The sequence below is a fragment of the Ovis aries genome, chromosome X (genome assembly GCF_016772045.2).
Source record: "Ovis aries strain OAR_USU_Benz2616 breed Rambouillet chromosome X, ARS-UI_Ramb_v3.0, whole genome shotgun sequence".
Taxonomy (NCBI): Eukaryota; Metazoa; Chordata; class Mammalia; order Artiodactyla; family Bovidae; genus Ovis; species Ovis aries.
In genome coordinates, this window is record NC_056080.1 from 86245151 (window position 1) to 86383568 (window position 138418).

At 46.9% G+C, this 138418-nt stretch overlaps 1 protein-coding gene and 3 pseudogenes across 1 annotated transcript; 2 read left to right on the forward strand and 2 right to left on the reverse strand.

Annotated features, from left to right (window-relative positions):
- Positions 1 to 11874: 11874 nt before the first annotated feature.
- On the reverse strand, positions 11875 to 12692 carry LOC114111647 (melanoma-associated antigen 10-like; annotated as a pseudogene).
- Positions 12693 to 21666: 8974 nt separating this feature from the next.
- On the forward strand, positions 21667 to 29103 carry LOC101111350 (heat shock transcription factor, X-linked member 3-like; annotated as a pseudogene).
- A 914-nt stretch (positions 29104 to 30017) lies between these two features.
- On the reverse strand, positions 30018 to 31480 carry LOC114111649 (protein EOLA1-like; annotated as a pseudogene).
- Positions 31481 to 54410: 22930 nt separating this feature from the next.
- On the forward strand, positions 54411 to 73668 carry IDS (iduronate 2-sulfatase). The gene is made up of 9 exons (XM_027963690.3): positions 54411 to 54660; positions 55076 to 55212; positions 55833 to 56010; positions 58627 to 58715; positions 60383 to 60583; positions 61986 to 62156; positions 64296 to 64422; positions 66244 to 66417; positions 69066 to 73668. The coding sequence occupies exons 1-9, from the start codon at positions 54567 to 54569 to the stop codon at positions 69536 to 69538; spliced, it is 1644 nt and encodes a 547-aa protein (XP_027819491.1). The 5' UTR covers positions 54411 to 54566; the 3' UTR covers positions 69539 to 73668.
- The last annotated feature ends 64750 nt before the right edge of the window (positions 73669 to 138418 follow it).

Sequence of the window (138418 nt, forward strand, 5' to 3'; positions counted from 1 at the left end):
CCACCAGGAGGCTGGCCTTGGGCATGCTGTGCCCATCACTCACCAGCCCATTGCAGGCGAGGCCCAGGGTGGGGACTAGCGTGTAGATGCGCTTCCTGCGGTCCACCTCCCTCACGTCCACGCCGAAAACCAGCTGCAGGCACTCTGAGGCTTGGCGGAAGGCCTCAGGGAAGTGGTGCCCGTCCTCTCTGAGGACCATGTTCAGGATTTCATCCTTCGTGGTTGGCTCCTTGGTGTGATACTTGAGGAGCAGGAAGCACACCAGCTCCAGCACCAGCAGATGCAGTGGGTCTGGGTGCGAGGACTTGGCACCTTCCTGGTCCCACTGGGTGCTCTCGGCCCCTCATCTTGGCTGCTGGAGGCCTCATCTTTGGATTGGCTCAGTGGAGCGGCAGCTGTGGTGGGGGCGGGGTGGGGGAGGCACCCTGAGGGCTCGGGGGGGGGCGGGAAATGGGTGCTTCCACATCAGCCAGCTCCAGCTCCTCCAGGGTGCCCAGGAACAGGACAGAGGAGGAGGAGGAAAGCAAGGAGAAGGGGGAAAGGTATGCGGCCTCCGCCTCCTCCTCCTCCTCCTCCACCTCCTCCTCCTCCACCTCCTCCTTCTCCCACTAAATGAACTGTCCCACCACTGGGCTCTCAGCCTCCCTTGGGTCCTGAAGGTTGGCCTCACTCTCCTCATGGAGCTCGCTCATCCCAGGCATGACTGGGATCAAACCACAGACAGAAGTGAGGCAGGGGGACAGATGGGGACCACGGGCCTGTGGAAGAGAGGTGTGTGAGTGGCCTCAGCTGAGAAACCCACCCTGGGTGGACTGACACAGGCCACTGACAGGTCTCCTCTTGAGCGGTGCTCTCGGGCCTCACAGGGATGTTCCCCTGGGCAGTCTGTCTTCTGTTAAAGTGAAGGAGGAAGTGAGGTGTCTCCCAAGGGTGCAGTCAGCACAGCCCGAGGTTCCGGGGCTGATACGGTGAGGGGAATTGGGCCTTGTGGGGTCCCGTCTGTTCTGGGGTGGGAGTCCCTGATGCACACTCAGGGGACCCACCTCACCTAGACTCCTGGCACTGCCTGGACCGCCTCTGCTCTGCAACCTGCGGACAGAAGCTTCAGACCTGTGCTTTCACCTCTGGGTTCCTGGAGCCCCTGTGAGAGGAAACAAGGGGGTACCTCGGCCATAGACTGTGGCATGGCGCTGGGGCCCTTGGTGCTGACAGGAGGACTGGGCTGGACTCGGTGAGGTTCCCCTTGTCCTGAGGTGAGTGGTTCCCCCCTGTGCTCACAGAGGGCCCTCCACTTCCTCCTGGCAGTGTCTGGGCCCTCCTGTCTGTTCTCCTGAGGCAAAATTCTCAAGACAATTTCCCTGTACTGAAAGGAAGAAAGAGAGGGGCCCTGAATACTGGTCACGCCTGCCCAGGGGCTAACAGGGCTCACAAGGGACAACAAGGGGTGGCCAAACTCTGTGGAGTGCCTCTGCGCTGGGACGACGGGGAGTCACGTGAGTCTCCACCTTGACACCCTGAAAGGACCCTCTGTTGACTGTGACCCATCTCTTTAAGCAAAGGCCTTAACATTCATGACACCAGAGGTGAGAACACTCAATGCACCCACCTATTCTGGGCCACCCCTGTGTCAACAAAGGGACACGGCAGGCTGGGCTCCATGTACTGTGTGTGAGGAGGCGGTCTCCCCAGTGTTCCCGTGACCTCTGCATGGGCCTGAGTCCAGACCCTCAAAGGAAGGCCCCTGGCCTTGACCAACCATCTGGCTGAGGAGGTGGGCCTCAGGGTTCCAATGGTTTCTAGGGCTGGTAGGAGGGATTTCTGTGGCCCCCTCTCTGTGGTGGGGATTGGGGTTCCCCACTTCTCCACAGGGTCCTCACCTTGACTCCTGGTGACGCTGGGACTCCTCCTGCTGCTGAGCAGACATGCTCCCCAGATGGCTGCCCCAGCGAAGTCCCCTCCGGGCCCGCCTCCACCACAGGCGCTCCCCACCCCCACCACACAGGGTCCCCACTGTTCTGGGGGAGGCTGATCCTCAGTCCATCCTCAGGACCTTCGCTCTGATTGCCATCTAGCCTGGCCTGACCCATGCTGACTGAGTTCCCCTGAAGCCTGAGCTCTCCAGAAACCCCCAGAGCTCCCTTCCAAGTACCTTGGCAGCAAGAGTGCATCACCCTGGCCTCCGTGCTGGGCTCCAGCGGGGATACAGCAGACCGCCCTGCAGGGAGGTTCCCTTCTTTCTGAGCAGGGGACCTGGCAGTCCTCCCCAAGGGCAGGCTCAGGCCTTTCCTGCCCAGGCTCACCCTGGGGCCCCTCGAACTCAGCCCCATCCCCCCGAACCCTGAGGTGCTGCAGTTGGGAGGGGGATGTTTCCTAGGGACCTTCCTAGGTGACCTCCTCCGGGTCCTCCCTCACTGTCTGATGGAGCCCGGGCCCCTCCCTCTGCCCACCTGCAGCCTCCTGACCCCTCAACCCAGACCTGCAGCTGGTCCAGATGGAGAGGCTGCCCTCAGGGGGCAGCGCCTGGAGCCACACGCCCAGGCTCCAGGGTGACAGCAGAGCCGGAGAGGGGGACGCTGGGTTCTCGAGTCCAGGGGCCGACTCTCCCTCAGGGTCTCCACCTAACATCCCTGCAGGTCCTAGTGGCCCGTCTTCATGCAGACAGCCCACTCCTCACACCAGGACCCCAACCTCTCTAAGACCCAGATGCGGAAGCTGGGACACACCACATTTGCTCCTCTCGCCTGGGGGTCACCCAGGCCTGGAGGCAGGGGCGGGTTTTGCTGGGGTCACCTCTGTTCTGGGGTCCGGGGCCCCCTAAATCCTCCCTCAGCGTCCTCATGTTCACTTTGGTCCCATGTAACCCTCCCCTCTGCCCACCTGGGTGCCCACCCCTATCCCAGGCTCCCAGTCTCTCTGGGACCCAGATGAGGATGTTGGCACAGGCTGCTTATCCTGCCCTGTGGCCTCCCACAGCTGAGCGCAGGGCCAGGTTCTCTGGGACACTCCAGGCTCACCCATATTCTGGAGTCCAGGGTCCCCTCAGTGCACCCTCAGGGTCCTCACTTTCTGACCCAGTAGTCCCTAGGCTTCTCATCTGCCCACCTGAGCCCCCCTCCCACCCCACGGCAACAAGTCGCAGTCTGGCTGAATCCTAATGTGAATGTCAGGACGCCCTGCCACGTGCCCATCCGCCTGGGGCCTCCCAGGCCTGACGGCAGGAGTGGGCTTCTCTGGACACCCCACTTTCCTACTCCCCAATTTTCAGGACTCCAAGAGCCCTTCACTCCTGCCTCTGCTCCTCATCTCGGCTCCCTTCAGGACCTGGGCTCCTCCCTCTGCCCATTTGAATTTTCTGCCCTGAGACTCAGGCCCTCCCCCTCCGGTCCCCATTGCAACAAGCCCACTCGGGGTCTCCCAGGAAGGATGCAGATCCTGTGGGGTCTTAGTCCTCCCTCAGGCTCCTCTCCTGACACCACCCCCCCCATATGGCTGGCTTCCTCTCTACTGGACTGGACCCTCCTCCCAGACCCAGGCCTGCACTTCCTCACACCTCTGAGGCAGACAGAACTCGGGTGACATCACATTGGAATCCGTGGCTCAGGGACTGCCAGGGCTGAGCTGGGAGTGGAGCTGGATTCTCTGGAGCCCCTGGGCAGAGGCCCCTCCCCAGAACTCACTCCTGAGGGTCCTCACTTGGGAGTCCTTGAGGAAATGCTGGCTGCAACGGGCTCCCTCCCAGTCGGGTCTGCAACTCCATGCAGCTGCACCCCGAGTGCAGAGTGACTCTGCGTCCCAGACTGGAAGCTGGAGGGGGTGCTGAAGCGCCCCTGGCTGCAGAGGAGGGTCCCCGAGGAAGCACACCTTCCAGTGTTGCCTCCCTGCCCGCAGCCAGACTTAGTTTGTTCTAAGATTCCTTCTCTGCAAGGAAGAGGCTGAGCAGCGGGGTCTGCGGAGGTCTTTTGAATCAAGTTTTCTAACTTTTCACAGTTCAGAGCACTGATTTTCACTCTCATAAGCTGCCTTCAGTGTCCGAATTATGTTTCACATCTTGCCAAATTTCAGGAAAGAGCATCCACTCTTACGCTGCCTGACTCACTCTGATGCTCAGTGCTATTCTCTTATTTCTAGTGCAATCTTTATCTGCTGTTTAAAGCGTACATCTCGGAAAGGCCAGTCCTCACCCTAAGGTGAGGTGATTTCAAGTGGTTATTAGCACAGACACTGCAGCCTTCCTGGCTCAATCGCCCCATTCTTTGTGCTGTCCTGATCTTACCCTGTGGCTTCTGGCATCTGTGGTCTGAGACACTGTCTCCCAATTTACACAATGAAATATGGGCAGAAGCTTAAACTTTCCTGTTACCCATCCAGTCACCTGCTTCTATGCAGGCTACAGCTATATAGATATAAATACATTTAATTTCGTTCACTCTCCCTTCTTAGTGTCTCAGGATTTCTTTTGGGGACGGAAGACAGAAGCTCAAGATTGACTGTCCTTTTGGTAGATAAGTTTATAGCACTAATCTTGTAAATCTACTTAAAAAAAGGAACATTGGTATTGTCACAGAATTCTGTTTCCCATCATTGGATTTGCTCTCCTGCTCTTTTTATTGGGGAACTCTTGAACTTGAGTCTACCAGTAAGCTTGTGTAATGCCTCCATAGTGATCTTGTCTACATATTTGTTAGGATTCTTTTTAGATACCTTTTGCAATTTATTACAATTTTAATGAGGCATTTTCTATTACATGTTCTACATAGCTCTTGCTCTTGCAGGGCATAGCACTTAATTTGGCTGTGGAAATATTCCATCCCCTATTTTTCTGAAGTCTCTTATTCATTTGACCTTTCCAAGGGCTCATTCTTTTGAATTTGCTAGATAGATGATCACATTGCAATATGAAATATTATTTTTTCAGTATAAATTTATATTGCAAAATATAAAGATATTATATTTATATAACTCTGGTTTTCTGTTTCAGGGCAGCTTCAAAAATTAGACGGGATAGATAACATACTTACAGGACTTGTCCCTAGCAAGAACGCCTCTAACATTTCACATTGCTGTATGTATACATATGTGTATATATGAATATATATACATGATTTATGCATGCTCTATGTTTATATATGTGTGCACACACATATGTGTATATACAGCTATGTATTTATAGTTATTTTCAGTTGCTGGTTTATTAAATTCAAATGCGCTTTAACAACACTGCATTGTACTCTCTGGCCCATGTTTAATGGTTTGGACATCATATGTCCTTTTGCTTTGTCTATGCCTCACCTATTTTTTGTGGATATAGATGATTTTCCTTGTCTGAATCAAGTCTCCTCCTTCTTATCTGGAAATACAGCTCCTATGGAGTCATAGGTCTTCTGCTGGCCTGCTTGTGGGTGGGCTTGGACCTGATATGGCAGGCTGTAGGGCTACAGTGGACCTGGGGCTGCTTCCTTTTCACTGTTGGGTGCAGCCCAATCCTGGCGACCCTGGCTACAGAGCCTGTGTTCCTGGAATGGGTGCTAGCCATCTGGTAGGCAGAGCTGGTCCCAGGGTTTCTGACTGCCAGCCTTGGGTTTGCTGAAGTTGGTGCCAGCCCACTGGTGGATGGGGCAGGGCTTGGACCTCTGGCTGAGGAGCTGAGGGTCCCCAAGCTTGTGTGGGCACACTGGTGGCTGAAGCACCATCCTGGGCACCCTGGTGGCAGGGCCAGGTCCTGTGTAGGCGGGGGACTCTGAGGGTCCTAATGCAAATGCCCTGCTGGTGGGTGAGGCTGTGGCCATGCTCCCCTATTTGCTTGGTCTGAGTCTGCCCAGTAGTGATGCCAACAAGCTGCCTGGTGGGGCTGAGACATCTTGCTAATAAGTGAGATGGAGGATTTCAAAATAGCACTTGCCAGCACCCATGTCCTTTTGTAGAACGCAGGCCCTCAAGTGGCTGCTACCAGCAGCTCTGCCCCAGGGTGAGCTCCATTTACCTACTGCCTCTCCAGGAGCTCTCAGAGATGAGCAGGTGGGTCTCACGCAGGCTTTCTCAAATTTCTGCATCCACACAGAGTCTTGGAGTGGGTGAGGTTTACTGTATGTACTTGAAGAGTGGAGTCTCTAGCTGCTAAAGCTGCCTGGCTCTCCTTAGCGTAAGCCCGCTTCCCTTCAAGCCAAATGTTTTGTGGGCATGTTGTCCCGGTGCATGACCTACAGGCTAAGTGCCCAGCGTGGGGCTCGGATCCCTCACTTCCTGGGAAGAACATCAGCACTGGTGATTATCCTACCGTGTGTGCATTGCCCACTCAGGGTACGGCTCTTGACTATACCATGAGTCTGCCCAGCTTACCAATCCTGATATGGTTGCCTTTCTATAGTGTGTGTGTGTGTGTGTGTGTGTGTGTGTGTGTGTGTGTGTGTGTGCATGTATATAAATATATAATTCTAGACATATTAAATTCTATATATTTTTTATATATAAAATTATATTATTTTCATCACAGACTATTGCTCAATCTGTGTGTGTGTGTGCATGTATATAAATATATAATTCTAGACATATTAAATTCTATATATTTTTATATATAAAATTATATTATTTTCATCACAGACTATTGCTCAATCTTCAGTGTCATACTGTTCTTCAAGAAGACCATTGAGCTATCAATGGTGAGTTGATCACAATATCTCACTTCCATCCTTGAAGGAGGAGAGGACTATCTTCGCTGAAATTGATAGGAACACATTCTCGATGTGGGTTTCGCTTTCCTGCTTGCAGTGCATTGTCTGGTGCCACTATTTGAGGGCTCACAGAATGCAGGGCTGAGTGACACAGAATATTTCACCAAACCATCCAGGACCAGGAAATCCCCTAGTAGCACACCAGGGGCTGAGAGGGCAAGTGGCCATGGGATACAGAGTCGCTATCTCAGCCCCTACTTTCCAGAAGCTGCTGGTCTTCTGGAGCAATGGAATGACCTCTACAAAGCACACGTGATGTGCACACTGGGATATGGGAGCCCATGGTGCTGGGTTGTCACCCTCCAGGGACCGGACATGCTCCACATCTGTCATCCTTAGTTCCCCCACGAGGTAAGATACATGGTCCTTGAACCAGAGATATAGTAACCCCACAGATCACCACTCTCACTGACCCATGACCTCACCTACCATCCATCACTCCCAGTGACCCACGGGGAACTTCTACTTCCGGTCTCCCAAGAATAGGTTCTATAGTTCCAGAGCAGGACTATCCACATTAGCCACATCTAGCTAGTTACTTTTGACTTCACATTATGTTAAAGGCCCTGGGTCACACTAAGCACATTTGAGTTCACAATACCCAGCCTTATGTGGCTACTGGTTACCTTATTGCTGGTGGTGACACAAGACAGGCTGTTCCCAAAGCAGGAAGGTTCCCCCAGGAGATACGATAGTAGTCCTACTGACCTATGAGCCACGGTTGCCACCTGGGCACTTTGGGCTCCTCCTGATAGGAGACCAACACACACAGAGAATTGTCCCCATCCCAGCAGGCAGTGCCGACCTTGATCCTAAGGAGTGTGCGGGTTACTCTGGCACAGGGGGGACAGTCAGGAAACATCTCTAACAGCCAGGTGATGTGTCTTGTGTTCCTGCGGTGAAGACAAGAGTCTTCTCTTGTGTTTCAGTGGTGAACTGACAGGTCCAAGAGCAAGGGTCTGAGAAGGGCATCGGTTCCAGGGTTTCAGAACCCTGAGCGACAAACTCTGTATTACATCACCAGGGAATCCACTGGAAATGGCCAAGGTCCTGGCTGAGAGTACAGGGGATTTAGAACGGCTCTCAGGCAAGAGAGAGTGACCATCAGTTGTGGTGCAGCAGCTGCTGCAACTGTGAGGGCCCAGCATTTGTCCAGTCTTTCTCTCGGAGCTTCTTTAGGAGAGGAGACCAACCAGAATCCTCAAGGAGCTGTCCTCAGATGAGGCAATCTCTCTAAATGAAAGGAGTGTATGTCAGTGTTGGGAGGGGTGGATTAGAGTGGATGCTGTGGTACCACCCAGATCTCCTCTTTATAACTAGCCCACTCTTTTGTGCAGGCCCACCAGTGTGATGGATGAGGATTCAGAGCAAAAGTCTTCTCCAAATTCGCCCTCCACTGAAGGGGACTGCCTCCCTGGGGACAGCTCGTTGTGAGAGAGACTACTCACAGGATCAGTGTGGGGAGGATACAGCGGCCTGACCCCGCCACCTGGACTAAGCTGATCTCTGCAGAGTCTTCCCTTTTCATGTCTGCCTTCTGAAAATTACTATGACCACGGTGGTCTGAAATGGCACCAGAAGTGAACAACAGAATGAAAGGCAAGTTAGACACAGAGACTTAGCCTTTGGAGGTTGAAGTCATGGGCAGGGGCCATCTCTGTGCCCTGTCAGAAATTCTAGGAGTATGAATCCCAAGTATTTGTGTTGGACTCAATCACAAAGCTATATCTCAAGGCTTCTGTGCCCTGATGGTTATTTCAGCAAGTCAGATCATCTTCTTGTGCCAGCGAATAAATGGTACAGAATGAGTAAGCATTTACCACTACTGTTGGAGAAGGCAGTGGCACTCCACTCCAGTGTTCTTGCCTGGAGAATCCCAGGGATGGGGGAGCCTGGTGGGCTGCCGTCTATGGGGTCGCACAGAGTTGGACACGACTGAAGCGACTTAGCAGCAGCAGCAGAAGCAATCACTACAATTATGATTAAAGTATTTATGCATCACACAGTAAGGCAGAGGAGTATGGATGGATGGACTCAAAGTTAGACATTTTCACCCGGCCTCCTGTGTGCATTTCATGGGGCACAAGGAAGGGGCTTCAGGCTGGGTACTTACAAATGTTAGTATCCCCTGTGACAAGGGGTAGGTCAGCTGCAGTTGAGGCACTTACAATCAGCCTCTTGTTTACTCTCTGAAATGAATAAAACAATAGAGACAGCGTAAATAGCCAGTGTTTGTCTCTTATAAATACCTAAAGTAACAGTCATGGCAAGGACAGAGGGGCAAAACCTCGTTAGAGTAAAGGATAAAGGGATCTCCACTCCCGCATCTTTTGGGACAAGGGAGACACCGGACATGTGAAGCAAGGCTCCTTGTGGGTCAAAAGTCAAGGGATAATGCCAGACCATAATGAGTCTTGCCCCTCATGGAAACCTTCACTTCGAGATCCATCTTGGCTGAGGGATGTGTGTATGAATCCAGGAGAGTGTCCCAGGGAGGTCAGGTATGGAAAAAGAAACCATTTGATAGGCCTGAAGGAAGACAAAAATCCAGAAGGACTGCCTCATATAAATGACTTGACCGCCCCTTGACTGTGCTCCTGCTCACGGGGGGTGACATCCACACTCTTTCTCTCCAGGATTGCATCTCTGCCTTGCTTCTGTCTCAACTAAACCATTTCTTTCTGTGCTCTCCCACTTGTGCTATGTTTCTAATAATAAAGTCTGTACCTGCATTTACAGTTTCTGCCTCTGTGATAAATGCACTTTTCACTGGAGGCAATGATCCATGAAACAATAGCATTCAGCCTCTAGCCCTCGCTAGTCTCCTGGCTAGGATTCCGGGCTCTCATCCAGGGTACCCAGGTTCAATTCCTGGGCAGGGAATTAAGATGTCACTTCGCTCAAACACTCACTGCTGCCTCCCGAGATCAGTACCATTGGGAGGATCCCAGGTCCTCACCTTGGCCCTGAATGGACGGCGCCTGGACAGAGCTTCCATCAGTCAGTTAGGAAGAAGTCTTTCCTGCTTCTTGGGACCTCAGCCCCATGGAAGTGGCACAACTTTCCTTCAGAATATCTTTCCACACCACGCCAGATACCAGCACAAATGGGATGCTTTTTCCCCAAACAATGTGCTACTGTTATTTATCTGAAAAGGTTTTTTTCTGTCTTTGTATTTAAACTGGTGAGTTGATCATGTATTTATTCCCAAACTGTTGGAGGTTTACCTAGGATCCCATGTTCCCTGCAGGCAGCTTCTAGGAAGCAGAGGAGAAGAGACGTGAACAAGGACCTGGAGTCTCTCCCCCGCCCTGCAGTGTGCTCGGTGCTCAACAGACAGCAGTCGGTAGGTGTAGCTTGTGATGAAGATGATTCCCTTCGTGTTTGAGGAGTTTTTGAGAAAGCCAAAGTGCCTTGAATCCCCAACTGTTTCTAGTCACCCCTCTGTGCTGGCACTTTCAAATGTAAGATCTGATTTAGCTTCCAAGGCTCCCGGGAATGTCAGGGAGGGGTCCCCCGGCTCCCTCCCGTGCTCGTTCTGCCCTCCCCTCTGCAGTGATGCTGCCCACAGTCCCAGCGAGCTGAGGATGTGCCCCTGGCTCCTGATGCCAGGCACAGTCTCCCCCGGGAGTCCCGGCTGCCTCCACACAGTGGGACTTGCCTGCACACCTCCACAGGTGACCTTAGGCTCCCGACAGCCATGAGCTTCATGAGGGCAGGTATCAGACAAGTGACAGTGAGAGGACAAGGGCAGTGGGCATTTTATTCATAAACTCTAGCTAGGATATGCACAATGCTACACTTTTCACCTTCAAGGAGAATTCTGAGGTGTGTGAATTCAAGTTCAGTGCAGATTTTGCCACTGTGGTTTCCATAATCCCTCCTCATCTATGGCTTTAGGGCCTGACCACCTGGATAAGCTGATCCATTAGGTTAAGTGAACAGCCACCAGTTTTAAAGAAGACACTCCATTAAAATCCTACCAAAAGTTTGGGGATGCTTACCAAGACGTCTTCAACTATATTCTCCAAGACTGGGTAGATTGTGCAGCAAACCAAAGTCCACTCACCCCTCCCCATTTGGCAAATTTTTGGTGTAGCTAGATCAAGCAGCATAAACAGGTGTCTAACTCTCCCTGACCGCAGCGTAACTTCCCTTCCTGCCCCAGGAAATTTATCTAGGACAGAAGCGGATCTCCTAATGTGTATGTCCCATTTCAGAGTTTCTTCTCACCCATAAGACACTGTGTATACCTGGCTGCTGCCACCATTCACCCTCATCACCATCACCTCCCACAGAATGAACCCAGCTTCCCAAAGCCCCAAACCACCCTGGACCAGGCACCGACACTCAAGTGCTCCCTGTGCACCCTGCCCCTGGTTGCCTTGTTCTGTGGAACTAGGGGATGTCTGTCCACCTTCCTCATGGGACTGCAGCTCTCAGATCATCACTCTAGGTGTTGGGGTGTCCTGCTTCTCCTAGTGTCCCCACTGTTAACACAGGGCCTTCCACAGAGCACAGGCTCCATGAAGGTCTGTGGAATAAATGAGCCAGAGCGGGACACTTATTATAAAGTCAAATTAGGCTTTTTGTACTTTCTTAAATAATAACTTGAAAAACTCCAATTGAACAGAGATAGTTTAGCTGCATAAAATGACAGACAAGAAGTACAGAGGAACTCACCTCAAATATATTTTATTTCTTAATTCTTACTAAGTCATATTATATTTCCAAAATAGTTATATTCCAAGCCCATGTAATCTTGTTCAGGGTGACAAAATAAAATGAAAGTGTTCACAATCACTTTTACAAAACAGCAAAACTCTTGTTCTTGAACTGGGTAAGCACAAACACACTGTGATCAATGTTATTGACATAGTTAGACACTGAGGCTTATTAAGCCTCCGATTAAAAGGAATAACATTTGAAACAATTCTAAAGGAAACAGAAATGAATCTCCATGTCATTGTAGAGAAGAGGAAGCCAAAGATGCTACACACCTGTTCCCTCAACTGGCCCAGGCTGTCACGACTGAGAAGGCTGAAGGCTCCCTCTTCCAACACAGAGGGAAGGATCAGCCTCCCTTCCTAACCCCAGGACAAGCTGCCGGATGCGGGCCTGAAAGGAGCCTGGCTGCTGCTCTGGCTCAGGGCCCCTCTTCCTCCTCCCTCACAGCTATGCACACCGGGGTGGGAAGAACCTGGGACGCCTTCCATTGACCCTGTGCATATAGTCCTTGACTTGCTGCTTGCTGGTCTCTGCATAGGCCCGGGGACCCCACAGGAACTCGTAATGAGCAGGGTGGCTGTAAGGCACCTGACGGTACTCCAGGTACCCTGCCTGCACCCACACTTGGGTCAGCAGCTCCTTGGGCTCCCCATAGATGCAGTGCTCTATGCCAGGAAATACCCCCATCTTGCTGAGTGCTCCCCAGACCTTCTCCTCACAGACCCGGTCCCCTGCTACGAGAATCAGGCTCAGGACCGTCACCAGGAGGCCAGCTTTTGGTATGCTCTGCCCACCCCTCTGCATCTCATTGAGGGTGAGGCCCAGGGTGGCGACCATGACATAGATGTGCTCTCTGTGGTCCACCTCTTTCATATCCACGCCAAAGGCCAGCTGCAGGCACTGTGTAGCTTTACGGAAGACCACTGGGAAGTGGGCCTGGTTATCCCTGAGGACCCTATTCAGCATTTCAGCCTGGAAAATCGGCTCCTTGGTGCCATACTTGAGGAGCAGGAACTCCAGTAGTTCAGCCGTCATCACATTCACAGCCTGCTTGAACAAGATCTCCGCATCCACGGCGGCAGAGGAAGATGAGTCTGGAGGGAAGGAGGCCAGAGGGGTTGAGGCATCCTCCGCCTCAGCCCCCAGGAGCTGCGCCTCCACTGGGCCCTGGGCCTGGATTTGGCCCTGAAGGTCTTCCTCAGAAGTGCAGAGCTCATTCGTCGGGACCACAGGCATGATGACTGGGGTCTTGTGCCCAGTGGGGGTGTGGCAGGGGAAAAATGGAGACCGCTGACCTGGGAAAGAGAGAGAGTGTAAATGGTCTCAGTTCTGAAATGCGCCACGGGTGGCTCTGACTGAGGCCGCTTACTGGTCTTCCTTGAGGGCTGCTCTTGGGCGTTACAGGGGCGCTCCTCCTTGGTGGTCAGTCCCCTGTCAAGTGGGGAAGAGAAATTCTGGCTCAGGATGCAGCCAGTACAGCCCGAGGTTCTGGGGCCGACAAGGTGGAGGAATTAGGGCCTTTTGAGGTCCTCTCTGTTCTGGGATGGGGAAACCCTGTGCACACTCAGGACACCCGCCTCACCTTGACTCCTGGCACTCCCGTGACCTCAAACACAGACCTCAGACCTCCGCCGTCGCCTCCTGGTTCCTGGAGCCCCTGTGGGACAAATGGAGGGGTCACCTCGGGGGTAGACTGTGGCACAGACCTAGGCCTTCTGTGCTGGTAGGAGGGGTTGACTCTATGAGGTCCCCCCTGATCTGGAGTGGCTAGTCCCATTGGGGCTCACATGTAGTGCTCACTTTTCCACTGGAATGGCCTGGACCTTCCCCCATTGGGGGCCTGCAGGGAAACTCAGAACAAGTGCCAAGTCTGGATAGAAAGTGCTGAGGGGCCCCATATATGGCCGCACCTGCCTAGGGCCTCCCAGGGGTCCTAGGCTGGGGAGATACCGGGTCACCTCTCCTCACGTCCTACCTGGTCTCCCAGCAGTGAACAGAGGGGCGGGTTCTGCTCAGTCCTCCCTCGGTATCCGGGGAGTCCAGCTTCTGCAGACCCGAAGCCTCCGCCCTCCACCAAAACACCTCACCTTAAGGCCGCTAAGAGGTGAATAAGCTGCTCACCTCACTCTGGGGCCTCCAGGAACGCCACCCCCCCACCGCCCCCACCGCCCCCCACCGGCCCCCACTGCCCCCAACCCCCCCACCAGCCCCCACCGCCCCCACCCCCCGCCCAAGAGCAAGGATCCCTCCCTGCCTTGGGGGTCCTTCCCCGCATGGAGCCTAGACTCCAGGCAGGACCCGAGATTGTCCCGTCCGCCATGTTGAAACACCGCCACATTCACCAGGGCCCCAGGCTCTCTGAGACCCGGATGTCAGGAAACCCTGAACATGGTCATCCCGCCCGGGGACTACCAGGGTCCCCTCTGTTCTGGGGTCGTGCTCCCCTCCTCCCTCACCTTGACTCCCGTTAGGACCTGGTCTCTGTCCTCTCCCTACCTGAGACCCGGCTCCTCACACCAAGTCCCCAGTCTCTCTGAGACCCGCGTGTCAGGAAGTCAGACAGGCTTAGTGTGCTCTTCTCTCCACAAGGGCTCCAGGGCCAACTACCGGGGCGGGGATCTATGGGGTTCTGTTGGTCCTCACGCAGGGGCCCCTCAGTCCTCCTTTAGGCACCTCACCTTGCCTCCAGTCAGGACTGGATTCTCGCCTCTCCCCAACTGCAGCCCCGGCCCCTCACACCAGGGCCCCAGGCTCTCTGAGACCCGGATGTCAGGAAACCCTGAACATGGTCATCCCGCCTGGGGACTACCAGGGTCCCCTCTGCTCTGGGGTCGCGCTCCCCTCCTCCCTCACCTTGACTCCCGGTAGGACCTGGACTCTGTCCTCTCCCTACCTGAGACCCGGTTCCTCACACCAAGTCCCCAGTCTCTCTGAGACCCGCATGTCAGGAAGTCAGACAGGCTTTGTGTGCTCTTCTCACCACAAGGGCTCCAGGGCCAACTACCGGGGCGGGGATCTATGGGGTTCCCTCGGTCCTCACGCAGGGGCCCCTCAGTCCTCCTTCAGGCACCTCACCTTGCCTCCAGTCAGGACCTGGGATTCTCGCCTCTCCCCAACTGCAGCCCCGGCCCCTCACACCAGGGGGCCCAGTGTCTCCAAGACCCGGATGTCAGGAAGTCAGACCATGCCTGTTTCGCTCATTCTATCCCACGGACACCCTGGACTGATAACAGAGACGGGCTACTCTGAGATCTCCTCTGATTGTGGCCCACGGTACCCTAGTCTTCCCTCAGTGTCCTCAACTTGACACACCACAGGACCTGGGAATTGGCGCACCTGAGTCGGGGCCCCATACGCGAAGTCCCCAGTCTGAGACCCGGATGTCAGGAAGTCTGCCCCTTGTTTCAGGAGCCCAGGCTGAGAGCCGGATATCAGGAAGTGAGACCACGCATGTTGGGCTCAACCTATCCCAGGCCCAGGGTCCCCGCAGTCCTCCCTCAGGGTCCTCACCCAGACTCTTTCAGAACCTAAGATCCTCCCCTGCACCCTCTGAGGCCCCTCCCCTTACATCAAGTCTCCAGTGTCTCTGCGACCCTGTGCTCATGCCGCCACCAGGGTCTCCCAGGGCTGACAGCAGGTGCCAGGACCTGTGGGGTTACCTGTGTCCTCCCTCAACGTCCTCATCTTGAGCCCTGGCAGGTCCGGGGATGTCCCTATGTTGACCGGAAGCAGGACCCTCACGTCAAGGCCGTCACTGACCTGAGACCCTGGGAGGAGACTGTGGACATGATATCAGGGCTCCAAGCCCAGGGCTTCCCAGAGCTGAGATGATCCCACAGGGGTTCCTCAACCCTCTTTCTCTTTGTCACCTTGACTCCCAGCTCACGTAGGCACCACCCTCAGCTGCCAATTTCGCTCGCCTTAGAGCCAGCATTCCCCCAAGCCAGGACCCCTGAGAGGCAAGCAGGAGAGGGGGCTCGTTCCCACAAGCCTGTAAGGGTCTTGCAGGGCTAAAAGCAGTGATGACCTGTATGTCCTGGGCTCCCAGTGGCCCTCTCAGGGTTCTACCTTGACTCCTAGCAGAGCTGGACTCCTTCACTCTGCTGACCTAAACACAAGCTCTGTGACCCAGGCCCTCATATCTCCCCTCCCAGTGGGGTCAGTGACGTCACATCTGGACGCCACACCCCGTGGTCCCTCATGGCTGTCGGGAGGGCTGCACATGCATCCCTTGGGGACCCTCTGTCCTCACCTCGAGTCTCTGCAGGACACGAGCCCCTCCCTCTGTCCACATGAGACTGTGCCCTCAGACCGACTCTGACTCCCTGAGTCACTGAGGAAGTGGTGGGGGAGGTGGGGCTCAGCCTGACAGCCCGGACCACAGTCTCCAGGAGTCCCAGTAGGAGTGAAGTTGTAGTCTATGAGAACCTCTGTTCCGGGGTGACTGGACCCCCTCATCCTCATTCAGAAGGGGCCTCCTCAACACTCGAGAGAAGGCTGCAGTCCCAGTACAGATGCTGGATGGGGGCCTGCTGTGCCCATGACCATGGGGGAGCACAGGGAACCACACATCTTCCCAATGGGGACCCCTCAGCAGCCGCTATACTTCGAAAACACTTTGTATAAAATATTTGATTTTAGGTAAAGAGGCTGAGTAGTGGCAGGTGATTTAGAGGAACCGTTGGTTTGATGATTAGATAATATTACCTGTTGGTTGTTGTTCATTCACTCAATCGTGTCTGACTCTTTGTGACTCTGACTACAGCATGCCAGGATTCCCTGTCCTTCACTATTTCCCAGAGTTTGATCAAAGTCATGTCCGTTAAGTTGGTGATGCCATCCAACCATCTCATCCTCTGTCGTCCCCTTCTCCTCCTGCCTTCAATAGTTCCCAGCATCAGAGTCTTTTCCAATGAGTTGGCTGTTCGCATCAAGTGGCCAACGTATTGGAGCTTCAACTTCAGCATCAGTCCTTGCAGTGAATATTCAGGGTTGATTTACTTTAGGATTGACTGATTTTATCTCCTTGCTGTCCAAGGGACTCTCAAAAGTCTTCTCCAACATCACAGATCGAAAGCATCAATTCATCAGTGCTCAGCTTTCTTTATACTCCAACTCTCACATCCATACATGAGCTGGAAAAGCCATAGCTTTGACTAAATGGACCTTTGTTGGCAAAGTGATGTCTCTGCTTTCAGTTGCTTCAATTAATCTGCCTTTGTGGCTGTCCTGGTGTTACCCTAGGGTATTTATACCTATGGACTGGGGCCACCTCAACTTTGTGCAATGAAATGGGTCCAAAGTTTAAAATCTTGTCTTCTTAGCCATCCCACCCTCTGCACCTATGCAGCCCAGAGCTTCTCCCTAACTTTCTCTCTGCTTCCCATCCCCTCCCCAAATACAAGAACCAGCTCTGCACAGTCTTCACTCTTCCCCAGAGCTTTCTCACGTTATGTTGTTTAGATATTGTTTATAACTATGTTTTTAAAAAGACTTTTAAAATATAATTTTATTTATTTATTTATTTATTTTTGGCTATTCTGGGTCTTTGTTGCTGCCCGAGCTTTATTCTAGTTGTGGAGAGCAGGGGCTACTCTCTAGTTGCGGTGTGAGAGCTTCTCGTTGCAGTAGCTTCTCTCGTTGTGGAACTCAGGCTCTAGGCACTTGTGCTTCAGTAGCTGAGGCTCATGGGCTCTAGTGAAAGTTGCTCAGTCTTGTCTGACTCTTTGTGACCCCATCAGTTGTACAGCCCATGGAATTCTCCAGCCAGAATACTGGAATAGGTAGCCTTGCCCTTCTCCAGGGGATCTTCTCAACTCAGAAATCAAACCCAGATTCTTTACCAGCTGAGCCACAAAGGAAGCCCAAGAATACTGCAGTCTGTAGCCTATCCATTTTCCCATAGGCTCTAAGGCACAGGCTCAATAGTTGCAACACACTGGCTTAGTAACTCCACAGCATGTGAAATCATCCCGGATCAGGGATCAAACCCGTATCTCCTGCATTGGCAGGCAGATTCTTTACCACTGAGCCGTGAGGAAAGCCCAAGACTTTTTTTTTTTTTTAGAACACTTTTCCATGAACACAAAAATAGAGAGATGGTACAGCAATTTTCCATTTACTTCCTGGCTCCAAACAAACATAGCCTCCTCTGTTATTAAGAACCCCACCAGACTGGTACATTCATTATAACTGAGGAACTTACTCTGATATGTCATACTCACCCAGAGATTACAGTTTACACAAGGATTCCCTCTTGGCATTGTATATTCTATTGGTTTGGACAATTGTAAATGAAATTCCACTTTCTAGATGTACCAAAGTTTATCCTTTCACTGACTCAAGGATGTCTGGTTTGCATCTATGTTTTGACAATAATAAGTAAAGTTGCTAAAAACATTCATGTGTAGGTTTTTGTGTGGACATAAGTTCTCAAGTCTTTTGGGTAAAGACACATATGGTTGCTGGATCATACAGTAAGAGCATGTTTAGTTTTATAAGAAACTGCCAAGCTGTCTTCCAACGTGCCTGTGCCATTTTGTATTCTCACCAACAATGAATGTGAATTCTCGATGGTCCAAATCCACAACAGTGTGGTATTGTCCCAGGAACAGAGTTTGGCCATTCTAATAGGTGTGTAGATACTCTGTGTGTGTCTGGGTGTGTGACATCATCAAGATGTCAACTAATGGCCAACTAATCACTAAGGATCGAACTGGGAAAGGCACAGCCAGGCGAAAGCATTTTAGAGTCCTATCTGAACCATCAGGAGGCAGCTTTGGGCACATTATGTGAGAAGGTTCACATTCTCTGGACATAATTACTATTCTGACTGCTTTCTAGAAGGAAAAGCAGAAAACAAAATTGAAAATATTACAGAAAACAGCACGTCAGGATCAGAAATTGGTAACTCAGAGTGTTTTACACATTGAAAGACTTTGTGTGAGGAAGAGTGGTTTTGAATTAACAGGGTGGAGAGGAGACCCTCCAGTTCCAGGCTGTGCAGGGGAGATTTGGAACGAGGTTCCATACCCAAGGAAACATGCACTTTGGAGAAGAGGCAGTAGGTCCAAGGCAGAAATGTTCCCTAGACATCCAATGGGTCCCCCAGGAGGACCCTCTTTCTCAGAGCCTTGTGGAGGGGGTTTGGATCAGGATGGTCCACCTGGAGTAGGTCTTTATGCTCCTCCCCCTGGCCATTTCCCACAGCCCAGAGCATTTGCCCTGCCCTGGGCCAGGACCATAACCATCACCCTTGCTTGGTCTAGACAAGTTATGCCATATTTAACAGTTCTGCCATGTGAGATGTACCGTTCTCCATAAAAGATTTTCAGGGAGAAAGGGAAAACTACATCAATCAATGTGCATGAGGTTCAAAAAATATGTACTGGTTCAGAATCTTCACAATATTGGGGAAGGTACATCTCAGACCTTCAGTAACAATAGCTACATCCACTAACCAAGCTTTTTACAGACAGGTCACATCAAATTGGAACTCACAGCAGTGCATTCACCGTGTACTGTTATGAGGCCCATTTTACACCTGGAGAAATCCAGACTTTGAGTGTCCATGATTTCATTGGGTTATCAGTAGCAGGATACGTATTCAAACCGAGCTTCATGTGGGTGAAAAGCCCGATCTTCCCAGGGGCCTGACTTGTCTCCCTGACAGTCAAGGGGGATCCAGCTGTCCTCCCACCTGATGCCTCAGATCACATAATGGAGAAAACACAGGGAAGCCAGGCATCATTGCCCATGAGAGACTGACACAGGATTCTGCCCACGTGGCCTCCCCAGCGCCATCCAGTCACCATCCCTACTGAAATGGACACGAGGCCCATGGAGGAGGGATAGGGTGTAGGACTCAGAGTGTGAGGATGGAAAAGGCTCCTGGATGTGGGGGCACAGCCCGCTGAAGACGGCTCTTATGTTCAGGCTACAGCCCTGCTTTCTCATTCCACTGCCCCCTCTCCTCCCTTCTCTCCAAGCTCCTGGGGATTCCAAGCTCTCCTGCAGATTGGATGTCAGGCAGGGGGAAGCACAGTGATCATGGGTCTGGTGGACTCATGGCATCCACAGAGGAGTGAGTATCTATGCCCTTCAGGCCACGTGGACACACCTCCATCTGGGTACTGGAGCATACAGGAATGTTCTGTACATATACTTGGTATGTCCATATATAAGTATATAAGCACATGTAATCTCCAGACGTTTTACATATATATCAGAAACACACCATACAGACATGTGAAATATATTTCACTCTATGAATGAGGATTAAACAGTGAAAATCATGGCACTCCAGTTAGTAATATTATCTAATCATCAAACCAAGGGTTCCCCTAACTCACCTGCTGCTGTTCACCCTCTCTTCTGTTAAATCATCTTTTCTACAAAAGGTTTCCTGAAATCTGGTGACTGTTGAGGGGACCCCCCCACGAGAAGATGTGTGGTTCCCTTTGCTCCCCCACGGTCATGGATGCCGCAGCCCCTCATCAATCATCTGTGTTGGGACCGCAGCCTTCTGTAAAGGGTCAAGGAGGACCCTCCAGTGAGGACAAGGGGGTCCAGTCACCCCAGAACAGAGGGTCCCATAAAATACAACTTCATATCTACTGGGATTCCTGGGGACCCAGTGCCAGCTTGTCAGACTGAGTCCCCCTGCCCAGCTTCCTCAGTGAACTTGGGGAGTCAGAAGCTTGTTCTGTTGACATGTGGAGAGAGGGAGCGGCCCACATGAGCGGCCTGCAGAGACTCCAAGTGAGGACCAGAGGAGACTGAGGGTTCCTAGGGGATGCATGTGCTGCCCTCCTGACAGCCCTGGGAGACCATGAGGCATGGTGTCGAGATGTGACATCACTGATGCCACTGGGAGGTGAGGAAGTGAGGGCCTGGGTCAGAGAGCTCGGGTTCAGGTCAGCAGAGTGAAGGAGCTCAGCTGTGCTAGGAGTCCATGTAGAATCCTGAGTGGGTCTCTGGGGCCCCAGGACATCCAGGTTGTCACTGCTTTTAGCCCTGGGAGACCCCGGTAGTGTTGTGGAAATAAGCCCCCAACTCTGGTTTCCCTCTCGGGTGTGCTGGCTCAAGAGGGCCTGGGTCTCTAAGGGAAGCAAAATCATGTGGGTAGAGGGCAGTGCCCAGACTAGCTGAGAGTCAAGGCAAAGAGCACAGGAAGGCTGAGGGACTCCCAAGACATCACCTCAGCCCATGGCGTCCTCAGCCACTAAGAAGCCCTGGGCTTGGAGCCTTGATGTAATGTCTGCAGACTCCTCCCGGGGCCTCAGGTCAACGAGTCCCTTGGTGTGGGGTTCTGGTCTCTGCTGAGGACTTCAGCATCCCAGGACTTGCCAGGGCTCAGGATGAGGACCCAGAGGGAGAACACAGCTGACCCCACAGTTCCTCACCTCTACTGCCAGCCCTGGGCATCCCTGGTGGTGGGATAAGCACTTCACAGGGTGTCCTGACTTCCACGTCAGGGTCTCAAAGAGACTGGGGACCTATGATAAGGGGTGGGATCACATGTGGGCAGAGGGGAGGGTCCAGGTCCTCCAAGAAGCCAAAGGGAATACACTGATGGAGGACTCAGGGGACCCTGGACCCCAATCTGAGGAGACGCCACAGATCCCCACTCCTACATTCAGCCCTGGGAGGTCTCAGTGTGGAATTAGTGCTCTAGGCCTGTCCTCACTCTCTGACATCCAGGTCTCAGAGAGACTGGGTACCTCATGAGAGTGGTGGGGCCTCAAAATGGCAGACAGGACAGTCTCGGGTCTGCCCTGCAGTCCAGGCTCCACGCGAGGAAGGACTGAGGCTGTTAGACCCCAGGGCAGGGAGGGGTCCTGGCCCTTGTGGTGGGTTTTGGAGGCTGGGTGAGCAGTTTATTCACATCTGGCTTAGGGGCCTTGGTAGGTGAGGTGTTAGGGCGGAGGGTGAGGCTTCAGATCCGCAAGGATGAACTCCAGAGATCCCAAGGCAGGACTGACCAGACCCCCACCTCTGTAGTCAGTGTTAGGTGGCCAGGTGGGACATGAGGACCGAGCATCTCCCCAGCCTAGGACCCGTGGGAGGCCCTGGGCAGGTGACACCACATGTGAGGCCCCTCAGCGCTTTCTGTCCAGGCTCAGGTCTTATTCTGGGTTTCCCTGCAGGCCCCCAAAGGGGAGGGACCAGGCCATGCCAGGGGAAAAGTGAGCACTACACGTGAGCCCCGATGGGACGACCCACCCAAGATCTGGAGGGACCTCACAGAGTCCACCCCTCCTACCAGCACAGAAGGCGCAAGTCTGTGCCACAGCCTACGCCCGAGGTACTCCCTCCATTTGTGTCACAGGAGCTCCAGGAACCAGGAGGTGAAGGCTGAGGTCTATGCCCCATGTCCACAGGTCAGAGAAAAGAGGAGGTCCAGGCAGTGCCAGGAGTCAAGGTGAGGAGAGTGCCCTGAGTGTGCACCAGGGGCTCCCCATCCCAGCACAGAGGGGAGCCCACAAGCCCCTAATCCCCCCACCGTGTCAGCCTCAGAACCTCAAGTTTGTCTGGCTGCACCCTGGGGAGACACCTCACATCCTCCTTTGGGTAGCCATGGGTCAGGCCGCTCAGGAGGAGCTCCTCTATGAGGCCAGAGAGCACCCCTTAAGAGGAGACATGTCAGTGGCCTGAGTCAGACCGCCCAGGGTGGGCTTCTCAACCGAGGCTGCTCACAACCAGCGTCTCTTGCAGTCTCATGGTCTGCCTCTGTCCCCCTGCCTCACTCCTGTCTGTGGTTTGACTCCAGTCATCATGCCTAGGATACATGAACTCTGACAGCCTGAGAGAGACTTTCAGGATCCAAGAGAGAACGAGGGTCCAATGGAGGCACAGTGCGTTGGGGGTGAGGAGGAGGAGATGGAGGTGGAGCAGGAGGAGGAGCAGGTGAAGAAAGGAGATGCAGCTTCCTCCTCCTTCTGTCTCCCAGCCTGGGGAACCCTGGAGGAGGTGGCTGCTGCTGCCACAGTCAGTCTCTCGCAGAGCCCTCTGGGTGTCTGCCCCTCTCCCACTACCGTGGCTGCCACTCTGGGGAACCAATCTGAAGACTATGGCCTCAGCAGGCAAGAAGTACCAAGCACCTCGCATGACCAGGAAGATACCAAGTCCTCGCCCCCAAATGCACTACAGGTGAGGAAGAATGAGTTGGTAGAATTCCTGCTTAGCAGGTATCTCACGAAGGGGCCAATCACAAAGGGCAGAAGTGCTGAATAGTGTCATCAGAGATTACCAAGACCCTTCCTGGTGGTCCTCGGTCAAGCTGCAGAGTACCTGCAGCTGGTCTTTGGTTTGGAGGTAAAGGAGGTGGACCCCAGTGAGCACACCTATATCCCGGTCCCCACCCTGGGCCTCACCCTCAATGAGATGCTGAGGGATGGGCAGGGGTTGCCCAAACCCAGCTTCCTGGTGGTGATCTTGTGCCTGATTGCTGTGGAGGACGACCGTGCTCCTGAGATATGGAGAACACTCAGGAGGATGGAGGTGTGTTCCCGGAGGGAGCACTACATCTTTGGGGAGCCCAGGGAGCTGCTGACACAAGTATGGGTGCGGGAGGGGTACCTGGAGTACCAGCAGGTGCCTGATGGTGACCCTGGTTGCTATGAGTTCCTGTGGGGTCCCTGAGCCTACTCAGAGATCAGTAAGTTTAAAGTCCTGGAGTATCTGAATAAAGTCTGTTGAAGGGGTCCTAGTTCCTTTCACCCTCTCTTCAGAGGCTACAAGGGAGGAAGAAAGGGGAGTTTGAGTCAGAGCAGCCGCCAGGCTCCTTCCAGGCCCACATCCAGCAGCTTATCCTGGGGGGGCAGGAAGGGAGGCTGATCCTTCCCTGTGATTGAAGAGGGAGCGGTTAGCCTTCTCAGCAGTAAGAGCCCAGGCCTGTTGGGGGAACCCAGTGTGTGGCATCTTCGTGTTCCTGTTCTCTACAATGACATGGAGACTCATCTCTCTTTTCTTTAGGAATTTTTCAAATGTTATTCCTATTTAATAGAAGACAATGCATTCCAGTATCTAACTGTGTCAGTGATGTAGATCGCAGTGTGTTTGTACTTAGCCAGTTCAAGAACAAGAATTTTGCTGTTTTGTATAAGAGATTGGGAACACTTCCATTTTATTTCATGGTCCTGCACAAGATAATATGGAATTAGAATGATTTTGGAAATGTGAACTTATTTAGCAGTGATATAGCTGGTGGAAGATTTAGAAAATAAAAAGTGATAGTAGTGAATTCTTGCTGCTTATATTTTTTGTGTGTCATTTTGTACAGCTAAGGGATCTCTATTTGGATTTACCTGGGTTATCTAAGGAAGTAGCAATTAATCTGAGTCAATCAGCCCTCTTGTCATTGGTTCATTTATTCTGAAGACCTTTACAGAGCCTCTGCTCTGTGAAAAGCCCTTGTTAGCAGTGGGGACACTGGGAGAAGCAGGACACCCCCACACCTGGAGCGATGGTCTAGGAGCCACAGTCACATGAGGTACGTCGTGGGGGTGAGAGGAAACTCTGAAATGGGACATTGCTGTGAGATATCCTTTTGGATCTTGGATTAATCAGAGAGATCTCTTTCTGAGGCAGGATGGGAGGGATCTGGCTCTTGTTGCATTGCCGTTGACCACAGGTATAGAGTAGTAGTAGTTCCCCCTATCTGCTAAGAATCACACAGAACTCTGGTCACACTCCCTTGGAGTGATGCCCAGAAATCCATGGGCCGACCCTTTCTTTCCTGGTCCTGGGGATCCAGAATTCAAGGTGTTAATTAGCTTTTAATTATCTTGATTGTAATTGGCCATCATAATCAAAGACTCAACCATTGTTGGGACTGCAATGATGGAAAGTAAGGGTTTGGATGCAAGACCAGCTGGGACACAGGCAAGAGTGGCTCTTGCTTCCATTTCCTGGAGCATCTTGTGTCCTGCTGGAACACTCCTCCACACCCAAATTTAACAGGTCCTCCAACTGGAAATGCGGCTTGCTCAAATGATGAAGAATATGCTTGCATTGTCAGAGACCTGGGTTTGATCCTTGGGTAGGGAAGATCCCCCTGGAGAAGGGCATGGCAACCCACTCCAGTATTCTTGCCTGGAAAATCTCCATGGACAGAGCCTGGCAACCTACAGTCAATGGAGTTGCAGAGTCAGACAGAACTGAGCAACTAACACTATGGTCCATTATGGTCTAGCTGGAAAAGTTACTGTGTTTTATCTATAAATCATACTGTTTGGCTGATTAGCTATTCCACATCCTATTGAGGCGCCTGTCCTCTGACATGCCCTGGGCCACAAAGCAGTCAACCGCATCCCACAGTGGAGGGTGGAAGAGTGTCTGGGGGCAACAATATGAGAGATTTCTGCCCTGCCATCACAGTGCAAACAGCTGCCAGGCCCTGCGAGCTCTGTCCTGTCCCTCAGGCCCATCCTGCAGCCCAACACACGGGGCTCCTCACACCCACTCGCCTCCCAAATGAAGAACTGAGGCCACAGGCCTTGGGCATCTTCCCAGGACCACGTGACAGCTGGGGTGGGCTCAGAGCCCTGGTCTCAATTCCTCTGGAGCCCCCGGCCTTCCCGCCCACCTCAGTCCACAGCCCGACCTTCCAACTTCTCATGCCTTCCTCTTCTCAGTGCTACACAATGCCTCTGAGGTGACAAAAAGCAGGCCTGCGGAAGGAAGGGGACAAGGAGAACCAGTAGCACTGTGGGGCTGCTCTGGGGTTTGCTGAGAACTGACTCTGCCGGGGGCTGGCGTCTCTGTCCAGTCCCAGCGCCTCCCGCGTGAGGGCAGAGCCCTGTCCCTGCTGCTGCCATGGGGCCTCCTGCCCAAATGAACCTGCCAGGCTGACCAGCTCATCACTGAGCAGGAGGGAGGAGGGCCTGACTGTATGGTCCCAGTGCCTAGTGGGATAAGGCCCCTACAGGAGTGTCCTCTGATACGGGAAGGAAGGTAACACAGGCAGACCCCTGAGGCTCCAGGTCTCCCCAGCTGCAACGAGGGAGGGGAGCATCTGGAGAGCCTTTGGGCTGTGGATGCCGAGGCTGGGCCACCAAGCACAGGGGCAGGAAAGCCAGGCTGAGAAAGGCAGGCCTTGGACGTCATGAGGGCTTGTGTGTGCACAACACAAGTGTCCCGAGCCACAGCTGACAAAACCACCTTGGTGCCATGCAACCCCACTGCCAGGGCCTGGGTGGTGCCTGGAGGAGGGGGACCAGAAAAGGCAGCTCTCTCAGGACCCAGGGGGCGAGGAAGGGCCCTGAATTGGGGGAGTAGGGGCAGGAAAAGCCACCTAGCCAGGCTGCCTACAGATGCCACGGCCTTCAGTCCCCTTTTAGAGGAGCCGCCAGTGGGCCCCACTGATGTTCACAGCCTCCAGGGTCGTGTCCTAGTCAGAGGAATCAACCTGAAGGAATGCTTTGTCAACCTATTTAGAAGAAGAAAGGCCATGGAGAAGCCCAAGTCAAGGCCTGGAGCTCATCCAGGCTGCCAGTCCTCAGGCAGAAACACCCCTGGGAGAGCTTCTTTCACACTCTCTTAGCTCTCCCCTTTCAGACACCAGGCAGTGGCCCTCACACAAGGCAAATGACCCTGCTAGTGGCAGAACTGGGAGACAGTGCCCTAGGGTCCTTGAACATGGGCCTTTCCAAGGTGCTGGTCTGATCCCTACATGGTAATGTTGAAGAACAGTGGCCCACAAATGCCAGAGTACACACATCTCCAAACCCACCGCTCTACTGTTCATGTGCAGTGAAGACCAGTGACTCTCATTCAGGTTTCCTCCAGTCCCACACCCCAATTCTCATCCATTTTCAAATATAGGTAACTGGGGGCTTCCTTTGGTCACATCTAGCTCAACAAGTCAGACTTGTCCCTGGGAGTGAGTATGTATAAAAGAGGCCCCTTCAAAAGTGCCTAAGCTGTGAGCCAACAAAATCATTCATTGTACCTGTCATCTGGGTAAGGGAGAACAGGTCCACAGTGGTGGTGGGGACAGGGGCAGGGGTGGAGAAGATCAGAGCTAGCCTCGAAGAGAACCAGTGAAGTTCTTGTTTACCACAGAACAGGCTATATGTTGAACCCTCAAACAAGTCCTTCAAAGGGCAAGTACCCACAGATACCCAAGTTGGACGTGGGAGGCCAGGACTGGGGGTAGCAGAAGCCCAACTACCCCACTGACAAAAGGAAACAGGGCTTTTGAGGCAGTCTCCAGGGAGGCTGAATCTGAGGTTCTGGGAAGGGGATAGGAGAAGCACATGCAGGTGTTCCCAAAGTGAGCACTCTAGAGCCACAAGAGTGGTCTTTATGGGAAGAAATGGAAACTGAAGACAACAGCCTGTGATCTGCAGCGGGATGAGGTCTGGGGGTGGGCAGAGCTTGGAAGGTGCAAGCTCAGCAGAGCGCCAGAGTACCCTGCCACACAGCATCCTGGAGAGTCTTGTGTCTCAGGTGCTTGGGGGAAAGTCAAGTGGAACATGAGGTCGTTTCCACTGTGCTCGAGCACAGCCCTGAACTGGGGAGAGCTTGACCTGGGTGGCAGTGGGGGCAGGACAACAGAACTCTAACTTTGGGGCCATCTGAGCGGGGCCTACCAACCAGCAGCACCAGCCAGAAGAGAGCAAAGCCAGAAGAGGGGGAAGGATGGGGGGCCACCAACTCAGGCTAGGCCAATCAGCCCACTATGGACCCCATCTTCTGGGAGGGACAGTCTCCAGGGGCCCATCTGACCCCTGGGGTCTCTCTTGGTGGAAGCTCATCTAGAACTCGCCAGAACTTTAGCAGAAGCCAGCCACAGGCCTGTACCTTGCTAGTGAGGGGAATGGAGCCAGGAGCACGTTTGCCAACCCATCCAGGGCCTGGCCACAGATGGGAACCTTTGTAGGCAACCTGAAACATACTTTTCCGTACTTTCAGACAAGAGACAAACTGGGAATCCCATCTCCATCCCCTTTGCCCCTCCCCCACATTGGGCCAGGGCTGCCTCTCCACATCACCTCTGTGACATCATTAAACAATTAAGGAAGCTGACCATTTAATTGGCTGCCTGGACCACGATACAGATTCTAGAATCTCCAAACAGTATTTATTGGGCACCACAATCCTGGTCTGAGGCCTTTCTGCCCTGAGCGTTCACTGCTTTGGTATTGCTGTGAATGTTCCTGAGCTAGACTGTCTCCATGGCTAGTCAGAGTTCAGAGGAGGGCATGTGCAGCCCCACTGGCCCCATCAACTGATGGGGAGCCCACAGCAGGGGACCTCCCTGATTCCTCCCTGGATGCAAATGTGGATTCAGGGGAGGTTTTGGGGAAGCAGGGTGACCAAACTGAGAGCCCACATCCGGGCTCCCAAGACAACCTGCCCCCACAGGGCCCGAACCCAGAAACAGCCAATGAGGAAGAGAACAACACCGTCCTTGGGCTGTCCTTCCCCAGGAAGCTCTGGAGGATCATGGAGGATGCGGCCTTCACCTCTGGGAGCTGGAATGACGAGGGAGACATGGTGGTCATCGAGACAGATCTCTTCCAGACGGAGGTCCTCCAGCACAGAGGCACGGACAGGATCTTCGACACAGACAGCATCAAGAGTGTCATCTGTGAACTGAACCTGTATGGGTTCAGTAAAATCTACCCTTTGGATCACTCTGCAGGGAAGAGCAGGATGATGGTAACATAGTAAGCCCTTCTGGGGAGACTAGACTAGACGAGCTGAGTGCTGAAAGGGTTTCGCTTCCCAGGAGAAGGTTTTTCTCGTGAGAGGGTGGTTAAGCAAAGAGGAGAAAGCAGGGCCTGTCTTATTCTACTATCCACTTAGACAGGATCCATAGGTGTGACACCAGGCCCTGAGGGACCACTTGATGTCAGGGAGGGCCAGTAAAACCTCAAGCAAGGCCAGGCCCAAGGAAGCTGTAGACAGCACACATGCTAGGGCCTCATAACCTGCCAGGAATGAAGAGACTTTGTTTCCATAGTTAGGCAAGGCTGTGATGGTGGTAGAGTGGAGGGCGGCGAGGAAGGGCCCTTCTCCCACACGATGGCTAAAATGATTCCTTTCAGATTTATCGCAACTCCAACATTCAAAGAGACAAACCTCTCCTCCTGCAGAACATCCAGAGGAAAGTCGACCCCAGAACAACTGCTTAGCCCGTCAATGGAGCAACAACTACCCCAAAGAAAAAGAAGCGAGCAATGGTGACCAGACGCTCTCCTTGATTCCATCACAATGAGTCCACCCAAGAGGCTGACAAGTTCAGAATGGAAACCCAACTGCTCATGGAAGCCCCAGCCGGCACTCACATGTGTTCTCTGGCCTTCGGTCTACGGGCAGTGTAGCCGGGTGGGCTAGGGCAAACCATCTCTCCAGTGAACAGGGCAGCCCCAGCGGAGAGGGTACATCCAGCAATGGCACGTCTGTACTCCTGGCTACCGCTGAAAGGGACAGTGCAGGGGAACTGCCCAAGAGCCCCCCAGAGTATCCAGGTTATGGTTCAGTGATGACTCTGTACAACACCTGTTACTCCATCCTGATGGCGGCCCTTTTAGTCATGGCCCCAAATGAGGCCCTTGAGGTGGAGGAGGAGCAGGAAGAGTCCTCAGATTACAAGTGTGCCCTCTGTGAGCAGTTCAAGGACAACCCCAATCCCTGAGCTGCCAGGTCCCTAGGGACACTCAAAAGCAGTCTTGTAATAAAAAATATATTTCTGGCTCTAACAAAGTACAGCAAAATTTCACAGGAGTAAATAAAGAATCAAAAGAGAGCTGCAAGTCTGTGTTCTTTCTGTCTGTCCATGCTATTCACACGACACTGGGTGAGCCAGATGAGGCTGGAAGCCCACTCCCCAGGCAAGCTTTGGTCCAGTCCACATGGTCCCTTTTCATCTGAAGCAGCAGCATTTCACACACGGCCAAGGGTGCATGCAGCTCATGAGCCATGAGGCCAGCTCAGCTCAGGCTTGTCCCTGGCTGAGAGATGGTTTGCCCTGGGCCTTGGCTGCCCCTCAGCAGGCGGCTCAACCGGGCTCCTGACCTTGGGGTTGTCACCTTCCATGAGTCATGCACCCTGAAGCAGAAGGGACTCCTCCTGGGTTCCCCGATGATGCCACAAGTTTCTGATCAGCAGCTGAGCATCTCCAGCTCCCGATCCAGGGCCGGCTCACTGGAAGCAGTGTCACCTCACCCGCCAATGGCCTTACAAGCACATGACCCCAAAGACAAGTACAAGGTTTCCCCAAGGTGAACACCAGCCCTTGCCACTCTGCCCTCACAGGTGTATTTAGGAGCCTGTCTTTGGATGCAGAGCGGCCAGGCACTGTGTTCAACACACACATTTTGTGAGCCAAGGGACACTTTACAGCAGGGTAAGGGTCACCTGCAAGGACAAACCACGGCTTGTTTCTGGGCCTGTGGGCCTCTCTGCCTGACAGAGTCCTCGCCGGCTACTGATGCTCAGCCCAGCCCCCAGCCTTCCCCCATCACCCTTGGACACTGTTCCAACATTGGGAAGTTTGAACCAAAACAGAGAGGGAAAAACACTAACCAGTTTCCTAACAACACATTTCTCTCAACCGCCCAGACCCAGCAGGGCCAAAACGAGTGGCGACATCATGTTTTCGTAAAGGTCAAAGCCCTGGAGACTCGCTGAGGCCAGAGCAGCACGGCATGAGGGAAGTCCTGGCCCCAGACCCCATACCAAGTGGGCAGTGCACCCCAGGGTGGGGCCGATTCAGACTGAACCAGACAGGCACGTCCAGGGCCTGGTGGCAACTGGCTAGTGTCACCATGAGCTGGTCTCTTGGTCACCTTCCTCTTAAGAACCCAGTCTGGACAGGCCTCCTGACCAAAGGGGATCAGGTGCTCGGGGATGTCCACCTGGAACATGTCCTTTCCGGCCCACCCCGGGATGGGCTGCAGCAGCCAGCAGGGGTTGGTAAGCACAGTCAGGTACTTCTGTCCCAGAGCTGGTAGCAGGGCTTGATTCTCCAGCTCCTTCACCTCATCATGACCTATGTTTTCTGGGCACAGCAAAGTGTCCTCAATGTCCACCAGACCTGTGTGCAAAGACAGGACACAGAAAGAGAACAAGGTGATTCAAAGTCATGCCTGCTAGAGAGTAAGACCGTATCATGGAGAGGAACCAGGGTGAACTGGGTCCTCTGGCTAAGCATTTCAGATGGGCTCAGCTCAGCAAAGGGAATTTGGGGTGAGGCCAAGTGAGAGAGAGAGCCAAATGAAAGGGAGAGGCCTGGTGCTCCACGAACCCACCAGGACATGGGCAGCTCTCAGTCTGCCCACTGCAGGCTGCAGGGACAGAGCAGGAGGGCCCCGGTGGGGAGCTTGCGGACATCAGGTTCCCAAGCAATTCACCAACAGACAGGTGTTGCTGTGGGGCCTCACCCCTGGGGAGTCAGGGGACTTGCTCAGGCCTGGCTGCAGGCAGTGGGGTGAGGGAACCCAGGCTGGGTGCTGTGGTGCCTCTCATGGTCTCTGCTGGGCACACAGATACGCATGGGGACACACACACACGGACATATGGACACTCACAGAGACAAGTGCCATGTGCAGATGTGGACCCACCTCTGCCTTTCAGAGCACAAACGGGGACCGAGGCCCAGAGTGGTGGTCAGGCACCTGGGGCCACTGTTTCCCAGTCCGGGAACCCTCACTGCCCCTCTGAAGAAACCCCAGTCCCACCCCACTGCCCCACCAAACGGTTCAACAGAAAACAAATGAGCACAACCCAGCTGAGATCCAGGGCAGCACTGGGGGCCGTGCAGGCAGCACGGGGCAGGGAATCAGTTGCCCATGATCACTCCATGGCCGAACTTGTCCCCATCCCACAGCAGGCCTGTATCTGCTCCAGCAGCTCCCACCAGCGTCCTCCCAGTCCCGGTGTGCGATGTGGGCTGCCAGGATACAGTGCCAGTGGCTGCATAGGATGGGCTGCCACCACATCTCCAGGATCTAGACACTGTTTAAGATGAAACCCGTGGAAGGCTGTCGGGAGGACAGACAGCTGAACTTCATCTCCCCAGGCTCCCATGGCCTCATGTGGCTGCAGAAACACAGAACCACAAAGGCCCGGAGCCTGACACAGAGGCCTCCAAGCTCACAGCCCTGGGCCAGACATCAGCCTCATGTGTCCGAGCATCCTCCAAGCCTGCTGACACAGAGGGGAGGGTCACAGAGGGCTGGCTCCTTCCATCCATCTCCATGTGGTCTGCTGACAGAGGGTGGTGACCCAGAGGACCCATCCATCACATGCAGTCCGTGGGGAGGTCAGGAAGGAGGGCAGTTCAGTGGGAGAGAGGCACGAGGTGAGTTCCAAGACAGAGGGGATTCGAAACTCTGGGAGCACTGAGGAGGGAGCGTGGGTCCCCTGGCTTCACAGCCCAGTGGCCAGGCTCTGGTCCTCTTCCAGCACAGTAGACAGACACAGTCCTCTTGACAGACACAGTCCTGAGCCTGGCTTCCCCCACTCCCAGCCTCCACCTCACCCCTTAGCTCCCCAGCCCCCAACCCTGCCCATGCTCTGCAGATATCCCACTTCAGCCCAGGGCTACTGAGTGCAGATCCATGCTAACCAATCTGGCCTTGGCCCTGGGTCCCACACCTTTGGGAGCCACCTTCTTCCCAGCCGTTCCCACACCACGGTCTCTACTGTCAGCAGATGCCCCAGCCCCTGCACAGAGCTAGAGAAAGAATGAAGGAGAGCAGGAACTACTGGGACAGGTGAGCTCCACGTCCTTGCCAGGGCCTGGGACAGTGCCATGCAGGGATCACAGAATTCAAACCTCAAATAACCCGCTGGCTTACAGTCATCTTGTTCAATGACTGAGGAGGCCCAAGGGATAGAGAGACAGCCCATGAATGCAGGGGATCTGACCACATGCACCTCCATCCTCACTTCTATCCCTGTACCTAGAGGGGGGTCACTGTTTACTGGACAAGGGGCAGGCAGAGGAGCAGAGCCACAGGCCTGAACCTCAGCAGGGTTTCAGTACCTCGCAGGGAGCCTCCATTTCCATGTGGCTGTGAGGACAAGGGAAAGTCCCAGAGGAACCAGCCTAGGGCCTCCTAGGCCTTCCCTTCCCCGAGCACAGCAGAGCCACAGTGCTCACAGGCCCACGAGGCCCCACGTGATCTGGCTCCTGCCCTGGCAGCCTGCCCCTAGCCCCTGGATTCACCCCCAGGAACTATAAAGGCCATCCTTCCATCCTTGGAACATTCCAGTGTGTTCCTACCTCAGAGCCTTTGTAGGGTGGGAGGAAAACATTGCGTCCCCTCAGATTCAGGTGCTGGAGTCTCAATGCCAAGTACCTCAGCGTGACCTTACAGACAAAGGAAAGGCCTTCACAGAGCTGATGGAGGTCCAGTGAGCTCATTAGGATGGTCCCTTTTCTAACAGGATGGCTGTCTCCATACAAAAGACAGATTTAGAGACAGACAGGCACACAGAAGAACTGGGATGAAGAGGAAGGTGGAGCTCTTCTGGGTTGAAGAGGAAGGTGGAGCTCTTCAAGCTCAGACACACCCACCATGGCCAGCAATGCCCCTGGAAATGATGGGGGAGAGATGGGACAGACTCTCTCCACAGCCCTCATGAGAGCCAACGTCAGGTGACACCTCAGCCTCAGCTGCTGGTCTCCTGAACCAGCATGGTTCATAGTTTGAGCCAACCAGCTTGTGTGATCCTGACGCAACTGCCGGAAAATGAAGACAGAGGGTCAGCTCTGTCCAGACATCTCTTCGCAGTGGCAAGAGGGGAGTGGGAGGATGACTTTTACACTCCCAGCACCTCAGGCACAGTCCTCCATGTTTGCACAACTTCATGTGTCTGTTTTCAACCTTACACGGTGTCTGTTTATACCTCCCACTGTTGGGGGTCTCACAAGTTACTGACACTTCCCTCCTGATGGAAGAGAAGGGAAAACTCATTCTGACAATACAGCCACTCGATGTGACCACACACTCACTGACTGAAGAGCCTTGCAGGAGGAGGCCCGGGGCACAGGGCACACATCCGAGGTGCTGACGAACACCAGCAAATGGCCTTCTGCAAAGACTCCCCTGTGTCCACTCCCCCAACCACAGGCAAGGGTGCCATGTCTACACGCACTGACTGGCCCCGAGCATCATCATCCTGCTGAACCTTTCCCCACCTGCTGGGTGACAAAGGGTCACCCTCTTCACTGGGTCTGGGTGAGTTACCAGGGAGCCTGGTCGACCCTTGGGGCTTGGCCGCTACTATGTCTTCTACTGGGGTATGTGACTGGATCCCAATTTCCGTCATTCAGTTTCTCAGCCAACCCAACCCCTCCCTCCTGGGTGCCACTGAATCTCAGCTGTGTGGGTGGGATCCCTGAGCAAGAAGGGACTGCAAGTGCTCCTACCTATCAAAGCAGAGAGTGCCTGCTTGGTGGCCAGAGGAGAAAACACTCTTCTGCCTGCTTGTCTGGGTGTCTTCACCTGCACAAGTAGAGGAACAGGGAGAAAATCACCTGTGACAAGACGTTTTGAACACCAAGTCACCAGTCTTCTCCTCTGCAGTCACCTGAGACCACAGGGATCCAGGAGGGCCCAACTGATGAGAAACACAAGTGTAGATTCCGTCAGGGTGGGTTCTGCTCATCACAGCAGCTGGCCTGTCCTCACAAGGCTGGGACAGGGACTCCATGATGCCTTAGCACACAGCACAGAAACCCATCCCCCAGGAGTGATAGTGATTTACAGACCAGGAGACCCCACAGGGAACAAGAGAAAATGACTCCTCCCCTCACACTGCCACTCTGGAAGGATCCACGGGCCGCCACAGTCAGTCAGCCGCCCTCCATGAACTTGTGGTTGGGCCCCACCAGGAGGGGAACCACGGACAAGCAGCTAAACCGTGCAGGGTCAGAGCCTGGTGGGGGTGGCTCGCAGGGGGCAGGTGGGGCTCATGTGAGGTCACAGACCAGGGGCAGAGCAGTTCTGCCCCTAGACCACTAGCTCCTCTTTCCCTGACAACCTACTGTCCTCCTTCCAGGCACGACTGTAACATCCATTCCTCCATCTGCCCGAGTGTCAGGTGCTCTCATCTGGGAGCTCTGGGGCACCCTGCATCTTCCTGCTGCCTCCTGTCTCCCCCTCTTCCTCTCAGGCTGTGGCTGCTGTACACGAGTCTGGGCCCCTGAGGGTCGCCGAGTATCAGGAAGGCAAGGTTGGTGTCTCATTGGTTCCTGTTAACCGGGTACCCACACAGCTGTTGCCATGGGAATGTTGAGTCAGAGCAGAGCTTTTTTTTTTCCAGCATGCAGCCAGCTCTCTCCTTGCAGAAGCCTCCCAGACACGAGTTGAGGGGGAAGAGGCTGCCTCCTGGATCTGAGGCCTCAGCACTGCAGGGACCCAAGTGATCACCACACCCAACTCCCTCATGCTGGTATCCCGCTCTTCACCCAAAGAGTGGTTACCAGCTACCTCCAGAAACCCCAGAACCTCCTGGTAGTGGTTTCAGATCTTGAGGGAGAGTCCTGTGAACAAATTGCGGGCTGCTGCTGTTCCTCCCAAGTCCTGGTTTTGAACGAGACCTTGCCCAGTGAACTGGTGACCTATGACGTGTGGCTGCTGATGGGGAAGCTGTGAGGCCCTGCTCTGTGGCATTTCTCCACACGTGTCCCTTCCTTGCTGCTGGCCCCAGCTCTCCTCACGTGCCCAGATGTGAGGACTGAGCCATGGGGAGTGCTGCCTCCCACCCCACCTGGGTCTCTGAGGCTTGGTGAGGGTTCCACGTTGCTCCTGCTGTGCATTTGTGGGCAGCACTGACCTGGAACGAGCTTGACCCAGATTCTCGGTTTCCCTCATGTCCTCCTTGGCCGATGTGGTTTCCTCTCTGAAATGCCTGTTGCCCATCTCTCCACTGAGCTGTGTGTCCTTTCTGTGCCGAGTTGTGGGCATTCTTTTGGGGTCTGGGTGCTCATCCTGCCCTGGTTGTTTGTGATTCAGATTCGTCCTTTTCTGTTTGCAGGCTAGTGACAGACTCAGTAGTCACCTGGTCTCTTGGAGCTTTAAGTGCCCCGGAGGTCAGTGCATGTCCCTCAGGCCCTCCCGCTGGGGGCTGCCATCCACCCCTAGGCTTGGCACCTGGGGTGAGCAGTCCTCAAGGAGACACTTCCCTGGCGTCCAGCACTCTGCCCCTGAGAGGGCTCCTTCACGTCCGTGTCAGTCCCTCAGTCCCTGCCTAACTTTAGTTCTGGGCCTTGGACTTCTGCATGCTGGACAAGCCCAGGGACAGCTGTGTAGCTCTGGGAAGTCAGCCAGACTTACTTCCCCTCTGTCCCCAGGGCAGCTCCCATTGACTGCACCTCTCTCCATATGGCCCAGATGGAGGGGCCAGCCTGAGAACTGGATGTGTTTCTAATTTCATCTAATTTCATCTCAGTTCCTCTGCAGTTCTTTAAGAGGATGCGGAACACATGGGACCTGCGGACACGGGTGGCCACTCTGCTGCCGCTGCTCGGGTGCTGACTGCCCAAGGGATAGAGTCCCGCCCAGAGGGACCTCAGGAGCTTCTGTGAGCCTCTGGTGCTACCCCACTTGCATTCATGTCACAGGCCTTTATATCACATCTGACCTGGGAGCGGGAGATGCTGGTTTGCGCATCTCCATCACTCCCGAGCTCTGGGGTCTACGTGCTCTTCACTGTCTTCTGTCTGTGCAGGTTGGCCACGACCCGGGCGCCAGGCACCCCAGCACTGGAGGGGGCTTCCGGACAGCAGGCTGCGACCCACTGAACCGATCCAATTGTTTAATTTGCGAGATTGAGGAGCAAGGAGGGCGGTCTGGAGTGTGCATTGCCATCCCATATCCGTGGTTAGAGGACTTCAGTGAGTGGACTGATGCTCTGGGCGGGAGCCCTGTCTAGCTACCCTTTGAGTACTTGCATGCCCACCGTGGTGACTTGGCCAAGCACAGAGAGTCAGAAGCAGAGGATGCCCATGAGGCGCCACCAGAGGTGAGAAGGTTCTCCAGTTCATGAGTGGGGCGTGTATCTCCTCTATTTTCTCTGTGTTTCTCTTTTACTCACCGGAGTTCACACAGGGTTTCCATTTGGCCTTACTGTCTTTCCCTCACATCACATGTTCCCCCAGGTTCTGAAGGACTCCTTGACAGACGTCTCACTAAGCCCTGCACCTGGCTCTCGGGGATACTGCATTCCAGGCCCTCTCAGTTCAAGACTGACTCACAAATCCTCAGGACTGGCCCTGTGTCCCTTGCCCCGTGATCCCCTCTGGTCAGAAAGCCCAGCCCAGGGGATCTTCCCAAAGTGGCTGCAGAGTCAGAGTTAACCGGGTCTCTCACATCAGTATCAGGTTGTCCCTGTGTCTGGCAACCTCCACCCGTCTGATTGTCCCACCTCCCTGATGTGGGGTCACCAATGCAGAGCCTGAGGTCCCTTTGGGAGGGACTGGGATCGCTCCTGTGTCTGTCTGCTGTGGTGTGGCAGCGTCCTTCCCCCGAGGACCCAGCCCACCCATGTTCCTCAGTTCCAGGTCTGAGAACTGGCTTGGGGGCTGAACCTGGGAGAGGGACCTTGACCCATTTACTGGGGTGGCTGCCCTTGGTCTCACTGTCATTTTGATCCATTTACTGGGGTGGCTGCCCTTGGTCTCACTGTCATTTTGGACTGTACCTTGGTCTGTTGCCCACCCATCGAGCCCCCAGGAGGCCATGTTGTACTGACCACCTGCCCTGCTCTGTGGGTTTGGCCTCCTAGGCGGTGGCAGAGCTTGTCATGGCCCCTGGCTCCTGACCACTCAGTGCAAGCCCACGACCTCTGCCTCAATCCCTGGGCAGTGGGGATGGGGGGAGGGGTGTTGTCCATCTCCTTGATCACCAGGCCCAGTGAGCCTGGCCTGTGTTGTGCGGTGACTTTGCTCTGCTTGGTGGCCGGGCAGTAGGTGACCAGCTCTCTCCATGGTTCCTGGGCTCTCCTGCTGGTAGTGCTGTGTGTCCCACAGCAGATCAGGGTGGCCAGCTCCTCTGCTTCCTGGGACAGAAGTTTCCTGGGCACCCTTGAGGGAGGGCTCCAGTGCCATTTGCTCCCTTGGGGGTGGAGGTAGGGGGTCACCAGCTCTTTATGGGGGTGGGTGGCTGGGATGCTGCCACAGGCTTTGAAGTTCAGAGACGTCTGGGGAGTCCCAGTCTTCATGGGCCTGCCTCCCGGTCTCCCTGGCCCTCATGTCAGGGATGCAAGTTTTCCCAAGAGGACCTCTGATGCCAGCGGGTCAGGCCTGATTTGGCAGAACATTCAGTGTCTTTGAGGTTCAGCCACTCCTGTCGAATTCTGGGCCAATGTTTTTTCACTGCCTGAGGTTTTGTCAGCTACCGGGGAGACCCTGGGCCCCACCTTTGTTCTTACTGTTCTTCACCCTGAGCTGCTCATCCTCCTGCAGGCAGCAAAGCAGTCACTTCCCTCTATTGCCCCCACGTTCCACACACCTGGATCTTCTCACCTGCCAGGGAATTCCTCACCCCTGCCAGCCCAGCACAAGTTCTAGCAGCTGGGCTGTGGCCTTGAGCCCAGGGCTGAGTGTACAGGATGGGTCCTCATAATCAGTGAGGCAGGGGACGTCAACCCCGTACCAAGGCCCCATCTCACCACCTCTCCTCAGACCACTCCAGGGCCAGCACCCTCGGGATGGGTCCTTCGTGAAGCTATTCCCGGGGGTGGGGTAAGGGGGAGTTGGTGCCGGAGGCTGGCTGGGGACCTACCACCAAGGGGACAAGGAGCAGGCAGGGGTGGGCAGGGCATCCCTGCACCTGCGATGTTGACCTGACAGTTCCTGCCAGCCTGTCAGGAGGTGCAGAGCACAGACAGGCATTGGAGGTGTCCACAGTGGGCCCCGGTGGCCGGGCCCTCACAGTGCCTGAGCCTCGTGATCACTATTGACTGAGAAGGAGAACTATTGACAAAAGGAATTGGTGCCTGAGCAGTTGCTGTGTGTACACACAAGACTCCAAGTGCCTTTGGCTGATTGGCACCATGCTCTGCCCTGCACGCAGCCTGGTGGGAGGGACTCTTGGCATCTTTTGCAGCAGACAACTGCTGGGTTGGGCAGGAGAACTGTATCCAGTGCTCTGGCCATCCAGCCATCTGCTAGCTCTGGTGTAAGCACAGCGTGATGGGAGAGGGCAAGTCTGGGTGCCAGACTTCACAAGGCAAAATGCATTCAAGTCCAAGGACACCTGACCTACAAGAGGCTCCTCCACCGTGCAGGGCGTCAGGTGTCCACTCACCCCTGCATCACTCAGGGCTGGGAGATGGGGAGCCTGGAGTGCATCTTCTAGGCAGACGTGTGAATGGCAGAGGTTGGGGAGCATGAAAAGTGGGAACCAACCACTGACTCACATCAAAGGACTATGGTGGGCTTTTTAGATGGGAGGGCCATCTGAGCTGTCTGGGCTGGGTCTTGTAGTGAAGAGGGTCTCGTTGGCTGGGAAATGAGGAAGGGCCCCCAGAAGTGTCAGACCCATGGAGGGAACTGAGCCCAGGTGTGTAGCTGGAGCAGGTGAGTTTGTAGAGGGCCCCCAGCCTGACACCATCAGTTCAGGTCCCCAGAGGGAGCTTTGGCAAAGGATTTCTAGAGACTCTGATGTGCTGTGAAGTTTCATCCATTGCTTGCAGAGGCAAGGCTGCGTGCTGGTATGTGTAATGCTACCCAGGTAGGCTGGGCAGACTCTGGTCCTCCACAGAGGCACTGTGAGAGGAAACACACACTCTGCTCTGCCATCTCAAACCTGGATTGATCCGCAGCACCACCACTGCCAGAGTGTGAGTCTCAGCAAATCACTCCCTCTCTGAGTCTCCATTTCTTTATCTGAAGGATGAGCACAGTGTGAAATATCCCCATTAGGAGTAATCCTATTTGTCAGTGTATGTGATGGGAGTGAGGAGGTCACCGGATGGTTCACATGAAAGCAATCTGTAAACCAGAAAGCACCTACTATGAATAGTGGTTGAAAAGGCATCTCTTTTCCCAAGAGAGCTTTCCCCAGAATGAGTGGGAATGCAGGCTTGTGCCTTGAAGTCTGCAGGTGGGAGACAGGCAGACAGTGAAGAACCTCCAACTTGGAAAGGAGGAGAACATGGACACCATCAGCCCCCAGTCCCAAAGGTCCTATAGGATGTGGCCTGGGTTGGGACTTGAGGGCCATTGGTGGATTTTGAGCAAAGATGTATATAGTAACCCCTGGGGACAGAAGGCAGTGTGAGCTGAGTCAAACTGACAGGCTTTGTGAACTGGGGGCTGTAGCATGACCAGGAATCCATAAAGCTGGGAGCTTCTTCCCTGAACTGCAAGAGTTAACATCTGCCTGCTGCCTCAGGTCCATGATCTGTTTTCCACCATTCCGTCTCCCAGAACACTTCAGCAGCCAAGTGTTTTCACCAGCTTGACCTAAACACTTTTGTTAGTAAATCCAAAAGTGGATGATATGAAGAAGCTATCTATAGTATGCCGAGTTTTCCCTATGTAGCCCACTTGGTATTAACAGTCTCATTGTTCACTGCAGCCATGTCAGTGTGTTTGCCAGCCCCTGCCAGGGTGTTGATGATCTCTGCCTCCCTGTTAATGATTTCTAAATCCCTAAACTCTTGTGGCCCCCAAGGCTTTTGGACAGCATTAGGCACAAGTGATCCTAGCCCCAGTAAGAGCCAACACTTTCAGAGGACTGACGGAGGCCCAGGGGTGCTGCATGTGTTACCTTCCTCCAGCCTTCGGCCTGCAGGGGTGCCCTTCCTGGGACAGGCAGGACTGAGGGCCAGCCCCAGGTCAACCTGGGTGACTACACACCCCACCATCTGCCAAACTGCCTCAGGATGTGAAATCTTTTGGTGCCAGCCGTGGTCTTCTGTGGTAGAAGTGGGAGGAACCTAGAGCTAAAAAGAGGAAGGAGCCTTGGCAAGCACATGTATTCACTAGTTTGGAATTCTGGGCACCTGTCCACCATCTTGTTTCAGGACATCCAGAGCCTGGTGCGGTCTCCCAGTACAGACCCACAAAACCTGGGTCCACCCACTCAATTCTGGGGTGTTAACATGATTCAGGAGTCTCTGGTTTGGGGATACAGGCAATGACACTGGAAGCTCAGTGGCATTACGCTCACCTCGTTGACTTGCTTTCATAGCACACTTCCCAAGCACTGATAGGAAATGCAGGTAGAGGAGATGGCAGAAAGGGCATTGTGCTGCTGCTGGTGCTGCTTGCCCTGCTGGGCGGCCCCCTCTGTCTCGGAGAAGCCTGTGCATTAACTTTGGACAGGATGGAAAGCTGCCTTCAGGGAGTGGCACCCGGGCCTCACTTGCAACATGCTTGGTAGCTAATCATATTCTTAGGATTAACCTGGACCCTAAATTACAAAGACCATGTTTTCCCTGAGCAAAATTGTGGTTTTCCATCAGCCCATAATCAGGAAGCTGTTTCTTGAATGCCCACCCTGGCTTCTGTGCCCTGATGACCCTCCAGGTACCCCAGTTATCTGTGAGGGTGTATGGCCATCAGCCTCCCAGCACAGGGCTGAGCAGCTCAGATCAGTGTCCTTGCCTGGGTTTGTCCTTTGCATTGTGGCGTTGTGGCTCAGAGGCCAGGGTTTAAGATCTTGAGCCAGTGATGACCCTTTTCCAGCCTCAGTTTTCACATCTCTATGCTCGGTAGAGTAACAGTGCACAGTTGCTAGGACAGCAGGGAGGGTTCTATGAGTTGAAAGGCTGGGATAAATTTGGTGCTCAAAGATATTATGGGGAAGAGAACCAGGAAAATTATGCCAGGGTCTTTCATCTGCTTTCGGTACCTACTACTGGCTGACAAGGGCAAAAAAAAAAAAAAAAAAAAAAAAGTGTTCCATGCCACCTTGCCTCCAGCCTGCTATCCTGTCCCTCTGGAGTTCTGGGGACTGTTTTTAAGCAGCTTGCTGTTTACACAGCAACATTGCCAGGAGAAATAACAGTAACCTCAGATATGCAGATGACACCACCCTTCTGGCAGAAAGTGAAGAGGAACTGTGGAGCTTCTTGATGAAACTGAAAGAGAAGAGTGAAAAAGCTGGCTTAAAACGCAACATTCAAAAAAACTGAGATCATGGCATCTGGTCCCATCATTTCATGGCAAATAGATGGGTAAACAATGGAAACAGTGACAGATTTTATCTTGGGGAGGGCTCCAAAATCACTGCAGATGGTGACTACAGCCATGAAATTAAAGACACTTGCTCATTGGAAGAAAAGCTATGACCAACTTAGACAGCATATTAAAAAGCAGAAACATTACTTTGCTGAAAAAGGTCCATCTAGTCAAAGCTATGGTTTTTCCAGTCATCATGTATGGATGTGAGAGTCAGAACATAAAGAAAGCTGAGCACCAGACCATAAAGAAAGCTGAGCACCAAAGGATTGATGCTTTTGAACTGTGGTGTTGGAGAAGATTCTTTAGAGTCCCCTGGACTGCAAGGAGATCAAACCAGTCAATCCTAAAGGAAATCAGTCTTGAATATTCACTGGAAGAACTGATGCAGAAGTTGAAACTCCAATACTTTGGCCACCTGATGCGAATAACTGACTCATTGGAAAAGACCCTCATGCTGTGAAAGATTGAAGGCAGGAGGAGAAGGGGGTGACAGGATGAGATGGTTGGGTGGCATCACTGACTCGATGGACATGAGTTTGAGCAAGCTCCAAGAGTTGGTGATGGACAAGGAAGCCTGATGTGCTGCAGTCCATGGGGTCACAAAGAGTTGGACATAACTGAGCAGCTGAACTGACTGGCATAGAAGACAAGTGACACTGGAAATGGGAGACCAGAGTTCCCCTGCTCATAGTTAGAAGCACCCTGTGCTACAGGCTGTGGCTTCAGAACCAGAAACATTTCACTGGCCCAGCTGGCACCATCACTGCAGCTGTGCCCCAGGGAGGCTGGAGCTCTGGTAGGCCAGGGTCTGGAACTCCACTGGCTAGTGTCTGCTCAGGTGAACAGAGCCTGCTCCCCACAGTCCCTGCTTATTGAGTACCTGTTGGATGCTGGGAGCAGACCCTTAGGTCATCTCTTTGTGGGAATTCATATTTCCTGATGCAGCAAGGGAAATTTAGCAGTGGGTCAGGACCACCCTGGGGAGCTAAGATTGAAATCACATCTATTTGAAGGCAGAGCCAACAATCATTGCCCCATCAGTGCCCAGCTCATGTGCCATCACTCACAGAGGTGGCATACAGGCAACTAGCTGGAAGCAAACAGGCAATCAGGGCCAGTCACATTTGTCAGTGGGTGGTTTCTGCCCAGGGCAAAAGGTCAAGGCTAGGACTGGGAGTTTCAACTTTTTGCTCCTTTCTGGGGTTCAAAGGCAACACTTGGCTTCCAAAATTCAACAGAGAGAAATGCCAGCTTTGAGAACTTTTGCAAGCTGCGTTTTGCCTGTGAACACACCTGCCCTTTAGTGAGAATCCTCTCTGGTATGCCTTCCACCCAAGTGCTTTTTTTGTGTCTTTGTTTTTTGGTCCCTTAGAGATTCTTAGAGAAGTTTCCAATGTTGATAGACTTTAAATGATGTTGCAGAAAAGTCATGTTGCACCGCTTACACAAGGGATAATATCGGCTGCTTCCCCAGTACCCCATTTCTTCAAGTAAAACACAGACAACAGCATGCAGTATATAAGGAAATCATGTCCTGGTGAAGACAATTTAAATTCTTGATATTTTTAGTATTCGTACTGCCATAGAAAATGAGGGCTTTCTTTTTCTCACCAAGCCAGTTGTTCCCCTTGCTACCTTTCTGGCATAAACTACTAACCACAGGAGGACACCTGGTTGACGAGGCACGTGATAATTTGCTGTATGACTGAAGAATTCTTCCCCACTTCAGTTTTTCCCCTGAAAAGTGCTGCCTTTCAAGCTGTCTTTAGCTGTTCCTTCTGTGGATGGACCCATTTGCACCTGAGGTGTGTTGCATGGCACACCTATGAGAGGGGCCCCAAAGGAACGTGAACCCAGGCCTCACGCTGCTTCCCAGTTCCACTTTCTTTGGAGAGGTGCAGAAGGAGTGGGGGTTGCCCTGGCCATCCTGCTGTGGGATCCCCTTTGCAAGAAACACCCAGATGTCAGCAGCTGACAGTGCAGGTGTGCAGTGCCCCTAAACTGTCCTGGGGCTGCCCTACAGCCCTTCCCTTCAAGCAGGAAGCCCCCCACCCCCCCGACTGTGAGACTCCTCCCTCCTTGAGACCTCCTTATTTCCCTTCCCTGAGGCTCTTTGTAAAGCTCTATCTGAGGGAATATGTAGAAATCCTCCCTAGATGGAAGAGGAACGAGGAAAACCAGGAGGAAGGGGTTGACCAAATAGAACCTCCATGTTCCCATGCATGCAGGGCAAATGTGGGGGGAAAAGCAGTCATACTTCACTCCATGCAATACGTGATTAGGCTTTTCTGTTTTGTCTGAAGTGTGTGTCTTCATCTGTAATCAGCAGTCCGCAAATTTTTTGGCACCAGGGACCGGTTTTGTGGGAGACAATTTTTCCACCGATGGTTGGGGGTGGAGTGGGAGATGGGGAAGTGATGATTTCAGGATGATTCAAGCACATTACATGTACTGTGCACTTTATTTCTATTATTACTATTACATCAGCTCCACCTCAGATCATCAGGCATTAGATCCCAAGGTTGGGGACCCCTGGTCTTTATGTTGTTGTAAGGAAGTGAATCACCACTGAAGCCAGAGCTTGGGCAGCCCCTGGTGGAGGCTTTTAGAAATTCTCCACTTCCTGACTGACAGTACTAGGGTTGCCTGCTCCAAGTCTGTCTGCGCATCCAGAACTGAGCTGGCCAAGTCAATGAATGGCAGGATTAAAAGGTCTGGGTTTGAGCAGAAAGGAAGGAAGAAGAGAGGAGAGGAAGGGGAGAGAATGGAAGGGAAGGGAAAATTTGTTCAGGATGCTGCAAGGTGTCCAGAGACAAACAGGACTGGGACCAACTTGTTCCATGATGAGCTGATCATCTCCCCTTATACAGGCCTTGGTGGAGCATGTGACTTAGGGCAGTGAAAGTCGCTCAGTCGTGTCCTACTCTTTGCGACCCCATGAACTATACAGTATACAGTCCATGGAATTTTACAGGCCAGAATACTGGAGTGGGTAGCCATTCCCTTCTCCAGGGGATCTTCTCAATCCAGGGATTGAACCGCACTGCAGGCAGATTCTTTACAAGCTGCACCACCAGGAAAGCCTGGAGCTCAGCAAATGTCAAGGCTGCAGTGATGCCCAGTCCTTCTTCTGCGTCTTCATGTTCCACTGGGCTTTACTTCAACATCATCAGGTTCTGGTTGTACTTCAATTCACTTTCACTCCCCCCAGGAGTCCCCAGCTAGAAACCAGGCTGCGTGCATGCTAAGCCACTACAGTCCTGTCCTACTGTTTTTGACCCCATGGACTATATAGCCCACCAGGTTCCTCTGTCCATGGGATTCTCCAGGCAAGAATACTGGAGCAAGTTGCCATTTCCTACCATGGGGGATCTTCCTGACCCAGGAATCAAACCTGTGTCTCTCATGTCTCCTGCATTGGCAGGTGGGTTCTTCACCACTAGCACCACCTGGGAAGCCGCAGAAACCAGGCTAGTCCTGCTCTATCATCCACCTCCTGGCAGCCCAGATCCAGATCCGTGCACCAGCCACTCCCCAGGCAGTTAGAGACCTGTCTAGCACATCCTGAGACAGTCACTGCCTGGAACGGGGTCCTCGGTGCCCAGCACTTGTGGTAGCAATTGCAGTCCACATCGGGCTCCTCAGATTCCGTTCACACGCCCAGAGACAAGGGTGCTGCCTGCTGCTCTGTGCAGGGTGAGAGCCCTCACTGGCAGCATGCTGAGCACAACCTGGGCTGCTCTGCCTTCTCACTCAAGTACTTCTGATTGTGCTGCTCATCCCAGTGATTCCTCGAAATCCAACAAATTGTGCCAGCCCTGCTCATACAGCAGTGAATGGAAGGGGCAGAGGCTGACTTTGAGGAGTACCCATCTGAGGACCCCAGATCGGGAATTAAACAAGCCTTGAATTCTCCCCGAATCCTCATCCTTCTGCTGTGGCAGGATACTTGGGGATGTTGATCAACAGATGTATGTGTTCTATCCTCACACCCAGGAGTTCGGTGGTGTTCCTCCATACTGCCTTTTGTTGCTAGAATGCACCCTTAAGTAACCTTTTACTAAAGGATCAAGTAGGAGATAACTTTTTGAATTCTTGTATGTCTGAAAAACTTTATTCAGTTCTCATACTTACTTGATAGTTTGGCTGTATATAAAACTTTACGCTGAAACTTTGTATACTTTTTTTTTTAAAATCTGTACAAGCTTTTGGAATCTTTTCCTATCCTTGGTGCTCTGAACTTTCACAAATTATGCATAAACTTGGGTGTGTGTTCATTCATTATGCTAGATACTTAATAAACCTTTTCAGTATGAACTGGTTTTTCTTTAGCTCTAAAGTCAAGATTGCGGGGAAAAATATGAATAACCTCAGATATGCAGGTGACACCACCCTTATGGCACAAAGGGAAGGGGAACTAAAAAGCCTCTTGATGAAAGTGAAAGAAGAGAGTGAAAAAGTTAGCTTAAAGCTGAACATTCAGAAAACTAAGATCATGGCATCCGGGTCCCATCACTTCATGGGAAATAGATGGGGAAACAGTGGAAACACTGTCAGACTTTATTTTGGGGGGCTCCAAAATCACTGCAGATGGTGATTGCAGCCATGAAATTAAAAGACGCTTACTCCTTGGAAGGAAAGTTATGACCAATCTAGATAGCATATTCAAAAGCAGAGGCATTACTTTGCCAACAAAGGTCCGTCTAGTCAAGGCTATGGTTTTTCCAGTGGTCATATATGGATGTGAGAGCTGGACTGTGAAGAAAGCTGAGTGCTGAAGAATTGATGCTTTTGAACTGTGGTGTTGGAGAACACTCTTGAGAGTCCCTTGGACTGCAAGGAGATCCAACCAGTCAGTCCTAAAGGAGATCAGTCCTGGGTGTTCATTTGAAGGACTGATGCTAAAGCTGAAACTCCAATACTTTGGCCACCTTATGCAAAGAGTTGACTCATTGAAAAAGACCCTGATGCTGGGAGGGATTGGGGGCAGGAGGAGAAGGGGATGACAGAGGATGAGATGGCTGGATAGCATCACCAACTCGATGGACATGAGTTTGGGTAAACTCCGGGTGTTGGTGATGGACAGGGAGGCCTGGCATGCTGCAATTCATGGGGTCACAAACAGTCGGACACAACTGAGCAACTGAACTGAACTGAACTGCAAGTTATTTTTCTAATATGCCTTTAATTTCTTTCCCTCTATGCTTTTTTTCCCATTTCTAGAACTTAGTAAGATCTTGCTCTTCCTATCTCATATTTTATTGCACACTCCCTAGATTTTGTTTGCCTATGTTACTGAGGTATAACTTACATATAGTAAAGTGCACAAATCTTAGGCGTAGAGCTTAATTTTTTTCATATGTACTCACCCATGTAATCACTAATCAGATAATAAACTAGAACATTTCCAGCACTCCTGAAGATTTCCTCATGGCCCACTCCTGTTCCATACCTTCCTCCAAAGATAACCACTATTCTGACCTTATCACCACAGATTTGTTTTGCTGTTCCGGAAATAATAATATAAATGTCATTGCACACTATATACTCTTTGATGTCTGGTTTCTTGAAATCAATGCTATGTTTTTGGAATTTAATTATGTTTTGCATGTATCAGTAGTCTGTTGTTTTTATTACTGCATTGTATTCCATTTTGTGATGATACATCACAGTTTGTCTACTCAAATTATTGGATACAATCAAAGGACCTCTGGTTTGCTCCCAGTTGAGGGCTGTTCTGAATAATACTTTGAACATTTTTCTCTGTTTATTTTGGTGGCCAGAAGTCTCACATCTGTTGGGCATATGCCTTGGAGTAGAGTTGCCAGTTCATGCGGTAGGCATATGTTTAACTTTAGCTTTTGGTAAATTCTGCCACAGTTTTCCAAAATGGCTGTATCAACGAACACTCTTACAATCAATGTGAAAGTCTGAATCGCTCTATATTCTTGCCAGCCCTTGATGGTGTCCTTTACTGTATTTCTGTTCAACATTGTAAAAGTTTCTCTCAACTTGACTTTTCAATTCTTTTATTGAATGTTGAATTTTGCAACTATAGTTTTAATTTCCAAGTGTTCTTTCATGTGCTGTTGGAATTTTTCCACAGCAATCTATTCTTGTTCCATATATTCAATTGCTTCTTAAATCTTTCTGATGATGTTTACAAAAGGTATTTTTGTTTGTCCTTTCAAAATTATACTTGGAGGGACTTCCCTGGTGGTCCAGTAGTTAAGACGTGGCACTTACACTCCAGGAGGCTTGGGTTCGATCCCTGGTCAGAAAACTAAGATCCTGCATGCTGCACAGCATGGTCAAAAAACAAATAAATAAATACAATTATTTTCTGTGTCTTAGTCCTCTAGGGACAGCTTTGCTGTTTGTTCTTCTTGGTATTTCTCTGTCACCTTGTATGCCATCCTCAAATGTTTGACCTCTCTTTGTCACCTGATTGCACTGAAGAATGAGGACGGCTGGAAGCTCTGTGTACAGCGTGGGAACTATTCATTTGCAGGCTTTGTTTTAACATGAAGTGGCAGTGCGCTGATAGTTTTGTTGTGGGTCTGCAAAATGTCATAATATGGAGAGATTTTTTTTTTTTTTTTTGTGGTGGTGGTTTCAACACTCATTCCAGCTTTCCTAGCCTTCCCCCAGACAATTTATTCAATTTCTTTAGGGAAGAGCCCTTCTTTTTTTCTTTTATATGCTTGGGTTAAAGACTGATTTGGGGGCTTTCTGGGGGAGGTTACCATCCATATAGAAACCTTCAGTTAATCTCTCTGGTTTATGTCCCATGTCTTACCGTGCCCAGTATCATATCTGCTCTCTTGGAGTTGGGAGACTGTCCAGGCTAAGTTTGTTCCTCATTTGTTGAAATACCTTTGTAGGTATTCTAGGCTGTGGCTTCATTTGTCTCCATTGTGGCAGCTTCTAGAAACTTGGTGAAATTTTTAAGTCATTGCAGGTCCCCTCCTGTTTTGTTTTTACTTTTTAAAAATTGAGATAAACTCACATAATGTGAAATTAACCATTTTAAAGTAAACAGTCTAGTGCATTCACAACTGTTGTACAACCACTGCCTCTGTCTAGTTCTAGAACACTTTTACCATCCTGGAAGGAAACTCAGTACCCATTAAGCAGTTGCTCCCCATCCCCTCTCCCCCAATCCGTGGCAACCACCAATTTCCATTCTGTCTCTACAGATTTATCTATTTCAAATATAATTTAGAGAAATGGAATCATACAATACATGACCCTTTGTGTTTGGATTCTTTCAACTAGCAGGATGCTTTCAAAAGTCATCCATGGTGTAGCATGCATCAGTATTTCATTCTTTTTATATGTCTACGTGATATTCCATTGTATGTATCTCCCACAATTCATTTATCTGTTCATCTGCTGATGGGTAGTGAAAGTGAAAGTCACTCAGTTGTGTCTGACTCTTTGCAACCCCATGGACTCTACAGTCCATGGAATTCTCCAGGCCAGAGTACTGGAGTGGGTAGCCATTCCCTTCTCCAGGGGATCTTCCCAACCCAGGGATTGAACCCATCTCTCCCTCATTGCAGGCAGATTCTTTACCGACTGAGTCACCAGGGATATTTTCGCTTATTCTGCTTTTGGCTATTGGATGTGCTGCATGAACATGCGTGTGTTAAGTTGTTTCAGTCATGTCTGACTCTTTGCCACTCCAGAGACTGTAACCCGCCAGGCTCCTTTGTCCATGGGATTCTCCAGTCAAGAATGCTGGAGTACCAGGGTGCCATACTCTCCTCCAGGGGATCTTCCCGACCCAGGAATCAAACCCAGGTCTCTTACATCTACTGCACTGGCAGGCAGGCTCTTTAACACTAGCGCCACCTGGGAACACGCATGTACTTGCATATATTTGTTTGGGTACCAGTTTAAGCTGGAATCAAGATTGCCAGGAGAAATATCAATAACCTCAGATATGTAGATGACACAACCCTAATGGCAGAAAGCAAAGAGGAACTAAAGAGCTTCTTGATGAAGGCAAAAGAGGGGAGTGAAAAAGCTGGCTTAGAACTCAACAGTCAAAAACAAAACAAAGATCGTGGCATCCAGTCCCATCAATTAATGGCAAATAGATGGGGAAACAATGGAACAGCGACAGACTTTATTTTCTTGAGCTTCAAAATCACTGCAGATGGTGATTGTAGCCATGAAATTAAAAGATGATCCTTGGAAGAAAAGCTATAACAATCCTAGATAGTGAATTAAAAAGCAGAGGCTTTGCTGACCAAGGTCTGTATAGTCAAACTATGTTCTCCCAGTAGTCATGTATGGATGTGAGAGCTGGATAATAAAAAAAGGCTAAGCACTGAAGAATTGATGCTTTTGAACTATGGTGTTGGAGAAGACTCTTGAGAGTCCCTTGGACTGCAAGGATATCAAACCAGTCAATGCTAAAGGATATCAACCCTGAATATTCATTGGAAGGACTGATACTGAAGCTGAAGCTCCAATATTTTGGCCACCTGTTGAGCTGACTCATTGGAAAAGATCCCAATGCAGCGAAAGATTGAAGGCAGGAGGAGAAGGGGATGGCAGAGGACAAGACGGTTGGATGTCAACACAGACTCAGCGGACATGAGTTTGAGTGAGCTCCGGGAGATGGTGAAGGACAGAGGAGCTTGCTGTGCTGTAGTCCGTGGGGTCACAAAGAGTTGGACACAACTGAGCAACTGAACGACAACCAGTTTTCAGATCTTCAAACCTTCTACCAAAGAGTCATATGGTCATTCCATTTAATTTTTGAGGAACTGAAATCTGTTTTCCACAGCAGCTGAATCATTTGACATTCCTAAGGGCAATGTATAAGGGTTCCAATTTTTCCACATCCTCATCAACACTTGTTAGTTTTAGTTTTTTGGGGGGGGGGCATATTAATCAGCCTAGTGAGTGTAAAGTGCTACTTCACTGTGGTTTGAGGTGCATTTCCCCAATAACGAATGATTTTGAGCATTTCTCCCATTCTATCTCGCTGTTAGGTTATATTATTTTGTTGTTTCATGATGATTTCAAAGGGCAGAAGAGATATGAATACAGATATGTGCAACCTAAGCCCCCTCTCAGTGGAAGCCTTCTTGCCCCAGTAGCTGAGAGGGCGGCACTTCAGGGACATATGCACCTTCAGGGCTTGCCTCAGTTACAGAGAACCTCCTTGCCCAAGGTCACAGCCCTCTGAGGGTAACCACATTCAATGACTTCTCAAAGTGATGTACAAATACTTGGCCATCTGGCCATAGTTTGAGACAATTCTGAAGGCCAGTCCTAGCTCTAGACTGCCCCGTGATATTTGCCCAGACCTGTATCACTGCTCGATTGATCTTTCTGTCCACTCTTGCTGCCTTCTCACCCTTTCCACAGGTATTTTTTCTAAAAGCACTTCCTGATAAACATCCTGCACACTTAACTCTGTTTTAGAGTCAGCTTTCTGATGAACCCATCCCATGCATGTTCAGTCACTTTAGTTGTGTCTGACTCTTTGTGACCCCATGGGCTGTAGCCCACCAGGCTCCTCTGTCCATGGGATTCTCCAGGCAAGGATATTGGTGTGGGTTGCCATGCTCCCCTCCAGGGGATCTTCCCAATCCAGGGACCGAACCCACATCTGCATCTCCTACGTTAAAGGTGAATTCTTTACCCACTGAGCCACCTGGGAAGCCCAAACCCAACCCATAAAAGACAATAAATGCATGTGTCTGGTTAGTTAATTTAGTTAATTTAATTTGATGGTGGTACCAATAATTATTTCTTTAATATTCCAGAAATGTATTTAAGATGTGCTTGTATAAACTATTTTATATAGAAAGATTTGGGGCTGTGTGCTTTGAATGCCCTTATGAAATCTCATGAGCTACAATGTAGTGCCAATCTTGATACACTCAAGCTCTGATTTTATGTTTTCACCTAAATATTTTAATTTTTAGGGAAACTAAGTTCAGTTCAGTCTCTCAGTCATGTCCAACTCTTTGTGAAACTAAGTCATTCCCTTAAAAATTGCTCAATGAATTGGAGCCACTGTATGAATGCAGCTGATATGGAGGAGGGCATTTCACATTCTGGTCTGTTGGGGTGTTTAAGTACTTAAAGAATTAGTTTTGAAATTTTAAGTCATGAAAATCATTAAAATCAAGGGTGTCTACAGCAATGAAGGCTGCTTTGTGTTCCTGAAATTGGATTATGTGTTCAACAATGTCCGTCTTCAGCATTTGCTTTCACTTTCCTCCACTATCATCTCCCTTTACTTCTGCATTTCATTTTTCAAAGCTCTTCCACATCTGCTTGAGTTTTGTTAGGGTCTCCCTAGGAAGGAAGCTGGCCTTGCAGTCAAAGGGCCTATTCATTATATGAATGAAGAATGTTGTATTCATCTAGTATTGTTTCACAAGTTACCACGAATTTAGTGACTTAACATAACACACATTGGACTTCCCTGGCAGGTCAATGGTAAAGAATCTGCCTTCTAATGCAGGAGACGTGGGTTTGATCCTAGATCTGGGAGGATCCCACATGCTGCAGAGCAACTAAGCTCATATACCACAACTACTGAGCGTGTGCTTCAGATCTTGGGAGCCACACTACTGAGCCCATACGTCCTAGAGCCTGTGCTCCACAACAAGAGAAGCCAAGACGATGGGAAGCCCACATACCACAACTAGAAAGTAGCCCTCACTTTCTACAACTAGAGAAAGCCCACGCAGCAACCAAGACCCAGCAGAGCCACACATAAAATTTAAAATAAACAAATAAAATTTTTTTAAAACACCCCACATTTATTAGTTCACAGTTTCTATGGATCAGGAGTCCAGGCACCGCTTAGCTGGATCCTCTGCTCAGGGTCTCACAAGGCTGCGTTCCCTTGTGGAGTGCAGAGTCCTCTGTCAGGCTCACGTGGTTATTGGCCAAATCCATTTCCCTGTGGTCCTATGACTGAGTTCTTTTGGCTTCTTAATGAATGTTGCCTGGAGGCGGCCCTCAGGTGGCAATTTTCTAAATAGACACTGGGGTCCTTGGGTCGGCTCAGAGCTTCCTGAAACATTAGGGGCCAGACTTTGGGGAGGGAAAAGGCAGCCACCAATGCAAGGGCTACAAGGAGATCAAACCAGTCAATCCTAAAGGAAATCAGCCCTGTATTCATTGGAAGGACTGATGCTGAAGCTGAAACTCTAATACTTTGACCACCTGATGCAAAGAACTGACTCATTGGAAAAGACCCTGATGCTGGGAAAGATTGAAGGCTGGAGGCAAAGGGGATGACAGAGGATGAGATGGTTGGATGGCATTGCTGACTCTATGGACATGAGTTTGTGTAAGCTCCGAGAGTTGGTGATGGTCAGGGAAGCCTGGCATGCTGCAGTCCATGGTGTTGCAAAGAGTTGGATACAACTGTGCAACTGAACTGAACTGAATGCAAGTGTAATGTCAGGATGTGGAGGGACAGCTGAGATGCCACCTCAAGCCTGGAAGCTTGGGCACTTGGCTGGGCTGGCCCATCCCAAAGGATTCAACATGATCTAGTCTGGTGAGTGCAGGTGGAAGCTGGCCCTTCCTGGGCAGGGCCGGCAAGGGAATGCCAGCCAGGCTGCAATGTGAATAGCCACCCTGCGGGGACCTGAGGAAACAGCAAAGCAGGTGCTGCGGCAATGGTAGCAGGCTTCCTGCTATGACTGCATTGTGGCTACCAACAGATTAGGTTCCTTATCATGGAAGTTTACACTGCGCCTCCACTTCCTGGCTGTGTGATAGAGCGAGTGATTTAGCCCCTCTGAATTGCAATTTCTGGATCTGTGTAATGGGAATGATAGTAGCATCTAGTTCACAGTGTTCATGTGAGGAGAAAATTAGCATGTGGTCTGGTATAGGAAACCCTCAATAACAATACTAACATGTATGGATTATTGTATGCAAGAAAAGATCTCCAATCTGCCTGGCAATCTGCTAGGTTCTTATACTGGGAGAGGTGAGTTAGAGACAGAGAGAGGATTGTGACATCCTTCTCAACCCTAAGCCCAGGCACACACTGAATGATTTTTGCCGTCAAAGAGTTGTGACCTTCACTTCTCTCACCTCTTACCTGGCCCCCATCTCCTGTTTCCCCTCCGGCCACACCAACCACTGTGCCATTGGCCCATGCTGTCAGCATGCTCTCCACAATGAATGGTCCCTCACTTCCTTGTTTTTGTTCAAATGAGACTTTACTATTGAGGCTTTGCCTGGTCACCCCATAGAAAATAACATGAAACTCCCCATGCCCCCCCCCCCACATTATTTGGTCATTTATTGTCCACAAGCTCCACCACGGTAGGGACTTAGAACTCACAAGCCACCAACAGTGCTCGGGATACATATCTGGTGTACTTAATAAGTGTTGAACAAATGCATAGGAGAAGAGTCCTTTTAGATGGAGCAAGGTGGGCTCTCAAAGGACACCATGGAAGGAGAATGGCATCCGGGCTGATCTGCAGGGAAAAGTATGACTTTTATAGACAGAAGAGGGAAGGGAAGGGCTTCTAGGTGAAAAGCATTGCAGGAGCAAAGGCAAAGAGGCGGGAAACTGCTGGTTGAGGACAGTGGTTGCAACGGATATCTTTGAGGACACCTGGAAAGAGCCACTGTGCTCCTATCTTACAGGGGCTGTAGGTCACCGCGAGACGCTCGAACAGGTGGGCGGAGCCACCACGCCCCGCGAGGAGTCGGCCAGGTGGGCGGGGCCGCGGGGCGGGGCGGCCGCTGCGCTAGAGTCAGGGCTCCGCCCACTGTGGCCCGGATCTCGCGCAGGCGTACTGGCGCTCGCCCCGGGTCCGGCTTGTGCGGCGGCTACAACCGGCTCGCTGTTCTCCTGGGTTTCCGATGAGGGACAGGCGGCGGGGGCGGCCCGGCCCTGCCGAAACCTGTCGCCGTCGCCCTGGAGCGGATGCTCTGGGGCAGAAATGCCGCCACCCAGTCGTTCCCTACTATGGCTTGGCCTGGTCCTGGGTGCTGTCTGTGCCTCCCGCGGACCCGCGGCGCCAGGCAACGCCACAGGTGCGTCCTTCGTCCCCATTGCGCGGCTCCGGCTCTCGTCCCCTGGCTACGTTCCTCCTTAACTCCCTTGCTCCTTCTCTCCTACCATTCCGGTCCATCCTTCCTCCCCTCCCTCGTATGGACCATCGCTTCTCCTCTCCCTTCTGCCCTCCCTCCCTTCTGCCCTCCCTCCCTGTTCTTTCTCTCCTTCTTTCCCTCCCTCTCTCATCCAGGCTTGAGGCCACAGCCAGAGCCTAACCTTGCCACCCAGGACTGGGGCTTCCACTGTGCGTCCGCGTCCACTCTCCCTGGCTTGGCTGGCTGGGCTGTCAAGGCTTCGGTGCCAGCCTTAGGCCTCTTGGTACCCTAGCATCTGCCACTGGTGGGGGTTAGGTGTCAGTCCAGGTGATCTCACTGCAGCCCCTCCCCCATGCAGATCCTCTGAATGTCCTTCTCATCATCGTGGATGATCTACGCCCCTCGCTGGGCTGTTACGGGAACAAGCTCATAAGGTCCCCAAACATCGACCAACTGGCCTCCCGCAGCCTTCTCTTCCAGAATGCCTTTGCCCAGGTATGTCTGGGCACCTCTGGGTGTGCCCCCCTCCCACTGTGCACTGAGGGTTGTGGGATGGCATCTCTTTATTAAAGGGGAAGGAACATGGTCTGGAAAATGGTGGTTTAGAAAACCTGGTTGTCCACTGGCAAGACATCTGGTTGCCTTCAAGGGGTACTTCTCCTGGGGTGGAGGGTGTGCCCTGGCCCTGTTGTGCTCAGGCCAGCCCTGCTCAGCTTTCTTCCCCACATTGGAGATTGCCTGGTGCTGAGAAGGAGGGGGTGCTGCCATGGTGGTCCCCACATTGGAGATTGCCTGGTGCTGAGAAGGAGGGGGTGCTGCCATGGTGGTCCTCCCCCCTGTGCCCCCCAAGACCCTGCCTGTTCCAGGCCCCTGAGAGACGCCATCAGGCAGAAGGACACAGTCATCTGCTGGATGGAGGGGCTAAGGCCTTCCGCTCCTCTCGGTAAAGACTTCTTTCTGGCATAAGGCCCAAATCCAGCTTGTTGGCTTTGAGATCTGGATGACTCAGCCAACAAGCTGTTAGCTGAGGACCCGGGAGGTTGCCTAGTTACCTTTTAGCTGCCAGACGTTGTTTTCCTCTGAGGACGTGTCCTTCTGCTTCTGCTCCCTACCAGCAAGCTGTGTGCGCCCCGAGCCGCGTGTCCTTCCTCACTGGGAGGAGACCAGACACTACCCGCCTGTATGACTTCAACTCCTACTGGAGGGTGCACGCTGGAAACTTCTCCACCATCCCCCAGTACTTCAAGGAGAACGGCTACGTGACCATGTCGGTTGGAAAAGTCTTTCACCCTGGTACTGCTTGCCCTGCAGAGTCTGGGCTCTCTCTTCTTTTGTGCCTGGGGACTGGAGACGCCTCCTGGGATTGGAGCTCTCTCTGTAGAGGCCTTTTTGGGCTTGTTAGTCACTGACGTCTTTGTCCAAACTAGCACTTCTCACCTTGACTTTGTGTTCTCACCCAAAGTGAGAAATGGTAGAAGAGCTTTTTCTTCCTTTCGGATACTGGTGATGGGGGGAAGGAAGCGGGGGCCAGCTGCCCGTGAGTCCAGCTCTGCACCTGACCCCCTGTACCCTGGGCTCCCTAGCAGTAAAGTAAGATAAGGGCAGCTCTGTTGACTTGCCCAGTGAAGAGGCTGCAGTTTTGTGGGGGTTGTCTGCCTACTGTCTGTGAGTTAGGTCAGAAAGAGGAGAGTGGGCTGGTACCAGGGTCTCTGACCTTCAACACTACCGGGTAACTGGCTCTCTTTAATGCCAAAATGAGAAGGATGAAGCACATACTTTATTTTTTTTTTTTTTACCTTGAAGTAATTCATGGTTATTTTGCAAAAAGTTGGGTGGAAAAGAAGGAAAGTATAAACTACTGCTGCTGCTACTGCTAAGTCACTTCAGTCGTGTCTGACTCTGTGCGAACCCATAGACGGCAGCCCACCAGGCTCCCCTGTCTCTGGGATTCTCCAGGCAAGAGTACTGGAGTGGGGTGCCATTGCCTTCTCTGAGTATAAACTAAAGAGTATAAATTACCTGTACTTGTGGCACATGGAGAAGAGCTGTATTTTGATGACTGCATTATTTTTCTGATTTGAGATTTGCCTGTATGTACAGTTATATACTGTGAGTGTTTTAAGCACAAGCATTTCCCCACGTAGTGATTCTTGACGCCATCGTTTTTAATGGCAGCACGGTGGTAACAGAGACATGAACAGTAGTTTAGTCCTTGTTTTCAGGCTCTCTCACTTCCGCCTTCCATGGGATGGGCATCTCTGGAGGCAGAGTGAACTGCTGATGAGCAGTAGCACTGGGGTGCGGGCCCCTGGCTTCCAGTCCCAGCTCTGCCACTGCTTTGTTGTTGTTCCCTCATCCAGTCGGGTCCAGATCTTTGTGACCCCATGGACTGCAGCACGCAGGGCTCACCAACGTGAGCCATCGTGCATCACCAACTCCCGGAGCTTGCTCAAGCTCATGTCCATTGAATCGGTGCTGCCATCCAACCATCTCATCCTCTGTCGTCCCCTTCTCCTCCTGCCCCCAGTCCTGCCACTGCTTAGCTGTGCAGTTGACCTCGGGCAAATCTTCATCATCTTTGATCCTCCCATTCTTCCTCTGGGAAGCTGGAGTGGCAGCTGCCTTGATTCCCTTCCCAGGGAAGCATGTGGGTGCATTGTGAGCCCAAGCTCTGTTTTGAAGGCGGATCTGCCAGGAGTCATGTTGCGTGGCCAAAAGGCTGGCAGCACTAGAACTTTCTGCTCCCATCTTGACATCTTCGCCTGAGCACCACTGGAGGGAGAGCCAGGGAAAGGAGACACAGTGGAGGGGAGATGGTGCTTCAGGAGGGGGGCCTCCTTCCTCCCAAGAATGAGCTCATGGAATTGTCTTAGTGGGGACGACAAATGCAGCACTGCAGCCCTTGTGGAGATACATTTTTCAAGAGGGTCTTTGTTCTCAAGAACTGGTTCTGTCAGGGAGGGGCCTGCCTGAGGCTGACTTGGCCTCCTTGACTGAGTGCCTGGCTACCGCCCTGATCCTCTGGCAGGCTGGGGGTGGGGTTTTCTCATGGGTGTGACTTCCCCAGGGAGGAAACTAAGGCTGGGTAGGTCAGGTCACTTGTCCAAGGTTGCATGGGCACGGAGGTCAGTGCTGGGGTTTGGAGCAGGTCTGAGCCACATCTTGGCGCCTGTGGTGTTGAGAAGCCCTCTGCCTGCTGCCCCTTTGCCTCCGGCCCACCTTGCCCAGCTCGTCATGGCAGTCCCCTTGTGTGCCCATGCTGCCCTCTCTCACCTCCTCCCCACTGAGCCACACAGGCTTTCCCTCCCTCCCTCCCTCCATCCAGGGCCCTCACTGCGCCCCCTGCCTGGACCCATGTCCCCTCCGTGCCCAGGGCTCCCCACTTCCACAGTGCTTCTCCTCCCCAGATGCCTGCTGTCCTTCCTGGGTGTTGCATGTTGTTATTTTGTTTTCCCAAATAGACTGTGGACTACTGAGCTTGGGTGGGTTTCTGCGTCATGAACGAGCACTGGACCTGACGTCCTAAGGCAGGGGTTCAAGTCCCATTCCCCTCGCTTCCTGTCTGGTTGGCATCCAACAAGGCACCCCTTTCGTGGAACCTCCCCTGGCCTAGCCATCCCTGGTTGTGCCCGTGCCTCTGCTGCCTTCCTCGTTGGGTGGGGAGAGGTGCCAGCGAGGGCTCATCGGGGCCAGGTCCAGTGCTCAGTGCTCAGGAAGAAGCCTAGAGGGACAGCTCTTGTGGAGACTTCTTGTCATCTGGCCTAGCTCCTGATCTTATAGATAAGGAGACTGAGGCCAGAAGAAGGGTTTGGCCCTTCCCCAGTTGTGTGCAAAGTGTACATTTTGGGTGGGGAGGGCATTGAGGGACTCGCTATGCTATATTTAATGACTTTTCCTTTCCCCCCCAAGGCATATCTTCCAATCATAGTGATGATTCTCCATATAGCTGGTCTGTTCCACCTTATCATCCCTCCTCTGAAAAGTATGAAAACACCAAGGTGAGGCTCTGAAAGGGGCACTGTTCTGAAGAGGAACCTCTTGTTCTCTGTCTAACAAATTAAAGTCAACTATTGCATGTATTCTATGTTCTTTCTAGCTGGTTCTATGGTGAGCTTTGTGGCTTTGGTTTGTGATCATGAATTGACAGAGACAAGTGTTAGGATCTTTAGCATTAGGTCCAGTGGAGAGGTGGCTGAGTTTTTAGAAGCTGGCTGGGATGTGTCGCTCTAGAAGCTTCTGCTCTAATGTGTATGACTTATTTAATGGCTCTTTTGTGTTCCTGGATAAAGCTCTGTGCAGAGGGTTAGAGGAGATGCTGAGACATGGAAGGGAGAAGACAGACCTGTGTTCTGAGCGCCTCAGCCCAGATGGGGAGAAAGGCTTTCCAACTGTCTGTCTCTCTGTCTTGGGCCTAATGGATGTGTTCTGGTGCTGAGACCTTTGATAGGGACTTTAAAGTTTTAGAGCATTATGAAAAAAAGGACTCTATAAGCTAACTTAATGATGGTTCACCCATCATGGAACACCCCCCAATGTATAAATGCAACTAAAATTCACATTTAAGAAATTCAGAACACCAGCTAGAGCACTGAGAAATTACATGTTTCTCGGAGGTTTTTAGAGCCACCATGTGGGAGAAGGGTGTGGATTGGGGGAGATTGGTGGGGTGCAGAAGAATTTTCTAAATTTGTGGCAGTTTTCATTTCAGAATACAGTGAAAGCCAGAGGGCTCTGACCTTTGGCCGGTGGCTTGAGTGTTAACAGAGTGAGGTTGGAAGACTGCATCTCAAGCCTTCTATTCCCTGAGATCATCTCCCTACTTTTAGTGGCCTCACAAATGCCAGGTCCCTGAAGCCATCCCTCATGTCATTCTCAAAGCGATGAGTCTGACTGCACTGCATCCCCAGGGGTGCTGGGGACCATGTGAGCAATGCGGCTGAGTGGGTGCTGAGAGGCAGGTGCTGGCTTCCTGGCAGGGCGGCGTGGGCAAGGCAGGTCTCTGAAAGGATGCTCCCCAGAAAGATATGGCAGCAGCTGCCACTGCCTCTGCGTGTTTGTGAGGCAGAAACCATGGTCCAAACTGAAATTGGCCTTGTGGCTGATGTGTCCACTTTAGGAAATGAAGCATTAGGTTCAGTTCCATCCTGTGCATGATGTACATGAGGACCTTGAAATTCTACTGACTATCACTTTATCCAGTTAACTGCAGCCCTGTCACTTAGAAGCTTTAGTCTGGCTTTGAAATTGAAAACATTTTTTTTTCATTTCCCTAATGACATTAAGTATCTCTACATGTAATTATTGGCCATCTGTCTATCTTCTTTGGGGAAATATGTATTCAAGTCCTTTGTCTATTTCTTTTTTTCTCGAGTTGGAGACAGCTAATTTTTTTTAAATCATTAGTTTACTTGGGTTTCCTTTAATTAATTATGACATAGAGGCAGAAGATATACAACAGGAAGCTAAGTGCTGGTGGACTTCTGGCCTCTGTCTGGAAAACAAGAAACACTTCTGTGTTTCAGTACTGCTTCCTGTGTGCCTATCTAGTCTGGATGACTAATACTTAATGTTCTGGAGGTGAAAAAGCTGAATTGGTTGTGTGAAACTCTCATGGCTTCTGTTTCTTGCATTTAAAAAGCTGATTTTATATGTTTTGTTTTGAAAGACCTGTAGGGGACCGGATGGAGAACTCCATGCCAACCTGCTGTGCCCCGTGGATGTGGTGGATGTGCCTGAGGGCACCCTGCCTGATAAGCAGAGCACTGAGCAAGCTATACAGTTGTTGGGAAAGATGAAAACATCGGCCAGTCCTTTCTTCCTGGCTGTGGGGTACCATAAGCCACACATCCCCTTCAGATACCCCAAGGTGAAGAGCTGGCTGAGGGCTGATCCAGCACAGCTGTGATAGCTGGGTCATCATAAAAGTGGCCACATCTGGCTGTCCCCAGTCACCAGGGCTGCCTGATGACACTGGTGTACTCAGTGGTGGGATGCTGGGTTTCAGAGGTCAAGGGTAAGAAGTGAACTTAGGATAGTAATCTAGTTGGAAACGCTGGGTTTTCTACTTCCTCCACTGGAGGGTTTTTTCCTTGGATACAGTGAGTCGTGTAGTGGTGGATGGTGAAATCATCATGGAGAAGGGCGGTAGAGCTGGCCACCCTAGCTCGCGGTAAGCGATGGTCCTTGAGACACCCCTCCAGGGGCTATGCAACCCTAGTCAACGTAACTGCCTTTCCCCCGAGCTTTGAAACACAGGGCCCTGTATGGCTTGTTCGAGCCTCAAATCCTGTGCTTACATGCATATTATTTAGAGTATGTAGTCACTTCTTTTGCAGAATATTTTTCAGTTTTCCCTATCATGTTTTCCCCGGGCCTAAGGAGCCCATCCTTTTGTTTTCACAAAGCATGCCCATCATTAGCGATGGGAGTGGAGACCAGAGGCTGCTCTCTGATGCTGTGGTTGTCTGCCTTTGACTGGCCCAGGGCATCAGGCCTTCCTCGCAGGACCTGTCAGCCCCCTTGCCAGAGAGGGACTCACTTCTGGGTCCCATGCAGAAGGAGTTAGCCTACCCCTGGGCCTGCTCATGAGGTTGGACCTTGGCCCAGCTTTGGGGAACCTGGCTCCTAGGAGTGAGTGTTCTCCCCTCTCCCAGAACTGCCGAGTTGCTCCTTAGGCCTGGACTGTCCACAGAAACCCCTGCTTTCCTGCCTCAAGTCTGGGATTTTGATCTGTGCAGGCAGAGGGTACCTGGGTGACCAGCCTCATCAAGGCCTTGGGCCCTGAGGCTTTCATGAGCCTCCGCTTCCCAGCTGGCAGTGTGGCATAAATGTCAAATAACTTATTGCTGGGGGAATGACTCACATCCTGTGTGACTGCACTGGGGCTGTTCCTGGTGTCCCCCAGACTGTCCCCTTTGCTGTGTCTCGTATGCTTTCACTGTTATAATCGTAGCCTGTGAGCTCTCCAGTGACTGTCTGAACACGAGAGTGGTTCGAGGAGCTGGCAACACCTCTTCACATGTTTTCTAGTTGGAGGGGAGGTGGTGACAGAAATAGGAAGGCATCAGTCCCTATGAGGGAAGAGAGCTGTCGCTGATTGGTTTGCAGGAAACCAGTTGAGTGATTTCATTAGCACTGGCGTCTCATGACAGTGATTTTCAGGGGGGGAGACACCTGTGTCAGTGCATCACAGATTGAGAGAAGAGGTCCAGCATGTGTCTTTGCCAGAAGAGTGATATCCTGGTGGCTTTGTGTGCTTTTCCCCCAAGGAATTTCAGAAGCTGTATCCTTTGGAGAATGTCAGCCTGGCTCCTGACCCCCAGGTCCCCGCTGGCCTTCCTCTGGTGGCTTACAACCCCTGGATGGACCTCAGGCAGCGGGAAGACGTCCAAGCCTTAAATCTCAGTGTGCCCTATGGCCCAATTCCTGCTGACTTTCAGGTACCAAGTGTCTATGTGTGAGGCATCCTGTGGAGCACAGGGGTCGGGGGTGGATGTCCTGGGTGGATCGAGAAATCTCCCCTTCAGCATCCCCATTCCAAAGAAGGGGGTTTTCAGGAGACTTGGGAACTCCCTGGCTGGGGCCCCAGGGTGGAGATGAGGCCTGGGTGACCCTCACTGATGGGAGATGATGTTGAATCCAGGTGACAGTCTGTCAGGTGGAGGGTGGTTGGCGACTCCTGTGCCAGCTGAAACTCTGGGTTTGCTGGTCCTGGTGAGTCCCCTCTGTGGGAAAGCTGACACGTGCACCTGTTGGTGTCAGGAGGTGGCTTAGTGAGTGGGCCCTTGGTGCAGAGCGTGTGGGGCACATACATGGCCAGTGCTGTCCAGCTGCTGTGTCTGGGGTCCATTTGTCATGATGTGGGGGTAGAGCAATTCCAGAGTTGGAATCCTTGTGCTGACTTGCCAGCCCCCCTTCCCTGAAGTGCAAAGCAGATGTTGAGGACACTCTTTCTGGAATATTCCGTATGCGGCCCTGCCCTTCTGTTACCACATGAACACTCCAACTGGGCCCTCTACATGGGAAGGCAAACAACAGTGTTTTCACACTGTCTTCCTGTTGGAATCGCCAGGTGTGCTTTGTGGGAAATGCAGGTTCTTGGACTCCACTCCCAGCTTCGAGCTTTCTGAGTCAAAGTGGGGCCAGGACACCATGCAGCCCACAAGTCTTCATGGGGATACTGATGCAGGCGGCCCAGGGAGACACTGAAAACACTATCTCCTTCCTTCCCGTGAAAAAGGCAGGGGCAGAGTCAGGCCAGCAGGCAGTTTCTGCTCCAGGAGCCACTCGGGCTGAGAGTCTGGGGAGGGTGCACTGTAGGCAGCTTGTTGGAGAGAATGTGGCTATGATCTCCTGCCAGGTGACAAACAGCCCAGAGGAGAGGCCTGCTCATGGCCGCCCTTAGGGTTGAGTTGTATCCCTCAGGAAGATCCGTGACAGTCCTGACCCCCAGGGCTTCACATTGTGACCTTGTTTGGAAAATGTGACATGAGTGAGCTCATGCTGCCATAAGCCGGGCCCACATCCACTGTGACTGGGGTTCTCATGAGAAGAGAGAGACAGCAGAAGGACTCCACGGGTGGCTAGGGCGGAGGCTGGAGCCCTAGAGATTGCAGCCACCACCCTAAACTAGAACATCCTTCTCCTAGAGCCTTCAGAGAGAGTCCAGCCCTTCCTACATGTTCAGTTTTGACTTCTGGCCTTCACAACTGGGAGACAATCCGTTTCTGTTGTTTTAAGCCACCAAGTATGTCATACTTTGTTAGAGCAGCCCAGGATATGAATACAGCTTTATGGCATCTTTGGCGTGACTCTCAGAGTTTGGGATGGTAAAGCGTCTGCCTACAATGTGGGAGACCTGGGTTCAATCCCTGGGTTGGGAAGATCCCCTGGAGAAGGAAATGGCAACCCACTCCAGTATTCATGCCTGGAAAATCCCATGGACTGAGGAGCCTGATGGGCTCCATGGGGTCACAAAGAGTCAGACACGACTGAGCGACCTCACTTCACTTCTCTTCAGAGTTTGGGAGGCTGAGGGGTCAGTTTCTGTGTATATGGTCATCTCCTGAGACTCATAAGGATATGTGAAGGAGACAGAAAAGAATAGTAAGAGGCATATCCATCCAGTGTGATCTGTGCCCAAAAGTGAAAACTGATCTGCCGATTTGCCTCAAAAGTGGGAATTTGGCTGTGGCTGTGGTAGGCACTAGTGGTGAAGAACCTGCCTGCCAATACAGGAGACGTAAGAGATGCAGTTTCAATCCCTGGGTCAGGAAGATCCCCTGGAGAAGGGAAATGGCAACCCACTCCAGTATTCTTGCCTGGAGAATCTATGGACAGAGGAGCCTGGAGGGTTATATTCCATGGGGTCACAAAGAGTCAGACACGACTGAGCAACTTAGCACACACACACGTGGAGGCGAGGGTATGGGGAGGGAATGAGTGTTCTGTTCTTGTTGAAAATGTCGCCAAGGGCGCCAAAGGGCTGGGGCTCAGGAGGGGCGCTCAAACAAGCACTGTATCTGGGTATGCCATGCACATTAAATCGTAGTCACTTGCATTACTATTTTTATCTGCAGCGGAAAATCCGCCAGAGCTACTTTGCCTGTGTATCCTATTTGGATACACAGGTCGGCCGCCTCTTGAGTACTCTGGACGACCTTCAGCTGGCCAGCAGCACGATCGTGGCACTTACCTCAGATCATGGTAAGTGTTTTGAATGGCCTTGGTGAGTCACTCAAAGCATCTGAACTTGTCTGTGAAAACTTCCCTAACTTGCGTGAAATAGGTGTGTATTCTCTTCTGTGAATCAGGAGTGCCCTGAGTCTGCAGTCTTGGCTGCTTTTGTGTCCACCTTGTTAGCCCCAAGACTTTTCTCCATGGAGGCCAGGCCTCTTTTGAGTCAAAGAAATATCTTGGCTGGTGGAGGTGGGTGGGCGGGATGGACCTCATACTAACTTTTCTTTCATGGTGAACTCAGCAGGAGCCCCCATTTCTCACCAAGAGAGTTGGAGGACTCTTGGTTTGTCTGAGGAGGGTGCAGAACAATGCTGGCAGAGCCCAACATGGCCTTCAGACCTGACCCCTGCTGTCCTCTCTGCTGGGATCCTAGGGCTCCCTACTCTGGGTCTCTAAGGAAGTTTCCCACATGTTCCAATAATGAAAATATCTTTTTAAACGAATTCTTTTCTGGGGTGTGTTTGGGGCCAGTGAGCCCCTTTCCCCATGTCCCTGTGCCTCAGTTATCTACTCACAGCAGGCTTGTTGGTCTCATCCTCACGCACACCCCCATCCCCAAATTGTTTTGAAGCCAGGCTCAGGGAGTTCAGTTTTCTAAACAGTACCTCTACTAAATTTGGCTCTTTTGAAGTTTGACTGTACTACCATTGTCCTACTTAGAAACAGGAAAATAATTCTCTAATATTGTCAGATATGAAGTGGGACAACTTTAGATCATAGCCTGTGTTCATTGTGATGAGAAAGAAGCACACAGAGCACACTGCCCTTTATCCCACTTGCCCAGAGCTCACTGGTGCTGACAGATAGGCATCCATCCTTCAGTCATGCATATACCGGGGACTCGATGTCATGAGTGTGTGAGCATAATGTATAGCCGTAAAACATGGCAAGATCAATAGTGCTTGTGTCCTGTTTAGCTCCCTGGTTTGTTTTTTCCACTTAATGTCATAGACAGTTCTCTGTGTCATTTCTCACAAGCCTACCTTACGCCTTATAAAGACCCATACTATTTTGTTAAGTATGGAGGTGTCATAAGTTTTCACTGTTTCCGTAATGATCTGCCATCAGATTATTCCCACTTCTTAGTGCCCAGTTTTCTCCTCCAGTGCTACCCTGGCCCCTGCAGCCCTGTGAAGGCCAGGCAGCTGGAAGCTAGCTTCTGCTCTGAGGCAGTTGCACTTGATGACAAATGGCCCTTCCTAAAGGGCCCTCCTGGGACTGCCTACATCCGAACCACAGAAGCCTTCTTGAACCTGTACATGGCAACTTGACGTGATTTTTGTTTATTTTTTAATATGAAATACTTAATGCACAGTCTCTCTCTTTTATATTTTTTATATCAAAAAGGGCACTCAAAGTGATTGGAAATTGCCAACTTGGGGTATTCAAGCTGTCTTTTACAAGAGGTATTTTAAAGGAGACTTAGGAGTTGTTTTTAAATCAAGATTAAGCATGTGCAACCAGAAGTTATTTTCTTTGGTCTGTGGTATTTCGTAAAAATTGAAAAAGAAACGCATGTCTTTTTAAATGTGAGAAACTGTGCCCCAGTGTCACAGATCTTGTTTTTGTGGTACACACTCACAAGTGCAGACCTGAGCTTGTGTGATTTGAGTCACAATGACTCTACCTCCTACCTTTCTGTGTGGTAATTCTAGCAGAATTTCTTCTAGATGCTGAGTTTTTGTTTCCTCTGGCTTTTACAACAGGGAATGAAATGGTGTCTAACTGAAGTGAGCAAGCTGTGAGGTGCTGATTCATGTTCTGTCATGCTCTGATTTTTATGACCAGGATGGGCTCTGGGTGAACATGGAGAATGGGCGAAATACAGTAATTTTGACGTCACTACGCGAGTACCTCTGATGTTCTATGTTCCCGGAAAGACGGCCCCGCTTCCGGTGGAAGGCGAGAAGTTTTTCCCTTACCTCGACCCTTTTGATTCCATCTCAGAAGTGCCAGAGCCAGGTATGGAAATGCAGAAGTAATGCTACTTGACAGCAGGGATGCCTTTTGTTGGTACAGAAACCCCCTCACCACCCAGCACAGGCCTTTCTACCTAGGGCAGGGGAGCGGCAGCGCCAGAGTTGATGAGGGTGGCCCCTGTCCATGAGGGGCTTGGAAGGGGGAGGGGTAGAGCAGGGGCCATCCCAAGATGGGGAGAGCCATCATGGAGGTGAAAGGTGTGGGCTCTGAGCTCAAGGCAGGAGGCAGGGGCTTCCCCATTACAGGTGAGCAGAAGTTCATTACCTGCGTCCTTCTGGCTGGGACTCAGCCCTCTGCAAGGGGACGATAGCCACCTCAGCTCCTCCATCTGGTGTGGCGCCAGGTCTGTCCCATCAGTGGCTCTTGTTTAAATTTTTCTTGGTTCTAGCCCATCATTCTGGCCTTTCTGGATCTTTCCAAGTTTGCTCTCTACTGCCCAGTTTTTTTCCGAACCTTTGATTTCTGTATGCTGCATGCACTGTCTTCTTTCATGTCATTGATAAAAATGTTAAACAGTTTGAAGACCATGACTGTAGCCCTTTATTTGCTGGGAGAAATCTTCTGACAGGTTGAGAATCCTTTTTGAAACTTCAGAGGGGAGGTGTTGAGCAGCTTATAAATTGATGTTGCTGCACCGTCATCCCATTTCTTTTCAAATTTTCTCTCAAGCCTGTATATCTTCTTTGATCTTTGGACTTGGATTTCCAACAGCCAGTCTGACGTGCCCAAAGCTGAATATTTGACCTTTGACTTTAAGCCTTTGACACTCTTCCCCTTCTCAGGAAATGGCAGTGGTTGCCCAGGCCAGAAAACCATGCTGATAGTGGCCCATCTTTTCTCATGGTCTGTGCGCGATGAGCAGTCTTTCAGCACTCCTGCCACTCTTCATTCAGAATCTGTCTACACCATTTCTCCCACTTACCGCCACTATCATGCACCACACTGCCACTTTCTCTTGGTAAAACCTCCTGGCTTGTGCCCTTGATCCCTAGAGTTTTTCTTCAGTGAGCCTGATGTTAACAGCTTCAGTGAGCCTGTTAAATCCCAAGAAGGTGGTTTCAGAACCCTGCTCTGGGGCCTCCTACACGCCTGTCTCAACTCTGAGTGAAAAGTTATTACAGTGGCCGGCTGCCACCTGGGCCCCTCGTATCTCCCTGAACTCAGGTTTTTCAAGTATCCAGGGCAGCTATATTGTACAATGTTCTGCAGTCTGGGTTTGTCTGACTGCTTCCTGAGAGCTAGATTCAGGGTAAACCCTTTGGACACATGCTGCACCCTGTGAGGTTGTGCGTTCCACCTGTATACCACTGGGGACACTTCATGGTGGCCTGTGCCATTATTAGTGATGTCAGGCTGGACTATCTGGTTAAGGTGGTTGTGTTAGACAGGCCTTACCATTGTAAAGGTATCTTCTAAAAAATATTCTTTATCTTTATTTTTATTTTGCTTACAAACCCAATGTGTTGGAAATAAAATTGAGCCATATAAAGCAAACTCTTAAAGATCCAGAAAGGCTAGAGTTATGGCCCAGAGTCACAGTAAATTTTAACAGGAATCACAGTAAAGTGCAGGATTTAGCCTTTAAAGATAAATCAACAACAATGAGATATCATTTCATACCTGTTAGAATGGCTTTTATCAAAGCAGACAGAAAATGGCAGCGCTGCCTAGGGTGTGGAGAAATAGGAGCCCTCAGGCCTTGCCAGTGGCAATGTGAAATGATTCAGTCCCTGTGTAAAAGTTTGGTGGGTCCTCAAAAAGTTAAACATAGAATGATTGCATGACTTGGCAGTTCCACTCTTAGGTATATATCCCACAGAACTGAAGCCAGGTACTCCAAGAAAACTATGTAGAAGAATGTTCATAGCATAATTAGTAGCCCAAAGGTGGGAGCAACCCAAGTGTCCATTGACAAATGAATGGATAAGCAAAACATGGCACATCCATTCAGTGGGCTATCGTCCAGCCTTAAAAGGGAAGGAAACTGACGTGTGCTATGACCCGGGTAGACTCCGAAGACATGATGCTAAGTGAAAGAAGCCAGGCACAAAAAGACAAACACTATGTGATTCCATGTCTGTGAGATGCCTAGAGCAGTAGACACAGAGACAGATAGTAGAAGGGTGGTGCCAGGAGCTGGAGGTGTCATTTCACAGGGACAGTTTCAGCTGTGCAAGGTGACGATAGTTCTGTGCTGGGTGGTGAGCGTGGCTGTACAACAGTGGGAACGTCCTGAGTGCCCTTGACCTGGGCACAAAAACCTGGTCACAGTGGTAAATTTCATGTTGTTTGTATTTTACAACAATAAGAGGGAGATGGATAAGATGCAGATACCCAGAAAGGAGGGATCGACTGGGTGATGCTGTGAGGCTGGGAACAGACTGTCCTCAACAGACTTTCCCCAGTAGTCTGGGCCTTGCCTGAATCACCAACACACTGGTGGGTCCTACATTTAAATCGTTTCTAAAAGTGCCAGCAAGCTGAGGGTACCTTCGTTCTGCCCTGCTGTTGGGTGAGGACCTGAATTGGTTTTGTTCCTAAAGCTCTTGGGCTAAAAATAAATGTTGTAAAAGAACACAAGTCAGCATGTGGGGCTGTAACCTGCTCCACGGGATGGCTTCCTCTTTCAGGCCGGCAAACTGGGGACCTGGTGGAGCTGCTCTCTCTCTTCCCCACACTTGCTGGACTTGCGGGGCTCCGTGTCCCTCCACGCTGCCCCATCCCCTCGTTTCACATGGAGCTGTGCAGAGAAGGCCGGAACCTCCTGAAGCTCTTTGAAGGCCGTGGTGAGGAAGAGGAGCCCCACGTCCATGGTAATCCCCGGGAGTTGATCGCCTATAGCCAGTATCCTCGGCCTGCAGACTCTCCTCAGTGGAATTCTGACAAGCCGAGCTTAGAAGATATAAAGGTCATGGGCTATTCCATACGCACGGTAGACTACAGGTATACTGTGTGGGTGGGCTTCAATCCCCAGGAGTTTCTGGCTAATTTTTCAGACATCCATGCAGGGGAACTATATTTTGTAGCTTCTGACCCTTTGCAGGATCACAATGTGTATAATGATTCCCAGGGTGGAACCCTTCCCCAATCATTCATGCCTTGAGTTCGCCAACCACAGAGATCATATATAATGCCAGTGAGAGAAGGAATTAGAGCTGGTTTTTCATGATTACTCATACTATCAGAATCAACCCCAGGGGCAGGGAGTTAAAACTGCATCAGCAATTTGGCCTAAGAATATGTAACAGCCGCAACTTTTGATTTTGTCACAATTGGGCTGAACCTTTTCTTTCTTTTTTATTTTCTTTTGGTAACAGTCATAGCTTATTTATTGAATGAATAAGCACAGAGTGAGCAAGTTGAAATTGTCATAGCTTCAGCTATCAAGAGCATAGTAACTGAACATAGCACTGTACTCAAGAAATATAATACTTCAATTATTTGTGAAATGTAGTACATTTCAAAGTGTAACCACATGTCAAATTAGGTTTGACGCTATAATTCCTGGTTCTTTTGTTTATAATTTAATAATATATCTAATTTAGCCTGATATACTCAAAATATTATATCAACATGTACCCTAGGTTTTTTTTTAATGTAAACTTAATAATGCTAGATGCCAATACCTGAAAGTCTAGCTCTAACTTTTCCAAGATTGCAAATCTTCAAATCCAAAAATAAAATATGCATGAGGTGATTACTGTGGAATTTCTATATCAAATAATAAATAATGCTAAGTAAACTAGAGGCATGCCATGTATGAGAAATTTAGTTAAAAATTTTAGGAGACTTTCTGGCACAGACAGTACTTTGTTAGCAAGTAATATGACCCTTTATCACCACGGCCATCTTTAAAAGACATCTTTATTCACAGTGGAAAATAGTTGAAGGCATAACTGTATCCCTGAATTGAGACATTCAAAACCATTAGCATTCTTCTTCTCTGGAGATTGTTGGTTGCAGACATGTATTTATCCAGGAGGCAGGAAGGAAATAGTCCACTGTTAGTTGCTATTACAAATAGCATTAATTTTAGTAAATTCTAAATTATTTTGAGAACTGTGAAAGCTATTCATTAATATCATATTAGGTGATTTCTAATTCCCCAGATGGTAGTTCTGTATTCACTAAATAAAGTTACCAGGGAAGGCAGGTAGTAGTAATAAGCTTAGCCTACGTCATCTTAAAAATAATGGAATATTCACAAGTCATGTTCACTACATGTTGATCAGTCATCAGTAGTCATCAGAAGAGTGAAGCACTCTGTTAATAAACATTAGTGTAGTCCTGTATCAAAGTAACTTCTTGTAATTCTTTACATGTGCTGCTTTGGTGTTTAAAAGGTAAATGTTTGTGAACCAAAATACAGCAAATTAATTTACTGCACTGTATTACATTGTAACCAAAAAGGCAAGATATTATAAGATTACTTCAAATCAGTAAAATTTCAAATACAGATTTTTGTTTTTACTAAGCCTACAGTGGAAGCGTATATGGTGACACAACAGTCTTCTAATTGATTCAGTGACTTCATGTTCTGCCAACAGTTTGTACTTGCGGAGTGAAGGGCCCTGTTCCTCTCTGCTGATCCCATCTTTCTTCTGGAAGCCTCCGCTTTTGTGGATGGTGTCCGTCAGCCTTTTCTTTTTCCTTCTCCATCCTCTCTGTTGCTCACATCACTTCGATGCAGAATTTTACAATCCAGTCCAGTTTCTCGTGATGTCTTTTCAGGGTATTTAGCTTTATCTCCTTCTTTACAGTTATAAAGCTTTTATTTCGAAGCTTTTATTTTGAATTCCTGGTTGACTATCATCTGTACACTTCATCGTTTTTTCTCTTTATTTCTTGAAGCACATTTTAGTATCAGAAAATCTCCAAATTGTCCTCTTGCTGAAGTTGTAAGCTGAACTGTGCTGAAAAGAGCAGAGTGACTCGCATTCTGGCTGTCTCTCACCTGGGTGGCCAAAGCCACTGCTGGGTCTGCTTGGGGGCATTTTGCATGTAGATCTGACTCTGCAGAAGAGCTTCTGTCTTCTCTTTTCTTGGTGAGGGCGCAGACTCAGAATGCTGCTTCTCTCCTTCGGTCTTAGCTTTCCTTGGCCTCCCTTTACAAATGTCTCCTTTTAGAAACTTGGCTGCGTTTCACATACAGGGGCATGCTCTTCTAAATCAGCTCATAGGTGACGGTTGCTTTTTGTGTTTTTGACACTCATGCCAGGGTGGAGCCACTTGTGCACGTCTCCAGCATTCATCGAGACAAGCAGCTGCTCTCTGGTTTTCACAAATCAAAGCCGACCACATTCCTTATCTTGACCACGCTTAGGGAAACCACATATTTGTTGCATCACGTAACTTTTCTCCAATCCTGCTGAACTGGACACATTATATGAATGGTTCTCTAGTCATTCTTTGTAGAAATCCCTATTTCACTTGAGACAGGGAGTCTTTCATGCAGTTTACTTGAAACCCAGACCAGTGATTTCAGAAATCTTGTGGCCCTAATTCAGAGACTCAGATACATGAGGGGGCAGCTTCTGCTTCAGGGTGTCTGGGCGGGGGCCTGAGAGCCTGCACTTCTGACCCTTCTCCTCCAAAGAGTGCCCTTTGAGAACTATTGCCATGTGTGTGCTGACCAGTAGCCACTAGGCCCCAGTGACTTTACATTTCAATGAATGAAATTACAACCAACATTTTAAAGGCAGAATTTCTGTTGCACTTGCCCTATTTCAAGTGCTCAAGAGCTAGTGTGGGTAGGGCACTGGGGCACTGTAACAGACAGATGCTACAGCCGTTCCATGTGGCAGAAAGTGAAATGAACAGAGCTGCCCTAGGTTAACTCTGAACTGGTTGACTTGATCCGCCTAGCTGTTGACAGGTTCCTCCCATGGGCTGATTGTCTCCTGTTTGCCTGCAAAAGCTTGTCCAGCGAGGAGCCACATGTGTTTGGTATAAATGCAGAGCAGGGAGCTCCCTCTGCCAACTGATCTCTTCCTCTCCACCACCATCGCTATCACCCCAGCCCTTCCCTCCTCCTTCCCAAGTAGTTTACCTCCCCCCCTCTTTCCTTCCCTGCTCCCCTCAAAATCCATGTGTCTTCCTGAAATCCCTCTTTGATCCTGCCCTTTGAGAACACCGTTAGTGCCTACTTCTGGGTCTACACAGACCTCCGCTGAGCAGTCAGAGTCTTCCCTGACTCCACAAAGCCCCTTTCCTTGGCTGGCCAGTCTGTGAGCTGGTGCCTGACTCTCCTTTGCCGATCCCTCCCTCCCGCCCGCCCCTAGGTTCTTCCCTCCCCCCTTCACCATCCATCCATACATAATCATCTGCCTCAGCCTGCTTCTATGCCTCCACTTCCAAGAGGGTGAGGGCTCTGAACTCTCTCGACTGCATTCTTGGATGAGATGAACGTCACTGAAGAATCTTGTGGGCACCTTACTTTAATAAAAGGGTTTTTTTTTCTGATTGTAAAATTAATATGTTAATTTTAGAAAAAAATGGAGAACAGAAATGTAATAAAAGGTGAGAAAACACATCAGTATTTTACACCAAGATAGTCACTAAATATCTTGCCTTTTTGGGGTATAAATTTTTTACACTGTTGTAATCATACCATGTCCTTTATCATGCAGTTTTATATTCCTATTTTCCTATGTGGTTATTACAGATACTTTATATTGGTGGTAGTATATTGTGTTGTGTAGTTTTATCTTAATTTCCTAAACTTTCTTTCAGTTATTGGCAATTTAGTCAATTTTTAGATTTACAGCATTGTAAATAATGTTGTGATAAGCAACTTTGTGAATAAAATGTTTTTGTGTGTTTCACATTAATCCCTTAGGATGGGAGCTTAAGTGCCAAGTTGCCGAAAGCATCTCCATTTTAGTCCTTTCCTGCTCCCTTACGATAGTAAAACTGAAAATAAAGCAAACAAGCATAAAGATAATACGGACCATAAAAACAAACAAAAAAACTCACCCTCCCAATAATAGCTGAAAGTACAATCCTATTTGAGCTTTGAATTATTTGCTTATTAATGGCCTTGATCATTGTTCTCTGTGTACATTTGTTGGGCATTTGTATATCTCATGTGAGTTTGCCTTTAAATTTCGGGTTTTGCTTTCTTAAGTAATCAAACAAATTGCTCTTTTCCTATGTGATTTCTTCCTTGTCTTTTCCTATTAAACATGAGACCCATCCCAATCTAGAGATTTAATAAATATTCATATTCCTCTCCTTTTCTTGTGGTTGGTTTTTATACTTAATTTACCCTGTCTCTCCATCCCATGATCAGAAGAGTATATATGCTCATTTTGTAAAATTGGGAAGGCGTGGGAAATGGTGAGGATGACCAGTAGCCACCTCCGACACCTGGACACCTACCACATTAAATCCTGTGTTCAGGTGTTTTGGTCTAAGGTAATGTTAGCCTGCTTTTTCACATTGCCAGCAGTTCTTGGTTACAGTTGTCATGACTGCACCACCCTTCCTACATTAATCTTTTTTTTTTTTTTTTTTTGACAGAAATTCTCAACTTCTGTATGCTTTAAAAAACTGTAGTAAAATGTATATAATGTCCGATTTACCATCTCACACATTAAGTGCACACGCTGTGGATTAAGGACAGTCAGTGTTATGCCGCTGTTACCAGCATCCATCCTCAGAACTCTTCCTCTTGCAAAAATGAAACTGTCCCCATCCAACAGTTACTCCCCATTCTTTGCCTCCCCCAGCCCCTGGTAGCCACCATTCTACTTTTTGTCTCTGAATTTGATTACTTTGTGAACCTCATATCAGTGAGATCATGCATTTAGTTGCATTTTGTGCCTGGCTTCTTTCGCTTAGAATATCTTTAAGGTCCACCCACATCTTAGCAAGTGCCTTAATGTCCTTCCTTTTTAAGGCTGAATACTGTTCCATGGCATGGATAGACTGCATTGTGTTTATCCATTCATCCCTGAGGGCACTTGTGTTTCTACCTTTTGGCTGCTGCAAATAATGCTGCTGTGAACGTATGTGTACAAATACCCAGCCCATGCTCACCTCTAAGCAGTTAAAAATGGTGGGGTATGCTGAGAGATAAGACTCAGCCAGCTACAGAAGGCAGGATTTCTCCAGACCCTAGCAAAGGGCTGGCCCTCCTCCTTCAGGCCAACTTCAGTGACACCTGCCAGGTGTCTAAGCTGTCCCACCTCATTGTGAGAACGAGAGTGTACACATTCCCAAATGAGGCTCAGCTTCTTCCGCAGTGCCCAAGTCCTACCGGTTATAGCTCCTCCTCTGAGTCTCAGATTCTGGCCTGGGCTCACATTGAGCTGGAAGCCAGCTGCCCATGTCGGCCTCTGCTCATCGTCTCTTTGGGCCTTAGGTACAGCCCCTTGTGGTTGAACCTGCTGTCAACCTTACCCCTCCCACCCTGTGCAGTCTCTCTTCTGTGAAAGAGACCTTGAAGCTGAGAAGGCTGTCATTGATAGGGATGCTCGGGTCACCATACTGTTGTGATGCTCAGAGCCTTCACTTCTCTTGGGGACTTGCCCTCCATGTGCTACCGAAGCTCCTTGGGTATCTCTTCCATGTACTCACTTGCTTGGGCAGAGGCTGCCTCCCTGTCGAGTCTCTGATGTGGTCAAAGCCCACCCTCAAGGGCTTTTCTTTGAAACAGTTTCCTGCCCAAGATGGCTGGGAGCCAATGGCCCTAGTCACCAGATGATGGCCATACTTGGCTCTGGATTCGAGGCCATGATTCTGGGCCTCCGAGGGAGACAAGTACAAGCTGGAGAGGACAGTTGTGGTTTGGCTTGGCTCTGGATGAGGTACCTGCACAGGATCACGTGGCACAACCTGGGCAGGAGGAGCAGAGCCCTGGGAAACAAAGATACGAGGTCTAGTGTACTTGGCACTGGCCAGAGAGCAAGAGTTAGGATGTGAACAAAGGCCAAGAGTTAATAAGGGCTTTTGCTTTTTTCTGCCTGCAACAGGCACTGGGATTTATGCAGGGGAGAGGGTTTGCAGCAGGACCTAGGCTGCCATTTACCAAACCCTTGTCCTAATTTATCGTTGTTTCAAGTGTTTTGGAAAGAACCTTTTGCAAGTGATTTATATTCAAAACTCATTATTTACTTAACAGGTTTTATCAATTAATCTCTTCCACGCTATTGAAAATGTGGCCTTGTATATGTGTTTAAGTGCACCATGAGTTATTGTATGAATAAATCACATAAATTTGCCATTATCAGTGTGTGCAATTCTTACTGCTGCTTCAGGATGGCTTGCTGCTGCCCTTAAATGAATAAGGCCTTCAGCAGCTCTCAGCGCTGCAGTCCAGGTGTGCCATGGAGTGGCTGCAGGAGCTGGATTCATGGTGAGAGAGGTGAGTTGCACCAGAGTGTTCTAGAAACACCATTCTGGGTGGTGATACTTCTGCCAGCTTGCCTTGCAGTTAGAGACTTCCCAGAAAGAAGGAGGCAGCAAGCAAGGTGGCCAGTTGGTGGGTCTCTGTTTAGGGAAACCAGATACGCAATAGTAATGACTTAGAGGAGGGCCAACTTGTTTTCTTGAATGAAATGGGTGGAATCCTGGGGTCCCAGCTGCAAAAGTCACCACTCAGTACCTTGATTTAAAAGTACCTTGGTGAGCCTAGCCTTGTCTTTTTCCACCTGGCCTCGTGGATGGCTTTAAGTAAAGAATTGGAAGGTCTTTGAGGATGAAAGTGAGGACTCTGGAAGATCCATCATCCCTTTCGAAATGGGTCAGGACAGATTGGATGGACTGGCTGACCCTAAGCAGGTGAAGTATGTCCCATGGGTCTATTTGCTGGCTTGTTTACTCTGACCAGGGAATATATGCATGCAGCAAGAAGTTTACAAAGCACAGATGTGTATGCAGTCTTCATTGTGTGCAATTCAGTTTCTCTTCCATCCCATCCCTAGCCACCCTGCTGTCCCCTGAGACAAGCATGGTTACAGACTTCTTGTGAAGTGAAATTTGAGAAGGATAAACATAGTCCTAAGGAGGCAGGGGGAGGGTGTGGGTGTGGGGAGTGATGGAAGAGAATGGTGTCACACAAAGCTTCAGCGTTTTGGCCAGCAGCTCAGAATGCTGTCCTGGTGTGACATAGCTGCGAACTACATGAACGAGCATCCAAGAGGAGGGAAGTGATCATGATCACTCCACGGCCAGCCAGCACCTGAAGCATCATATGTAACTGAGGACCTGGCGCAGTCATGGACCCACAGAAGACCCAACCTGTCCTGTTAGGGACAGCTGAAGGAGGAATGCTCAACTTGGGAGAGAAAAGATTTGGCAGCAGGTGGAGGAGGGCAGTGGGGAGCAGAGCAGGGCACTATGTTGATCTCTGCAGAAGCATCATAGGAAAGGGAGATTGGACACAGTTGCTACCGGCCCCAAGGAAAGAAGCTGGAGGGAGACAGATGGTCGCTCAGTGAAATGCTGAACTCTCCAACAGCAACTCCAGGTTGGAAAAGCTTGCTTATAGGTGTGGTAAGGTCTCTGTCACCTGAGGTATGTAAGCAACACTTAGGCCAGTGGTTCTCAATGCGAGTTATTCTTCCCTTGGGGACATTTGGCAATGTCTGGAGTCACTTTTTTGTTGTCACAAGTTGGGGGAGAGATGCTAACATTGAGTGGTGAGAGGACAGGGAGGATAGGAAGCATGCACAGGACAAAAGTCAGCTGGCCCATGTGGCAGGAATGCCAAGATCCAGAGACCCTGGCAGGTAATCATTTGCTGGAGCGCAACTGACTCCAAATACCCCTTCTGTCTCTGGAACTTTTATGATTTGGGGAAGACACATTCAATTATTAAAATAGTGTGCTGGCGATATAAGGGGAGTGGCCCTTTGCTTATAGCTTTGAAAAAAAATCTTTCAAGAGGGCAAAGAGTTTTCAAATACAGATGAACATTTTCAAACAACAACAACAAAAGGTTTCTATGGTAGTAATTAATTGGATTACTCCTTTCTTCCTCTCCAGAGATTTTCCCATCTCAGCTTCCTCTCTGATAACAAAAGAGTTATATACATACTAGGTAATTTATTTTAAAAAATAAGATTGAATTCCTCCCTTATTGCAAAAGTATTTACATATTTATCACAGAAAATATACAAAGCAAAGATAATCTAACACTATAACACTATTATAACACTATAATCTAACACTACAATAATGTAGCCCTTCCTGTGCACAATATATGCAACAATTGGACCTTGTTCTGCATCCTATTTTTCTCCATATTTTACAACCTGCCTTTCACACCGTATGATCTTTAAGGGCTTCCCTAGCCCCAACTTTCTGACATGCAATTCTGATGCATTTCCATGTGAGCACGTGATGCTGTTTCCTTGAGGACAAAGCCTGAAAACTTGGTGTGTCCTTTCTCTCTCATGACTGCCAATCCATGTGGCTATTTCTACAAAGGTTAACACCAAGACTGCTGCTCTGCCCAGCCTTGACCTTCATATTGTCTGTGCTGCCATCCCCAAACATTTGGATGCATAACCACTTCCTTGGGTTTCCTGCTCCTTCTACACCCCAGTCCAGTTCACACAGTTCTGATCTTTGCAAAATGCAAATCTGTTCATGTCACCGTTTGTACATCCCTCACAGGCTTTCCTGGTGGCTCAGTTGGTAAAGAATCCACCTACAGTTCAGGAGACCTAGGTTTGATCCCTGGGTTGGGAGATCCCCTGGAGAAGGGCATGGAAACTCACCCCACTATTCTTGCCTGGGGAATCCTATGTACAGAGGAACCTGGCAGGGTACAATCCATAGGGCTGCAAAGAGTCGGACACGACTTAGTGACTAAACCACCACCACCACCTCCAAATGTGTCAATGGCTTCCCAGTGAAATGAGGGCAAGCAGAAAATGATTTAACCTGGCCTTTCTGTAGGTCCTTCATGGTTTTGTCCCTACAGACAGGCCTCCAGGTCCTGATGCCTCCTCCTCTTTCTTTAGGGCCAGCTGGACCCTCACCTCCCAAGAGCCTTCTTCCCTGCTGCCTCTGACTGGGCCAGGTGGCATCATGCCCACCCGACTCCTTCATAGCCCTCAGCTCACTTGTACTTTCACACTTGCTTTGGGACTGATTTCATTTATATCTGTTTCCCCAGGAAGCTCCATGGGGGCAGAGAGTGTCCATTTTTGCACTCTTATCTCACGGTGCCTAGTACATGGTAATATATACAACAAATATTTGTGGGATAAATGAGTACCTGTGAAGTATTAACATAATTCTAAATGATTAAAATGTAGAAATGGGATTTCCAGGTCAACGTGTGTGTGGAGGACATTTGTCATGATTTTGGCCACCAACATCACCATCTTGTGTGGAAGGCATAGCCCACTTGCCATTGTGGAGGCACAAAATGTTGGGTGCCCACCTTCCCTGTGGCTCCCTTGTGTCTAGAGAGCAGATGTGTGACGTCCACCCAGCTAGGCAGACCCCCTCCGCCCCATTTGGCCATAGGAGGTGATGGTGGCACAGCACACAGGCTCTGCACCCACAGCAGGCAAGTGGCAGCCACCAGTGCCTGAATACTTCATAGTGCGATTTCAGCTATGGTCGTGGCAGCTGCCTGCTCACCTATGTGCCTACCTGAGCCTGAGACTGCAGCCTCCCCTAGGGCCCTGTGAGTTACTCCATAGCCTTAAGGAAAAAAAAGCCAGCATCTTTTCTGCTTTCAAGTAACCAGGACTCCTGACTCATATAAGGTATGCATGTGACAATCTGGAAGCTGATGCCAAACTGGCCTCCGAAGGAAGGCCCAAATTTGTACTCCCATCAGCAGGGCAGTGCACCAAGCTGATCCCTCTCCTCAGGTACACTTTCTGTCACTTTGCAATGACCTTGTTCTCAGGAAAGGGGCATTCCCTATTCATTTCCCTATGTTAAGCCTCTAACCCGGTGCCTGGCACACTTTAGGCACACTCATGTTTGTGAATTCCCATCTCTTTCAGAATTTTCCACAGTTTATTGTGATCCACACAGTCAAAGGCTTTGGCATAGTCAATGAAGCAGAAATAGATGTTTTCTGGAACTCTTGCTTTTTTGATGATCCAACGGATGTTGGCAATTTGATCTCTGGTTTCTCTGCCTTTTCTAAAACCAGCTTGAACATCTGGAAGTTCACAGTGCACATAGTGCTGAAGCCTGGTTTGGAGAATTTTGAGCATTACTTTACTAGCGTGTGAGATGAGTGCAATTGTGCAGTAGTTTGAGCATTGTTTGGCATTGCCTTTCTTTGGGATTGGAATGAAATTAAAAGATGCTTACTCCTGGGAAGGAAAGTTATGACCAACCTAGACAGCATATTCAAGAGCAGAGACATTACTTTGTCATCAAAGGTCCATCTGGTCAAGGCTATGGTTTTCCAGTGGTCATGTATGGATATGAGAGTTGGACTATAAAGAAAGCTGAGTACCGAAGAATTGATGCTTTTGAACTGTGGTGTTGGAGAAGACTCTTGAGAGTCCCTTGAACTGCAAGGAGATCCAACCAGTTCATCCTAGAGGAGTTCAGTCCTGGGTGTTCATTGGAAGGACTGATGTTGAAGCTGAAACTCCAATATTTTGGCCACCCGATGCAAAAAGCTGACTCATTTGTAAAGACCCTGATGCTGGGAAAGATTGAGGGCAGGAGGAGAAGGGGATGACAGAGGATGAGATGGTTGGATGGCATCACCAACTCAATGGACATGGGTTTGGGTAGACTCTGGGAATTGGTGATGGACAGGGAGGCCTGGCATGCTGTGGTTCATGGGGTCGCAGAGTTGGACGTGGCTGAGCTACTGAACTGAACTGATGTTTGTGAAATGAATGAACTAAAGGAATTAAAAACAATTTGAAGAAGACTAAAGGCATCTTGGAGCTCCTCAGGTGGTAAAGGATCCTCTTGCAATGTGGGAGACATAGGAGACGTGGGTTCAGTCCCTGGGTAGGAAAGATCCCCTGGAGCAGGAAATGGCAACCCAGTCCAATATTCTTGCCGGAATAACCTCATGGACAGAGGAGCCCAAAGAGTCCAACAGGACTGAGCAACTGAGCAGGCACGCATGCACAAAGGCTCCAGTGCATTGAGAGAGACTAGACTTGGGAGGACGCCCACACAGCTCGTTATTCCACGAGGGGAAGCTGAAGCACAGAGCCCGGCAGCCTCTGGGCCAAGGACTTGCAGGTGCCCCAGGGGGCAGGCCTCAGACCCAGTGGTCAGACACACTTCTCCCACCACCTGTAATCCAGTTCTCCGTGGACCCCTGCAGGGGCTGCTGCAAGGGCATCAGCTCCTCTCCTTGGGTCTCCCCACACAGGAGGTAGATTTCAGCTGAAATGGTGTGCAAACGAGCCGGCTCAAAGCTGTGGCGCTGCCAGAATATCACACTGTGAAAGGGGAAAGGCGGGTGACCACCCATTCGGAAAAGTGCCTTTGTATGTACCTGGAAGATTCACGTGTATGTGTGCGTGTGTGTGTTTCAGGATCAAGAGCCGTTCCCTCTATGGCCATATTTTTCATTTCCCTTTATTCTTTGTATTGCTTTCAAATCAAAGGGAAGCTGCAGCAGAGAACCTTTTGCCCCGAGCTGCATATATGAAAATGAACAAGGTTCTGGGAGTCGTGTGTTTTCAATAATGGATCGGCCGGTGCAGCCCTTGCTCGGAAATGAAGCGAGACTGTTGCTAGGTTGGAGGTAAGAGGCAAGGGGTGGGGGTGGGAGTCCTCATTCCAGTGGTTTTACTTTGCCCACATCCTCCAGCTAGCCCTTTAAGTATCACCAACTGGTAGAATAAGAATCAATTCCGAGGCCAGTCTTCTCTCTATTTAAATGTTTTTTTTTTTTTTTGACGTTTCCATCATCAGGACTTGATAGTTAAAGAAGATTCACAAAGCCGAGTCCATTTGGAAGAGAACGACTGTAAAACTGGGTCAGCAGACGCGTTCCACATTGGCACGCAAGATGAAATATAATCTTGGTCTGGTCGGAGCTTCACAGCCACAGGCAAGAGCTTTATTTCCACGTGGCGCACTTGGATTTATGCCTTTCGGCTGAGATCCTCCCATGCATCCCGGCCCGGAGGTGTCTCGCCTGCCGCACTTGCGAGGCCGGCCTCGCGTTTTGGCCGGCGGCGGAGACCGACTGCGGTTTCTCGATCGACCACTGGAGGCCACTGTGGCACCAAGAACGCGCGGCGGGCGCCCAGTTGGCGGAGCGAGAGTCCCTTAGGAGGACTGGCACACTCACGCACCAACAGTTCTTGAATTCTAGTCCAGGATTTAAAAGATGGTGTTATGAATTAACGAGAAGAAAAGACTCAGCAGATGAAGCGCGGGTCTCAGCTTCCCTGGGGTTGTTTTCTAGCTACTTTCTAACTTATTTTCCCCCTCTGGGACTGGGTATCATCTGCATCCCACGAGATGCAGGCTTTCTGTATGGTGAAAACGCCCTCCAGAAACGACACAAGAGGAAGAAAAACCGCGGCTGCAGCCTGTAGTATTTTATCCCCCAGTACTTTTGCAAAGCAGGATATTTTACTGTTTCTCCAGCAACCAGTTTGGCGGCAGGTGCCAGCCACGAAGTGGGCTGTGGGAGTAGCACTGCCTGATAAAATCCAAGATGCCCGGTTAAATATGAATTTCAGACGAACAGTGAATACGTAGCTTACTATCAGTACGTCCCACGTGTCACATGGGTCATGCTTAACTAAACAATGATTTGTTGTTCACCAGAAATTCCAATTTAACTGGGCATCTGGGATTATGATTTGCCCATTCTGCCCACCCCCCGCTGGCAGGATGACTTGGGTAGGGTAGCTGCCCTGAGGGGACTTAGAGCCTGGGAGTAGTTAGGGCTGAAACCAGACACTAAGAGTTCTAGTCCAAGCTGGGCAGTGATAATCACCACGTGTTCATTCAGAGAACATATAGGTTCTTAGACCCACCTAGCAGATGGGAGTCTCAATTTGCAGAAACAACTAGAGGTATTGTTTGACTTTTCCCTTTTTGTTTACTGCTCTCGATTTAACACCTACACAGAGACACCAGTTTCAGGGGACTTTATTCTGAGCTCAACCGAGTTCAACCATTGATCACCTGGTTATGGCTCCGGGAGGCCCTGTGCACACAGGATGCACTGCTACAGGCCCTGCCTCTGGCATGGGCACCCCGCAGTGGAAGAACCAGCACTGATTTAAACCTGGGTGGCCTGAGAAGGAGGCGAAACCTGCCAAGAGGTATTTGCCTGGTATTACAGACGGCAACAGCAGGCATTTTGAACGTGGGACTCCCGAGATCACTGGGGTCCCAACACATTCCTGCTCACATCTCCAGACTCTTCACAAGGCTCTCCCATCTGACTGGAGGGGTCCAGGACTCAGTGGGGATGTGCCACCACAGAATTTTTGTCTTCTGGTTTTGGCAAGTAAATCAGATTCCCAAGGAGCACCCCGTCTCTGGACCCCTCTTTTGGTCGGCTTGAGCCTTTAGATGTCTAAGCAAAAACCCTGGGAAGGTCCAGAAGAGCCCACACAGGTCAGGGTTGATCCCATTCCACCACGTGGAAGCTGAATGACCTTGTGCAAGCTATTCCCCCTCCAACGTGTGACACCCTCCCTCCCCATCGCCCATCTCCTGGCAGTATCTGCCCTCTTTTTCCAAGCTCCATGAGATCAAGGACCCTCTTGAAAGTGAGAAATCTGCACATTCCAAGCTGCGACTGCTGGCAGAGGAATAGTAAGAGGGATGGGGGTCTCTGGTCAGAGGATACTTTTGCAAAAAAAAAAAAAATAGCTAGGTAATAAAATTACTCTAAGTATTAAGGTCTATGGCAATTATTTGAAACATTTCTTCCTTGTTTGCCTGGAGGGCAGGGATTGTGTTTCCATTTCTACCCTCCCAGTACTGACACTGAAACCCTGACCCTGACCCTGCCCATGACTCATGGGGTGACCTGGAACAGATCTCCTTTCTGGGCCTGGGTCACCCCATCTGGGACTGATCCTGCCCAGCTGTCACCCTCAAGAGTCCTGTGAAAGGCCAGCTCTCCTCCCCACAAGAGCTGTGTTTACTATGAGCAACAACATGATCTCTGGGGTTTATTTTCCTTCTTTCTTTATAAACTAGGGTTGGATGAGTTTAGCCTCAAGCCAAACTCTCTCTCTCTCTCTCATACACACACACACACACACACACACACACACACACACACACACACACACACACATTTTCTGACTTCCTGGGGCCACTGGGTCCAGTGCTGGCCTGACACCATGTCAGCCTGCAGCTTGAGGGCCACTTCCAGGATGGGCTCCCAGCCTGGGAGAGGCTTTCTGGTAGAAGAGGTGGGGTCATGGGGTTACCTTGTGGTTCCTCACCTCCTGAGGCCAGCCCCTGATCTGGACAGCCCAATTGCCCGCTTCCCTGCCTATCCAGTCTTCAGACCTGCTGCTACAGATTTCTCTTGTCTTACTTGGCTTTGCTATTTTTGAACTTGTTTTGTTCTCACGAATGGGTCATTGTACGTTTCCCTCACTGGAATATCAGATCCAGAAAACAGAGACCTTGTGGTATCTCCTTTACCATGCCTTCTCACAGTCAGCAGTCAGATCAGGGCCTCGAGGGTCTTGAGGAGTATTGGGTTGGCCAAGAGGTTTGTTTGGGTTTTTCCATAAGATGTAACAGAAAAATCTGAAAAAACTTTCTCGATATTTGTTGCATCAATTTTTGATCACTGTCTGAAAGCTTATTAGAGAAACCATGGCAGGTGAGAACAGACCTGATTTGAGAGTGAATTCTGACTCCCCTACCCTCAACTAGCTGTGTGGCCTTAGGTAAGTGCATGAACCTCTCTGAGCCTTAGTCACTTCATGTGTAAAATGGGATGATACATCTGCCTGTCTTACTGGGTTGTTTCCAGGATTTGCTCAGACCACTGATCTGTACAGACTTTCCAAACCCAAAGCCTTAGAGAGGTTCTGCTACTGTGACATCACCCAGCATGTGGAGAGTCCTTGACACCGTGTGTGTCAGCTTGGGGGTCGGTGGCCATGCTGACACTTGGACCCTGGTTTCCTAATCTTTGATCCAGGTGGCTTTTGGTTCACTGCTCATGGTCTCATCAATGTGACCTTGACAAACTATGTATATGTACCCACGTAGGAGAACAGCTGAATGGTTTTCCCACTGGGAACAGGGAGCCTCAACTGGTGCTGATCAAAGCAGGTCAGACAGGGGGCAGTAGGGCTCAGAGGCTCGGCCTTGTTTGCTAAAGTATTTCCTCTCATGGAAAGTTCCTGCTGTCCTCATCATCATGTCCCCCTCGACCTGCCGCTAGAGCCCTTTCATTGTCTTCTTTTCCTCTTTATGTGCTGCAGCTGTGTGTGCTGCCCATCTACAGCCTGGATGGGGGAGGGGCCAGCTGTTTCCACACCTACCTGCATCTTCAGGAGTGGCCCAGACCACGTGAGAAGTCTTGTCTCCAGGGGCAGTCAGAAGATTCTCAGCTGGGCCAGGGGTCCCTGCACCAGCCCCCTTTGTTTTGCTGCTCTTAACTCCCTAGGGTTTGCCATCTCTGCTGAGTTTATCTTGTGAATCCACTTGCCCAAATCTGTGGCCTTAGAGTCCATGACAAGAGAAGCTGCAGCATCTGTAAGCACTTGGGCAAATAGGCTCATGAGTGAGGACTTGAGAAGAACAGGATCAGCTCTGTGATACTAGTTTGTTCTTTTCTTAGTTCTCCTAAAGGCCACAGGAGGGGGAACCTTGGAAATAACTCCCTGTGTTGTTTGTTCCTTCCTGAGTTGCTTTTCTCAGCCCATCAGTGTACAGTACCACCTCTTCCTGTCAGGTCCACGCTAGAACCCTGCTCTGGATGGACTGTCAGATCTGGGCTCTGGGTATGCTAAGTCACTTAGTTGTGTCAGACTCTTTGCGACCCCAAGGACTGTAGCTTGCCAGGCTCCTCTGTCCATGGGATTCTCCAGGCAAGAATACTGGAGTGGGTTGCCATACCCTCCTCCAGGGGATCTTCCCAACCCAGGGGTTGAACCTGCGTCTCTTGCATCTCCTGCATTGGCAGACAGGTTCTTTACCATGAGTGCCATCTGGGCTCTGGGAATGTTACTTCATCACAGTTCAGTGTCCTGGGCATGGGTATTCAGGGGGGAATATCAGGAAATGGAGTAGGTTTGAATGGGCACGTAAGTGTGTGGTGGGGGTAGGCAGGGTAGGGTGGGGCTAAAAGGCACCATTGACTCCAGTTTCAAGTTGCTGATGAGGCATCAGAGGCAGGGAGAACTACTCAGACTCTGCCAGCTGCTGCCAAAGTCAGAAAGCACGGCCATGTGTTTCAGAGAGGTTCTGAATGCTGTCTGAAGAGGGACGGTGAACAGTTTCTTCTTGTACACCAGGCCCTACTGACTGCAAAAGGCTGTCCAAAGTGAAGCTTGAGGAAGTTTCTGAAGATGCGACTGGGCCCAGGGGAAAAGATCAACTCACAGTGTCTGCATGGACACAGGAAGAGGTGGGCGAAGCAAGCATTTGCCAAATCTTCATAAGTTGAAACAATGCCAGTGAGGAGATGGGGTTGCTCGTCTGAGCTCTACATCAAAAAATTTTGTGGCTTCACTAAGTCACTTAGCTCTATTTATCTATCCAAATGTGTGTGTGTGTGTGTGTGTGTGTGTGTGTGTGTGTGTGTATAGATATAGCTACAGATTTATGATGTATTTTAAGGATTTGGGGGCTGGAAAGTCAGAAATCTGCAGGACAGGACAGCAGGTCAGAAATGCAGGGAAGTATTTTTGTTGGAACTCAGGTCTGAAGGCCATCCAGAGCAGAGTTCCTTATTCCTTAGGGGAACCTCAATCTTTTATTCTTAACACCTTCAACTGATTGAATAAGGCCCACCGACATGGAGGGGTGCAATCTGCTTTACTCAAGGTCTACTGAGTTAAATGTTAGTTACATCTAAATAATACCTTCATAGAAAATGTAAAGAGATGTTTGACCAAACAACTGAGCACCATGGCCTAGCCAAGTTGACATATAAAATTAACCATTAGAGAAGTGATCTGAGAAAACATCTACAGAGGCATAAAAAGAGGATACAGGGAAGGAAAGCAGCCACCAAAGGGTATGTTATGAAGTCAGTCATCACTGAACAATGAGAGCTTAATCCTTCTGGAGTTCTCTAGGTTCTAGAGTAGAACACCTGTCTCCAAGTGGTGCAGCCCAAGAGGTGAAGGACTAGGTCATTCATATGCCGACTCCCACCAGTTATGGGTTCAGAGTTGCTCCCAGCATAGGGTGAATTCATCATCCTTCAGGACTGCCCCATGGGCAGGTGGAGCAGATGCTAGTGGTCAGAGACAGTGCCCAAGCAAAGTAACTGGCAGCTGGAAGCAGGGCCAGTGTGCATGAGGGCTGAGGGACAAAGAAGAGAACCCTGAAAATGTCTACAAAACCAGAGAAAATAATAGTCACATTCTCAATCACCTTAAGTGAGTGTTTATAACAGTAAAATGAGAAAATAGAAATGAAAGTACTGGAATTTTAGTCTTTATGAATGAGGTACCAATATAATTAATTATTTACTTTAAAAGCTAGAAATTTCAATTTACCTAAATCCATTATTCCTTGAATATTCCATTTAGTCAAGATTTTACTGACAGATGTCATGTCAGGTTAATTCCTATTCATCCTTCTAATCTCAGAAAGAATGTCTTATTTTCTCTGTCCCTTCTGGGTAGGTCAGGTCCCATGTGATACACTCTCAAACCACATTGTTCTTTTCTTTCAGAGCACTTCCCAGCCTGGAAGAAGGAACCATATCTTTCTCTCTCTCTCTCTCTCTCTCTCTCTCTCTCTCTCTCTCCTTTTATGCTACTGATACCCCATCACCTAAGAGAGTACCTGAAGCATAGTAGGTACTCAATAAATATTTGATGAAAAAATGAAGAGGATATAGTGGAAAACCTTTCTTGGAATCCATTAGGGATCAGCAGTTGTAAAATAAATTCATTCAATGACTCAGACCAGGATCAGAAGTTATCTTTGAGAACTCGCTTTAATGAAGAGACACTAAGGACTTCTTATCAACGTGGCAATTGTTGATTAGTAAATGGGTAGTCTTAAAGTTCTTGAGTGAAGTCCAAAGCTTAGAATTCTTAACTCCAAAGAAATTAAAGCCCACAATTTCTTCTCTCTAATTACTGAGTCTTCTTGGTCTCAGCCACAGGCTTTCTTCAGCAGCTGCTGCCTAGCTGCCTTCCCCTGGAGTGGATATCGTTCCTCGGAAGCTGAATTAGCCTCTCGTGCACTCTGCTTTTAAGAGTGCCACAACTGTGGCCATGCTGGTCTTCTCAGCATACGCTGAGTTGGCCACACCATGGTAAAGAATTGGTCTTTGTCCCAAGTGCAGCTCATCCTTTGAAATGTTTTAAGAAGGAGGTCGACACGATGATTGATATGAATTTTACACAGATCCTTTAGACTACAGAGTGGAGTGTAATTGGAAGGGGAGTTGAAACAGATGGAAGGAAGACCGGTCATCAGACTTGAAGAGGTGAGGCTGGAGTGGATGACAAGATGGTGGCAGTGGCAATAGAGGAAGTGGAGGAATGGGTTTAAAGATGTTGGGGGGTAAAATCAGCAGTATTGATTTGATGTGCAGGATGAAAGAAAGTTCTCTTTTTCATGCAATGACTATGTAGTGCTTTTTCTTTTTCTTCCTTCCTTCCCTCTTTCTTCCCTCTCTCCCTTCCTTCCTTTCCTTCCATGCTTTCATTGAAAAACATATACTGGATGCTGCCTACATTGACTCTATTTTTCCTGAACTGTGCTCTGTACAGCAGGGAGATAGAAAGAAGTATCTTCTCTCAGGAAACTCTGTCCAGTTGAAGATGCTTGGAACAGTTTCAAACAACTATGTGGTCATAATAATGTCTACCATGTGCTGACTCCTCTGTACTGTGCCAGGCACTTGACATATACAGTAGGACTTTGGTATTTAGGGGTATATATATTTTATGTGTTTTCAATGACTGTTCCAGAATATGTTGGCATTTGCAACTCTGATGGAGGCACTGGGAGGTTGGTAAATGGAAAGGAGGCTAGCCCAGGATCCAGCATCTGCAGATTCACATGGTTTTGCCCCTCTCTACCCATCCCTGCCCACAGAAAAGCTCTAATTAAGGATTCAAAAATGCCCATTAAATTTCCCAGTGATACCTCTTTTTTCTGGGGATTCTATGACTCTAATGTGTTATAGTCATCTCTGAACCCTGATTCTGTGATGGCAAGTCTTCTGGGAGTCATAAGTATTCATCCTCACCTCTGACTTTCTACTTGTCCCCAGTGGGAGACCAGGATCCTGAAAACACTCTTGTTCAGGGAGTGACTGTGATTCACTGGGCAGGAGGAGAGGACCAGATCTCCTCCCTTATGCTAAGCACACCCTGCAGATATTTCACTACTGGAAAAAAGAATGAGGAGGTTTCATTCCCGCAGGCTCCACATGGACTTGAGACCATTGTGCTGGCCCTCTAGCAATAATGGACTCCTTCTTTGGAGTCTGGACCCCAACTGGCCCAGCTGCTGAGACTTCTGGTGCCCTTGTCTTTCCCTTAGCCTCCTCTCAACCCCCCTTTCTCCCTTCCTCTCTCAATGCACTGAAACCTCGATATTTAGAAATTGTCTGAGTAATGAAATTTGGTAACAACCAGCCTCGGGTAGAATCAACCCAGTGACCTCAAGGGGAAAGAATTTTTTAAGTGACTTTTTTCTTTTATGTTTTCAAAGGAACAAGTACTGGACTTTTCATTTCACACATCACAAATTTACATCTTCAAAAGCAGGGAAACGTCAACACCTTGGAAAAATAGAGTGGAAAATCTGTAGACATCTGCTCGCGTGGAGTGGCAGTGATCACAGAACTGTGATCTTCTGGACCAGGGCATGACTAGGCTTCAGGGCCTATGATCTAACTTAGGGCCATCTTCAACCTTCTTAGCTTCGTATAACACACAAGGCCAGGCATCACATTCCCTGAATTAGGCTGCTCATGAAACCAGAACCTTCTTTCTATAGAAAGTCAACAATGAAGCTGTTGTGTTTGACTGGAGTTAGACAGGCTCAGAGGAGCTCCACTTCCCACGGTGGGGTAGCACGTTCAATGGGGCCTTCATCTCCAGTGCAACCCACGGAGATGGGAGTCAGAATTTTCAGGTATTTCCTGAGGGCCCCTGTCACAGTTCCCTCTCAACGTGTGCATTCATGGCCAGGTCATTTATCCTGCCTGCCACCTTGGGCTGATGAAAATGTTACTTTGACTTATGGCTTGAGCACTTCCTCAGAAAGCTGTGGACCCCGAGTGAGTTCCACTCTGGACTTTCTTCATGGAAAGGTTTTCATTGTTTATAGTCTGTGAATTTTGGCTGGCAGCCAAGGCCCAAGCCAAGAGGAAGGCATTCTCTGTGGGATTTTGCCTGCATCCACCACTATGATAAATATGTGATGTTATTATCAGTATATTTGACTTTCTATAAATGCTTTCTTTGTCTGAGAGGAAATGTGTGTGGTTTGCAAGTTCATACATTGTCCTCTGCTGTTCACTGGTCATCACAGATTCATTTAATTGTTAGGAGATTACTGCAAAAAAGATTACCTCTTTTTGAGCTCAGATATATCACATGGTGAAGAACACCCAGACCTTTTTGGATTAAGAAAAGCTACTCTTCCAGTAGACCTCTCTTATAATTCCTGGAACATGAGTCCATTGTGCTAAGACCCAGCAGTATAGAAAAGACAAACTTTCTGTGGAGTGAGGCTTGGTAGCAAATAATAGAATGATTATTTACTTTGAGGACAATTGTTTTTTGGGATTGTAACTGAGAGAAGAAGTGATAGAATCTTTTCTGACAGTCTTTAGGACTAAAAGACATGGTCCTGCCTGGTATGGTTTAGGCATTGTGTTGTTGCAGTTTAGGGGGTGGCAGTGATGCTGTCTGGGGAAGATCCCTTGAAGGAGGAAATGGCAACCCAATCCAGTCCTCTTGCCTCTAGAATCTCATGGACAGAGGAGTCTGGCAGGCTACAGTCCATAGGGTCGCAGAGAGTCAGACATGACTGAAGCAACGTAGCATGCATTCATGCTGTCTAGATACCTACGTGCCATCTAGGCAGATGGCTAGTGGTGGTGGGGTTCCTCAAAAGCAGCTTCTTGGTTGGGTCACCCCATTATAGAGAAGTGATTTTTTTAAAAGCTTACTATTACCGGTTTCTTATAAAGGACCCAACTCAGAAATAGCCAAATGAAAGAGATGCATAGGGTAAGGTATTATTGGTGTAGGGTGTGGCATGGACCTTCTATATGCTCTCTGGGCAAGCCATCTTCCCAGCAGCTACATGTGTTCATCAACTGGGAAGCTACAGATGTGTTTTTTAAGTCGGTTTTGGATTTTTTTTTAACTTTCTGGCCACACTGTGTGCCATGTAGGATGTTAGTTCCCTGACCAGGGATTGAACCCATGCCCTTGCAGTGGAAACATGGATTCATAACCACTGGACCCCCAGGGATGTCTCAAGAAGTGGTTTTGACCCTTTTTTGAGTCATGGGCCACTTTGGGAATCTGAAAGAATTTTTTTTTTTTTACTTTATATCACTACATGATCATATGCACCTGTGCACACATTTATACATGTAACTTTATGGAATTCCTTGAACTCCTAAAAGGACATGAACCCTAGATGTAGCCTCCAGTTTCTACAGTCGAGTTCTCAGTCTGAAGCTGTGTCACATCAGGGTGCCAGAAGTGAAGACAGACTCATGCAAGCTGAAATATCAGCAAGAGGTCAAAGAATCTATAACGGTATTTCCCTCTTTATAATAACCGGTGTTTTTGTGTCTCCTTGGTATCCAGAGACCTGAGGAGCAGAATCATTATGCCAAATATTGCTTGGAGAGGTGGGTGGCTTGAGGTGGGCATTTTATTCCAGCACTGAGGGACCATGCTGCTCTGTTCCTGTCTTGAGCAATGACCATCTTTTTACCAAGCTCAGATACGGGAGCTCTGTCCTTCAAATGGTGCTGGATATACATGACAATCTGCACTTCTTTGAACTTGATTTTCCAAGCTGATTGGTCCCCTCGATGGATTCATTCTTTCTTTAGAAATTTCCTGTTTCCTGGAACCCTGGAGCAATGTGTGTCCTCCAACTAAAGGATGCCCACAGTCTTAGCTTCAAGATCACAGGTATGGAAGGTTCGTGAGAGCTGAGGATGGAGTCCGTCCCTTGTGTTCATTGCCTCTAGCTGTCCTAGGTGCTTACAAGAAAACTGGAAGGAGCTCCTGACAATTTGATGTGGTTTGTGGCCTTCGTGTTTCCTTTGTGTCTACCTCAGCCCTGCAGTAGAGTTGCGCTTGGGACAGGAGAGGACAGCAGCCTGTGTGGTCAGGGAGGCTGTGATCTACCATTTTCCCCAGATGACTGATTCAGAGCATATATATGCCTGTTTTAATATGGTGTGTTTGTACTGCAGACCATATTTCCAGCTACTTTGCCAAAAATCCATCTGCATAGTGTGCCCCACTGGCTTCCATATTTGAAGATCCAAGGGGCCTGCAAAATGAAATAGTTGAGTGCCAACTTTGGGGGTTGCATAGCCTCCTGAAGTGCTGATGTTTGGGTATTCTTTGATATCCAAAAACACCTTCATTGACTCTTGTAACCTATGATGGTAGAAGGAAGCCTTTCTAAGCCCACATGAAGACTCCCTTGGCCTTTTCTGAACCCTAAAGGGGCAAGGTTATTTTGGCATACAAGGGCACCTGGGAGAATTGGTCTAGTAGCAATGCCTGAGAAGGGAACCACCAGCCCAAGCTTTTATTCATCAGTAGGTGAGCTGGCCATCTGGAAAGATGATGAGTATCTTAGAACAGTTATTACCTCCCTGTCGAAAGCGTGACATTTGAGCTGGGGCCTAATATTTCTAACAATAAGAGCAAAATGTTGCAGACTAATGACTGGTCCTGGAGAAGAAGGAGCGTCGCAGCACAGAGCACTTGTCCCTGAGGCACTGCCTTGTATTTTCATTCTGTAGACTAGCCTTACACCTCATAAATCTGTCAGTCTTTTCAAATAAACTTTCTGTTTGTGTTGGGCAAACCATTTCCAGCATTTTATCAGAATGACCTGGCAAACTGGTGAGTCAAGGAAGATTGTATTCCATGATGAAATGAGGAGAGAAAATGAGTTTTTATCTTAACTGATCATTTCTTTGCTACCTCTAATGCTGCACACCTATTAAAAAGCTAGTGTCACATTTCCTTCAGATTGGAGAATTTAAGTTGAATCTTCTCATTTGGATTGCCATCTGGTGTGCTACTAACAGTCTCAGGGAGTAAGAGGCCATCTGTTAATACTTTTTCCAGGAAGCTTTTTATAGAGCAGTGACGTGGCAACTCTCAAAAACACATTGTAATGACTTACAAGATTTTGGCTATCTGTACAAGTTTAGGCTGATATTTTGTTTCTACCAACAGTATTTTTTTCCATGGAAGAGAGAGGAATCAGTAAATATAGTACATTTTGATGCAAAAAAATGTTTATCCCTGATATGTGGAGAGCCATAAGGCTACCAAGTTATCAGTCTTACGGTATTTCAAAAGGAGGATTGTAAATATATGCACAGAAGTAATAATAATGATGATGATGATACTGATAGTCATTGAACATTCACCATCTTCCACCCACTGTGCCAACCATTTAAATCCATTGTATTCCTTTCTCCTTATGAGAACCCTGAGAGGGGGAAGGTCGAAGATGGTGGAGGAATAGGACGGGGAGACCACTTTCTCTCCCACAAATTAATCAAAAGATTATCTGAACACTGAACAAATACCACAAAACAACTTCTGAATGCTGGCAGAGGACACCAGGCACCCAGAAAGCAGCCCATTGTCTTCGAAAAGAGGTAGGATAGAATATAAAAGAAAAAAGAGAGACAAAAGAGTTGGGGACGGAGACCCGTCCTGGGAAGGGAGTCATAAAAGATAAGTTCCCAAACACCAGGAAACCCTCTCACCAGCAGGTCTGTGGGGAGTTTGGGAATCTCAGAGGGCAACATAACTGGGAGGAAAAAATAAATAAATAAAACCCACAGATTACGTGCCTAACTGCAACTCCCAGCAGAGAACTAGCCCAGACACTTGCGTCTGCCACCAGCAAGTGGCGGCTGAACAGGGAGGCACGGCTGCATTGCTTAAGGTAAGGACCAGGCCCGAATGTCCTGAGGACAACCTGAGGGAGCTATGTGAGATAGCAACCCAAACTGTGGGATAGCCAAAGGAGGGGGGGAAGAGGAAAAAGAGAGAGAGAGAACTTTCCTGTGAAAAGCTCTAACCCAAGGCACTGCTGGCCCGCTCACAGAACAAAGGACTGAGCGAATACCAGAGGAGAGCTAGTCTGCAGAAGAGTGGCCCATCCGCTGCCTACCGGAGGCAGGTGGACAACAGCCAGAGCCGGAAGGCAAGGGGCAAACTTGGCCCCAGATACAGCATCCTCACCCAACTGCGAGCAGGCTCCCAGTTGCTAACCAAGTCTTCCTAGGATCCTGGACAGTCGACATACGCCAGGAGGGTCGCAGCCAGAGATCAGCTCCCCAGAGGAGACACAGGGCACACCTGAGACGGCGCTCCTGCTGTGCACCCAGGAAACTGAGTGACCCAGACAGGGGAAGTGATAAGGCACACCGCACCTGGGGAGAGTGCACTCGCCAAGCACCTGGTCACCTAAGCTGCTCAGACCTGGGAAGGGCACAAAATGCAAGCCCAACCGAGTCTGTGCCCTTGTGGAGTACCTGAGAACCTGGACCTGAGCAACACAGACCTGGTATGTGCACACAACCTAGGTCCTGCCTTAGACAAACAATAAATGCTGGAGAGGGTGCGGAGAAAAAGGAAACCTCTTACACTATCGGTGGGAATGCAAACTAGTACAGCCATTATGGAGAACAGTGTGGAGATTCCTTTAAAAACTGGAAATAGACCTGCCATATGACCCAGCAATGCCACTGCTGGGCATACACACTGAGGAAACCAGAATTGAAAGAGACACATGTACCCCAATGTTCATTGTAGCACTGTTTACAATAGCCAGGATATGGAAGCAACATAGATGTCCACTGGCAGATGAATGGATAAGAAAGCCATGGTACATTTACACAATGGAATATTACTCAGCTATTAAGAGAATGCATTTTAATCAGTTATAATGGTGTGGATGAAATTGGAGCCTATTATGCAGAGTGAAGTAAGTCAGAAAGAAAAACACCAATACAGTATATTAACACATATATATGGAATTTAGAAAGATGGTAACAATGACCCTGTATGCGAGACAGCAAAAGAGACACAGATGTAAAGAACAGACTTTTGGACTCTATGGGAGAAGGCGAGGGTGGGATGATTTGAGAGAATAGGATTGAAACATGTATATTATCATATGTGAAATAGATCGCCAGTCCAGGTTCGAAGCCTGAGACAGGGTGCTCAGAGCTGGTGCACTGGGATGACCCTGAGAGATGGGTAGGGAGGAAGGTGGGAGGGAGGGTCAGGATGGGGAACACATGTACACTCATGGCTGATTCATGTGAATGTATGGCAAAACCCACCACAATATTGTAAAGTAATTAGCCTCCAATTAAAATAAAGAAAAAAGAAAAAAAATACAAGAAAAGATTTAAAAAATAAAGGGAAAGGAAACACACACATACACACACACAAAAGAACCCTGAGAAATAGTTGCCATTACTATGCAATTTACAAGATGAAAAAGAATTTGTGCTTGGAGACATTAATGACTGGCCCATGGCACAGAATAACTAGAAATAGCCAGGACTTGAATATGGTTTTCTTAGTTTTTCAGGCTCCAAAGTCCCTTTGTGTTCATCAGGCCACAGTGGGGAGCTGTACACAGGGACACTTTTTAGGCAAGTCAGCTTGTCCTGGTTAGACAGTATCACTTCTGGAGGATTGGAAAAATAAGCAGTAATATTTAAAATATCTGGGTTTTTTTTGGTAACGCCACAGGGCATTCAAGATCTTATTTCCCTCACCAGGGATCAAGCATGGAATCTTAACCACTGGACCACCAAGGAATCCCTAAAAAATCTGTTTTATTTTATTTTTGTTATATTTTCTTTTACATCTACTGTTTATGTCTTAAATCCTTCATTGGGGTCCGATTGGCATTAAAAGCTGTATATATCAATATTTAATATAAATAACTTGCTGAGTTTGGAGACAAGTATACACCCATGAAACCATTACCACAATCTATGTCATAAACATATCTGTTACCTCCAAAATTTTCTACCACCATGTTTATTTATTATTTTTTATGATAAAAACATTTAACAAAAGATCTATCTTCTTAGCAGATTTTAAGTATATAATATAGTACAGTTAGCCTCTGGAACAGTGAGAAATGAATGTTTGTTGTTTAAGCCATCCAGTTTATGGTACTTTGTTATAGCATCCTGAACTAAGACAACCATGTTTTCTTTATCCATTCATCCTAATGGATGTGAGGTGACACCTCTCTGTGGTATGGATCTACTTTTCCCTGATGATAAGTAATGTTGAACACCTTTTCATGTGCCTCTTGGCCATCTGTATGTTTTCTTTGAAGAAATGTCTATTTGAGTTCTTTGCCATTTGTAATTGAATTATCTGTGGGTTTATTTATTTATTTATTTTTTGCTACTGAGTTTTTAGTTCCTTCTATATTTTGGATATTAACTGTTTATCAGACACATGGTGTACAAATATTTTCTCCCATTCTGTAGGTTGTCTTTTCACTGTTTTGTTTCTTTTTCTGTGCAAAGGCTTTTTAGTTTGATGTAATCCTACTTATTTATTTTGCTTTAGTTGCATGGGCTTTTGATGTCCTAGCCAAGAAAATCATTGCTGAGACCAATGTGAAGAAGCTCTTTCCCTGTGTTTTCTTTTAGGAGTTTTACAATTTTAAGTCTTGTTGTTGTTCAGTTGCTAAGTTGTGTCCGATTCTTTGTGACTCCACGGGCTGCAGCATACCAGGCTTCCCTGTCCCTCACCATCTTCCAAAGTTTGCCCAAGTTCATGTCCATTGAATTGGTGATGCCATCCAACCACCTCATCCTCTGTTCAGGTCTTACATTTAAGTCTTTAATCCACGTTGACTTTACTTTTGTGTATGGTGCAATAGAAGGGTCTAATTTCATTCTTTTGCATGTAGATATCCATTTTCCCCAGAATCACTTATTAAAGATATTATCCTTTCTCCATGTGTATTCTTAGCACCCTCTGGAAGATCAGTTGACTATGTAGTTGTGGATTTATTTCTGGCTTCCTTATTCTGTTTCATTGGTTTATATATCTGTTTTTATGGCCGTGTGATACTGTTTTGATTACTGTAGCTTGTAATATATTATGAAATCAGGAGGTGTGTTGCATCCAGCTTTGTTCCTCTTGCTTATAATTGTTTGGGGTATGTGTAGTCTTTGGTGGTTCCACATGAATTTTAGGATTGTTTTTTCCTATCTCTGTAAAAATTGCTATTAGGATTTTAATAGTGATCGCATTGAGTCTGTATATCGCTTTGGATTATATGGACATGTTAGTCCATGAACACGAGATATTGTTCCATTTATTTGTATCTGCTCTAATTTCTGTCATCAGTATTTTATAGTTTTCCTTGTACAAGCCATTTGCCTCCTTGGTTAAGTGTACTCCTAAGTATTTTATTCTTTTTTGATTACAAAAGTAATACAGGTTCGTTGTTGAAATTTAGGGAAATATAGCAAAAAAAAAAAAGTTGTAATAAAGAAAAATCACTAATGATTACCAGTGAAGTGAAAGTGAAAGTGAAGTCGCTCAGTTGTGTCCGACTCTTTGCCACACCGTGGACTGTGGCCCACCAGGCTCCTCCATCCATGGGATTCTCCAGGCAAGAATACTGGAGTGGGGTGCCATTTCCTTCTCTAGGGGATCTTCCCAACCCAGGGATCGAACCCAGGTCTCCTGCATTGCAGGCAGACGCTTTAACCTCTGAGCCACCAGGGAGTGAGATCCCATTAGAATAATAATCACTTTCAATGTTTAGAAAGAAACATAGTTCTTTTATATGCTCTTCTAACCACCCCCACCCTCCTAACAAAGCAGTCCCCCTTTGTGTTCTAGAATGCTGTGCTGTGCTGTGCTCTGTTTAGTTGCTCAGTCATGTCCAACTCTTTGTGATCCATAGACTATAGCAGCCAGGCTCCTCTCTCCATGGGGATTCTCCATGCAAGCATACTGGAGTGGGTTGCCATGCCCTCCTCCAGGGGATCTTCCCAACCCAGGAATTGAACCGAGGTCTCCTGTTTTGCAGGTGGATTCTTTACCAGTTGAGATACCATGGAAGTCCATGTGCTAGAGTACTAACCTGTAATATTTCTTTAAGATATTACTGAAATCTGTAGTTGTATATTTATTTGTGTATTAAATCTGTAGTTGTATATTTATTTGTGTATTTGTATGTCAAATACATCTGCTGCAGCAGTGTCAATGCCACAGATCAAGTTTATGGCTGAGTAGCATTCCATTGTACATATATACCATATCTTCTTTATCCATTCATCTGTGTATAGACACTTAGGTTGCTTCGATATCTTGCCTATATAAGTAGTGCTGCTATGAACATTGGAGGTACATGTATCTTTTCAAATTAGGGTTTTTGTCTTTTCCAGATATATGTCCAGGAATGGGATTGCTGGATTGTATGGCAACTTTAGTTTTTTAAGGAAACCTCCATACTGTTCTCCACAGTGGGGGCTCCAATTTACATTCCCAATAACAGTGTAGGAGGGTTCCTTTTCCTCCACACCCTTTGTAGCATTTCTTATTTGTAGACTTTTTGATGGGGCTTCCCAAGTGGCTCAGTGGTAAAGAATCTGCCTGCCAAGAAGAGATGCAGGTTTGATCCCTGGGTTAGGAAGATCCCCTGGTGAAGGAAATGGCAACCCATTGCAGTATTCTTGTCTGGGAAATCCCATGGACAGAGGAACCTTGTGGGCTACAGTCCATGGGGTCTCAAAGAGTTGGACACGACTTAGTGACTAAACAACAATAGCAACAGACTTTTTGATAATGGCCGCTCTGACCAGCATGAAGTGGTGTCTCATTCTAAATTTGGCTTGCATTTTTTCTAATAATGAGCAATGTTGGGCATCTTTTCATGTACCTGTTGTCCATCTGTATGTTTTCTTTGGAAAAATGGTCTGGCAATGTGGTTTCTTTTGTGGGTCAATATAAATTTTAGGATTATTTGTTCTAGTTCTGTAAAAAAAAAAAATGTCATGGGTATTTTGATAAAGATTGCATCAAATCTGTGGATTTCTTTGTGTAGTATGGACAAACTAAGAATATTGAGTCTTCCAATGTAAGGACATGAGGTATCTTTCCATTTCTTTGAATCACTTTCAATTTCTTTCATCAATGTTTTCAATCTTTCACCTCCTTGGTTAAGTTTATTCCTAGGTATTTTACTGATATTTTATTTTTTGATGCTTTCTTTTTTTCAAAGTAACCATCTTCTTGAGGCAATTGTAAATAGGATTTTTGTTTGTTTGTTTCTCCATCTACTATTTCAATATTAGTGTATAGAAATGCAACAGAGGGCCTTTCCTGGTAGTCCAGTGGTTTAGACCTTGCACTTCCAATGCAGGAGACACAGGTTTGACCATTGTTAGGGAACTAAGATCTCACATAATGCTGGACATGGCAAAAAAAATGTATCAGATTTCTGAATATTACTCTTGTATCCTGCACTCTTTGCTGAATTTATTAGTTCTAATAGTTTTGGGGTAGAAACTTTAGGATTCTCTCTTTATTCTGTCCAAGTCTTTTTTCCTGCTTATTTGTAAGCACTCTTTGCATATTAAGGTTACCAATCCTTGTCTTTCACATATATTACAGTTTTTCACCAAATTTGTTACTTCTCTTATTCTTATTTATGGTCTTGTTGAGGTAAATAAATTTAAAATTTCAATGTAGCTTTGTAGTAGAGCCTGAAGTCAGGCAAGTTGATTCCTCCAGTTCCATTCTTCTTTCTCAAGATTGCTTTGGCTATTCGAGGTTTTTTGTATTTCCATACAAATCTTGAAATTATTTGTTCTAGTTCTGTGAAAAATGTGGCTGGTAGCTTGATAGGGATTGCATTGAATTTGTAAATTGCTTTGGGTAGTATACTCATTTTCACTATATTGATTCTTCCAATCCATGAACATGGTATATTTCTCCATCTATTAGTGTCCTCTTTGATTTCTTTCATCAGTGTTTTATAGTTTTCTATATATAGGTCTTTAGTTTCTTTAGGTAGATATATTCCTAAGTATTTTATTCTTTTCGTTGCAATGGTGAATGGAATTGTTTCCTTAATTTCTTTTCTACTTTCTCATTATTCGTGTATAGGAATGCAAGGGATTTCTGTGTGTTGATTTTATATCCTGCAACTTTACTATATTCATTGATTAGCTCTAGTAATTTTCTGGTGGAGTCTTTAGGGTTTTCCATGTAGAGGATCATGTCATCTGCAAACAGTGAGAGTTTTACTTCTTCTTTTCCAATTTGGATTCCTTTTATTTCTTTTTCTGCTCTGATTGCTGTGGCCAAAACTTCCAGAACTATGTTGAATAGTAGCGGTGAAAGTGGACAACCTTGTCTTGTTCCTGACTTTAGGGAAATGCTTTCAATTTTTCACCATTGAGGATAATGTTTGCTGTGGGTTTGTCATAGATAGCTTTTATTATGTTGAGGTATGTTCCTTCTATTCCTGCTTTCTGGAGAGTTTTTATCATAAGTGGATGTTGAATTTTGTCAAAGGCCTTCTCTGCATCTATTGAGATAATCATATGGTTTTTATTTTTCAATTTGTTAATGTGGTGAATTACATTGATTGATTTGCGGATATTGAAGAATCCTTGCATCCCTGGGATAAAGCCCACTTGGTCATGGTGTATGATCTTTTTAATGTGTTGTTGGATTCTGATTGCTAGAATTTTGTTGAGGATTTTTGCATCTATGTTCATCAGAGATATTGGCCTGTAGTTTTCTTTTTTTGTGACATCTTTGTCAGGTTTTGGTATTAGGGTGATGGTGGCCTCATAGAATGAGTTTGGAAGTTTACCTTCCTCTGCAATTTTCTGGAAGAGTTTGAGGAGGATAGGTGTTAGCTCTTCTCGAAATTTTTGGTAGAATTCAGCTGTGAAGCCATCTGGACCTGGGCTTTTGTTTGCTGGAAGATTTCTGATTACAGTATCAATTTCCGTGCTTGTGATGGGTCTGTTAAGATTTTCTATTTCTTCCTGGTTCAGTTTTGGAAAATTGTACTTTTCTAAGAATTTGTCCATTTCTTCCACGTTGTCCATTTTATTGGCATACAACTGCTGATAGTAGTCTCTTATGATCCTTTGTATTTCTGTGTTGTCTGTTGTGATCTCTCCATTTTCATTTCTAATTTTATTGATTTGATTTTTCTCTCTTTGCTTCTTGATGAGTCTGGCTAATGGTTTGTCAATTTTATTTATCCTTTCAAAGTATGGTACTGGCACAAAGACAGACATACAGATCAATGGAACAAAATAGAAAGCCCAGAGATAAATCCACACACATATGGACACCTTATCTTTGACAAAGGAGGCAAGAATATACAATGGAGTAAAGACAATCTCTTTAACAAGTGGTGCTGGGAAAACTGGTCAACCACTTGTAAAAGAATGAAACTAGATCACTTTCTAACACCGCACACAAAAATAAACTCAAAATGGATTAAAGATCTAAATGTAAGATCAGAAACTATAAAACTCCTAGAGGAGAACATAGGCAAAACACTCTCAGACATAAATCACAGCAGGATCCTCTATGATCCACCTCCCAGAATGCTGGAAATAAAAGCAAAAATAAACAAATGGGATCTAATTAAAATTAAAAGCTTCTGCACAACCAAGGAAAATATAAGCAAGGTGAAAAGACAGCCTTCTGAATGGGAGAAAATAATAGCAAATGAAGCAACTGACAAACAACTAATCTCAAAAATATACAAGCAACTTCTGCAGCTCAACTCCAGAAAAATAAACGACCCTAATCAAAAAATGGGCCAAAGAACTAAATAGACATTTCTCCAAAGAAGACATATGGATGGCTAACAAACACATGAAAAGATGCTCAACATCACTCATTATTAGAGAAATGCAAATCAAAACCACAATGAGGTACCACTTCACACCAGTCAGAATGGCTGCGATCCAAAAATCTGCAAGCAATAAATGCTGGAGAGGGTGTGGAGAAAAGGGAACCCTCCTACACTGTTGGTGGGAATGCAAACTAGTACAGCCACTATGGAGAATAGTGTGGAGATTCCTTAAAAATTGCAAATAGAACTACCTTATGACCCAGCAATCCCTCTTCTGGGCATACACACCGAGGAAACCAGAATTGAAAGAGACACATGTACCCCAATGTTCATCGCAGCACTGTTTATAATAGCCAGGACATGGAAACAACCTAGATGTCCATCAGCAGATGAATGGATAAGAAAGCTGTGGTACATATACACAATGGAGTATTACTCAGCTGTTAAAAAGAATTCATTTGAATCAGTTCTGATGAGATGGATGAATCTGGAGCCGATTATACAGAGTGAAGTAAGCCAGAAAGAAAAACACCAATACAGTATACTAACACATATATATGGAATTTAGGAAGATGGCAATGACGACCCTGTATGCAAGACAGGGAAAGAGACACAGATGTGTATAACGGACTTTTGGACTCAGAGGGAGAGGGAGAGGGTGGGATGATTTGGGAGAATGACATTCTAACATGTATACTATCATGTGAATTGAATTGCCAGTCTATGTCTGACGCAGGATGCAGCATGCTTGGGGCTGGTGCATGGGGATGACCCAGAAGGATGTTATGGGGAGGGAGGTGGGAGGGGGGTTCATGTTTGGGAATGCATGTAAGAATTAAAGTTTTTAAAATTTAAAAAATAAAAAACTAAAAAAAAAAATAAAAAAAAAATAAAATTTCAATGTAGTCAAAACTACCACTTTTTTCCTTTATAGCTTCTACCAAATTATGCTTTAAGAATTATTCTTTCCCCTGAGATTAAATAGTCACCTTAATGCTGTGTAGCTTATTTCCCCCTAATGGTTAAATAGTTCACATTTAACTATTTATTTCATAAGATATTTATAATGGTGTAGAGGAGTAACAATAATTTTCCCTCTACCCTTCTAGATTCTTGGCTGAGACTCTCCTGCAATAAAAACAGATTAAAAGGAGAAAAACAAGCAATTTAATTATGTATGCACATGTTTACATACAGGAGCCCTAGAAAGATATGAGTCTCAGAAAGGCAGCCAGGCACTTCAGGCTTATGTATCATCCTGGGCTAAGGAAAGGGACACTGGTCTGGGGTTTAAAAGGGGAAGAAGGCCACTCACAGGAAGGTGGGAAGAGGAAATCTATAGTGAATAGAAATTTCCCTACCATGTAGGAAAGTGTCTCAGATGAAAATAATGATCTCTAGTAATAGCTCTCTTCCTGGCTCAGACTCCTTTCTAATGTAAATGTCTCTTACAAAAGGGTAGCTGCTACTCTGCTTTCAGAACTTTTCATGTGTCTGCAGTTTCTGAAAATAATCAGCTCAAAATAATCCTCAACAAAAAGTCACAGTTTGGGGTGGCATATTCTTCTGCTCTTCAATGGCATATAGTGTAGGACATTTATTCACTTTATTTTTCCCCGTTTTTAACCAATTCTGCCAACTCCGTCCAAACTCCTTACTAGCTTAGATTTCAAATCCCTCTTGCTAAAATCTTAATTTATTCCTAATATTCTAAAAGTTTTACTTGTGAATTGCGAGTTTCTTTTAAAATTGTATTTTCCAACTTGTAATTGCCGACATATGGGATACTCTAAATCCTATACATTTGTTTTGTAGCCACCTCATTGAATTCTCTTGAGTTCTTATAGTTGATTCTCCTGAATGTCTAAGTAAGGTATAACATCTGCAAATATGACCATTTTGTCTCCTTTTTTCCCAGTATTACCTTCATTTTTCTTGTTGCTATTTGTATATCTATGAATAATTATACAGAATTGGGATTATACAGAACACAAAATTTACATACATGGCATATCTTCATTTAATATAGTGTGAACATTTCCTCAATGGTACCTTATTACTTTAAGAAAACCCTAAGTTTAATACTTGCATAAAATTTCTATTGTATGATATACAATATAATTTAAAAACTTTGAGAGGGCTTTTTTCAATTTATTTAACTTTTGACTTTGAAATAATTTCAGATGTACAAAAATTTGCAAAATAGTACAAAGGATTCTCATATTCCCTCCATCCAGTTTCCTCAAATGTTAGCCTCTTACATAATCATAGTAAAAGTGTCAAAAGCAGAAATTAGCATTGATACAATATTATTAAGCAATCTACATATCTTATACAGATGCCTCAATTGTTACACTAATGTTTTCCTTTTTTGGTGTGAATGAATGAATATGTGTGCATGCTTAGTCATGTCCGACTCTTTGCAACCCTATGGACTGTAGCCCACCAGTCTCCTCTGTCCATGGGATTCTCCAGCTAAGAATACTGGAATGGGTTGCCATGCCCTCCTCCAGGGGATCTTCCTGACTCAAGGGTCGAACCTCCCCCACCCTGCCCCACTCTCCTGCATTGCAGAAGATTATTTATCACTGGACCATTTGGGTTTTTCTATTTTGGTCTAGGATCCAATTCAAGATCACATATGGCATGAAGTTTTCATGTCTCCTTCGTCTTCTATAACCTTGGATGGTCATTTAATCTTTATTTTCACTGTTTCTGAAACTTTGAAGAGAACTATCCACTTCTTTTATAGAATGTCATTGAATTTGGGTTTCTCTGAGGTTTCCTTTATTAAACTCGTATTTTGCATTTGAGGCAAGAATATGCAGAAGTGATACTGTGCCCTTTTAGGGCATCATATCAGGAGGTGGATGATGGTGATATGTCCCATGCTGATCATGTTAACTTTGATCATTATTTTCTAGCTTTTTTCACTGTAAAGTTACTTCTTTTCCCTTAGTAATTCTAAGCATCTTCTGGTAAAATATTTTGCGACTATGTAAATATTCTGTTGTTCATCATACTTTCATGTACTAATTTTAGCATCTGCTATTGATTCTTCTTGAAAACTGTGATGTTTGCCAAATGGTGATTTTCTATTTTCATTATTCTGCCTATATTTATGAGTTGAAAGAGCTTTTCTTTCTACCTCATTTATTCATGCCATCAAGTATTAATTATTTTATATTCTGGGTTGTACTCCAATACTACTTTATTTTGTTGCTCAGATTATTCCAACTTTAACCATTGACTCCTGTTTCAGGTTGGCTCTTAAATTCCTTTGGCATGTCTTCATCCTTTTATTCCTTAAACTGTTGCTACTTTCTTGTATATAAGATGCTTCAGGCACATCTTGTACATTTACTGCCCCAGTCCATTTCTCCAAAAAGAATGATATTCAGAAATCAAGATCTGGGCACTAAGTGTGGTCATTGCCGTTGGGGTCATTGTGTCTAGGTCCTCTCAGTAGACAGAGCTAGAAAGTTTACATGTGAATACCCAGACGCATATATATACACACTCAGATGTATATTGTATGCCCTGCTAAGAATACATCTTTATAATCACACTTTATTAAGAATGATTATTAAGAACTCATGTGGATTTTAACATACCCTATTAATATCTATCAAAATGGTCATATGGCTTTGATTCTGATGTGATGAATACTAATCATAGAATTTTCTAATGAATATCTAAAATAAAACCTACCTGGTCTTAGTAAACTAGTCTTAAAAAATTATTATTTTTCAGGAATTGCTTTGCTGATATTTCTTTTAGAATTTATGCTTCTATATTCACAAATTAGATTTTTAGTTCTTATTTTTGGCGGTTTGTTAGGTTTGGATATAAAAGTTAAGGTGGTTATATTAGTTTCCAATGGTTGCTGTAACAGGTTATCACAAACTGGGTGGCTTGAAACATCAGAAATTTATTGTCCTACAGTTCAGAAGGCTGGAAATCTGAAATGAAGGTGTAGATATGGTTGGTTCCTTCTAGAGGCTCTACGGGGGAATTGGTTCCATGCCTCTCTCTGTGAGCTTCCGGGGGTTGTCAGCGATTCTTGGCATTTCTTAACTTGCAGATGCATCGCTCCACTCTCTGCCTTCATCTCCAGGTGGCTTTCCCTGCGTGTCTCTCTGTGTCCTCTTGTCTTCTCATAAGGACAGCCATTGTATTTAGGACTCACCCTAAATCCAGAATGGTTTCACCTTGAGATCCTTAACTAACTATAACTGCAAAAAACTCTATTGCCAAATAAATTCACAGTCTTAGGTTCTGAGTGAACATGAATTGGGGTTGGTGTGGGGTGGGTGCAGCACTATTCAACCCACTACAATGGCCCAGGAAAATTAAGTGGATAACAACTTTTATTTATTTATTTATTTATTTATTTTGCAAATTGGAACAAGAGTTTCCTTGTAGTCATGATAGCCTAAAAGCTAGGCGTGAAGTTCTTCAGTCATTTCAGTTGCTCAGTCGTGTCCAACTCTTTGTGACCCCATGAATCGCAGCACGCCAGACCTCCCTGTCCATCACCATCTCCTGGAGTTCACTCAGACTCATGTCCATTGAGTCTGTGATGCCATCCAGCCATCTCATCCTCTGTTGTCCCCTTCTCCTCCTGCCCCTAATCCCTCCCAGCATCAGAGTCTTTTCCAATGAGTCAACTCTTCACATGAGGTGGCCAAAGTACTGGAGCTTCAGCTTTAGCATCATTCCTTCCAAAGAAATCCCAGGGCTGATCTCCTTCAGAATGGACTGGTTGGATCTCCTTGCAGTCCAAGGGACTCTCAAGAGTCTTCTCCAACACCACAGTTCAAAAGCATCAGTTCTTTGGCACTCAGCCTTCTTCACAGTCCAACTCTCACATCCATACATGACCACAGGAAAAACCATAGCCTTGACTAGACGGACCTTAGTCAGCAAAGTAATGTCTCTGCTTTTGAATATACTATCTAGGTTGTTCATAACTTTTCTTCCAAGGAGAAAGTGTCTTTTAATTTCATGGCTGCAGTCACCATCTGCAGTGATTTTGGAGCCTCAAAAAAATAAAGTCTGACACTGTTTCTACTGTTTCCCCATCTATTTCCCACGAAGAGATGGGACCAGATGCCATGATCTTCGTTTTCTGGATGTTGAGCTTTAAGCTAACTTTTTCATTCTCCTCCTTCATTTTCATCAAAAGGCTTTTTAGCTCCTCTTCACTTTCTGCCATAAGGGTGGTGTCATCTGCATATCTGAGGTTATTGATATTTCTCCTGGCAATCTTGATTCCAGCTTGTGTTTCTTCCAGTCCAGCGTTTCTCATGATGTATTCTGCATATAAGTTAAATAAGCAGGGTGACAATATACAGCCTTGATGTACTCCTTTTCCTATTTGGAACCAGTCTGTTGTCCCATGTCCAGTTCTAACTGTTGCTTCCTGACCTGCATACAGATTTCTCAAGAGGCTGGTCAGGTGGTCTGGTATTCCCATCTCTTGAAGAATTTTCCACAGTTTATTGTGATCCACACAGTCAAAGGCTTTGGCATAGTCACTAAAGCAGAAATAGATGTTTTTCTGGAACTCTCTTGCTTTTTCCATGATCCAGTGGATGTTGGCAATTTGATCTCTGGTTCCTCTGCCTTTTCTAAAACCAGCTTGAACATCAGGAACTTCACGGTTCACATATTACTGAAGCCTGGCTTGGAGAATTTTGAGCATTGCTTTACTAGCATGTGAGATGAGTGCAATTGTGCAGTAGTTTGAGCATTCTTTGGCATTGCCTTTCTTTGGAATTGGAATGAAAACTGACCTTGTCCAGTCCTGTGGCCACTGCTGAGTTTTCCAAACTTGCTGGCATACTGAGTGCAGCACTTTCACAGCATCATCTTTCAGGATTTGAAACAGCTCAACTGGAATTCCATCACCTCCGCTAGCTTTGTTCATATTGATGTTTTCTAAGGCCCACTTGACTTCACATTCCAAGATGTCTGGCTCTAGATTAGTGATCACATCATCATGATTATCTGGGTCATGAAGATCTTTTTGTACAGTTCTTCCATGTATTCTTGCCACCTCTTCTTAATATCTTCTGCTTCTGTTAGGTCCAGACCATTTCTGTCCTTTATCGAGCCCATCTTTGCATGAAATGTTCCCTTGGAATCTCTAATTTTCTTGAAGAGATCTCTAGTCTTTCCCATTCTGTTCTTTTCCTCTATTTCTTTGCATTGATCGCTGAAGAAGGCTTTCTTATCTCTTCTTGCTATTCTTTGGAACTCTGCATTCAGATCCATATATCTTTCCTTTTCTCCTTGGCTTTTCGCCTCTCTTCTTTTCACAGCTATTTGTAAGGCCTCCCCAGACAGCCATTTTGCTTTTTTGCATTTCTTTTCCATGGGGATGGTCTTGATCCCTGTCTTCTGTACAATGTCATGAACCTCATTCTATAGTTCATTAGGCACTCTACCTATCAGATCTAGGCTCTTAAATCTATTTCTCACTTCCACTGTATAATCATAAGGGATTTGATTTAGGTCATACCTGAATGGTCTAGCGGTTTTCCGCACTTTCTTCAATTTGAGTCTGAATTTGGTAATAAGGAGTTCATGATCTGAGCCACAGTCAGCTCCTGGTCTTGTTTTTGTTGACTGTATAGAGCTTCTCCATCTTTGGCTGCAAAGAATATAATCAATCTGATTTCGGTGTTGCGTGTTCTTACACACAACATTTCTCACTGTAAATCACTGATGCTTTTTTTACCATAGTCTAATCTTTGACATTCTTTTGTTTTTAGACTAGTGTCTCAACCATCTTCATAGCTTTTCCCTTGGTTAATTGTATTTTCTCATATATAAATCTATAAATCACATGTAATCATGTCATTCAAAAGTGTTCCTGTTAATCAATGCATCAGGGTATGTGTATGATATAAAGAGATAAGGTTATAAATATTGGCATCTGGCAATAAGCTGACATCTGATGTGGAGTACTACCAGATGCTTCTTATTAACTGATTTATCTTCATAACTGGTTTATGCATACTACATAAATATCACTTTTATTTTTATTAAAAATTTAACCATACATTTGTGATAGCTTTAATATGGATTAAGCTCTAATCAGCTCACATCATATTAAAGACCTGCCATTCTCACCATATGCCATAGAAAGGCGGCCTCAACTGTTAGTCCCGCTAGTGTCCCCAGAGGGGCCATTCAAACTTGCAAGATGAGTTGAATTTCAATGGGCATATAAAGTCTTCTGCCAGACCTAGGGAATAACTGAAGATACCAAGAAGATCAAAGAGTGGGGGTCTGGCAGGATCTGCAAGGAGCCTGTGTGACAGATGGGGAGGTGGGAAGGAGAGTCAGTGGGCCAAGGTCATTCTGTGTGGGAGGAAGTGCAAGCCCCACTTTCTCTTGTCAAGACCACTTGAATGGCCCAAATCTTTTCTGCCCTCAGTTTGGTTTCTATCCAGCCTCATTTGCAACACCAGCGAGGCTTCCTTCACACCCCCACTCCCTACCAGAGCATCAGGTCCCAGTTTGTAGCCTTAGCTCTGAACTAGGAAATACAGGAGAGAAACTTATGACATTTAGAGGCTCATCTGGCCAGTAGGGGTATTTAATCCAACATCACCCAAGCCCTTCAAAACTCAAGAGAACCAGTCAAGATTGAGAAACTGAGTCATGTGCTTTCTTTGGACACCCCCATCTCCACTTTTTAAATAAATACATGGTAGGTGCTCAAATGAGATTTGCTTTATAGTTCTTGGCACAAAGCTGAGCATGAAGGAATAACTGGCCACCATTTTGTCAAACACCCTACTACCTACTGGTCATCTACCTGGGTTATCTCTCTTAATCCTCACAATGAAATCAGATGACACCAACCTCTGAAGTTGCTGTGAGCATTACAAGATAGAATCCATGTAAATCACTTACCATAGTAAGTAGCTATTAAGAGACTAATTTTATAGATGAGGAAATGGAAGACCAGAAAGTTTAACAACTTGTCCAAAGTCACACAGTTAGGAAATCATAGAATTTAAATGGTAGCATGACTTTATCAGGCTCAAAGCCCAGGTCCCCTCTTTCCTATGCTAGAGGGAGTTTAGTTAACTGCTATGAAATAAAGAGCCTCTTTAAAGGCTGTCCATCCAGGAGCACACTGAACTGGATATCTGGCTACACAATTTTGCTAATGAATTTAAAACTTACTTAAAACCACTAAAAAGTATTATGGTAAAGTTTCACAGTTTCTGGAGAAAAGGTGATTTCATTTTGGCACAGAGGGAGAAGTAGGGGAGAGGCAAAGAGATGGAGGAGAAGAGAAGCAGAAGCCTGCCCTGGCTTGCCACGTGCCTGTTTTTCAAATTAGACGTTCTTCCATCAGAGTAGTTTGGTGTATCCTTCTAGGCAGATTTCCATTGCTTGGAAAAGACACAAAAGCTTTTGTTCATCATGAAAAAATTTTCTCCTTCCCACCTACAGTAATTGCCAAGAATGAGCTCTGTTACAGTCATTGTAAAGAAGAATGATGGCCTGTCCCTGCCTAATGCCACGTCTTAGAATCAGGACCAGCTTGAGACACTGCAAAAGCAGCAGTCTCCTGTGTGGGTCAGAGGTGCTGTGGTTTGAGTTACCTTTTAGATCACTCCTCTCCAGGGAAGGTCCAGGAGGCTTCAGCCACTATAAAGAATTGTATGCTTTTAAAAAGGGCCACACACTCCCTTGTGTTTTGGATGCAAAATCTGAACCCTAGAGAGAAGGGAGGATTTGGTCCATGTTATGCAGTAAGGGTGGCAGAAACGAGGGCTTCAACTGGATCTTCTCACTTCAGTGGGGAAATTGAACTGAATCCAGCCTTACTGGGGAATGCTGAAGAAGGCAACTAGTCATATGTGGTAGATTAACTGTCAGGGGAAACTGGTAAAGAATTGTGAAGAACAAATGTCAAAGGTAGCCTGATAATTATGAAAAACTATATCAGAGAAGCTACTGTCGAGGTAACTCCTGAGGTAAATTGAGCATGTGCTGCTTACTAAAAGTAGGGTGGTGAATAGTGACTATAGCTTTACTTCCATGTCAACAAATCTGAACATCCACTGTAATTTGGAGCTGCTTGCTAGCTCCCTGCATGCGCTCAAGGTTTTTGCAGCTGAATGTACACTACAGAATCAGTGTCTTTGGGTCTTGACTTTTTTCTCTTCTTTTCCTCCAACACTTCCAGGCCAGCAAACTGCACTGCAGAGGGCCTTTTCACTTCTTGCCTGTTTGCTATTAAAGACCCAAGAGTTTTTTTTGCAGGTAGTGAGAGAGTAGTCCTATTGGCAGAAATAAACACAAACTCATCTTCCCCCATTTCCCCGAGCTCTACTGTTCTCTCTGTCCAGTTGTCTGTGAATTGGGAACAGTATAGCTGTTTGATCAAGGTGCCTGCCATCCCTGGCTGGGTTACTGGACAACCTTCCCCCATATAAGGATTTTTGGAGGTCAGAACAAAAGGATGTATGGGCACCAATATATGCGTGGTAGGCTGAAAAATGGCTCCTTGAGACATCAGGCCCTAACCGCAGGGACCTGGAAATGCTACCTTATTTGAAGACAGAGTCTATGCAGATGTGATGGAGTTATGGATCTTGAGATGAAGATATTATCCAGGATTACCTGAATGGCTCTAAATGTAGTCCCATGTATCCTTATCAGAGGCTTGAACAACCTAAAGGAAAGTAGTGTAAACCAATTGGGTAGGGAATACTGACCAGAAGACCAGTATTTGCAGGGGAAGATCACGGCTTCAGCTTAGGAGAAGACTAATGGAGCTTGAGATGCCTATTAGTGGTCCAGGTAGAGGTGGCGGGTAGGGAACAGGATCTTGGGCAGAGGTCCATCTGTGTGCCATTGAAAGGGTTAGGCATTGATGAAATCACCCTGGGGAGGAAGTCTAGACTGAGGAAAGAGAGCTCAGAAGCAGTCTCTGGAGTACTCCAATACTGGCTTAGGAAAGCTTAAAAAAAAAAAAAGTGCTTTTAAAAATGCTAAAAATAATAGCAGCTAATCTTTATTAAGGACTTCCCTGATGGCTTAGATGGTAAGGAATCCGTCTGCAATGCAGGAGACCTGGGTTGGGAAGATCCCCTGGAGAAGGGAAAGGCTAGCCACTCCAGTATTCTGGCCTGGAGAGTTCCATAGACAGAGGAGCCTAGTGGGCTATTAGAAATTAATTTGTACAGAGCCCTATTGTAAAGGTTTTACTTGTTTTTTGTTTAATTAATTAATTTGTTTCTTTGTTAGTTGAGGCATGTGGCATCCTTTCAGATGCAGCCTGTGAACTCTTGGTTGCAGAATGTGGGATCTAGTTCCCCAATCAGGGATGGAACCCAGGCCTCCTGCATTGGGAGTGCGGAGTCTCAGCCACTGAATCAACAGGGAAGTCCCATGGTTTTTGACTGCTGAAAGCTTTCAAGCCTCATTCATCCTTCTTTCCCTTTGGCCTGGTATCTGAGCAAGTCTGGTGATCTGTCCTGGTGTGCATGTGTTTTAAGTTGCTTCAGTCATGTCCGACTCTTTGTGACCCCATGGACTGTCGCCCACCAGGCTCCTCTGTCCATGGGATTCTCCAGGCAAGAATACTGGAGTAGGTTACCATGCCCTTCTCCAGGACTGTCCTGGCACCACTGGGAATTTCAAACCATGAAAGGCCCAGCTCCCCCCCACACACAAATATCCATTGCAGCTCCATCCCCTCACCACAATAAATACCTGAAGCCATCCACCACCACCTCACTGCTATTTTGCCCTAAACTGAACCTCAACTATTCACCTTGGGGAATCCAGTAAGGAAATTGTGGTGCCATTACTGAAAGATGGAAGGATGGATGCTTAATTTTCTCCTGTAAATGATAATCTGGCTTGCAATAGAACCCTAACATATTACCATTGACCTAGATGATCCATTTCCACCCTGCTTATCCAGTGCTGTCTCCGACCCCTCCTCCTTTCTTCTTCCTTGTTCTTGCTGCTCCTTAGACAACCTAAGCTCATTTCTGCCTTGCCATTTTTGTCATCTGTTCCCTCTGCCTGAAATGCTTCTCACTCTGGCCCTGTCTTTGTGTGGCTTCCTCCTTCTCTTCATTCACCTCTCAACTCAAAGGTTATCTGTTGACAGATGCTTTCTCTGGCCACCCTAACTCCAGTGCTATTTTGTCTTTATAGTCACTTTGTTACTCTGTCTTCCAAGTTATTTTCATTATTTGATGATATTTCCATTATGCTTACGTGCTTACTTCTGACTATCCTTCTTCCTTGATAGAATGCAAATCCCCCTGGATTTTGGACATGTACACACTTCTATATTTAAAATGGAAAACCACAATCACAGAAAACTAACCAACCTGATCACATGGATCACAGCCTTGTCTAACTCAATGAAACTATGAGCCATGCCGTGTAGGGCCACCCAAGACAGACAGGTCATCGTGGAGAGTTCTGACAAAACATGGTCCACTGGAGAAGGGAATAGCAAACCACTTCAGTATTCTTGCCTTGAGAACCCCATGAACAGTATGAAAAGGCAAAAAGATATGACACTGAACAACAGCATCAATCCATTCTCGCCCAAACTCCTCTCCCATCCAAGCTGCCACATAACATTGAGCAGAGTTCCCTGCGCTATACAGTGGGTCCACATTCAGTTCAGTCACTCAGTCATGTCCGACTCTTTTTGACCCCATGCACTGCAGCATGCCAGGCTTCCCTGTCCTTCACCATCTCCTGGAGCTTGCTCAAACTCATGTCCATTGAGTCTGTGATGCCTTCCTACCATTTATCCTCTGTCATCCTTCTCTTCCATCTTGTCCATCATCCATCTCGTCCTTCTTCTCCTGCCTTCAATCTTTCCCAGTACCAGCATCTTTTCCAGTGAGTCAGCACTTTGCACCATGTGGCCATCATGAAGCGGAGCTTCAGCTTCAGCAGCAGTCCTTCCAATGAATATTCAGGGTTGATTTCCTTTAGGAGTGACTGGTTTGATCAGTCCCTTTGTTGTGCACCTGAAACTATCACAACATTGTTAATTGGTTATACCCCAATACAAAATAAAAAGTTAAAAAAAAAATCCCATGGGATCAGGGACCATGTTTGTTTCATTCATCACAATAGTCCCAACATCCAACATAAGGCTTTGCACACAGTGGAACCTTAAGAAGTGTTTCTTAAATTAATAAGGAATTTAAAAACTGCAGATTTACTGAAATGAATTTTCTGTATCATATGACATCACATTTTTGGACACAGAGCAGTGGAAGGGAAGATGAGTGGCGAACAGAACCCCAAAGAGAGAAAAATAGTAGGAAGTTGGGAGCTTGATGATAATCATCCTGTGAAGTAACAGTATTAGAATGTCCAGGAATCCATGAAGATCAGAAATCAGTGCTGTGAACGGGACCTAAGGCAGCCATTCTCTGACGTGCTGTGGTCCAACACATTCTGTTTGTCATCATTTTCACACACTCATGTTCAGTCCTATCTCCATCTCTCTCTCTGTCATATTGCTGCATCTAATAGGGAGCTCACTGAGGCCCTGGCAGCTATATATTTCTTTGTTCCTGAAAGCACCTGCATTACTGTGCATGGGACTATTCCAATTCCTCTGCATCTTCAAAATCTCTCCAGTTTGTGCCAATCTATACTATGCTGCTGGGTGTCAGCATGCCCAGAAATCTTGGTCGCCATCCCTTTCTTGGAGGCATCTGTCTTCTGAAAGCTTCTACCACAGCAGAATTCTAGTGTCTATGGCAATCTCTGAAATGGTTACTGGGGCATGGCTCAGAGGCTCCAGCCAAGTTGAGAAAGGCAACCCCAGAAGGTGTGTGACAGATGACAGATTGCTGCTGCTGAGTTGGTCTTGAGTTCTGGGCCAGCCCTTGGTGCTGAGTGAATGAGTATCAGGTGTCTCCATCTGCACCAAAGGAATGGCGACACATATGCACACTCATCCATGGGCTGTCCAGAGCTGAATGTCCGCCTGCATCAGGCCACCTTCGCATCAGCTGCTTGATCAGGTGTGAATAAACAGAGTGGCTGGATCTGCTCAAAGCAGACAGTTCACGGTGAAGGTGGGAGAGTGTTGGGCTCTCTGTACTGAAAAGGACTTCAAGCTACCTACAGAACAGCTACCACACAGTGTCTTGGTGTTCACCATCCATTTAAAGGGACATTTATTTTTCCATTCAGTGTTTATTACATTCACAACTTTTAATCACATTGTTCTTTACCTATTGTGGCCTTGTTATTAGTATATATTTTTATTCTTCTTTATATTGCTGCATAGGCACTTTTTACTACACATAATGTGTAAGCCTATCATTGTGAAGGCTGTGTGTGTGATATTCTATCTATTCATAGAATTGTGGTTTCAACCAAGGGCAATATTGTCCCCTAAGGGATATCTGGAAATATCTGGTGATATTATTTTAACTGAAGCATAATGGACAGTTAACATTATATTAGTTTTGGTGTATAATATGATGATCCAATATTTGTATACACTGCAAAGTGATTACCACAATTAATATAATTACCAGCCACCACCACACAAAGTTATGACATTTTTTTTCTTTTCTTTTTCCTTGTGAGGAAGACTTTTAAGATTTAATATTTTAGCAACTTTCAAACATGTAAAACAGCATTATTAACTATAGCCACTATGCTGTACATGACATCCCCATGACATCTATTTTATAACAAAGTTGGTACTTTAAAAAATTATTTATTTTGAAAATTTGATATATTTAAAATATTAAAAAAAATTTTTTGGTTGTACTGCAAAGCATGTGAGATCTTAGTTCCCAGATAAGGGATTGAACCCGTGCCTCTTGTAGTAAAAGCATGGACCTCCAGGGAAGTCCTAGAAGTTTGTATCTTTTGAAAAAGGGATGAAGGGGGTCAGTTATGAAATTAAAAGTCATCACTTTTGGATGTAAACAGTGAGGAGAACCTGGGGCCAGGAAACCCTTACTCCAGAATAGCTTTCCCACTGTGCTAGCGAGAGGGTCTGGGAGCCCCATGGACAGCCCTGTTAAACCACAGGTCTATGGATGAGCTTGTTGGGAGGCAGGTTGAAATCTGATAGGGGAAGAGAAGGCAGGGAAGTGGAGGTGTATAGTACCCATTGTTGCTAGGGCCCAGACTGAATAATTCCCTTTAAGGTGGCTGTCCCCCTTTGCCTTCATGGAAATGAATTGTTATGGTCATCCTAATGGCACAAGCTGCACGTTTCCACTTTCAGGGTTGAACAGTAGCACCACGATGGTGTGATCACTCACCTAGAGCCAGACATTCTGAAATGTGAAGTCAAGTGGGCCTTAAGAAGCATCACTATGAACAAAACTAGTGGAACTGATGGAATTCCAGCTGAGCTATTTCAGATCCTAAAAATGATGCTGTGAAAGTGCTCTACTCAATATGCCAGAGAATTTGGAAAACTCAGCAGTGGCTGCAGGACTGGAAAGGGACTATTTTCATTCCAATCCCAAAGAAAGGCAATGCCAAAGAATGCTCAAACTACCACATAATTACACTCATGTCACATGCTAGCAAAGTAATGCTCAAAATTCTCCAAACTAGGCTTCAACAGTACGTGAACTGTGAACTTCCAGATGTTCATGCTGGATTTATAAAAGGCAAAGGAACTGGAGATCAAATTGCCAACATCCGTTGGATCATCGAAAAAGCAAGAGAACTCCAGAAAAAAACATCTAATTCTGCTTTATTGACTATGACAAAGCCTTTGACTGTGTGGATCACCACAAATTGTGGAAAATTCATAAAGAGATGGGAATACCAGACCACCTGACCTGCCTCCTGAGAAATCTGTATGCAAGTCAAGAAACAACAGTTAGTGCCGACATGGAACAACAGACTGTTTCCAAATCGGGAATGGAGTGAGTCAAGGCTGTATATTGTCACCTTGCTTATTTAACTTATATGCAGAGTACATCATGCTAAATGCCAGGCTGGATGAAGCACAAGCTGGAATCAAGATTGCCAGGAGAAATATCAATAGCCTCAGATATGCAGATGATACAACCCTTATGGCATAAAGCAAAGAAGAACTAAAGAGTCTCTTGATGAAAGTGAAAGAGGAGAGTGAAAAAGTTGGCTTAAAACTCAACATTTAGGGAACTAAGATCTTAGCATCTGCTTCCATCACTTCATGGCAAGTAGGTGGGGAAACAATGGAAACAGTGAGAGACTTTATTTCTTTGGGCTCCAAAACCAGTGCAGATGGTGACTGCAGCTGTGAAATTAAAAGACACTTGCTCCTTGGAAGAAAAGCTATGACAAACCTAGACAGCATATTAAAAAAAACAGAGACATTGCCAACAAAGGTCAGTTTAGTCAAAGCTATGGTTTTTCCAGTGGTCATGTATGGATGTGAAAGTTGGACCATAAAGAAGGGTGAGCACCAAAGAATTGGTGCTTTTGAACTGTGGTGTTGGAGAAGACTCTTGAGAGTCCCCTGGACTGCAAGGAGATCCAACCAGTCCATCCTAAAGGAAATCAGTCCTGAATATTCATTGGAAGGACTGATGCTGAAGCTGAAGCTCCAATAGTTTGGCCACCTGATGCAAAGAACTGACTCCTTAGAGAAGACCCTGATGCTGGGAAAGATAGAAGGCAGGAGGAGAAGAGGATGACAGAGGATGAGATGGTTGCATGGCATCACCGACTCAAGTGAGTTTGAGTAAATTCTGGGAGTTGTTGATGGACAGGGACACCTGGTATGCTGCAGTCCATGGGGTCACAAAGAGTCAGACACTGCTGAGTGACTGAACTAACTGACTGAGGAGCTCCATGGAGGAGCAAGACCGCCAGTGGGCACATCTCTCGGACCACTGACTATCAGTCTCCTCCTGTCTTTTTCCCCCTGAGGGTTTGGCAGACTTGGTATCACACTGTGACCTATGTAAAAAGAGCCCCACACTGGTCCCTGAGCTTCAGATGGCCTCACTTTAAGGAGGAGACAGTGGGATCCAGAAGATGTGACCACACAGAGCAGGTGGCCACCTTCTAGATTACACAGTAGATAGATACCTGGGAAGCGGGAATTCCTTGCCTAAATGGCCACAAGCCCATCTCCAGAGCCTTCACATTCTCCTTTTTGGTGTCTGTCTACCCAGGGATACACATGTCATTTATGTGTGTACCAGTGTGCCTGAGTGGTGGCCAGGAGGTAGCCTTTGGCTATTCAGGGTGAATGGGGATAGAATTTAGAAGCATGAGCTAGTAAGTGCCCATGAGCATGTGTGCAGCCCCTCCAGTGAGGAGTGAGCCAGTGTGAGAAGGGAAGGGACTACATGGTGGGTCAGTTGCTAGGGGCTGGTATTCTACATTGAGGTGTAGAACTTTGAGTCAGAGAATTTAACATTTGAACCTGGCTTTCCAGGTTGTCTTGAGGGTGTATTTGTTGAGGTAGAAGGACAGGATATTTGGTTATTGCAAAGCTTTCAGAAGGAAACAAGAAAATCTTCACGACCTCCGATTAGGCAAAGATTGCTTAGATGTGATTTTTTAAAAAGCAAGCACAATCTGTAAAAGACAAAAGTTACAAATTGGACCTTATCAAAACTAAAAACTTATGTACTTTAGAAAAATTATTTAAAAAAGGATGCTTGGGGCTGGTGCATGGGGATGACCCAGAGAGATGTTATGGGGAGGGGAGGTGGGAGGGGGGTTCATGTTTGGGAACGTATGTAAGAATTAAAGATTTTAAAATTTAAAAAATAAAAAAATAAAAAAAATAAAAATTAAAAAATTAAAAAATTAAAAATAATAATAATAAATAAATAAATAAAAAATAAAAATAAGATTAAGTAAAAATTATTACCTGTAGAATCCTTGCATCCTTGTGAAAAGGTTGGTGGGTTTTGAAACAGAATAGATTTGCTCTAGAACTCAGTCCTACTAGAGTGATCTTGTGGAAGTTTTCAATCTATTTTGGCTTCATTTTCCTCATCTAAATAGGAGTTAAAACTTATTTTATAGGGCTGCCATGGGATGGGGAGTTGGTGTGAAAACATGCAACTGGGGCCGCATTTCTGTATGGGGGTGGCAGGGACCATTGACTTGAGGCTTCGGAAGAAAAGCAGAGAATGGATGTGAAATGCAAAGAGCAGAGCTGAACAGAAGAGCTATACAAGAGAACACAGGCAGAGAGAGAAGGGAATATAATAGAAATCTAAAGTTTAAAGGTAAAGAACACAGTGGTATTCTTAACTGAGATCGAGGTTATCAAAAGAGGAAGATGGTAGGGAGGTGGCAGAGAAGGAAAATAGGTTGGAATCATATCAGACAGACAGGATATCATATGTGGTTTCCCAAAAGCCATCCTCTGCAAAGAACACTGCTCATTCTCCAGACCTGAAGCAGTTTCAACCTTCTCTTAAACTTTTAGGTCCTTCTCTTAATGGTTCATGACATTTCCCAACTAATAGGATGGCTTCTTCATTTCCTCAGATAAGCCTGTTCAGTGAACCGCTTCCTTGGGGAAACCTCCATGATTATGATAATCCCCAAAGTATTCCAGTCCCATACTTTGCTCTGATATCCACTCAGTTGCTCTGATATTCACGTCCGCTTTGTTACTGCTCTCACTTCCTTTTCTTCAGGTTACACTAAAACTTCCCTTAAAATAGACTGCAAATTCTTTTAAAAGCAGATCCAGATTATATTCTCTAGTACCTCCAGTGACCAAATCAGAACTAGCTGCAAATAGTAGGTGCTTAAAAATAATCACGATCATCATTGTAATAAAAGCTAGTATTTACTGAGCATCTAGATTGTTCCAAACATTGTTACATATACCAAAATACTATCCCATGTCAATCCCACAAAATTAGTCTTTACTCCTATTTAGATGAGGAAAATAAAGAAAAAAAAATTATTTAAAAAAGGAAAGATAGCTAACAGAATTGGAGACAATATTGGCCAATACTATGTCTGATAAGGAACTTGTACCCAAAGTACAAATAGGGCTCTTACAATTCAATAATAATAAGACAAACCAATTGATTCAATTAGAAATTCAACATAGAACATTTATGAATGAATAAAGAGTCAGACTCGACTGAGTGACTAACACTACTGCTAATAGTAAGCACAGGAGAAGGTATTCAACACCATTAGTCATTAGGGGAAAGTAAATCAAAACATAATGATATACACTTCACACACACTAGGATGGCTGTAGTTTTTTTAATGGAAAATAATATGTTGATGAGGATGTGGAGAAATTGGAACCTCCATACACTGTTGGTGGGAATGTAAAGTGATCTAGCCGCTTTGGAAAACAGTGCGACAGTTCCTCAGAAGGTTAAACATAGACCCAGCAATTCCACTCCTAAGTATATACCCAAAAGAATTGAAAGTAAACAAAAACTTGTATCCAAACATTCACAACAGCATTATTCATAATATATGACAAGTGAAAACAACCTAAATATCCATCAACTGATGATGGATAAATAAAAGTTTGTATAGCCATACAACTGGATATTCAGTTCAGTTCAGTTCAGTTCAGTCGCTCAGTCATGTCAGACTCTTATTCCTCCATAAAAAAGAGTGAAATATCAGTGTGTGCTCTGACATGGATGAACCTTGAAAGCATGATGCTAGGTGAAAAGCCAGTCACAAAATGCTATATTTTGTGTGATTCCATTTATATGAAATATCCAGAACAGGCAAATCCATGGAGACAGAAAGTAGATTAGTGATTGTTTAAGTTTAGGGGAAGGTTGGCATAAGTAGTGACTGACCAGGCCGGAGAGCTCTCTTTGCAGTGGAAGAGATGTTCTAACACTGGAGAGTGGTGATGGTTGCAAAAATATACATTTGCTAAAAATCATTGAATTGTGCATTTAAAATGGAGGATTTTATAGTATTTAAATTACATTTCAATGAAGCTGTTAAAAAAATAAATGCCTAGAATGAGGTAAAACTGAGGAACAGAGGCCTTGCTGCCCAGCAGTTCACAACTTAGAATCTCTAATTCTAATGCTAATCTCTTTTTTTTTTTGTTTGTTTATTTTCTGTGAGTTGTTCATGATACTCTAGATTTCTTCCCAAACTGTGTGAAATAAGCTTGGAACAGCTTCTGATGGTAGAAGTTTTTACTTATAAAAAACTAGCAAACTGCCCTTGGCCCACCTCTTTGCGTCATTATAAACCACACAAGCCCTACAGACAGCTGAACTTCCGCTTGTAATGTGTGTAAGTGATGAGGTATGAGGCCTTGGTATGACAACAGTATTTTTAAAGTTTTGCATTTGTTTTCTTGCTTGCAGTATTCATGATATGGAGCTGCAATGGTGGCGTTTCCATCTATACTGCCCCTCCAGAATGTTCATTTCTTGCCATAACCTGGGCAGTCTAAGCAATCTATGTGCTATGCGCATGTGCTAAGTTGCTTCAGTCATGTCTGACTCTTTGCCACCCTATGGACCTTACCCCACAAGGCTCCTCTATCCAAGGGATTCTCCAGATAAGAATAATGAAATGGGTTGCCATGCCCTCCTCCAGGGATTTTTCCTGACCCAAGGATTGAACCTATGTCTTTTTACATCTCCTGCATTGTCAGGCTGGTTCTTTACCACTAGTGCCACCTGGGAAGCCCAAGCAATCTATAGCATAATTGTATTCTGCCACGAAGCTCTCAGCAACACGTTAATGCAGAATTTCTGAATGCTTAATGTAGTCATTGTTGTTGTTCAGTAGCTCAGCCGTGTCTGACTGCAGCATGCCAGGCTCCCCTGTCCTTCACCATCTCCTGGAGTTTGTGCAAACTCATGTCCATTGAGTCGATGATGCCATCCAACCATATCATCTTCCATCACCCCCTTTTCCTACTTCCCTCAATCTTTCCCAACATCAGTGTCTTTTCCAATGAGTTGGCTGCTCGCATTAGCTGCACAGTATAGTAGAAATTTGTGGATATGGTAGAGAGTTGGGGAGAAGCTATTTTTGAAACAGAGACGAATAACAGAATATCTGCATACTTCTGCTAAGAGTCCCTATTTTCCTTTCTTCTTTAGGAGTTTGGAATTAACTTCACCAGAAAGAGCAGTTGAAAAAACAGAGTTGGACAGAACCAAAATTCTCCAGGAAGGGGTGTTGGGATGGGATGGAAAGGCTCTCTTCCAAGAGCAACCTTTGGGGAGTCCGAGCAAGGATGCCAAGCCCTTCTGTTGCTAAAGCGGGGGAGTGTGGTGGCACTTGTCCTGCTGTTTAAAAGTAAAAGTGCCTCGTACAAAAGAAAAGACTCCAACCTGTAGGAAGAAAAAAAATCAGAGAGAGAAAAAATTAGTCCAAATCTTAAAAATAATGTTAAGGAATCTTTTCTTAGGGACTTGATCATGTTTTTATAGAGCTGCAGTGCTGTCTAATACAGGAGTCGCTAGTCAAGTATGGTTATATAAAACTGAATTGTTGTTATTGTTCAGTCACTCAGTCATGTCCGACTCTGCGACCCCATGGAGTGTAGCATGCCAGGCTTCCCTGTCCTTCACCATCTCCCGGAGATTGCTGAAGCTCATGTCTGTTGAGTTAGAGATGCCATCCAATCATCTCATCCTCTGTCATCCCCTTCTCCTCCCACCCTCAGTCTTTCCCAGCATCAGGGTCTTTCCTAATGAGTTGGCTATTTGCATCAGGTGGCCAAAGTATTGGAGCTTCAGTTTCAGCATCAGTCCTTCCAATGAATATCCAGATTTGATTTACTATAGGAATGACTGGTTTGATCTTCTTGCCAATTTGAATTAATGAAATTAAAATCTCGCTTCTTCAATCCTGCCACATTTCAAGTGCTCGATGGCCACATGCAGCTATAGGCTTCCATAATTGACAGTGTAGATATAGACCATTTTCATCTTTACAGAAAGTTCTTTGAAACAGGGCTATTAATCAAGGACATAAGAAAAAATATTGTGTCTGGTCCTGCCTCTTTACCCTATAGACAGGGAAACAAACATACCTGTTCAGGAGATAGGATTTTATGAGATTAAATCTGGGCCAAGACATTGTGGATATGCATGTAGCTTCTGGCACTTGCCCAGATCAAATCCTTACACTCAGGATCTTATCCTAGAGTTCTCAAATCTGACTATTCCTTAGAATCATCTGGAGATATTTTCACAGAGACTGAGACAGAACAGTGTTTGAGTGTCTCCTGTGGAGGTACAGGTCAACCTCAGACTGCTTCAGGCACAGGGACTCTGGGTACAGTCGACCTGGGTATAGAATAAGCCCTCTTGAAGGAGGTTGCCATTAACCCCACCATTCAGTTCAATCTCTCAGCTGTACTGCAGCACACCAGGCCTCCCTGCCCATCACCAACTCCCGGAGTTTACTCAAATTCATGTCCATTGAGTCGGTGAAGCCATCTAACCATCTCATCCTCTGTCATCCCCTTCTCCTCCTGTCTTCAATCTTTCCCAGCATCAGGGTATTTTCAAATAAGTCAGTTCTTCACATCAGGAAGCCAAAATATTGGAGTTTCAGCTTCAACATCAGTCCTTCCAATGAATATACAGGACTGATTTCCTTTAGGATGGACTGGTTGGATCTCCCTGCAATCCAAGGGAATCTCAAGAGTCTTCTCCAACACCACAATTCAAAAGTGTCAATTCTTCAACACTCTTTCTTTGTAGTCCAACTCTCACATCCATACATGACTACTGGAAAAACCATAGCCTTGACTAGATGGACCTTTGTTGGCAAAGTAATGTCTCTGCTTTTTAATATGCTAGCTTGGTCATAGCTTTTCTTCCAAGGAGCAAGCATCTTTTAATTCATGGCTACAGTCACCATCTGCAGGGTGAGAATACACAGCCTTGATGTACTCCTTTCCCTATTTGGAACCAGTCTGTTCCATGTTCAGTCCTAACTGTTGCTTCTTGACCTGCATACAGGTTTCTCAGGAGGTAGGTCAGGTTGTCTGCTATTCCCATCTCCTTAAGAATTTTCTACAGTTTGTTGTGATCTACACAGTCAAAGGCTTTGACATAGTCAAAAAGCAGAAATAGATATTTTTCTGGAACTCTCTTGCTTTTTTCATGACCCAGCGGATGTTGGCAATTTGATCTCTGGTTCCTCTGCCTTTTCTAAAACCAGCTTGAACATCAGGAAGTTCACGGTTCATGTATTGCTGAAGCCTGGCTTGGAGAATTTTGAGCATGACTTTACTAGCGTGTGAGATGAGTGCAATTGTGCAGTAGTTTGAGCATTCGTTGGCATTGCCTTTCTTTGGGATTGGAATGAAAACTGACCTTTTCCAGTGCTGTGGGCACTGCTGAGTTTTCCAAATTTGCTGGCATATTGAGTGCAGCACTTTCACAGCATCATTTTGTAGGATTTGAAATAGCTCAACTGGAATTCCATCACCTCCACTAGCTTTGTTCATAGTGATGCTTCCTAAGGCCCACTTGACTTCACATTCCAGGATGTCTGGCTCTAGGTGAGTGATCATACAGTCATGATCATCTGGGTTGTTAAGATCTTTTTTTGTATTGTTCTTCTGTGTATTCTTACCACCTCTTCTTAATATCTTTTGCTTCTGTTTGGTCCATACTATTTCTGTCCTTTATTGTGCCCATCTTTGCATGAAATGTTCCCTTGATATCTCTAATTTTCTTGAGGAGATCTCTAGCCTTTCCCATTCTATTGTTTTCCTCTATTTCTTTGCACTGACCACTGAGGAAGTCTTTTCTTATCTCTCCTTGCTATTCTTTCAAATTCTGCATTCAAATGGGTATACATTTCCTTTTCTCCATTGCTTTCCAATTCTCTTCTTTTCACAGCTATTTGTAAGGCCTCCTCAGACAGCTGATTTGCTGTTTTGCATTTCTTTTTCTTCAGGATGGTCTTGCTCCCTGTCTCCTGTACAGTGTCATGAACCTCCGTCCATAGTCCATCAGGCACTCTAACCCCTTGAATCTATCAGATCTAGTCCCTTGAATCTATTTCTCACTTCCACTGTATAATCATAATGGATTTGATTCAGGTCATACCTGAATGGTGTAGTGGTTTTCCCCACTTTCTTCAATGTAAGTCTGAATTTGGCAATAAGGAGTTCATGATCTGAGCCAGTCAGCTCCCGGTCTTGATTTTGCTGACTGTATACGCTTCTTCATCTTTGGCTGCAAAAAATATAATCAATCTGATTTTGGTATTGACCATCTGGTGATGTCCATGTGTAGAGTTTTCTCTTGTGTTGTTGGAAGAGGGTGTTAAAAGGCAGAGACATTTCTTTGCCAACAAAGGTCAGTCTAATCAAAGCTATGGTTTTTCCAGTAGTCATGTGTGGATGTCAAAGTTGGACTATAAAGAAAGCTGAGCACTGAAGAATTGATGCTTTTGAACTATGGTGTTAAAGAAGCCCCTTGAGAGTCCTTTGGACTGCAAGCAGATCCAACCAGTCTAGCCTAAAGGAAATCAGTCCTGAATGTTCATTGGAAGGACTGATGCTAAATCTGAAACTCCAATGCTTTGGCCACTTGATGCGAACAACTGACTATTTGGAAAAGACCCTGATGCTGGGAAAGATTGAAGGCAGGAGGAGAGAGGGCGCCAGAGGATGAGATGGTTGGATGGTGTCACTGACGTGATGAACATGACTTTGTGTAGGTTCCAGCAGTTGTTGATGGACATGGAAGCCTGGTGTGCTGCAGTCGATGGGGTTGCAAAGAGTCAGACACGACTGAGTGACTGAACTGATCTGAACTGAATGCTCTGGTCACAAAGCTGACCAAGTAAAGCAGACTTTCTGGGGAGTTGGATCAGGCATCAGGTTTTTATTCACTTATTTATTTATGTCTACCCTAGGTCTTTATTGCTGCATGTGGGCTTTTTCTAGTTGTAGTGAATGGGGCTACTCTCTAGTTGTGATGTCCAGGCTTCTTATTGCTGTGGACTCTCTTGTTGTGGAGCATGGACTCTAGGGCATGCAGGCTCAGAAGTAGTGGTGTTTATCCTTTATCATATTCTGATTATCAATACCATTAGGTTTAAATCTATCATTTTCTATTTGTTTTCTATTTGTCCTATCTGTTTTTTGTTTCTCTTTTTCTGCCTTCTTTTTGGATGAACTTTTTTATATTTCCATTTTATCTCCTTGGTTGTCTTAAAAGCTCTAACTCTTAGTTTTATTATTCAGTGTTTCTTGTAAAGTTTATGATATACATTTTGTGCTTATCACAATATGTCTTCAAGTGATATTATACTGTTTCCAATTGTTGGGGTCCTTTAATGGCCCAGAACCTGGTAGTCCAGAGTTGACGATAAGAAAGTGAAAGAAGGAAAGAGGCTAATATTCCCTGGGTTATGCAGCTGGCATCAGCCAGAAATAGAGAGATAGACAGAGAGAGAGAAGGAAGGACACGGGGACCCAAGTCTCTGGTGGAACAAGGGTGTTTTATTGAATTCTGTGTGAGTATATATAACATCTTACAAGGTAGCTTCTTCAGATAACAATCTCAAAGAAGGTCTATGCCAAAGAATGCTCAAACTACTGCACAATTACACTCATCTCACATGCCAGTAAAGTCATGCTCAAAATTCTCCAAGCCAGGCTTCAGCAATATGTGAACCGTGAACTTCCTGATGTTCAAGCTGGTTTTAGAAAAGGCAGAGGAACCAGAGATCAAATTGCCAACATCTGCTGGATCATCGAAAAAGCAAGAGAGTTCCAGAAAACATCTATTTCTGCTTTAGTGACTATGCCAAAGCCTTTGACTGTGTGGATCACAATCAACTGTGGAAAATTCTTCAAGAGATGGGAATACCAGACTACCTGACCTGCCTCTTGAGAAATCTGTATGCAGGTCAGGAAGCAACAGTTAGAACTGGACATGGAACAACAGACTGGTTTCAAATAGGAAAAAGAGTACATCAAGGCTGTATATTGTCACCCTGCTTATTTAATTTATATGCAGAATACATCATGAGAAATGCTGGACTGGAAGAAATACAAGCTGGAATCAAGATTGCCAGGAGAAATATCAATAACCTCAGATATGCAGATGATACCACCCTTATGGCAGAAAGTGAAGAGGAACTCAGAAGCCTCTTGATGAAAGTAAAAGAGGAGAGTGAAAAAGTTGGCTTAAAGCTCAACATTCAGAAAACAAAGATCATGGCATCTGGTCCCATCACTTCATGGGAAATAGATGGGGAAACAGTGGAAACAGTGTCAGACTTTTTTTGGGGGGAGTGGCTCCAAAATCACTGCAGATGGTGACTGCAGCCATGAAATTAAAAGACACTTTCTCCTTGGAAGGAAAGTTATGACCAACCTAGATAGCATATTCAAAAGCAGAGACATTACTTTGCCGACTGAGGTCCGTCTAGTCAAGGCTATGGTTTTTCCTGTGGTCATGTATGGATGTGAGAGTTGGACTGTGAAGAAGGCTGAGTGCTGAAGAATTGATGCGTTTGAACTGTGGTGTTGGAGAAGACTCTTGAGAGTCCCTTGGACTGCAAAGAGATCCAACCAGTCCATTCTGAAGGAGATCAACCCTGGGATTTCTTTGGAAGGAATGATGCTAAAGCTGAAACTCCAGTAATTTGGCCACCTCATGCGAAGAGTTGACTCATTGGAAAAGACTCTGATGCTGGGAGGGATTGGGGACAGGAGGAGAAGGGGACAACAGAGGATGAGATGGCTGGATGGCATCACTGACTCAATGGACGTGAGTCTGAGTGAACTCCGGGAGTTGGTGATGGACAGGGAGGCCTGGCGTGCTGCGATTCATGGGGTTGCAAAGAGTCGGAGACGACTGAGCAACTGAACTGAACTGAACTGGACTGAACTGAAAGAGAGTCAAAGTATTCCCTGGTGGCTCAGAGGGTAAAGCATCTGCCTGCAATGCAAGAGAACTGGATTCGATCCCTGGATCGGGAAGATCCCCTGCAGAAAGAAATGGCAACCCACTCCAGTACTCTTTCCTGGAAAATCCCATAAACAGAGAAGCCTGGTAGTCTACAGTCCATGGGATCGCAAAGAGTCGGACATGACTGAGCGACTTCACTTTTCACTTTAGTAAAGAGGGTCTAATCCAATTTATATCACCTAAGAGTTTCTGAAAATCATTTAAGGTTATCAGTACGAATCTGAGTTAGTTGGGGAGTAATATGTTGTCTATTAACAACAAATCCTAAGTAATGATAAGGTGTAGAGGTTTGAATTTTTTCAGGGGCAATAATTAATCCAGAGTTTTTGTTGAGCTATATCAAACATGTGTTGAGTTTTAAAATGGATGGATCTGAAAACAATATATCATCCATATAATGGATAACAAGAAAGTCAGGAAATTGTTTCCTACAGGCTCAAGGGCTTTAGCTATGTAGTACTGACACATGGTGGGAGAATTCATCATTCCTTAAGGCAATACAGTCCATTGGTATCGTTTATGAGGCCCAATAAGATTAGGATAAAGGGGAAAGAAAGCAAATCTCTCTCAGTCTAAAGGGTGTAGAGGTATATTAAAAAAATCTTACAAATAAATAATAATAATGTCTGTTAAGAGACGCCATTTGTTAGATTTCTTTTCATAACAAAAATAGAGTTCCAAGGAAAGCAAGATCCCTTGGTATATTTCAATTCTAACTGTGTATCTATAAGTTATTTAATGTATATCTGAGTTTGCCATTGCATAGGTAAATCCCTTCCTATTAAATTAAGGGGTGCATCTGTCACATAAGGTTTTAATGTTGCAGGTTGGCCTTCTGGTCCCTCACATGGGTAGATTTGAACACTTTGATAAACTTCTTGTACTTTGGTTTGAGAAATTCCTGCAATTTGGCAAGAGATTTTTTTGTATAGGCCAGGATTTGGGCCATAAATGTTTAGATATAATGGTAATATCAGATCCAATATTGAGGAGACCAGAAAATCTTTTACCATTAATTTTGATATTTATATTTGGTCGGGCATATTCAGATACCAATGATGTCATAAAGACTGTTTTTGATCTGTACTGCCAAATCCACCTGTCCGTACATTGTTAGAAGAGTTAATAGAAATAAAGGGTAAAAGAAATAATTGAGCAATTTTGTCCCCCCTTTTGAATTGCCATAAATTTGAATTTCTCCTTTATAATCTGAATTGATTACTCCAGGGTGAACGGTAATTCCTTTAGAAGTCAAACTAGATTGGCCGAATAAAAGACCAAAGGTTTGTGGGGGCAGACTTTTGGAGGTTTTTTATCAGCTTTCTTAGGGTAATCCCTTTTTAAATTGTTCTTATCCCCTACTGTAAAACACCCCTCATTTCCCTTTTTAAAGCAAGCAGCCATTGTTTCAGCTAGCATTTGCATTTTTTGAGTTTCTGATCCTAGATTGCGACAAGCCTTCAAATGATCAATAATAGTCCCTGTCTCACAAATTGGGGCTATAGCCTTTTGACATTTCTGATTTGCATTTTCATAAGCAAGTAATTTCTCTAGTTGCCTTTTAGCTTTTTTTCAGTTTACACTACAGGAAATAGCATTTTCTAATCTAGCTAAAAAATCAGCATACTTTTCATTAGGTCCTTGTAATATTTTAGTGTAGCTACCTGTAGGTTCCCCTTGAGGAGTAATTCTAGCCCAAGCTTCAAGGGCCACTGTTTTTAATTGTTCATGCAACAAAGGAGGGCATTGTATTTGAACTTCTATAGCGTCAAATTGTCTGGTGCCAGTTAACATTTCAAAAGTAATTTGGTTTTTGGGAGTGCCAGCTTGAGCGTTTTTGTTTGTTAGCATGATCTCTGGCTATATCTTGAAACCACATTGTCCATTGAAGATATTCTCCTGGTTTAAGGAGAGCTTTTATTAAAGTTCGCCAATCACAGGGAATAAAGGTTCCAATAGAAGACACCATAGCATTTAGAATTTCTCTAGTAAAAGGCGAATGTGGGCCATACATAGTTACAGCCTTTTTTATTTGTTGCCTGTGAAAAAAGTTAATACCTTCATATTGAGGTATTATCTGCCCTTGAGCATTAGCATTTCTTAAAACAGGGAAGGCGGAAAAACCATTGGCTCTAGAGACTCGTGATTGCAAAGCGAGCAATTCAGAGAGCCTCTGCTGCGAAGGAGAGTGAGTAGGTAGCAATTTTTTGCAAATATGAGTTTGTGCTAAGGACTTATCATTATTATCAAGAAAAGTATTACCAGTTTTGGTGTCAAAAAGTGTCTCAGGAGAGTCATCAGAATCATTAGGTTCTAGAAAAAGAGAGACTTTTGGATTCGTGCCTGTTGGCAGAGGCAGGGCTTGTAGGAAAATTCTGAAATATTTTATGTTGTTCTAATTGGGCCTTTTGTAAAGTTTCATCATCTAATTCATATTTATGTAATAAGCGTTCTGTCTGTTGTCGAATATCGGGAGGGCTAGAATTGCCTTGAAATGGCAGAATTACAGCTATAACGAGAGCCCACAGGGGCCAGAAATCAATTGGAATATTTTTTCCCGTCTGGCAGCTCGTTCAACATTCTCTTTGACCCAGTGCCAAATTTCTAAATTAAAACTGCCTTCATCAGGAAACCAGGGATAATGTTCAACTGTTGTTTGAAGGCAAGCCTCTACTCGTTGGCGCAAAACTGAAAGTCCCTGAACTTTAAATAGATGATGAAGTAAAGTGGAAAAGTGAGGGGGCTTTCCAGCCATTTGACCCATGTCCTTGTACTTAATAGCCTCAACAGGCCCTGAGTCACTCCGTCCAAAGTGCTGTGTATACTAGGCCCCTGTTCTGGGCGCCACTTGTTGGGGTCCTTTAATGGACCAGAACTTGGTGGTCCGGAGTTGACGATAAGAAAGTGAAAGAGGGAAAGAGGCTAATATTCCCTGGGTTACACAGCCGGCATCAGCTAGAAATAGAGAGATAGAGAGAGAGAAGGAAGGACGCAGAGACTCAAGTCTCTGGTGGAACAAGGGTGCTTTATTGAATTATATGCAAATGTATATAACGTCTTACAAGGTAGCTTCTTCAGATAAAGATCAAAAGACCAGACTTTACAAGTTACTAAGGAAACAAGGAGCAATAGAGGCCATAAGGCCAAAAGGCAATCAATATCAAAAGAGGGTTGTAGATACTACCTTTCACCATATGGAAGTATTGGAGTTTCAGCTTTAGCATCAGTCCTTCTAATGAACACCCAGGACTGATCTCCTTTAGGATGGAGTGGTTGGACTTCCTTGCAGTCCATGGGACTCTCAAGAGTCTTCTCCAACTGACTGACTGACAGACCATATGGAAAGGCTAATGAAGGAAATCCTATGCAAGCATCCCATCTCTATGACCTCAGTCCTGGGAGTGGCTTGCCACTCCTCTTGTTCCTGACAGGAACTGATAAGGAATAGAGGGCTCAAGAGATAGGAAACAGCATACAGGAATCCTACTGTTAAACATTTCCTGACATCCAATAAATATGAGGATCATACAGGAGTATCCTTCAATTTCTCCCCTCCTGACCTTAGTGCTATAATTGTCATACATTATACTTCTACATATATTATAAATCCCCCAGTACAATATTGCCATTTTTTCTCTTTAAAACAGTCCATTATCTTTTCAGCATCTTTACTTAAATATATTCATATACCATATAATTTACCTATGCTCGCTATATCTATATCACTCATTTGGAAAGAACTCAGTTTTCTGATATGCTACCTCATGTACCTAGCTGCTGTCTGTCTTTAGGGTAATCACACATTTGATAAGGGTTGTCATTGACTTGTCCTGAAAGCAGAGATCCATGACTTGAATCTTGAATTTTGGATGTGTATTAGATCAAAAAGTTTAATATTGGAAGACCTCAGTGCAAATCTGTTTGTCTAGCTTATTGGCTGAAGTTTTGTCAAGTCCATCCTCTAAGTCACTTTTGTAATACAGCACCAACAATATGAAAAATACTTAGAACAGTTACCAAATTCCCAGACCTTCTCTATAGCTGCTTCACACGTTTTTTAGGACACTGTTTCTGAACGAGTCATGAAGTGCTTCATTCTCAGATCAATATTAAGTTTAATAATCACCACCTATTAATTTTCTGTGTTTTCTTGAATAGCTCTAAGGGGCCAAGTCAAGGCACCTTATTTTATTGAGCTTTGCTTTATTGAGCTTCACGGATAATGCATTTGTTTGTGTGTATGTCTTTACAAATTGAAGGTTTGTGGCAACTGTGCACTGAGCAAGTCTATCAGCGCCATTTTTCCAGCTCTATTTGCTCACTTCGCGTCACATTTTGATAATTCTAGCAATATTTCAAATCCTCCGCCAGCAAGAAGATCAGTACATGCTGAAGTCTCAGATGTTGGTTAGCATTTTTTAGCAATAAACTATTTTTAGTTAAGGTATGTGCATTATTTTTCTTAGACATGATGCTATTCCACACTTAATAGGCTATAGTATAGTGTTAATGTAACTTTTATCTGCACTGGGAAACCAAAAAAACTTGTATGACTCACTTTATTGTGATATTTGCTTTATTGCAGTGGTTGGGACCAGACCTGCAATACCTCTGAGGTCTGCCTGTACAGGCTTGAAGATGATTTGTAGCTAAGTGAGCAGGCTGCTTCATCAAAGCCTCCTTAGTGGGAAAGTGGATGCTAAAAATCTACAAAAAAAAAAAAAAAAAAAAAGAATTCTTTCCTTCCATCTGGGAAATACCTATACCCCAGTGGGTCTATAAATTCCTTGTCATTATTATTATTCAGCTTAATCTGAAGCCACTCACTAGCTCCCCTCCCTTCAGATTTTTGCCATTTGCGCTGTCAGCATTTCCACCAAAAGATTAGCAATCTATTAGTGTGCAGAAAGAATTTATAAATATGTGAGAACTGTGTTTCCCTGGGTTAAATGGGCTACAGTATGTTCCCGTACCTCATCCTTTGCTGCTTCCAGAAGCATTATAATTTCCTGAAATACAACAAGCACGTGCAAGCTCAATGAGCAAATAAAATCTTTCTTTGGTGGTTTTCTGGTGTAGGAGGAAAAGCCAGATTTGCTGGTAGATGAGTTTGTGAGAGATGCTTTTGTAATGCCCTGAATAGAAGGCTTGAGGCCAAGTACGTAATTGAGCAAAGCTCACTCCAACACTACTGTGTTAGTAAGAGCACATGATCCCTTCTGAGTGAGTTTACAACTGCAGGGCCATTAGGTGGCCATAGTTCTTCTAAGTACTAATGGTAATGGAACATGCTGGCCCACATCTTAGCCACATTGGGGACAGTTATGCCAGGAACACTGCTCACTACTCAACATCATATGGACTATCTTTCTGGACAATGCTGCTCAAGTTAGCAAGCAGTCAGCTTGGAAGTTATTCTTCTGAGACTTATTAGCTGCTGGTCTTCTAGCCAAATCGCTTTGTCATGTGTGCACAGAGCATTTTAAAAGGGAAGAGCGCAATGCACTTGGGAGATTCAACCTGATTATCTTGCTGTCAGTTGCTACAAACCCAAACATTAGTTTGTGCCATATCCAGCTCAAGGTGGCTTAGACTCTTTTTGGCAGAACACATAGGATATTCCATGTCACATGCTCAGGGGGAGCCATGACAATCTGCAGGGCCTGGGAGTAGGATATACCCAGACTGTGTCACAGGCCTATAATTTTCCCAAATATTTCTCCTCCACCCAGCAACCCTGATTCTTCCAAGCTTGCCATCTAGAGTGGAGATCTTTGCCAAAAGCAAGGAGATGGTCCTGTACACTCTCGGCTTCATGGAATGGAGGAAGCATTGCAGGAGCCCAGAGAAGACTTGGGTTGGTTCTCAGCAAAGGGGTTAGTAGAAGACTTGGTCTCTAGGTCTCAACCATGGCCACACTTTCTCTTCTTTCTTCCCTTCCTACTGTCCATACTCCTGGTCTGCTCTCTCACTCAGCAAGGAAAGCCTCTATCATGATTCTAAATCAGTGATGTGAAGGGAGAGAAGAAACCTGCCCTGTGAAGATCTCAGGCAGTTTGGAGTCAAGTTTCTTGTTATAAATGATAGAAACCTTCCTTGCTAGTAGAAGCATACAAGAAAATTTATTGGAAGGATACTAAGGGAGCTCCCAGAATCAGTGCAAGAACTGCAGGAGCGAAGGCAAATCAGGAAACTTCAGGGATTGAAACTAGAGACTTGATAGCCTTGTGTGCCTATATGTCCCTGTGGTCTCTCTCTCTCTCTCTCTCTCTCTCTCTCACACACACACACACACACACACACACACACACACACACACACACACACACATCTCTGCTTATTTCTTCCCAACTCCAAACTTTGCTGTTGCAGATGAGCTTTCTTTATCTGGCAGAGAACATGGCTTCTAGCATCCCTGGATTTACAAAATCCCAGCTTGGAGACCCCAGAGGAAAGAGAAAACATCTTTGTTCTCTTGTCAGTGTTTAAACATCCCTAAGGAAGGATTTTGACTTTGAACATAATCCTAGGATTTTAGTTGGCCACAACTTGGCATAGCGTGACATGTAGCCAATGAAAATGAGACCATGATCAGAGCTGCAATAGCATAAGCAGACTGTCTAAACCAAAACACGTGATGGATTCAAAATCTTCTCTAGTTTTATTTTTAAGAGAATGGGGATTGAGTTTATGAGCCCTCTGAAGATCTGGAAACCATGAATTATGAGGTCATTTTGAAGAAGATGGGGATGATTCATGCAGAGGAGAGAAGGCTCCGGTAGGGTTAAGGTAGTGAGGGATATGAAAACTGTGTCTGTGTGATGGAGAGGAATGAGATTTACTGGATGCTATGGAAAATGGAATTACAGTCAGTCCCCAACACATAAACGAATTCCATTCTGAGAGCACGTAAGTCCAATTTGTTCTAGGTCTAACAAAGTTAGCCTAGGTACCCAACTAACACAATCCACTATATGGTACTGTACTATAATAGGTTTATAACACTGTTCACATGAGTAATACATAAATTAAAAAATAGAGAAAACATGCTAAATTTTACAGTATAGTACCTTGAAAAGTACAGTAGTATAATTACACATCAGGCATTAAGTGAACAGGCAAGAAGAGCTAGTGACTGGAGGAGGGAGAGGAGGTGGGAGATGGTGGAGCTGAAGGATCATGAGCAACAAGAGATGGAGGGCAAGGTGTAATTTCACTCACACCTGATGTGGATGGTTCAGGTTCTGGTTCCTTGCTGGATTCAATTCTATTTATCCTCTTGAAAAAATGATCCAGTGTTTTCTGAGTAGTAGCTCTTTTTTCATCATAAATGACATGGTAGCACTGGATTGCATTTTGATCAGCTGCTGCAAACTTTGTGTACCATTCTACATTCAGGTCCTTTGCCTCAAAAACTACTAGAGTGGGTTGCCGTGCCCTCTTAGAGCAGTCAACACATGGAGCTGGCAACCTTAGCCTGTAAAGGAAGTTTCAGATCTCCTGACAGGATGATGAGGCCTAGATTCTGAATTTTCACTTCTTTTAGGTAGCACCCCTTTTTGAAAGGGTCAGAGTGTGCCTGGAAGGTATTCTCTTCTAGTGGCATCGGCCCTTTCACACTTGGCTGGTTTTGCCCAGACAGTGGAACCACTGCGCTAATTGGATGTTCTCTATTTTGCCACAGTAGGAAGTAACATAAACACTCTTCAGATTTTCACTGGTGAGGGTATTTTTGTTGTTGTTGTTTTGGTCTTCTCTTTGGAAAATCTCCATGGCTGCACCATTTGGCTATTTGAAGCTTTTGCATGCGTTGCAAACACCATCTGTTATAACCCAGAACAGACACACTTCGTGGAATTAGGAATAGAAGCCTGGGTTACAGCTGGATGTGGCTTCCTCTGTAGGACTGACATGGTGAATGGGGCATTTGTGGTTCATCTGAGCTTTTGTGCTCATCAATTCAAGATCTCTTTTGTCTGCTGTGAAGATACTGCCTATTTGATTCTAAAACTTGCCTTGGAGAAAACAAGTAGCTGTTTGTTAGTGTACGAGGAAGTCCAACCTGGGAGCTGTTTCAAGAGACGTAAGTAGAATTCCTTGGTCAAGAAGTCTAGCTCTAGGTGTAGGAGGTGTGGCTCTCTCTCTGTCTCCTTCATTAATATTCTCCAGAGGGGCCTTGTGGGCCCACCAAACTGGCAGACTCCCCATCTCCCCAACTGGCCATGATAAGCTCTTGGCCTCTCTATTGCAATCTCACCTCGCATGCACATGATCACTGCAGCATCTCAAGCAGGGAAGACTCTACAGTGCAAAGGATTGAGGGCTCCTTTGTTCCTGTACCCCAGGGCCCAGTTGTCAGGGTGGCCAAGAGGGTCCTGAGCATCAAGCAGGCAATGAGGGCCTGGAATGCCTATTCTCTACCAGGCCCTTTGCTACCTGGGGACTAAGGATATGACTAAGCAACACTGAGACACAATCCCCTCCTGGAGTGGACAGTCTAGCTGGGGAGATGCACTGTAAATAATGAATAAACTGAGACATGATCACAAGTTGTGATGTGTTCTTGGAATAAAATTAATTTGCATGACTGTAGAGAATTGTGGGTGGGATGGGGTACCTACTCAAAACAGGTTGCTGTCACCTGTTAGAGATGATATACAAGCTGAGACCTAAAGGATGTGAAGGAGGTAGCCAAAACTTTTGGCTTTTCAAAACTCAGGAAAAGTACTTCAGACAAGTACCACCCACCCATGCTGGTCCCGCACTGTTATGCCCAGAAATCTTCCTGCTAGAGAGAGATGTACTGAGAGGCTGTGAAGATATGCCCTTGACTTTCAGAGAGAGGCTATGAGGTCTCAGCTCAAATGAGGCCAAAGACATTGATATGGGCAGGTGTCTCCCATTAGTTATGTAAACAGGACTGCACTTGGTGCCCCTCAAGGGCTTGATAGCTCTAAAACCTTTAAGGACTTCAAGGGTCCCTCAGTTTTGCTCTTGATGGTATCTCCACACTGATTCCTGGTAGAGCAAAATTCATCTGGCCAACAAATTTGGCAACATAGCAACATCCATAGGAATTTCACATTGGGAAAACATAAGGAAAAGAATTCGATTTATGTGCACCTTGTAGAGTGGTCCAAACAGGAAATTTGGAAGCTATCCAATGGCTAACAAAAAGTATTGGATTAGTTTAAAATGGTAGTTAGTAATAATAATATTGATATTGACCAGGGCTCTTGGCCTTCCCCAAACAATAGAAATTGACTAGAAGCCAGGCAAGAAATTCAGGCAAGGCTTTATTGGGTCTCCTGCTGCACCAGGGGGGCCAAAAACAAGTAACAGGTTCCCTTGCTTGCTTCCTGAAGCAGAGTGAGTTGGTTCCCTAAATGGGGTGAGGGTAGGGGTGTATCCAGGGGTCAGGCTGGAGGGGTGGCTTACATGATTTGCCCATCTCTTTGGTGGTGCTGAGCGCAGGAGCATGCTTTTGCTCCCAATTCTTCAGAAATGGCAGTTGGGGTTTTTTTTTTTTATCTTTTTGTATCTTATGGTCCATAATTTGCTCCAACTGTGCGTGCATGCATGTGCTAAGTTGTTTCATCCGTGTCCGACTCTTTGCAACCCCAAAGGCTCCTCTGTCCATGGAATTCTCCAGGCAAGAATACTTGCCATTTCCTCTTCCAGGGGATCTTCCCGACCTAGAGATTCAATCCGTGCCTCTTACGTCTCCTGCATTGGCAGGCAGGTTCTTTACCACTAGTGCCGCATGGGCAGCCCCTGCTCACACTGTACCTGCATGCAGTTTTTAGTTCTTTATAGTTTCTTTGTGTTTTGTTGCTCAAGGAGTTGTTTGTCCAGGTTCAAGCACAGGAGTAAAGTGTCTCAATATCAACTAACACGTACTGTGGAGTTACTACCAGCACAGTCTGAAGTGCTTTATGGTATTAGTTCATTAGGCCTCTAAGCAGCCATGGTGATGGGTATTATGCTATTGTCATCCCTTGTTTATAGAGGAGACTAAAGGTCAGAGTGATTCACTTGTGCAAGACTATAGGCCAGGAGGTAACAGAGGAACAATTTCACCCCAGCTCCATCTGACCTCAAAGTCAGTGCTCTTAACTACTTGCAGTATACTTTTTGTGTCCATCCCATCCACATCACAGACTATAATGTGGTTCTCAAAATGATGGTTGCAACATGCAGAGATGCTTATAACTGCATGTGAAAGAAGCAAGATATGAAATTGTGGATATGACCAATCATAACCATGCCAAGCAAGCAGCACTTATTTATAACCAAAAAGGTAGAAAGGATTATACCAATGTTAACACTGGTCATTCGGGGGTGGAAATACTCAATTTTCCTTTTACCCTCCTCTGTATTTTCTGCATTTTCTGTAATGAGCATTTATGAGCTGTGATATAAATGAATGTGTCTGCTATTGAGCTTGTCATTGAACAGGGGAGCAGCAAAGGAAACCCCCTCCCTCTTTTCCCACTAAATTTGTCTCCATTCCATTTGCCTTTGGCCCACAGGTTGTAAACCTTGTTTGTTTATAGTAAGCATAGGAAAGGAAGAGAAGTGTAGGAGCTGCTTCAAATGTTTGACTTTAACTCCTCGCAGGAGGAAGTGGTAACTTCTTGCAGAGTCTTAGAAGAAAAGCGTTTGGTGACAAAAGAATCCTATGGCTTTATATAGTCAGATGGAGAAAAATAATGCTGTTGCCTTTGCTTCCTCTCCACTTCTTTTCCCCAATGAGAATCTGAAGAGTTGAGAGCTTAAATTGAGATGTACCATCATTTAGATTTGGTAGATGAAGTCACATGACTCTAGACTTT

Bases quoted from the DNA above. Each gene is read 5' to 3' on its own strand.
- IDS (XM_027963690.3), top strand. From the start codon at position 54,567: ATGCCGCCACCCAGTCGTTCCCTACTATGGCTTGGCCTGGTCCTGGGT. The intron at 54,661-55,075 runs GTGCGTCCTTCG...TCCCCCATGCAG, and splicing joins GGCGCCAGGCAACGCCACAG to ATCCTCTGAATGTCCTTCTC. The intron at 60,584-61,985 runs GTGAAGAGCTGG...TTTTCCCCCAAG, and splicing joins TCCCCTTCAGATACCCCAAG to GAATTTCAGAAGCTGTATCC.